Source organism: Lygodium microphyllum, chromosome 13 (genome assembly GCF_053477565.2).
Source record: "Lygodium microphyllum isolate KBCC chromosome 13, Lygodium_microphyllum_v1.1.10, whole genome shotgun sequence".
Taxonomy (NCBI): Eukaryota; Viridiplantae; Streptophyta; class Polypodiopsida; order Schizaeales; family Lygodiaceae; genus Lygodium; species Lygodium microphyllum.
In genome coordinates, this window is record NC_141147.1 from 155,483,344 (window position 1) to 155,627,522 (window position 144,179).

The 144,179-nt window shown below is 40.4% G+C and overlaps 1 protein-coding gene across 4 annotated transcripts; it reads left to right on the forward strand.

The window, feature by feature from the left end:
- Nucleotides 1–59,947: 59,947 nt before the first annotated feature.
- Nucleotides 59,948–115,264, forward strand: MBD8 (methyl-CPG-binding domain 8). Of its 4 annotated transcripts, none has more exons than XM_087691970.1 (7): nucleotides 59,948–61,227; nucleotides 63,161–63,268; nucleotides 82,657–82,801; nucleotides 82,886–83,014; nucleotides 83,100–83,264; nucleotides 83,358–84,125; nucleotides 114,397–115,264. In XM_087691970.1, the coding sequence occupies exons 1-7, from the start codon at nucleotides 60,320–60,322 to the stop codon at nucleotides 114,682–114,684; spliced, it is 2,511 nt and encodes an 836-aa protein (XP_087548096.1). In that variant the 5' UTR covers nucleotides 59,948–60,319; the 3' UTR covers nucleotides 114,685–115,264. The 4 variants fall into 4 exon arrangements, with proteins under 4 accessions (XP_087548096.1, XP_087548100.1, XP_087548097.1 ...); XM_087691974.1 differs by having other exon boundaries at nucleotides 83,358–84,145; nucleotides 114,397–114,534; XM_087691971.1 differs by having other exon boundaries at nucleotides 59,951–61,227; nucleotides 83,358–84,119; nucleotides 114,397–115,262.
- Nucleotides 115,265–144,179: the final 28,915 nt, after the last annotated feature.

Below are 144,179 nucleotides of genomic sequence, written 5' to 3' on the forward strand. Positions count from 1 at the left end.
AAGAAAAGAGTTGGAATTTGTTTGTGGATGCTCAACATCAAGATACGTGGGACGCATGATGCACTGACAATCTTCTATTTGTCCAATTAGCAACCCACTGGAAGTTGGTGGATAGAGTGTTCTTCACAACATACATTGTTGAAACCATCAGAAGCTGGTATTACTATGATGATGGTACCACAACGATCCTCACAAGAATGAGCTTTGATACCTTCAAAACCGAATATCTTCTAAATTTAGAGATGTCAAAAAGAAGGAAGTAGAAGAAATTTTGGCAAGAGAATCCTCCAGAGACTGAAACCCCATTTGATTATGTTATGTGGAGTATAGACAAACTGGGTGGATTTAACTCCCTGATAAATGACGCAATCAAGAGGCAAGTACTAGAATGAGTCCAAAGGTACGTGAGAAGAGAGAAGGCAAAAATCAAGGCCAAGAACGAGCTAGCTGTAGAAGCCTCCTTTCACGCCCTAGCAGCACTCTTTACAAAAGTCCTAATGGTGACTCAAGGTCTTCCTAGTTAAATCCATCCTGGAAATATTGATGACTTTCAAACTCCTGATGTTTCAGCGGTACAAGAGACAAGCAACGGGAACTTTTGACACATGGGACTTGGCCTTCCTCACTAAATTCAAGTGTGAAGGTTTTGAAGAGAGTGGATGTGGAGAGGAGTTCATGAACCTAAGTGAGTTCTCTGGTGAACGAGTGGAATCTTATGTCTCTCGAATGGAATCCATACTGAAGAGATGGACCAACCATCACTTGAATGAAGGCATTCAGAAGGGAGTTTTCCTTAGAGGCCTATAACCAGAAGTTGGCAAGTTTGTGGAGCTGAGAAGACCACTCAATCTGCAAGCTACATTGAAAGGTGCGAGACTGTATAATGAAGTTGAACCAAGGCTGTAAATGACCTCAGGAAGAGGAGTCCTGCCTCCTCCCATCACCAAATGCAGCCCATAGGGATAGCTCCCTACCCTTACCCTCACATGCAAATAAGGCCACAATATAGTGCACCGAATCCACAGTGGCCGAAAACAGTAGTACCTCAAATGATGGTTCAATCACAAAAACAATGGTCTTAAACAGTTCCCCCAATGGCAACTCAACAACAACAGTGGAACCCTACCAATAGGAACCAACAACCCTCAATCTCAATAGGAGCTCTGAATCAGAACCAAAACAAAGAACCCCCTGGATCAATTCAACCAGTATATGCAGTGATAACAGAAGCTTCCCAAAACCCTACTGCAAATACTCTAGCACGAGAAATTTTGAAGGACTACCTGTCCAATTTAGTCACAAGTATCAAGAAGGAGCTTATGGATGTGATTACAAAACAGCTACTATATATGTTGAAGATGAATACCACCAATGTATCCACTCCTGCAGGAGGTGGGAGAGATGTGCTATGATCTAATACATGGTGTGGAAAGTGCCTTCAAGTAGGACATTTAGCCACTAAATGTACTTGAAAACCAACCATTCTTGGAGCCTTCTATTCATATTGTTTGAGAAAAAACCATACATAAGATATTTTCTCTCTGAAGGAGATGCATGAGAGAAGGAACAAAGACGAAGAAGCAAGATTCAACTTATTGGAATCCAAGATGACCACCTAGGGCATCGGATCAAAGCCTAGGGAGTTTGGGCCTAATTTCAGCCCAATGAGGTTTCCCTCTCAACGTTACAGAGGATCACAGTCTGGCGGTGGCCAAAGATCAAAATTTGAGTGTTACAAATGTGGAAAAAGGGACATATCTCACCAAACTATCCAAACCTTAGAAGATCCACGGACTATAAGCCCTTATATAGCCGATGCAAAGGAGAAGGCCAAACTATCCAAGTCCAACTCCTCTAAAAGCTACTCCTAATACCCAATAGAAGACCCAAGAACCTACTTCCAATTTGATGGAATTGGAAGTTGCCAATAATAACTCATGCAAAGAAAGGAGAACTTGCATTTCCAAAGGAGAATATTCCCTATGCTAAGACAGTGAAGTTCAACCTTCCCAAGGAGAAGTAGAATAGTACATAACATAATGGTTCAATATAAAGCCCTCCAATAGCACAGAGAGCTACAGAGACAATTGTAGAGACAGGTACAGACGTCCAAGAGATAGAGAATGTTGAAGTACCTCCAGAGGTAGAAGAAATGCAGAGGTTGCCACTCTTGGAAGAAAAAGGGAAGATAAAAGTGGATACCCCATTTCCTATCCAACTAGAGAAGCCCATGGATCCTATCAAAGAATATGACTTGGTCAAATACCTAGACACCTAAATATGACATTCCGATAGTTGTTGATGTTGTCTCCTAACTACCAAAAGAAATTCAAAAGCATACTAATAAGGAGAAAAGGCCTAATGATTGCTCCTTCCATGGCAACCAAGTCCAACAAGGCCCCAGAGCTTGTGAAAGAAGTGGATGTGGCTAACGCCTTCTTGGATCCTTGAACCCCAAAGATTGGCATGTGGATTGAAGGATGCTTTATTGCAGACGCATTGATCGATGGAGGTTCATCCGTGAACATAATGATGGATGTGACAATGAAGGATCTATACTTGCAAGGTATGCAGGCTACATAGTGGCTTATCCGATTGGTAAACCAAAGCAAAATTAAGCCTTTGGGCATTCTCTCATATGTGAAGATAACCCTCGTAGGAAGAGATTATTGGCTTACGTATATGGTGGTCAAACCGAAATCCTATGGGACCTCATACCCTCTGATGCAGGGAAGACCATGGCTTTTTGAAGCAATGGATGGACGGATTGGTTCAAAGGAACCCTAACCCTAGGCAGAGGACCCAACAAAGTGGTGCTGAAGTTGTACGGATCACAAAAGGGTAATGGATCCAACAATGAGATAACATATGGCACATTAGGAGATGAAGAAGCCATGAAACAAATCTTTTCCAAGAAAATAGAGGCACAGTCCCTGACAGTGGGCACTGTAAGCCAACTGCTGAAAGAAGCCAATTCTTTATCAATGGGTGAATACCTCTTGCCTGAACCCAAATTCACTTTTCAAATCCCCTCTGACAATGAGATAGAAGCATGGATGTATTGTTCTCCTTGTTACATGGCTGTACCAAAGCCAGAGACAAAAGCAAAGACAGACCTAAAAGCAAAAGTAGAGGACAAAGATGATAGTGAAGAAGAAAACTATGAAAGTGAGCTAGAAGAATCTATCCTACTTGCAAAAGGAATAGATGAGGAAGAAGTTTCAAAAGCTTTGAAAATAGAAAACCTCATGCTATTAGACAAAATAACTTTATTACCTTTTGGACTAACTAATGAGTCACACCATGTGCAACATATCCATAAGAAATGGATTAAGAAGAATAAGCCTTCCTTCAATAGTGGCTCTTGTCACCTGAAGTTACCCTTCTCACGAGAGGATGTTGACGATGCATCTTTCCAATAACCACCAATTAGGCACTCAAACAGAACTCAATAGGTTTCTGTTATGTGACATTCTTGGATGCATCCTCGGAAGACAAGTCCTTGAGCCAAGAACTATCTCATCTCCAAACCAAATCCAAAACCGCTCTAATACCCTTTTAGCTTCCTAAGGAACAAGCTAAGTCTCCATTGAAAGAGGAAGTTGGTTCTAGTGGAACATCAAAAGAGAAAAGCACTCCCTTGAAGGAGTCGATGTATACTCAAAAGAAATCCGTGGGACCTTCATCGGTGAAGTGGAAGGTGAAAATAAATTAACATTCGTGGATGCAAATGGTATAGAATGTCACCTGAAGGCGGGTATCAATCTTCCAGAAGAAGAACTCTCGGTCCTACATGACCTACTAAAGCAGAACTTGGATGCATTTGCATGGTCATATAAAGATCTGAAGGGTATTAATCCTATCGTATGCCAACATCACATCGACCTAGACCGTGATGCCAAACCTGTGACAGGCAAAGGCAGAGGCAAATGAATCCAAATTACTCTACCCTAGTGAAGGCCAAATTACTAAAGCTCCTTGAAGCCGAGTTTATCTATCCAATGGCCAATAGTGAATGGGTTTCGCCCATCGTGGTAGTACCCAATAAGAATACAAATCTACAAATATGTGTGGACTTCCAAAAGCCAAATTTCAAGACTAAGAAGGATCATTTCCCTATCTCTTTCATAGACCAACTGTTAGACACAGTGGTAGGTCATGAACTCTTTTCCATCTTGGATAGACTTAGTGGATACAATCAAGTCCAAATAGTAGAAGAAGATCAATCCAAAATGAAATTCACAATGGAATGGGGAACCTATGCTTACAGAGTGATGCCATTTGGGCTCTGTAATGCTCCTACTACATTCCAACGAGTCATGATGGCCGCATTCCAAAACCATTTGCATGATTTCATTGAGGTATACCTCAATGACTTTTGTGTCTATAGACTAATTCGTGAGCATTGGGGACACCTAGAGCAGTGCTTTAACAGATATTGAGAGTATGGGATCTCTCTCAACCCTGAAAGTGCGTCTTCAGAGTCTTAGGAGTTATTCTAGGCCACATTGTCTCTACACAAGGGATAGCAATAGACCTTGCCAAGATTGAGAAGATTGCAACAGCACCAACCAACCTTAAACAATTGAGGGGATTCCTTGGCCATGTGGGCTATTATAGAATATTCATTGCACACTTTGCGACAAAGGCAGACCTCCTACGTAAGCTCCTCAGAAAAATATGTAGAGTTTACATGGACCACTAATTGTGATGAGACATTCAACACCCTGAAGTAATGCCCTATTGAAGCACCCATCCTGCAACCTCCTGATTGGACAAAGGAGCTCCATGTGCACACTGATGTATCAGTTGAAGGCCTATGTGTAATCTTATGCCAAAAGATCCCCTCGAAGTTAGATGAACTTATCTATTATACAAGCTAGAAAGTAACTAATAGAGAACAAAACTATATAGTGACGGAGCTAGAGTGCTTAGCAATGGTGTTTGCCTTGGATACTACTTGCTATCAACACACTTCAAATTCTACGTGGATCATGAGGCCCTATCCTTCTTAAAGGAGCAAGGCCGATGTGAAGGGAAGAATGATGAGATGGCTCCTTCTATTTCAGGAGTTCAACTTTGAAGTGGTTACCAAACCTGAACGCTCCCATGTCCTGGGGGTTGATCATATCTCTTGCGAATCCCTTAGAGCAATGAGGAAGGGTAGGATGACCCTAACCTCCCTGATGCTTCCTTGTTTCTAGTCGAAAATTTTATCCCTTGGTACATATACATAGCCAACCTCTTGGCAACGCAATAGTATCCCCCATGTATCTCTAGCCATGTGAAGAAGAAGCTTCTGTTGAAATCAGTCCCCCTATACCTTGTTAGGTGGCCCTCATCTGTATAAGAAAGGCAAGGATGAAGTAATGTGTAGATGTGTTGAAGGGGATGAGATTGGAATAATGTTGAAAGCATGCCATGATGAGCCCTGTAAAGGACACTTTGTGGGAGAAGCGACAGCTAGGAAGGCTTTGCTCATCAGATATTAGTGGTCAACCCTCCATAAGGATGCCTATGACTATTGCAAACGTTGTGATGCTTGTCAAAGAATGGGAAGGCCAACCAAATCTAGCGCTATGCCACTGCAACCCATCCTTTCCCTAAAGCCAATCGAGATATGGGGAATTGACTTCATTGGCACCATTGATATGCCAACCAGAAGGAAATAGAACAAATACATCTTGGTCTGTGTATGGACTACATGATATAGTGGTGTGAAGCCAAAGCTCTCATGCCGGATTATGGCAACAGTGTGGCCCTTTTTCTATACAAGAACATCATCACGTATTCTAGCAATCCCCTAGAACTTGTCAGTGTGACAGAGGTACTCACTTTCTCAATAAGATTATGGAAGAATCGACAAAGCTATACAAGATATGCCATCGCAAGTCCACACCTTACCACCCCAAAGCCAATGGCCAAGTCGAAGTTACCAATTGCATCCTTTGCTCGATTCTAGACAAGGACGATTGCTACCCATCGTCATGATTGGAATGATCAACTTACAAAGTCCCTCTCGGCGTACAAAACCTCCTATAAGGCTACTACATGATAGACCCCTTTCCAGTTGGTGTATGGTATAGAAGTCGTTTTTCCTATTGAGTTAGAGCTACCCACTTTGCGTGTGGCTATCAAAGAACGCTTGGAAGATGATGAGTCCTTGCAACGTGATCTCTTGCACCTAAAATGTCTAGATGAGACTTGTAGGATGGCCCTACAATGTATGGAAGTCATGAAAGCTCGCAAAAAAGCCTATCATGATAGCTTCATTAAGAAGCAGAAGGAGTTTAAGGAAGGTGATTTAGTCCTGGCCTATGATTCTCGATTTGGCAAGTTTTGAGGCAAGCTTCAACAATGATGGATAGGCCCCTATAAGGTACTTTCCGTCAACCCTAATGGCTCTATCCAAGTCCAAACAGTCGATGCTTCTGACGATCCCTTCTTGATTAATGGCTATCGCCTAAAGAAGTATTACCCTCCCTGGGGATCCTGACAATCATTGCCGATAGCTCCTTAATTCCTTACACGTCAGTTGGTAAATCTTTGCCTATTTCTATCGATAGTCCTTTTGTTTCTCCTGATGCACTGGCTTTGTTCTATTAACCCCTCACAGCCACCTTTCACCCCAATAGTGCTCCCTTTCCATCTCATCCAGCTGAGATGGTGTGGATAGTTTTGATACATCGTGTTCCTACCATTCTCCTCTTTCAAAAGAAAATAATAATAATAAGTATATATCGATCATGGGAGAAAAGGACTTCGGTCCCTGTCATGCTAACCTATTCTTCGAGAAAATGTGGAAACATCCTCAAGAACATGAAAAAAAACAAAAAAATCAAAAAAATCAAAATTATTATGAGAGAAAAGGAAGCAATTTGCTCTCATAACAAGTCTCATTCCAAGAAAAGGTGGCACATATCCTTGGATAGGAAGTTGGCTGTGGAAAAGATGGCAATACCCCACAGTCCAAGATAGCCGAATCACTAGCAGAACTCTTCCTAAAGCAATTCCAAAGCCACCTCCCTTGGTGCGCTGAATCCTGCAGCTTCATCAATGCTTCTTCTAATTCCTACAACAGAGACAACATTTCCAACATGCAATCTAAGTAACAGACTTATTGGCTATTTTCCTAGGTATGCCTCTTCATCCACCAATCCAAGTTGACCTCACTAACTAGACAAAGTCCTTCATTGACAAACCTTAAGTGATGCAAGCTATCATCCTATAACCGGATGGGGATGTGAGTATGGATTGCCCTATGTATTCATCAACAGAGAGTGGGTGAGTGACAAGTCCTTTCCCTTAATATCTCCAATAGAGAGGTGAGATGTGTGAATGGAGTGTTGCACACATGGGATGGGTCTCTCAATGCACAAAGCATAACTTATTCCCGTGTGCACGACACTATAAGGCTCCCTGGCCTTCCTTCTCGCAACGTATGCCAGAATAGGGTGAAATGTACTATTGCACCATCAATTGCGCACAAGGCATACAACCTTTGCAAAAGTGGCAATAAGGCTTACATCAATGGCATTTAGGAATGTCTTGCCCTCCTATATTCATCAAAAGCACATGAGACAGAGGGGGGGCTGAGTGTGATTGATTTCCCTTTCATCAACAACTAAGAGGTGAGGATTGAGGGACATTCTGAAAATTGGAGATAGGTTTGTTCTCGTTTCCTATGCACACACAGGATGGGCCTCCTCCGTCATTACTATAGACCTCATTCTGTTTGGTGCATTATATAATGAGGCTCCTTGGCCTCCCTTCTTGCGCCTATGCCAAATGGGTTGGGAGGGATGCACCGATGCACCATCAACTGTGCATATTGGCATACTCCCTCTGAATCATTTCTCTTGTCGATTTCTAAACCAAGTGTGAGCTTTGGGTTTCCATCATTATTCTCCAAGTGATGCAAGTCATGGGGCGAGCAACTGATCTACCATTCCAACATGAGTAACTATTGAGGTTGAGTGACGTATACTTTGCCACCGACAACCGAACCCATGTTTCATCAACAAAGCTAACTCCGTGGGTGTTGTTGCATGGTCCCTACCATTTTGGATGACTGTGATGATGTGGCGAGTCGTGGTACCTCTCACCGACATCTACGATCCTTCATGTGACAGTGACGGTTCCCCTCAACCATTTGCAAATTAGGCCAAGTTTTTCTAACCCTACCCCTTTTGCTTTACCAGAGTCAGTTATGTTTTAAGTTTGGGGGCGTACATGTATGGGTTGTGATTAAGGGCTAGGCCCCTATTGATTAGTCCGCTTTGCATACCCTCATGGTGGAAACATCCTTATCGAATGATTCATGCATACCATGTCCTAATTTTTCCATAATGGGATCCCTTACCCACCCACCCATCCCATTTTCACCTTGTCTTGGAGTCGTTCCTTGACCATTTGGCTTTCTCCTTTGTTTTGATATTTTTCCATGTGAATTCATCCTATGTTTACCAAAAATAAACTATGACCTTATAACCCTTTTTTTCCCTTTGAATTAACCACTTTTCCTTTTTACATCCCTCCGTTTCGAGTCACGGATCATGAGTTATTAAATTTTCAAGATTTTTCACCCTTTTAACGTGTTCCCATGCGAACATACCTTTTCTATTTCAGAACAACAAATTGATATGACAGTCCTACCCTACACCTTCCCCTTGACTTTTTCCTTTTTACTATCCATTATTCCAATGCACACTTGATCCTTTATTATTTATTCTATATTTTCGAGTATTCTCGTGTGCAGATTTTGATACTTTTTCCATGTGAACCTATCCTAATCACCTTGAAATTCAATTTTGATTAAATAGCCTTGTCTTCATATTCCCTTGCACAATTTTCCTTTTTTCCCCATCCTATTTCGGCTCACCAATTTTATGATATAATTTTTTTCATGCGTTTTTGTGCCCATTTTTTCTACTTTTTTTGTGTGAACACCCCCTAATACAATCGAACTGTGTTCTGATCTGCCATCCTATCCCACAAGTTTCCCTTGACATTTTTTATTTTCATTGTTCATTGTTTCGATGCACACACCAAAAGAAGCACAAAAGTAGTACACAAAAATTTTCATGCATATATCATAATTTCATTTTTTGTAAAGGGAATCATATTCATTTTCTTGCAAAAGCACTAAAATACTCCTTACATGAGGGGGCCACATCCACATCCATAATTAATAAATGATATGCACAAAAGTTTATGTGCATGCATTTGTGAAAATTTAGAAATGATTGAAATGTAAAGGCTAAGGCCTTACAAATGTAAATGTATCAAAATTCAAATGAATAATAAAAAACGTGAAGGGTTGTGTATCTTTTTGGGAAAAGGTGGGGTGGAGTGCACGACTGATTATGTGCCTCTTTCTCTCCTTTCTTCCAAGATTCACACATTCCCCTTTTTTATGGTGTCAATCTTTCTCTTTTCTCTCTCCTTTGTCTTTTGTGTAGAAATTCCTCTTTTTCCTTTTGCTCTTTCTTTTGTGCTTAATGGTTGAAGTTGTGGGATGAAGATGATGAATTTGTTCATTATATTAAGAGAGAGATTATTGGTTTCTTTTTTGTTTTGAGATTAATGGTAGAGTTATACACATAGATTTTGTGTGCTTTGTCATCGGTTTTGTGGTTGTTTCTGTTTGTGGGACGGTTGCTTTCATTTTGGTGTGCAGCTAGGGAAAATTGCCATCAACAAGTATCAAAAGAGGCTAAAAATGAAGGAAATGGCATTGCCAAGAGGACAAGAATTCAATGGATGCTTGCAAAGTTCCTTCTACCACTAAAGAATTGGTTATTCTCATTGTCAAAGCCACTTTCTACAAGAAGTTCATACCACAATGGTAGAAACATATTACCATCATGATGCAGGCTCTATGTGGTGGACTATTTCCTCTCTCTATTGAAGTAATAGAGACATGCATCTTGGTGGCAAATTGTTTGGGAACAAACTAAAGTGCAAAAATAGAGAGAATGACCATCTATGGAAGATTTAACATTCATTGAAGAGTTTTTTGACATCATCAAGTGGGAAATTGTGAAGAAGCTTCAAGCCTCTTGGTCAATGGAGGTTCACGAGAACAAGAAAGAAGAGAGTTGGACTTTGTTTGTAGATGCTCAACAAGAGGATACATGAGACGCATGGTGCACTGACAACCTTCTATTTGTCCAATTAGCAACCCACTGGAAGTTGGTGGACAGAGTGTTCACAACATACACTGTTGAAACCATCACAAGAAGTTGGCATTACTATGATGATGGCACCACAATGGTCCTTAGAAGAATAAGCTTTGATACCTTTAGAACAGAATACCTTCCCCTCTATAGTGGTCTAAAAGTTGAATTCAGAGATGTCAAAAACAAGGAAGTAGAAGAAATCTTGGCAAGAGAATCCTCCAAAGATTGAAGCCCAACTAGGTGGAGCTAACTCCCTGAGATGAATTATGTAATCAAGAGGCAAGCACTAGAATGAGTCCAAAGGTACGTGAGAAGAGAGAAGGCAAAATCAAAGCCGAGAACAAGCTAGCTGTGTAGAAGCCTCCTTTCACGCCCTAGTAGCACTCTGTACAGAAGTCCTCATGGTGACTCAAGGTCCCCTTCTTCCTAGTCAAATCCGTCCTGGAAATATTGTCAATGACAGGCCGGCACATGTAGTTCCATTTCCCATCTTTAAGGGAGAGTACAATGAAGACCTTGATCTTCATGTAGCAAAGTTTATGGTAGTATGTGTAGCTAACAATGCCAAAACCCTTGAGCATTGGTTGGTAATATTTCCTGCCACTTTCAAAGGTACAGCATTTCAATAATACGAGAAACAAGCAACATGAACTTTTGGTATATGTGACAACTTGAAGTACTCTATATCCCCACTCACTAGCCACTCTAACAAGTCCCTCTAGCTTTCTTTTGTTTTTTAGGACAAAAAATTTTGATATGGAATGGAGTGTTAATAAGAGAGATGTATAGGAATTAGGGATTAGATACCCAATCACACTGACTAATGTATAAAAGGTGTAAGAGACACAGTTTAGGGTGTCCATGTATCATCAAGAACCGAATCTTCATCTTCTCCTTCAGCTTCCATAGCTTCCTCCCTTCTCTTCTCTCCTTTTCTATCTTTTTCTCTCCTCTTGTAGTATTTCTCTGTAACGTGTCCACTAGAATCCTCTAGAACACGTCTTAGCAGCCCATCGGAAAGGTTGTCTAGAAAACTCCACCCGGCACTCCCATGGAATGTTGCGGGTTTTGCAATCTAGGACTTTTCGCGTCTGCCACGTAACGGAAGTGTCCTGGCCGTTCCCACTTAGGATCGACCGGAATTGTTTGGTCATTTACTAACAGCGACTAGCGTCAGACCTGATCGAACTACTTTACGCAGAAACGCCTGGTCTGAAGCGGATTCATGCTGCACTTGGTTCAAGGAGAATGGGAAACGAGAGGGATGCAAGGCTCGACCTCTCTGCCAAAAGGCATAGTCCCATTCCGTTCCCCTAAAATAGCGTGAATCGGGTAATCGGTAATTCCAAGTCATCGTTCTCATTACTTGTTTCGGTGATGTTGATCATCCTTCTGTTCGTCGAAGACTTTGAGAAAGGTTCCCGGCTAACCGGGACCACCCATCCGTAGGACGGACCCATGGTCCATCCTCCGCACTTTCCTCACTTTGTTTTAGTTATGTAATTACCTACCACATTAGTTTGACATATACAAACAGCTTCTTTGAATTAACCCTCTTATGCACTGGTTCCTTCACGTAATCTTATCACAGGACATAAAGAAAACAATGCCAAACAACTTCTTTATTATCATTTTATCCTTTTATCTTTGAAATACAAGGAGTTCCCGCCTGTAGGCGTATTCATAATCCGCCCGAAGGCTATCCAGTAATCCACCAGGGATCACTAATCCAAGTTTCCGCCCGTAGACTAGTATGCGGGCCTCGAGATCCAATCCCAAGTCACGTTAGCCTCTTGTGCAGGGCCCGGAAGGCGAGGGATTTACGGCCAGAGCCCCCTCTAACACCCAAGCGTCCTCCTGCTCCAAGTAGAACTCAACGGAGAGACCTCTCGCGGCGGGTTCGGTCCACGTTCCCGGCGCGGCTAACAACCCCCTTGGTTAGGGTCAGGCAGACAGTCGGGGGTAACTGAAGCTGCCTCTCCCTTCAGGCTTCAACCTGAAGTATTTAGATATATTTTCGTCCTTTAGTTCATTGAGCAAACAATGCAAACAGTGCTTTCCAAACTGTTACAAGCACAATCAATTTCCAATGGTCGTTTAGCTGGCAAACTGTTAAGGAGTGACTCCTTTTCTCCGAATGCAACCCGCATTCGATCCGGAATCAATTGCAACTTGGCAAGATTCCTATCATTCTTGGGTTAGGGTCATACCCTACCAATACTTTAGGTCTTGTTGTGGTAGATTCCAGCGACCATGTCGCTTTAGTTTATTGTCTGGTCATTTGCTTCAAGGCAAATACCTAACTTTCCTTTTCCTTGGCAATTATTCCCCAAGAAAAGTGAGTAACAGGATGATTACTCATCCTCTTGTAAGTTAAATTCTTTCAATAACTTGCCAACCTCATTTCGAGAGATGACAAAACTCTCTTGTGGACAAATCTCAAGTCTATACGATGTTGCAACCTTTTTGCACATGCGTTGCATCATTCCACGGGATCATTCCACCCATTGAATGGCGTCCTCCGGCCACGGAATTACCTCTAGCCGAGTAGCAGGGTTTAGGGTATCCTCCAACCCATTCCTAATTATGTTGGCCCATGGTCCTAGAAATTTGCAACTCCGTCGGAGTTTCATCATTTGAACGAATGATCCTTAGGATAAAACCTTAGATCATTTTATGCATGAACATCCAATTGATTCGACATTTCGTGAACGTGTGTAAGATCTTTGGGTTTGCGGTTTTAGACTTGGCAACAAGTGTAAAACTAGGTCGAAATCTTATTGCACTTGGCACTTGGGATACCTATCATATCGACTGAGCCATGCCCATATGAATCCTTTGTGTTTTAGGTTACTTAGACAACTCAATATACTTGTATTGCAACAAGGATGAACCTTCTAAAGGTAATAAACTACATCTAATGGAGAACAATAGTTACAACTACACCAATACGCCTAAACATGCGATTTATTGCTTTTACGCATCACATGGTTTATGATAATTTTATCTTTCCTTGGTGTAGCAAAAATGCATGATAATCTGGATACTAACTTTTCCTAAGACCTATTAATCATGCCTACAACCTTGTAGCCTATACTTTCGAATCTTATGCTTTGACGAACCATGCAACCTTTCCTAAATGCGGCTTCTGATGAATGACGTTTTCGCATGATGACTATGCAATACGCAACATTCTCCTAGCTATAATGTAGTTAACGAAGTTTATACCAAACTAAAGCTGGTGTTAACTCATTCCATTTTACATGCTATTTGCAGGTCCATAAGATCATTTCCGTACGCTATTATTTCTTTTCGGATAATATCTTATGGTGTTAACCTTGCCTCATGAAATCATTACGAGGAGGATGTGGCCTAACATGCGGCACACGCTTATTCCTACCATGTCTAGGACGAAAGAGAATGCACCTATAAATTCCATTTCTTTGCCCTAAGTTTAGGCTCATTACTTTGATAATGTACCAAAAAAAAACTACATGCAACTAGTCTTCTAAGGTGGATAACTTGTTTCAAATTCATGACATATTTCAATCTTGCCTAATGTTTCAAGAGATACTTTATCAAATGTATTTTTTTTTCCAATTTCCACATGTATTAAAATTAAGCGTAAAAATGCAATCTCCCTTATGAACTAAGCGCGCCTAATCATTTCTTTATGCGAAAATAACTCGAGAGAACCTGGACTTGTGGGCTCGGGGAGATATCCACTTGTATACTCGGAGATGAACCTCCCGCAGTCGCATCTTGTGTCCTTTTTGGGGCCATCGTAAGTGTAGAGTCGGCTTCTGATTTGCCTTTGTGGTCTACGGATTGACTTGCCTCGGAATGCAGCCTTCCGTCCTTGGCCTTTTTCCTCGTATACAGAAGATTCCTTTGCGGGATGGCGCTCGCGGCAAAGGCTTTAGGAGTTCTTTTAGGAAAAACTCGAGTTGGTACGGAATTGATTCCTGGATGGCTTGCGGCTTCAAAGTCTTTTTGCGAAAGCCTTTTTCAAAGGGTCTTGTGGGAGGTCTTTATGGGCTTCACCTTCTCCTCTTCAAAGTCCCGGGGAGGGGGTATGAATGGACCTTTGGGGAGATGTCGTGGGAAGGGGGGTTAAGGAAGCCCCCCCTTAGAAGCTTCTGGGCAGCAGCGATGACGAGGAGGGGGGTTCGTCGTGAAGAGGGCGCTGATGGGGCGGACTGAGGTGGCCTGGCAGCTCCTGCACGGCGGCGGCTGGCGACTTCCTGCACGACGGCGGCAGGCGACTTCCTACACGGCGGCGACCTCCACCTCCCTCTCACAGCCCGCCCCTTCTACACGGCCCTTGCTCTATCTAGCCTCCCCCCCTCTAGCTAGGGGGGTGTTTATATAGGCATGGGGGGAAAAGAGGGCATCCACCACGGGGCCCCCTTGCATGGGTCTTCCCCCCATGCAGGCCACGTCTGCCATATCCCCATCCTCCCCACACTCCCCCTTCTCCAGCCATGCATCGGCTAGAGAAAAAGGGGAAAAAAATAAAAAAATTTACCTTGAATTACTCAAAATGCCCCTCCCAAGAGGGTGTTTTTGTGAGACTTGCGGTTTTGAACTCCCGGTTTTGATTTACCAATGCGGAGGATCCCATTTCACGCGTGCGGGTCACACATTACACTGCCAATAATTTCAATGCAAGAGATAACCTTTGCACAAGGTTTACGTCGTGTGCGGAACGTCAATATTTACGGTACGCAGTTGCGGAAATATTACATTCTCTCTCTTCTTCTTATTCTTTTTCTCTCTCTTCTACTCATTCTCTCTCCTCTTAACCTCTCTTCTTTACAAAAAAGTATTCATTCATCTAGATAGAGGTGGAGTACTTAGGCCACATTGTTAGTGAGAAAGGGATACGGGTTGAACCTAAGAAGGTATAATGTGTCAAAGATTGGTCAATACATACCATTACTACTCTGAGGATTCCTTGGTCTATAATCATTCTATCGTAGGTTCTTACATATTGAAGAATGAAACTTTCTTTTGGTATGCACTTGCAAATAGAATCTTCAATTAATTAAAGGAACTCCTCACATCTACTCCTATTTTAGTATGCCTAGAATTCTCTAGGGAGTTTACCATACAATTTGATGCCAATGTAGCAAAGGAGGCACAAGGGGGTTGTATTATTACAGGAGCATGGTGTCATTTCCTTTGAGAGTCTAAGCTCATAGATAAAGAGATGGCTATGAATGTGTATGACTAAGAGATGTTGGCTATTATGTTCATGCAATTAGAAAGTGGCACCTCTATCTATATGGCAATCGGTTTTGAGTCAAGAGTGGTCACAAGGTCCTAAAGCACTTCCTTAACAAGTCAAATCTCACTCCTAAGTAGTGCAAGTGGGTGGATATCCTACAAAATTATGATTTGAAAATTACACATACATGTATAGTGGCTAATTCTCTTTCAAGGATGTGGACATGCAAAATTTTAGGCACACATATTGACTAAATTGAAGAGCTACAAAAAGCCTATCTTTTGGGTGAAGAGCCCATCCATATATTTCAAAAATAACAAGTGTTGATGGAGGAAAACTCACATTTTTAGCTTAATAATGGACTTATTTGGCTCAATGGCAGGATTGTTATTCCCTCTACTTCTCCCTTTAGGTTGAAAATTATAGAGAAGATGCATTGTTTGCCTACACCTAGGGACATTTTGGAGAATTTAAGATCTACGATAAAATAAGCAAAAGCTTGTAGTCATTGCCCATTCCTAAAGAAAAATGGATGCATATAACCATGGATTTGGATCATGTCTTTAAATTACATGCATAGGAGATTATGCATGATAAGGATAGAAAGTTAATTAGTAACTTTTGGTAGGGAGTGTATTTAGCTCCACGGGTACTAAGTTGGCTCCTTATACAACCTATCATCTACAAAATTGATGGCAAAATAGAAAGGGTAACTAAGCAATTAGAGACCTATCTTCACCATTTCTATTATTATATGTAGCATGTGTGGGATTTCTAGTTACACTTAGCTAAGTTTGGTTATAACAACTCTATCCATAATAGTATCGGAGTTTCACCCTTTGAGGCTTTGTATGGCTATAAAAGTGCCCCTTCCCATAGTCATTTTGAGTAACAAGATAAACCCTCATGGAAAAGAGGAATTAGAGAGGATGCAAACCCTTCTTTAGCAATACAAGGTGAACCTTAGGAAAGCCAAGAGCAGATAAACATGTATATTGATGAGAAGAGGCACACTATGGATTTCCAAGAAGGAGAGTTGGTTTTATTGAAAGTACCCAAGTCTCATTATTCTTTGAAAGATGGCTCTAGTAACAAACTTGCTCACAAGTTTTATGGGCCATACAAGAACTTGAAGCATATGGGAGATTTGGCATATAGATTGGAACTACCCTCTTCTACTAAGATTCATAATGTGTTTCATGTCAATTAGCTCAAACCATTTAATGGCACCTAGGTGGATATAGTAAATGAGCTACCTTCCATTGATAAAGAAGGTCTCATACAATATATCCCTGAGGACATCACAAGACAGTACGAGAAGAAGCTTTGCTCCATATCTATCATTAAGTACTTGATTAAATGGAGAGGTTTGCTACTTGAGAAAGCTTTATTGATACTTGATTCTATTTTGGATGAGTTTCCATACTTACATGATGCATAAGTAGCTAAAGTATACTCCAGATGAGCCACTTTTTAAGAGCTACATTTTGATATTTGGGATGCTCCGTTTAGACTACTCTATGAGGAGTTATGGCAGATTTTGTCCAGCAAAGCATGTTTGTCCACAATCTATCTACTTGATTGCATGGACATTTTCTTGAAAATATAAAGGCTCAAATTTCCTTTTTAAGACATTGAGATGGTGAACATGGCATAGGCTTCTATTTGTGTCTTCACTTTAGTTAAAAGATTTGATTTTCTTTGTTCATTTCCTATTATTTCTATAGTTGTAAACAGAATAGTACTCTATTCTATCCATCCTTTTCAGCCATTGTAATTTTATTTTTGTGGGTACCAAAAGCCTTCATGAAGGGATAGATTGTAAGAAGTTGGAAAGAGGCATTAGTTTTAGATGATTTTATTAATAATACATTAACATAGTGGCATAAATATATAAGGTTCTAAGACTTGTTATTTTTTATCACTTTATAATAAAACGATTACAATCTCTTCATATTACCTTCTTGTTCACACTTTCATGGCTTCTCTCTCTTCTCTCTTATCTTTCTAGTATTTCTCACTCCTCATCACTCATTCTCTCTCCTCTTTTCTCTCTCTTTTGCACTCTCTTCTCTCACCTCTTAGTTCTTGACATTAGTCATGTATTGATGGTGGTGACCAAATCGATTGACAAATTTAGTGGCACTATGGATGTGTATGCTTGATGTATCGACTCGTGTGACTTATGACTTGACTACTATCCTTTCAAGACAAGACATGTCTAAGGTCCTTGGATTTATTTTAAATTGATATGGCAAGTACATGGTAAATACTCATAATCTCAATATTAGGTTTTTAAAAAAAACCTTAAATCCCCATTTTCAAGAGGTTTGTACTTCTAGGCATAATCACAACTTGTTTGTTGAGTTGATGAACACCAAAAAAATAGAGAAGAATTTATCATAATCATGTTACAAGGGTATACAACATCATGAAATGGATCTCTAAATATGAATAGGTGATTGAGTATATCATTTCAAGGGCCATTGCACTAAAATTAGAAATATGACCATCCACAACCTCTTAATAGATAGCCTATCCTTGAATTACAAGCAATGTATTCATGTTTTCAATGAGGCTATGAGGGTAGGAGATGCCATTTCAAAAATAAGTGGGAGATCTGACAAAGAAAAGCAAAAAGGTGTAACAAGAGCATAAAGTTACAAGATAAAAGAGATGTTGAATCCCTGATACTTTGGATAAGCACCCCAAAAACACTTGAGGGATAGCACAGATAAGCACTTCCAAGAGTTTGTGAGCACCAACCTCAAGAGACCATGAGGCTAATACCATGCCATGTCCAATAAGGTATCATTATACTAAAAAGTGAAAAGGATCACTTAGGTCACAAGTGATTACCAAACTTTAGAAAACTTGGATTCATGTTGTTTAGCAAACATCAAGAGATGCGATACAACAAAATCAAATTTTCTATGGATATTCTTAATCCTCGGCTAATAACTATGATTGATATACCCAAACCCTTTCCTTTATTATATCTTTCTACTAGGCCAACTAATATATTGAAAAAAAACTCCATTCCATAAATGAGCTTTTTTGACATATCAAATAAAGCACTTGTAAATGTGTTTTGAGAAGATTGCAAAAGTGAAAGTGCCAGCTAGTATTTTTTGGTGGATATTATTTTTGTTGGGAACTTGGACTATATTCGTACTTCATGGACATCGTCAAATTATCATGAATGTATTATGTTATGAGAGTTGGGGCTCACTCCCATGCATATTGTATCTATCACTCGCGATTATGTTTGTTGCACCCGCAAGTGTTGTGTGGGTTGCACACATGTATTTATAGTTACAATATCTTAGACTTGGTCTAAGTAGGCTAAGGTTGAAGCATGCAATGATGATTGACTGGCCTAGAGCTCCTACCCACTGAATGGGTAGGATGCCCAAAAGAGGGACCCTAATTCACAGTTGTGGAAACTCTAAACGCAAAACAAAAAAGGGGTGCAAACCCTAAATGCAAAAGGGTGCAAACCCTAACCCTAATGCTAATTCTTGGTCTATATAAGGGTGGGAGGTCTTAGTTGTATTCACCCCTTTTGACATATCCATGCTGCAGAAGCTCTCATCTTAGTGTTACTACTCAAGCTTTCTATTCAATCTTTCTTGTCTATCATCTTGCTTCCATTATGTTGAGTGATGGGACCTGAAATGGGCCGGCACTGGCTATGGCACTAGCCGGATCTCATGCTCATCACAGACAAATACACCCTCACAGCCTTGCGGACCAGGAGCGTCTATCTACTGCTAAAGGACAAACTACCCTAAAGCCTAAGCTATGCATTTATAGTTTTTATAGTTTTGTAGTCCAATGTTTCCCTTTCTATAAACTCCACAGAGGGAGAACCCTTACACTTTGGCAATAAATACCGCGATAATCACATACATAGGAGGCAACCTCTTGGTAGAACCACCGCGGCCCCACTACAGCTCTCCTATATCACATGGATTAGCCCCTTGATGCGCTGCTCAACATATAAAACAAACGAGCAAACACCACTCTTTCATTTTAAAAATAATCCATGAGATACCATGTTTCCTCACTAAATAATCCCCCAAGAATCGAACGTCTATCCTACGGCTTAGGATTCCTTTCCACACTCAACGTGGGTCATTGTCATTGAAAACAGGTGCTATGCATTTACGTTTTTTTATTTCAATACCACGGTTTCATGCACATGCAAAGTGAATTATCCTAAAGTGCTCAAACATAATTTTCAAAATAGCAACGTGCTTGTGCACAACCAGGCTTTTAATGCTTATTCTCTAATCCGTTGCAGCGATGAAAGGATAGCACCGGGATAACACTCGTGCTACTATCCACTTAATTAAAACACACAAACTCTATGTCATGGAATGCATCAGAAAATCAGCAACAATCAACACGCAAATCACACCATTCAAACATCCCAACCCCCTACATTTAGGTATTGCTTTCATTGCACAGGTGTAGAGGTTCATTTTGTCATGTTTTGATGTATAAAAAGCAATAAATCACAAACTTTGACAAGGAGATAGGGAAAAATGAGGCTAAACCTCATGCTTTGCCACTACCACACATCCACAAACAATCATTATATTTTTTCTTATTTTTCCAAGACGTATTTCTATTTTTTCCCTTATTTTTCTCATTTTCTTGATTTATTTGGCAATAAAATATGCTATTTTCTGATTTTTCTTGTTCCAATCACTTCAGCACACTAGTATTCAATTTAACTTCCATATTTTTCCTATGGGAACACTTTTGACCCACCCAAAACGAAAAAACTACCATTTTGCCACTTAAAAACCGCATTTCGGGTTTACGGGAATTAAATAAAGCATGTAAATCATTGCAAAACCAATTTTCTTTTATAAATAGCAATTACTCATAATGAAAACAACGCACAAACAAATTTTCATCCAATAAGAGCATAATTATCATCATAAACTATAAAAAATCCTTCATTTCCTTCATAAAAATGGTCATACCATATTTTTATGTAACCCGAGATGCCTTGAATGACTTCATAGCCAATAGACGGAGTCTCCATTGCTCTCAATCCAATGCTGCACTTCAATCTTTTGCATCTCCATCAATTTCCATCACCATTTCCTTCATTCTCCTTCCCCAGTTCCTTCATCAAGATGGTACACATGAACAACCCATAGAGAAGAGAGAGAGGGAGGAGAGAGAAAGACCAGAATATGTTCTCTTCATCCGGATAGCCATTCCTCGTGCGAAGGGCAGCGATATGCTCAACCAAGAGGGAGAAGTTGCCAGCCATTGTCGGTTAGATGGGTTGTATTCAGCCTGGAATCCTCATCCATGAGGATGAGGGCACAAAAATCAGTGCCATGTCTGAACGTCACCTTCTCCATGTTTTTCTCCACTTTTCTTAATAAAATTTGGGGGAGGGAGGGTTAAAATTCCAAAGGGCACCCCCCCTTTGGTCCTCTCAAATGTCCACCTCTTCGTACCTTGCCCATTTTTTGGCCTTTTCCCCATCCTGGCTCCGATTCGAGCTTTGAAAAATCCTAGGTGTCCGGCTTGCCATCCCGCACTGACTGGCAGCTCCTTGCATCTCGCACGGCAGTCGAAAAAATTATCAAAAATCCACAAGTGTCGCTTGGGTGCCTTTTAAAAGCAGTCTTTCACTTGGTGCCTAAAATCGTCCTAGCTACAACCGTCGCCTTCAATGTTAAATATTTTTTCCCTAAATTCTGGATTTTTTGGTAAATTTTAGGCACATCCCGGGCTCAAAAATCCGCTCTCATTGGCGACCACGGGATAGGGCGACTCAGCCCATCGAATCCCACAACAGATCTGCACAAAACAACTAAAGGAAGCATCAAGTTGATACAAAATAGATACATATTAAAACACAACACAATGCTCACCCTACCCCCTGACAAAAGCAAGGCATGAAATCCACAAGGAGTAGGCCTAGCATAATCTGATAGAAGGTCCGAAGCTAGTCACTAACCGACTGCTCCAACACGGCCAAACTAAAAAGAACTATCCAAGAAGTCGCCCTAAGTGGTGGTCTGAACTACCTACCTAACTAAGGACAACACAACCAGGAGCTCCTACTAGGCGAGGACTCCTATGACCTGATCAAGAAGTATTTTCTTTTAGCACATTTCTTCTTTTAGGTTTTATTTTTCCATACTTGGGCATGTAAAAAGGAGGGAACTGAGCGTAGTGACCCAAGGAGAATAGGGCATCGGCCTCAGGTCCTGTCTCGGTACCCAAGAACCTACCAAGCCCTTGCGAGGCGACACTTAATCCTTTTCTGACGCTCACTTTTATTTTCGCTCCAACCTTCCTTACTTTCTTCTTTTCCAGCAAGACGCCACCCCTAGGAAGACAAGGCATCGGCCCCGGGTCTGACTCGTCCCTAGGAACCTACCAGGCCTTCGCAAGGCAATGATCAACTGCTTATAAATTTTCCTTTCTTTTCTTTTCTATTTTTATAGGGGTTAGAACCCCTTTTTACACACCTTTGTATATATTGATTTACTTGGAGATATTCAGGGTTATTTTCCTCTCTATTTATCATTTTCCTTCTGGCAGGCTTCTCTAACTGCCTCACAACTAAGTGAGAACTCCTAGAACGGCTGCCTAGCAGCCTAGCAGAACAGGGTCACTAGAACTACTTTCTAAACAGGTCTTTTGATGCCTGGCAATGTCTTTATAGGAGCCAACGACTACTCAGACCTCCCTTCAGACATACCTAACCTAAACCTAGGACTTCATACCTTGGATGCCGGTCCCCAACAAGAAAAGAAAATCCCCTGCAAGTACACAAACACATATAGCAAAAAAAACACATTATTCATAAAGGAGAGATATCACCTGGATAGGGCCACGAGAAGTTTTCGCGCGACATAGGCTCCTTACAAGCTCTTCTTTGAATCTGTTAGCACAGGACTAAAACAAAAAACCATTAACCGCACCTGTACTAAACAAACAAATGGCCCTCTTCGCCTAATGAAATAAAGCATTTCTCTACAAAACTAATCAGCCCTTTTGGCCTAACAAAATAAAGCATTTCACTACGAAAATAGATTGACCCTCTTGGCCTAATGAAATTAAGCAGAATAGTACCTATAGATCCCTCCCCGAAATAGTACAAATATACAATAATATGCTCATTTTCAAGGAGGAAAAATAAGGCTCGCATGCCTAAGCTAAATGCATAAGATTATGACCCATCCCTCCTGCATATATAGCAAGAGGTGTATGCATAACATGTTGTCTAATTGGCCTATGGGTCCAGGATAACAACGGTAGATTAGTCTCGGCTACTCTTTGCATCACCCATATCAACCATCGCCTGCCATATATTGCATGCTTTGATAACATTCCCCACAAGCGACCAAGTCCTTTCTCATTATTGATAGCAATATCCAAACTAGGACCACAGTTGAAGAAAATGTCTTCTTCATAAGCAAGATTTGCCAGTGAATCCACAAACTGATTCTAGTAACGTGGAATCAGCTGAAGAGATACTCTCACAAACTCCTTAAGTAGGGTCATGGTAGTTCGATGATACATACAAAGGATGGGATTCCGCACTGTGTATGTCCCATCTAGCTGATTCAAGATCAACTGGGAATCCCCTTTTACTAACAACCGCCGAATACCACCTTGTTTGGCAATATGCAGTCCCATAATCAAGGCTTTATACTCCGCCATATTGTTAGTGAATCCTACCCCAAGATAAGCAGCTAACTTCATCGTAACTCTACGTCGAGGATCTCGAATTACTACTACAACAGTCCCTTTTTTATTAGGGCCCCTAGACACTCCGTCAAAATATAATGTGTACGCCCACAATGGGTTTACATAGCCTGCCATCACGAACTCCTCTATTGGTAATTATGATAGTCAAAATTTAACATGTTTAGAGGATGAATTGATGGCTCCATTCCACCTTCTTCATTAAACTCAACAAGGATACTTGTCAACATTCGTAAACAGTGATGGCAGAAAACTTTGATCTCCCATACAAAGGTTCCATCTTCTTGCTCAATCACTTTGTATCCTTTGCTCCACCAGATAAGTTTTCCCTGATGGTATCTCTGCTCCAGATATTGGTGCTCCAAATAAGGAATTAACTGCCCCATCAACTAGCTTTAAGCTCTTTTGCAGGTCTCAAATCAGCCCCAGCATGGACCTGCAATGCATTTCTCCGTGTTAGCATACTTAGAAATAATAAGGTTTAATCTTATTAATATTAACCTTATTTTTAAATTCTACTCCCTGCAGATCAGCTAGTAGAGCTGTAGACCTATTTTTCCTTATATCCTGACAATCTTGTAGGGGCCATCCCATCTAGGTTCCAGCTTCCCTGGAAACAGCTCCCTACGCACATCGTAATACAAAACTAATTGCCCTTTTTTAAAGGTATACTTCTTTGCTTTAAGGTTGTGCAACTGCTTCATCCGACGTTTAGCTACCTCTCCTGGTGTAATAAGCTCTGCAATTTCAGCTCATCCAAGTGGGATATGGTCGTGAAACGTTCAAAGAGTGAATCCTCATCCCCCAAAGAGTGGTTAATTGCAAACCATATAGTTGGCAACTTGGTTTTGAGGGGTAACACATACTCTTTCCCATAAACTAATTTAAATGGAGTATGGCTAGTAGCTCGCTTGAATGTTGTATTGTATGCCCATACTGCCACATACAACTTCCTGTCCCAGTCTCATTTCTTCTCAGAGACTATTTTAGACAAGATACCCACAAGCTACTTATTATACTTTCGACTTGCCCGTTGGCTTGCGGATTATAGGGGGTCATTTTATTGTGCTTGATTTGCCAAGCTTCAGTCAGGCTTTTGATCACCTTATTCAAAAAGTGAGTTCCACGGTCTGACACTAGTTCCTTTGGTGGACCAAAACGGCAAATAATCTGATCTAAAAGAAAACTTGCAGTCTCTTTTGCATTGTCTTGCCTTGTCGCCCATGCTTCTAACCATTTTGTAAAATAATCAGTTGCCACTATAATGTACCTCTTCTGGGTAGTAGACGACAGGGTGATAGGACCCACAAAGTCAATGCCCCACTTCTCAAATAGAAGAATAGCCATAATAGAGGCGTAAGTGGGCATTTCCTATTCTCTCTGCTGTCATGTCTTTGACAGGTATCACATATCTCACGTACTCAAAGGAATCTTGAAAGATGGACAGCCACCAATATCCAGCTCTTAAAGCTTTCTATGCCGTCAACCGTCCAGCGAAGTGCCCTCCACATGCAGAGTCATGGCACTCTTCCAAGATGAAAGGAACCTCGTCAGGCATCACACATCAGTGGTAGATATCATCAACACCCTGCCAATATAGTGTTCCTGCGATCAAGGAAAACTTCAAAGCCTGTTGTCTGATTTTTCTCTTTTCTGATTTTGATAGACCAGTTCCAGTCTCTCTCGTTGATAGATAATGCGTGATAGTAGCATACCAAGATGGGATAGAAGCTGTACCAATTTTAAACATTTCTTCAATATCACTTTCTTCAACCAAAGTCTCTTTCGGCTCCCCGAAATCCACAAGGCATTCCACAATACCTTACAACCTCGGTGGCTTACTCTTAATCTCATATCGAACCCTGCAAAGTGATTAACCACTTTGCCAAACAATCAAGCGGTTGTAGCTTGTTCATAAGCAATCTAAGCCCTCCCGCCTTCATATAGAAAACTACCTTCTCATAGAGGATGTAGTGCCTGAATTTTTTAGTCGCAAAGACCATCACAAGACACAACTTCTCCATGTAGGTGTAGTTAATTTCTAATATGCCCAATTTTCGACTAGCAAAAGCTATCGGATGATACTACTTTTTCTCCCAGATCTGGGCTAAATAGTAGCTGATACTATGCATGGTGGCTGCTAAAAATGTTTAAAATATCTCGCCTCTTTTAGGTGCTTTTAAAACTGGTGCTTTTACTAGCTCTTGTTTCACATCCTCGAAAGCTACCTTACAAGGGTCGCTCCATACAAATAGACAAGTAAAGGATAATAAGTTCGTTAATGGCAATGTCATTTCTACCAAGGCATTTATAAACCTCCCATAGTACCCTATCAATGACAGAAAGCTATGTACCTCTTTCAGAGTGCGTGGTGGACTCATAGCAACTATGACCTTGATCTTTTCAGGATCAGTTGTGATTCCTACTGAATTGACCACATGACCTAGCAATAGCCCATAAGACACTTCAAAGACACACTTCTGTGGGTTAAGAGTGATACAAAATTGTCTGCAGCGCTCAAAGCACTTTCTTAAAATAATCAACATCATTTCCCTTACAGTGGCTGCCCCCAGGTCATCAATAAACACTTTCAACTCATCTGGGGAGATGTCACCAAAGGTCTTGTCTGCTGTTCATTGCCATGATCCAGGTGCACTGCACAAACCAAAGGCCATCACATGGTACGCAAAAGTACCAAAGACAATAATGAAAGTTGTTTTCAACTTGTCCTCTTTTGCAATTGCCATCTGATTATAACGCGCAAAGAAATCCATGAATGAAGATATTTCCCTACCCACTAATTGATACAAAATCTGGTCAATAAATGGCAACGGGTAGTAATCCTTAACCCTCTACTTATTCTGCTCTCTAAAATCTACACACAGTCGGATTTGGTTATTTTTCTTCTTCCTGATGAAAACTGGTGCACACCATTCTGTGTGCTGTACAGGGAAGATTAAACCAGCTTTTCGTAACTTCTGTAACTCCTCAAACAGCCCGTCCCTCAATTCAAAAGGCATCTGCCTTACCTTCTGATACACAAGACAACTGCCTTCTTTTACAAGAATAGTATGAACAGCCATGCTGGGAGGAATGCCTCTTAGCTCATCAGAGAGAGAGAGAGAGAGAGAGAGAGAGAGAGAGAGAGAGAGAGAGCCAATTCTATGCCAAAAAACATATCTACATATGAGAGATTGTGAGAGAAAGCTATGAAATCTTTGAAGATGAATAATATGTGATATATTTCCATTCAAAATGGAGCATTCTTTTGTGTTTTCAATGTCTGTCAATGAATTCTATGAAGAATATGAAGAGAATGATGGATTTTGTTAAAGTTAAAGTTGTGGGAGAATTGTTTCTATAAAGCTGTGTGAAGATTTCTCGTTCGTGATGTTCTTTTCCTTGTTGTGATCACATATGAAATATGAAAAAGATGGTTGTTAGTGATACAATATAGATTTTCTCATAGTAGAAACCCTATTTTCTTGGTGTCTCTCTTGGGGCTCCACTGCATATAATCTCTTTGAGGAATTCTTAACCGCGAATTCCAAGGGGTAACTTGGGTATGTACAAGATGAACCTAAGTGAGTACAAGGAATGTACTATGTCCCTAAAAGATTTAATATTTTTTATTTTTGTGTTGATCAAATGAAATCTTTGATGGGTAATCATGAACGCTAATCCTCGGTATATAAGAGACCTTGAGAAGAAATTACCAAAGGATATTGTTCGTAATTAAACTAACTAGGATTTTGTTTTATTATAGGAAAGGATCAATGAAACTCCAAGGGAGTTATTCTCAAGTATGAAATTATTGTTTAGATTTAATCCAAACTAGTCCCCAAGGAAGGGGAAAATCCAGGGATATTATTGGAAGGTATGGCTACTTATGCTAATTTATCTCGATGTTATTAATTTTTGGAGAGAAAAGATTTGTCTTGGAAATAAACAAGTTAGAAGTTTATATGATATAATGCATTTGAAATAAAGATGTTTGTGATTGCAAGCTAGGTACTGATCTTTTCTAAAATCATCAGGCTAAAAGATGGATGACAGAGTCTCCAGATTTTCGAGATTGAGGCAGTATTTTGGTGAGCACAGAACACCGACTAAGGTAGTGTTCTTAATGGCTCTAGACCTCCCCATAGCCTGAAAAAAAAACATACTCTAAGGGGTTTTACTTTTTGTTTTGTGTTAGTGAGTGTAGACTAATCATGGCATGGAAGGTCGTGTCATAGGAAACTCTAGTGAGCAAGAGGGGGTAAGGATACCAGGGGGCTCTGGTCACAAACTCCTTAGATTATTACAAACTGCCAACTACCCTTCAATTTTTAAACTATGTCCTGGGAGTTCCAACACTAGTTGGGGAATAGATCTTGGAGAGAATAATACCTTTGAACAAGAAAATATTTGTAAAAGGTCATTTTTTTGAAAGGGACTATTAAGAAGGAATTGCTTTACTCTATTTTTTTGTCATGAATTAAGGGCGTGGAACAAATTTCTATTAGGAGATAATTCAAAGAAGCTATTTTTATATGTTGAACCTAAAGTGGTAGGTAATTAGGTAACTAGAACTACTCTTTCAAGGGAAGCAGAAGGATGGGGATCCACACCTATGGATAGGTGGTCTCGGTAAGCTGAGAGCTTTCCTAAGAAGCGACACAAATCGCACTTGATGGACCATTAGAAACCATAAAGCATGACTTACATCATTTTAGAATCCGCTAATACTACTTAGCCATTAGTAATAGATTTGACTAGAAAAACTCAGGTCGATCCTCGTGGGAGTGGCCAAAACTTCCACTGCGGGGTAGACTCAAGCGAGCCTAATTAGCGAACTTTGAGGGTCTTATCAAAATCTTGGACGATGCTTCCTAGTAGGATATCTCTTGATGGACTACTAAGAACGTATCGCCAAGGAAAGCTTGCGCTACACATTACAGTACAACTTGGTTCCAAAATCAAACTTACAACCACGATGTTCTATCAAGGTTGCAAGCTTCAGTCTACGAGTAAGTCATAGAGTTATTATTGACATGGTCCTAAGCTCAATAATTAAGGTCAAGTCTAGGACAAAGTCATGGAGTCAGCACAAATTTGTTGCTCATAAAATTGAGTCCAAGACTTGCTTTGGAAAAACCTTGCAATTATTTGCAAGGTTGAGTTCAAGGAAGTCAAGGATCCTAGAATCAATTTAAGTTGAATTTAGGACTAAGTATATGAGGAAAGCTTTTCACAATGAGTCTAGGATTGATTCTAAAGTCAATGATCAAATGCCCACATGTCTTGGTCCTTCCATCAAGGTTTTGATCTTGAATCTAGGACTAAAGCTTTCAAGCTTGGGCTTACGACTTAGTCCTAACATGGGTCCAAACTTTTCAAGTGATATGTGTGAACTACTTGAAACAGATCATAATGAGAATACATAAAAGACCTTTGAGAAAGAGCTTCCTAGAAAATTGATAATCATATAATTGAATTGTGCAACTCATCCTTAAATCAAATAGACTTTCAAAAAGACATCAATGCATACAGGTTGGACAAAGCCATTGGATCGGTTCTTCTTTCCTTGTACGATCTTTTAACACTTTGATATGGTTGTTTGGCCTACTTTATTGTACAAAGATGTGACTCCTATAATAGAAGCATTAGAAGGATATGCAAGTAGAGAGTATCCATTCCACCTTGTCTTGGGCAAAGAAAATTGTTACAAAAACCATGATACAAAACCCTATAGGGTGGATAAACCTCGTGTGGAGCTATGTCAAAACCTTTGATACTAGTCTAGGGAAGCTACAGAGAATTTGATGCAAAAACCACATTCATGGGGTGCCTCTATAAGAACCTACTATATCACGTGTGTTGAAAGAGTATTAAAAAAAGACCAATTTAGCTACATGCTATGAGGAAACTATTATGGGAGCACTAGATAGTGCTCAAGAGACTAGATCAGATGCAAGATTTGTTACAAGAATTCTGATTACAAGATAATCCCACGTAGGGGCACAAGGTACAATGATAACTTAACAAGATATGAAAAATCCCACAACTTGGGACCATAGGTATAGACAACAAGAATCAATAAGGTATGAAGGATCTCACAACTCAGGATCGTAGGTATGGGTACAAGATATCATTGACGGGATGAAAAAGATACAAGACAGTACTAGATAAGATCTTGTACTACAAGATTACAAGGTAACAAGACAACATGAGTATAATGGAAGACAAGACAAGACTAGATACCATGACTAGACAATAAATATAATTGGAACTCGAAGTTACTTGGAGATCTCAACTCCTTGAACTCCCAACACTGGCATTGTGGCAAGACTGAGGAGCTCTATGGTGAGTCCCTCCTTTTATAGGTACTAGAGGGTGGCTAAAGAACTTGTAGAATATTCCATGATGACATCATCAATGATGCAAGCGATGCTATGGTATTTGTTTTAGAAGGTTCTATGATGACATCATTGTTGATGCATGCGATGACATATTCTAGAAGGTTCTATGATGACATAGAAAGGGTGTGTTTGCATGGTTGGCTCAAGGATGTCTTGTTAAGAGCCCTGTGTTTGCATGGGGTGTGGATTCATATGCCATGAGCAAGGATTAATATGTACACTTGATCATGGCATGTCCATGACATCACCTCCTCCTCTACCAACGAGTTCCATGAGGAGTGGCTTGGTGGTTTGGTCCAAGTTTCATTGGATTCCTCTTATTAAATTATTTAACTTTGAGAGGTGCTCTTTGGAGATATTTTGCATGTTTCCAAGTGCGATCATTGATGTCATATCCTTTCTAGTGAACAAGGTATTCTAATTAACCTTGGGAGATCCTCGAGTCTAAGACCTCAAATTCTTCAAGATCTTCAATCTAGACAAGTGGTGGGGGATTAGATCTCTCCCCCCTTAGTGGTGATGAGCTATGATATGGCTCAAGCAAGGAAACATGGAAGACAGGGTGGATCTTCATGGTGATGGGGAGTTGGAGTTGGTAAGCAAGTGGGTTGATTTGGGCTATGATAGTGAAGGGTCAAATCTTTGGTGGTCTAGCTTTGTGGAGGACCTTGTTATTTGGAGATTATGCATGAGTAACCATACTTTATCATCGACTTTGTATGCTGGATGTTGGTGATGATAGTGGTCTGCATAGTGCTTGTACTGATTCTGAGCCTTTAGGATTTGTTGCTTGAGTTCTTGGTTTGTGTTTGTTATTAGGTGTTGAGCTTTATCTCAGGTGGCAGGGTTCTTTACTTGATTGGAGAGATGTACATCCATCCTTGGATGTTGGCCATAGTTTGGAAAGAAAGGAGTTTACTTGGTAGATGCATATATACTATTATTATAAGCAAACTCAATAAAGGGCAAGAGCTTAAACCAATCATTTTAGTTGCTTGAGATATAGTTTCAAGACTTGCTTTACCCATTCTGTTTGATCAGTCTATGGATGATTGGCAATGTATAACTTAACTTGGACTCCAAGCAGGTTGCAAAGGCTCTTCCAAAAGCTAGATTTGAATTGGGGATCCCAATCATTGATGATATCATTTGGAAGTCTATGTAATCTAAAAATGTATTCGAGGAAGAGTCTAGCAGTAGCTGTGCCTATGATGGTCTTGGTACGGTAGGGTGAAATGTACCATTTTGTGAACCTATCTACCACAATAAGAATCACATTACTATTGTATTCCTTTTACTCACATTAGTGTTCTTTACTTTCAAATGAATCCATAGCAATAGCATCTAATGTACATAAAAATATGGATAGAAAATGTTATAATATTGAGTTCTAACAAGCAAGGGAGTTGTAGAATGGCATAGTTGTGTTGCCACATTATAACATTTGAATAAATTTGGTAGAAAGTAGTTCACACTATTGGCCAACTACTTACCGATTGTATCTTGATAGCAAATATTAAGAAAAAAGCCCTACAATTTCATATTTTGACTAATTTGGGATTCTGAGATTTTCTTGAACTCTCTTAGTCTACTACTATTTTTTATAACCATATCAAGGGCTACATATGTTTCTTTCATCTATGCATATCTTTGTCCACCCATGGCTTACATGCTCCTTAAATGCTTGCAATAGTTCACACTATTGGCCAACTACTTACCGATTGTATCTTGATAGCAAATATTAAGAAAAAAGCCCTACAATTTCATATTTTGACTAATTTGGGATTTTGAGATTTTCTTGAACTCTCTTAGTCTACTACTATTTTTTATAACCATATTAAAGGGCTACATATGTTTCTTTCATCTATGCATATCTTTGTCCACCCATGGCTTACATGCTCCTTAAATGCTTGCAATAGTTAGCTACTTTATTTAAACATTTATAAAGGATATAAATGCTTATGGACACTTGCGTAACAATTGGAAATGGGTTTACAAGCTTTGATTACTTCATCTAATTAGGGAGACTAGTAGGTTTCACCTGCCCTCGTGTGATTGGTTCTCACAGGGTATCACCCAATAACTTTCACAATGTGCTTTTATGTATCATTAGGTAGTTGTGATGACATTTAAGTAGGATCCAAGTTCTGATAACAATGTGCTTCTAAGTATCCTTAGATTGGGATATTTATCATGCTTGGGGTGTTTGATGGGATTTTGTTGTTTTGCTCCCTCTATAGACAATATTGATTGGGTAGAATAATTCTAGGTTTTGTGGTGGAAGCAGCCTTGGCCTTCCCCTTCCTTCCTTCTTAGCATTCTTCTTTGCATACCTAGTTATGTCAAGAGTTTTAGTCCTACAAATCACACTTGCTTGGGTTCTAGCCATCATCTACATAAATTCAATCTTACAACCACTTAAAGGTTCTCTTGTCAACCTTCCTAAGGGAATATTGTCTTAGAAATGGATAGTTGAGTAACTTGTAGCTAAGCTAGTCACAAAATATCTTTCTCTTAGCTCCACCTCAATGTTCTCTACCAATCCTCAAATTGAAGGCATGCATCTCCATGGGTGACATGTAATGTAAGATGTTTTGTCCTTCTTCATATTCTCAACAAAGGGCTTGTAGAGCCCACTTATCCCTTTCTCTACTTGAATGTTGTTGAGCCTAATGCACCAGCAATCGGGACTTTGGACAGATTTCTATTGTTTCAAAAGTTACAACTCACTTTGGTGACAATCTCTCACCTTGTCTTTCAACACTCCACTTTAACTAAACAAGCATCCTCCTGTCCAACCCAAGAAAGCAAGACCACAAGACTAGCTTGAGTTGTAGTGAACTCACCTAACTTACCTTTTTGTGTTTGATGACTTGAGGGCTCGAAGATGGTTCCACGACCATGATCAACATGATCCAATGACGTCACTCCTTCGCAACCACAACCAAGCACACCAACGAGTCGAAGAGCAAATAGAGAAGATGAGAAAAACAAGACGATGGGGAAGAGCTTCAACTTCCCTCAGTCCCTCGCTCAACACACCTCTCACTCTCTCCCTCTCAGTCACTCTCAATGAGAGTGGAGTTTTGAGCCCAGGATGTGCCTAAAATTTGCCAAAAAATCCAGAATTTAGGGGAAAAATATTTAACATCGAAGGCGGAGGCTGTAGCTAGGACGATTTTAAGCACCAAGTGAAAGACGGCTTTTAAAAGGTGTCCGAGCGACACCTGTGGTTTTTTATAAATTTTCCAACTGCCATGCAGGATGCGAGGAGCTGCCAGTCAGTGCGAGATGTCAAGCCGGACGCCCAGGATTTTTCAAAGCTTGAATCGAAGCCAGGACGGGGAAAAGGCCAAAAAATGGGCAAGATACGAAGAGGTGGACATTTGAGAGGACCAAAGGGGGGGTGCCCTTTGGAATTTTAACACCCCCCCCCCCCCCCCCCCCCCCCCCCCCCCCAAATTTTATGAAGAAAAGTGGAGCAAAACGTGGAGAAGGTGACATTCAGACAGGGCGCCGATTTTTGTGCCCAAGGATTCCAGGCTGAATACAACCCATCTAACTGACAATGGCTGGCAAATTCTCCCTCTTGGCTGAGCATATCGCCACCCTTCACATGAGGAATGGCTATTCGGATGAAGAGAACAGATTCTAGTATTTCTCTCTCCTCCCTCTCTCTCTTCTCTATGGGCTGTTCATGTGTACCATCTTGATGAAGAAACCGAGGAAGGAGAATGAAGGAAATGGTGATGGAAATTGATGGAGATGCTGAAGATTGAAGTGCAGCATTGGATTGAGAGCAATGGAGGCTCTGTTTGCTGGCTATGAAGTCATTCAAGGCATCTCGAGTTACGTAAAAACATGGTATGACCATTTTTATGAAGGAAATGAAGGATTTTTTATAGTTTATGATGATAATTATGTTTTTATTGGATGAAAATTTGTTTGTGTGCTGTTTGAATTATGATTAATTGTTGTTTATCGGAAAATTTTGGTTTTGCAATGATTTACATGCTTTATTTAATTCCCGTAAACCCGAAATGCGGTTTTTAAGTGGCAAAATGGTAGTTTTTATGTTTCGGGTGGGTATAAAGTGTTTTCATGGGGGAAATATGGAAGATAAATTGAATGTTAGTGTGCTGAAGTGATTGGAATAAGAAAAAACAGAAAATAGCATATTTTATTGCCAAATAAATCAAGAAAATAGAGAAAATAAGGGAAAAAATAGAAATACGTCTTGGAAAAATTAAAAAAAATATAATGATTGTTTGTGGATGTGTGGTAGTGGCAAAGCATGAGGTTTAGCCTCATTTTTCCCTATCTCCTTGTCAAAGTTTATGATTTATTGCTTTTTATACATCAAAACATGACAAAATGAACCTCTACACCTGTGCAACGAAAGCAATACCTAAACGTAGGGGATTGGGATGTTTGAATGGTGTGATTTGCATGCTGATTGTTGCTGATTTTCTAATGCATTCTATGACATAGAGTTTGTGTGTTTTAATTAAGAGGATAGTAGCACGAGTATTATCTCGGTGCTATCCTTTCATCGCTACAACAGGTTAGAGAATAAGCATTAAAAGCCTGGTTGTGCACAAGCACGTTGCTATTTTGAAAATTATGTTTGAGCACTTTAGGATCATTCACTTTGCATGTGCATGAAATCGTGGTATCGAAATAAAAAAACTGGATGTATAGCACTTGTTTTCAATGACAATGACCCACGTTGAGTGTGGAAAGGAATCCTAAGCCGTAGGATAGACGTTCGATTCTTGAGGGATTATTTAGTGAGAAAACATGGTATCTCGTGGATTATTTTTAAAATGAAAGAGTAGAGTTTGTTCGTTTGTTTTATATGTTGAGCAGCGCATCAAGGGGCTAATCCCTACGATGTAGGAGAGCTGCAGTGGGGCCACAGTGGTTCTACTGAGAGGTTGCCTCCTATGTATGTGATTATCGCGGTATTTATTACCAAAGTGTAAGGGTTCTCCCTCTGTGGAGTTTATAGAAAGGGAAACGTTGGACTACAAAACTATAAAAACTATAAACACATAGATTAGGCTTTAGGGTAGTTTGTCCTTTAGCAGTAGATAGACGCTCCTGGTCCGCGAGGCTGTGAGGGTGTGTTTGTCTATAATGAGCATGAGGTCTAGCTAGTGCCATAGCCGGTGTCGGCCCATTTCAGGTCCCATCAGTGGTGCGTCTACCAGGAGCTACCAACAAGTGGTGGTTCTCGAATCTAGGGTTTTTAGGGACCAAAAAAGTTGGTTTATGTCCTATGATAAGGACCGTCAAAAAGCAGAATGTGCTGAGAGGGCTAGACGGCAGTTGGAGATTGTAAGTCGCTATTCTCCTCAAAGGAGTAGCCCAATATGCATAAGAGGCAGTGGTCTTAGTAACCCAATTGCTGCACATAGTCCTTTAGGTGCAGGAGGAAGCACAAGTTCTTCCTCTCGTCCACCAAGTCAACCCACTTTAAGTGGGGGTGTGATTCCATCAGTTCAAACTCCTATTGTCAATCCGATTGTCGTCATGGCACAACCCATTGCAATTTCTGCAGGGACGCCGAATCTGCCAGCTTTAGGAGTTCCTTTGCCCATTTTTAATGGGTTAGCTGCAGAAGATGCAGAGTTTCACATTTGTGAATTCCAAAGATTAATGTTTAATTACCGTATCCAAGATGAGGGACATCTTATGATGTTCTTTAACATGACATTAAAAGGAAGGGCTACGATATGGTATCATAGTATAGAGACTCGAACCATCACTACAATCGACCAATTTTATGCAACTTTTCGAGGAGAATATGCCCCTAAAAGAGGTGGCCAATACTAGTTGCGTGTGTTGAATGTAACACACCAAGACCCCCATGAGAATGTGAAAGCCTATGCCAAGAAGCTTAAGGAAGTGTTTTGTAAGTTACAAACTTACATTCCTATTCCGCCGGCTGCCCAATTGCAATACTTCTTACATGGATTGGATTTCAATATTCAGGTACAATTGAGCAGTGTGGCTTTGGCTGATATAGACACTGCCATCGCATGAGCAGAAGGAGTAGAAGCACGATTGCAAATGGCCTACTCCTCTCGAATAAATCTTAATGCGGGTTTAGTACCTGGAGGCAATCTACCATTGATAAATGGAAGTCAAGGGATACCTATGAATAACCCTAATGGGAGAGGAAGCATGGTTCAAAATGTACCTTTGCTGCCAAACCCTCCCAGTGTGACTATGCCTATGGCTAGTCAGTTGGCTCCACCAAATGTTGGAGGCCAAGTTTCAAACCCTAATGTTGTTCCGGTGAGTCAACAACCAATGCCCAATCAAATTGTTAGGCCAATGGAACGACGGATAGACGATCGAGGCTATGATTCAAGTGCATCTAATGTCCTTGGCGAAGTTAAGGATATGATGAAGCACTACACTGAAATGATTTCTAAACAATATCCACAAATAGCTGTTGGCGTCAATTTCTTGAAGAAGCAGTAGAATTTGATAGGGAGGCGACGCCCTGAGGAGGGTGGTCCCTCAAGATTCAGCTGTAAGTGGTGTGGCGGACAACATTTCCCTAGAAACTGTCCAAATGTTAAATGTGATATTTGTGCGAAGTCGGGCCACTTAGTTGCTACCTATTGGAGTAAGATTAGTTCCCTCCAACAACGGAGTAAACAACCATGTCCAATTAATCATAGAGCGCAAGGTAGTAACCTCCAGTAAAATGATGGACCAAGACAAATACTACAAAGGGGAAAGACCACTATAGAAGAGTTGCCACAAGGCAATGGAGTCAGCCTTATTGAGGCTATATGCGTCAATGGTGCTGAAACCTCTAACCTACGAGCCGTGACAAGAGGCCAAAAGGCTAAAGAGGGTGATAAAGATAATGCAAAACCGGTCGAGGGAAACCCTAAGCAAGAGGATAAGGGGATGCAAGTCCTGAATCCTAGCGTGGAAGGTGGACCTCTAAGGCCGGTTGACAAAAAAGTCGATCCTAAGAAGGATGAGGAAGTGCCAAGAAAGAAGGCAAGAGCTAAAAAAGAAGCACCAAAGTCGGTCCCGAGACCAAAAGAAAGAATGGTTTGGCGAGAAAAGAGAGCTTTGGCTACCTATCATGATTTTGATTTAGCAAGTTCTCTTTGCGAAGTCAAACCAGATGTAAACCTCTTATAGTTGATTAAATTATCTCTAGGAGTATGCAAGGAATTCAAGAAGATCCTGTGTATTGGGTATATTGTAGAACCTTTGGGCATAGCACGAGTAGGGGAAGATTGGTTTGATCATGCTAAAAAGAATTGCCCTAGGGTTCCAACATACGTGGATGGAATATTAGTAGAGAATGCTATTGTAGACACTGGGCCCTCCGTCAATATCATGAGTTCAGAGTTGATGGAGAGGTTGGGTCTAGGCATCCAAAAAGACAGCTCCACCCTTCTTAGAATGGCTGATGATAGTCTAAGGCAACCAGAAGGTTGCGTTACTAAAGTCCATGTTACAGTTGCAAGTGTAGAATGCTTCTTGGACTTTAGGGTGATAAGATTTGTGGGACGTCCTAGCTATCGAGTCTTGCTAGGTAGGCCTTGGATCTTATGAACAGACTGCCAAGTCGATATACCCACCGGTCGAGTAGTTCTAGGTAGAGGTGCTAATCGAGTAATAGTCGATGCTTACGCTAAGTCTCCTCAAAGTGAGAGAGCTCCTTTATCCTATACTGAATTAGAAATAGTAGATGATCCATCTGGTAGTGAGACATCATCCACTGATGAATCTAGAGAGGGGTCCACTACTACAGAGGATATTTATCAGATAACTCTAAATGAGCCGATAGAGCCGCAAGATAGGATAAGAGATGCGGATATGATTGAGTTGGACCTTGGCACGCCGAATGATTCACGGTCAATTAAATTAGGTTCCATGCTCAGTTCAGCAAAAAGGGAGGACTATGTGTCCCTGATTCAAGAATTCCATGACATCTTTGCTTGGAGTAAAGCTCACTAGCTAATTCAGGTTGTGTTCACCAAGTTGACACAACACAGCTTCCATGACAAATTTCAAAGCATCAATGTGTACACGGAACGTAAGTGTCTAATCTGGGGCTCGTAGAATTGGTGCCATGGTCAAATCCTTTTTTAGTTCTTCATATGTGCACTAGCATTCCTTAGTCCATTCAAATATGATCAATAGCTTGTATAGAGGTCTAGCAATCAATGCATAGTTCAACACGAACCGTCGATAATACCTTGTATGGCCTAAGAAGCATTGAACACCCTTGTAATCAGTTCGGGATGGAAGATTGCCAATGACCCTAATCTTCAAGAAATCCATGGCAATGCCATTCTTTGACACTACATGTCCTAGGATGCATCCATGCTTCACCCAAAACTAGCACTTCAAGGGGTTCAATGAGAGACGGTATAGTCAACGTCGTTCAAAGACTGCCTAAGTGTTCTCACCAAGTAGAGTGAACACACAAGTCGTCCACAAAGACCTCTAACTCCTTCCTCATCATGTCTTTGAATATTGTACACATCAATCATTGGAAGGTGACTGGTGTGCTAGTTAACCCAAAAGGCATGACTCTATAGGCAAAGATGCCCAATTCAGTGGCGAACATGGTCTTATGCCTATCGTTAGGATGCACTGGCACCTGATTGTGTCTAGAGAAGCCATCCAAGAAACTGTGGGCCTCTTTTCTATCTACTCTCTCGAGCATGTGCTCAGTGTACGACAATGGATAGTTATCTCTCTTTGTTATTGTGTTTACCTTCTTGTAATTGACACACACTCTAATCTTTCCATTGTTCTTTAATACAATGACGATGGGGAAAACCCTGTCCATGTGTTCAATTTTGTAGACGAATCCCACTCTCATTAGCTTATCAATTTCTTCCTTGACGGCATGGATGTGCTTTGAATTCATAGGATATAGTTGCTGCTTAACTGGTGTTGCATCATGTCTCATGGGTATGTTGTGAGTCACCACACTCAAGTCTACCCCTTTGAGCTCTTCTAGAGACCAAGAAAAGATGTCTATATACTCTCACAAGAGAGTAATGATACTTGCTTCATCTTGCTCAGCCAGGTCATCAACTATAAAGACAAGTCGTGGGGTCTCCCCTTCTCTAGCTAAATTGACCTCTTTTACCTTGGTGGGTCCCTCAATTGGTTCACTTGCTTGCCCCTGTCATTTGGCTCCCAGTAAGATCACCACCCTATCTCCCTTTTTGAAATTCTTGAATCACTTCGGCACGTCTTACGGTTTTCACTGCTCTTCTATCTACATTACTTTAGGCATCTTCCATCATTCCTCCCTTAACCATCGGTGTCTTAGGTGGATAGGTAGGTCCCCCTCTATGCATCCAGTCTTGGGAGATTGAGGTATTTCATGATCACTATCTTAGCTAGCTTTTGACTTAGAATCAAACACTTTGTCTTCGCTAGAATTAGGTATCTTTACCTAATTCAAAAGATACCTAAAATGGACTAAAGAGCTTAGGCCAAAGTGTTTGGATGAATTGCAGTAGTTTATGGATATGCATGCAAAGTTGCATGTTGATCATCAATTATTATTGGAAAGATTTAATCCTTTGAAATTGGTTGAACAGCAGGTACTGCAAACTTTGGAGGTGGATGTTGATGCATCCGTAGTGCTTAAATCTGAATATCAAGATATTCATGATGCTTTGCTCTTGGAGGTGAAAGAAGCATGGAAAAAGGTGGCATAGAATTTGGATGTCCTAGTTTCTAGACCTTGCACTATGTTTAAAGATGTCTTTGTGTTAGAGCAAAAGGATGTTGATTGTCATGAGAAAGAAGCATTGGTTCAAAAGGTGTCTATGTTGGAGGTTAAGTGTCAATAGTTGGAATTGAAGTTGCAGAATGCTTTGGAGGCAAAGACGCATAGTGAAGATTATGTAGCCACTTTGCTACAACAGAAGAATTTTCATGTAGCAGATGATAGTGATGTAGTTCAAGAAGTGGTTAATGAAGTTCATGAAGAGTTTTATGTTGTGGAAAATGATTTAAATGTAGATCATGCTAATCAGCATTCAAGAGTTTGGATGTCTTCATGCAAAGACATCCTTATTTATGTTACTATCTCATTTCATTTTGGTACACTTGTTAGTTTTTTTTTTGCTCTTAACAGTTACTATACCATTTTAATTGGCACTTAGAATTGGTTATGAAACTACACCAAAGGGATCTGAGTATCCTAGAGGGATTCAATTCATTGCTGGTTAGTGTGACTTGTTAAGGGGTGAAAGGCCTCTTGCAAAAGGCATAACTATGTTCTTTGGATCATGTTGTGCGTTACTTAGTTGCTTGTGGGTTCATGATCCTGACTGTCCCAGAGTCATTCACCACGTTGTGCCAGGTGTTAGGGCTTGAATTCCACCATATATTTTATGCTATTTCATACCTTAGCCTTTGTGTGCATGTAGTCATGTGAGATCAACCTATGTAGTGCAAAAGGTATGCTTGTATTAAATTCCTGTGTTTCAGCAAATATGTATGTTCCTGTATTTTCTATGTTATGGTTCTGAATGCCCAGAACATGTGCATATGTCCATCTATGCCCAAGTGCATGTAAGTGTACTTAGGTGTATAAAAGTGCACAAGGGTGTGCCATTGGGTAAGGAAAGTGCACATAGAAGGCCTCACTGTCTTCCCTTACTCCCCCTTGCAAAGAAGGTGGGCATTGGGTTGCAAAAGAAGAGAGGCATGTCGCATATGCAGTAGGGTTGACTATAATAATGTAGAGTTGCTATGGTCAGTACCCTAGAGTGCTCTTATAGTGTGAGAGTGGATGAAGTAGTACACTAGTGCAAGGTGTAGTGCACAATGGTAAGTCGTAGAGCATCAAGTAAGTGTATGGATGTACATAGACTTTTATGCAAGTACAAGAGGTGCTTGGGGATATGAATGCAATGCAAGATGCAACCTAGGTACATAAGAGTACACAAAAGTGCACACAATATGAGTTCCTACAAGTACTCGTGTAATAGAGTGCACAAGAGTCTACAAAAGTGCATACTAGTGTACACGGATGCACACATGTGCACATTAGTGTACCATAGGCACACATGAGTGCACGCTAGTGCACACAAGTGTACATAGTCCCATGCTAGTCCACAGGATGCAAGGTGATTTACTACTTCCCTAGTAAGTGGTAGAGTGGCGTATAGGCCCTAGAGGTGCCTAGAACCTTTCTCCTTTGGTTCATCTGTCCTCCCTTGTGAATAGGTGGGTACCTAACCAAAGAGAGGAAAGGAAAGAAGGACCAATCATGGGCCTACTTTGTAGTGGGTGCCTCAGATTGCACATGTGCACAATGGTAGTGCAGTGATGTGTATACAACTTTCAAGGGATTATTATGCAATATAAGTATACGGATGCATGAGTGCATAAAGTATGTTCATCAATGTACATATGTATAAGAGCATGTGCCAGTGCAACAAATTGAGTTTAGTACATAGCGGAGTGCACTATGCTATATACTTAGAGGCAAATAACTCAAAACACCACAAATTTGAAGTGCGTAGACAACCAATAACTTGACTTGATTAAACTCAACATATATAGGCATGTGCATGAACTTAAGGATCACTTCTCTCCCTTTAATTCTCTCCTCTTCATTGCAATAATATCCCCTACTTAATAATAGTAGGTATGTTGAATCACATGCTTGGAGGAGATGTTCACTAATAAATGCTCACCTTATGGTTATGAAGCAATTGATACTCCTCTTTTTCTTTCCTTCCTTGGTGGTTCCACCTCCTCATATGGTGGTTCCTCCTCCTACAATGGTGATTTGATGGTGGCCCTTCTCCTATCATGGCTCTCATATGTTGACATGCCAGGAAGACGGTATAACAATAAGAGTGAGCATATGTTGACATGCCAGGAAGATGGTATAACAATAAGAGTGATAGAGATTGTAGAGGTGAAAGAAATGCAGTATTGGTTGTTAGAGGAAGTATGATGGTATGTGGATGTTTTGGTTGGGGGTGTAGGAGAGTAGGAGGAGTAGCTTTGTGATGGAGTGTGATGCCAATTAGGGTGTAGATGATACTCGTAGTGACATCGCAGTGAGGGCTACCATAAGTTAGAGTCACAAATCATAATAGTGGGGCATGTGGCACAATTAACCAGAATGACGATGATGGTGGTTTGGGATGCATAGCTACCACAAGCCAATGGTCATTGTAGCAACTAGCCATCCACTATATCCAAGGGTGGCATGCCCCCCTGTGTGCTTCATTGTAAGGCAACTCCTATAGTGTTGAGGCAAGGCAACCCCAAGCAGGAGTTGATAGGTGCCTTGTTAGAGGGTTTCAAGAGAGTGCCCACATGTACTTTGCTCTACAAGGTGGTTCCCGTAGCATCCAGGCAAGGTAGCCCAAAGTAGGAGTAGACCAACGGCTTACCAAAGGGCCATAAGATGGCTCTAAGTAACTACACTATGATGAGTTGGTGGCTCCAAGGGCTCTACAAGTGGTTTGCATAACATTAATGGTGAACTCATGGCAATTTAGGGTAGGCAATGGCTCCATAGCATTCTGCAAAAACAGAAGGGTAGCAAATTAAAAACTAGAATGTAGCAATCTCTTGAAAAGAAAAAATATGGGTGCACAACAAAAGGGAGTTGGCACAAGACATGGAGGCTCAAGAAATCTTCTTCTTCTTCTTCTTTCCTCTCTCTTCTTCCATTCAACAGTCTATACACAAAGCAACTCACTAAAGTGACAGATGCCTTTGACTCTGAAGTCTCTTTACACATAGCCTCTCTTTTATTTAGTATACACATAGGATATGGACTTTTCCTATTTTATATTTCTCAACACTCCCCCTCAAGCTTAAAATGAGCTTGTAGATAGAATATCCCAAGTGCACTTTTGAAGTACTCAAATGTAACTTTACCTAAGCAGATTGCCCAAGCTTAGAGTCACAAGGGTGGTCACTAGTGTATTCAAGAGGTTGCTAGCTACTTGCCTCTCTCCTAACTCTGCGGTTCTTGGCAATGGCCATGACTAGTTTGCTAGCCCGAAGCATTTAGACTTTATCTAGGCAGCCCTACTTGTGGTGCCATCACCTCCCTTGATTTTGGTCATGGGAGAGAGACTAGCGTGCGATCATCGATCTCCTCTTCTAGTATGATCTTAGTGTCTTTTAGGTACCCCTGGGACTCATTCATCCACTCTTTCACCTTCTTGATGGATTCGAGTTGGCACTTCGGGTTGGGATACTCCCCGATCTTAGCACTTCCCTTTTTAGCCATTCGTGGAGCCAATGTTTCTTCCTCTATGTCAATGACTTTCCTTCCAATAGGCAGTGTTGTGGCACTTTTGGTTTTGAGAGTGACCTTAGCGTCTAGCCTTTTCTTTCTTCGTCTCCGACTCTTCTTTCCAACTGAGGTTGCATCAAGGTTGTTAGGTCATGGCAATGATATACCGGCTTGCTTTGTCTGCATACAGGTCATGACATGCAATGGGATAGGCGTGACCTCCCCATTGAGTGTCTCAACACCGAATAACCCCAATGGAAATGATGGCTTGTTTGCCAATGAACTAAAGGATGGCCTCTGTCTAGGGCAATCGACAAAGAGATGAGTGATTCCACACTCAACGCATCTCAAGTCAGCCTTACCTCTATTTGTTTGCTCCCTCTCAGGGCAATGAAAAGAAATGCGTCTTAGGTGACCGCAAGTCCAACACACGATTGGCTCTTGGGTCTATGCTCCTAGGCCTCTGCCTCTCCCTCTACCTAACGCCATCAGCGGCACTGGTAGTCCATATAAGGACTGTATTGCCTTCCTCATTGTACGATACATATGGGTTTACATAAGGCTCGTTGCCGCTAGGCTTGTCCATATAGTGGACTGAAGTATCACTCGGTGGATGGGTCACATAAGATCCAAGTGGTCTAGGGATACATGTAGGATTTATTTCCATCCTAGGGATGGATGTCTTAGCATCATTAGGTGCAAGGAGAGCCAATGGGGCTCCCCTTCCAAAGAATTTCGGTGGCCTATTCGCAAGGTAGGGTTGATCATAAGGTTGCAGGTATAAGAGTCTTCGAGGTAGTCAACAATGCATGGCGTCATGGTCCTACCACAATTAGTGCAAGGTCGTGACCTAGGGTCTTGACACTTGACTAGCAAGTGGTTTCTGCCACAATGCACACATTGGACGTATGGGCACATTGGCCATCTCATCATCTCTTGCAGTTTGGCTATGTCCATCCTAATCTCTACTAGCTCTTGTCCCGAATCAGTGTACTTCCCTTTGTCCTACGCACTTGGGCCTGCTCTCTCACTTGGCATTGAGGCCCTCTTGGAACTGTTGGCATTGGACTCTTCTCGATTCAAGCCTTTGGAGCTTCTTTCCTTGAGCTGGTCATCCACTCTAATAGCTTCTTCAAAGACACTTGCTAGTGCATCTCGTTGCAAGCTCAAGTTCCCGGCCAAGGCTTTGTAGAGCTCTTCACTTCATATTCCATTGATGAATACCTTGGATACCACTCTTTTGGTTGGTCTCTTGCCCATAGAGATTCTCTTAAAGAGGCTTCTCACATGGGTCACATAATCTTGAATATCCTCTTTCTCTCTCTACTTAACGTTCATGAGTCACACTAGCAAGTTATCCGAGTACCTAGATTCGAAAAATCTCTTAATGAAGAGATTTTTCAAGCCATTGAAATTGGCACGCTTTGTAGCATCCAAACTTGTGTACTAGGTCCGCCGGCCCTTGTCACCTAAGCATGGTTCAAAAGCTTGGGAGCATTGAGTAGGATCGATGAGACCATTGGCCTCGTAAACCTGCTCAAACTGCTCCACAAAGTTGTACGGGTCGTCGTTTGAATTTTTTATTGGCTCTTAGAGCCTTGGTTGACTCCTAACTATGCCAGTAGCGATATTGCTAATGTTGCAGTGCTTTGCTTTGCTGCCTTGTTATCTAGCAGCCGCTTCATCAGAAGCTCACTCAGTGTGAGGTCTCCTTCTAGCGCTCTCTCGCTCTCCGAATGATTTCTGCCTACTAGGGCTAGCACTCTCTAGATTTCTCGCATTTCCATGCTTTGGCACAAGCTCCTAGTTTGCTGATCCTAGTTGTATCTGGCTAGGCCTTGCAGAGCCCTATGTGTCAACTTTCTCTCCTCCTTAAGATCTGCCATGATGTCCTCTACAAGTCTACCGCAGTGTTCTAGCCGGATTTGAGCATCATATGTGTTCACTAACTGTTGGACAACCTCAAGAAAATGTCATATGTCAAGTTCTTCATTGCTTCTATGGCTCGAGCTGCCCTCTTTTATATCTGAGACTTCTTGCTCTGCCAAGTTGTCGATCAAGTTGATGAGGTCGGGTAGATCCACTTCCACAATAGTGTTTGTCCTTATTGTGTCTGACTTTTTAGCTATGTTCTTCACTTGGTCTCACTTTTGGGGATTCAATCACCCTTCTATGTCTTGGGATCTTCTCTTACTAGTGGGTTCCTTCAAGGTTTTATGTCTGAGTGAGTTCCTTATTAATCACAACTAGCCCTCAACTTACCCTCACTTTGTGCATGTGTGTGTGGGTGTAATCTTTTCAGTGCATTGCGCACAACCAACCTCTTCGATCTCTTTAAGTGTGTTTCGGGTGTGCTAGAAATGAGAGTGAGTGAGAAAACAAAAGTGTCTACGTAGCTCTAGCGCTCTTGTTTATGGGTTGGCTTGATAGGATTGTACGTTCAATTTTTAGCTGTCCTCGTCGACTTATAGGGTTTTTCGCCATGCTATTCTGTTCAGCTTCTCGTTGGTTGGGGTTTGTCAAATTGCTAGATTTTCTTTCTCACGCTATGTTTGATTTACCAGAGTTCGATATTGAAAGTTGGACGTTCGATTTACTAGTGTTCGATTTTCTAAGAATCGAACAAGGTCATGTATGATTGTCACAATCGAACAAGGTGTGTCCAATCGGACGGCGTGGGTTGGTTTGATTGGGATATGTCTGATTCTCGTAATCGAACAGGGGTGCTTGGTCCAATTCAAATGTATATCTGATCAAACATGTCACTAAGTCCGATTCTGTGGTCTGATTATCGTGATCGGATCAGTCGAGTATCTGATCGGACAAAGTGGTGTGTCCGATTTTGAATCGGATGGAAGTGGTGTGTCCAATTCTACGTGTCTAATTCTCGGAATCGGACAAGGTCTTTGGTCCAAACGTCCGATTCTGCAGAATCGGACACTGGAAAGAGCGTCCCATTCCGCCGATCGAAAATGCGCATTGATTACAATTTGCTAAAAATCTCCACTCTAATGCTACCATCACCTACAAGAACTTCCAGAAATCAAGGGTGTAGGCCAATGGCATCCTATACCTGAATCTTGCAGAAATCTCCGATCGATCCAATGTGGACTCGTGAATCTTGTAGAAATCTCCGATCAATCCAATTTGGACTCGTGACCTGCAATCTCTCTCTCTCTCTCTCTCTCTCTCTCTCTCTCTCTCTCTCTCTCTCTCTCTCTCTCTCTCTCTCTCTCTCTCTCTCTCTCTCTCTCTCTCTCTCTCTCTCTCTCTCTCTCTCTCTCTCTCTCTCTCTCTCTCAGCCAGGACTGCAAATGAGACTTTCCCTGGTCACCCAGGACCTTAAACTCTTGTTGAGTACCACCTTAGCCTTCCCGATCACTCCCCTTGCGACCCTGATACATCTAAGGACTCTTTTTTTTCCATTTTTTCCTTATTAGTACCCGTTCAGACCTGTTTTACAGCAGCGAACCCTAAGCTTTCCACTCTGATTTCTCCCTCCTATCCTACTCTAAATGCAACAAAAATAAAAAACAAAGTACTGAAATGATTTCTCCTACTCAACTAATAATCAAAAACAAAAAATACTTACTTGTAGCACGGATTAAAAACCCAAAACCTCCTACCTATCTCAAGCTTCGGTTCAAGGATGAAACCCTTACTTCGATGCTCGATTTAAAGCGTGCAAGTGCTCAAGCTTGAATCTATTGGTCCCGCCAATGGAACCAAAATGTAGAGGCGAGCTCAAGCTCAACCGGCAAGACCCACCGACCGCTTATTATTCAAGAATTTCAAGTGAGCACCAATGGCTACTTCTCACATAGCCTACATGATATCCCTCCCTATGAATGTAATGAGCTTACTTTAATGCCCGATTGAGTTTTCTCCTCTCTCCAACACACCAATAGCTCCACGATTCGTGATGCAAGCTCAAGCATCCTCAAACCTCTTCCTCCAAGTTCCATCCTCCATAGTCACGCGTAAGACGAGAGAAGAGAAGAGAAGGAGAAGAGAGGAGATGGTGGAGGGCTTCACCTCCAAGATCCCTCACCTTCACACATTCACTCCCTCCCTCAAGCACTCACAAGCAAGCAAGTAAGAGAAGAGAAGAAGAGAAGAAGAAGAGTCCACTTTGCCACACACCAAAGAATGAGCTCTCATTCACTTTTTGAATGTTATATACATGCCCTAAAATCCCATGGGCATTTATCCCTTTTTTACATGACTGGCTATGGGTATTTTTTCCAGTGTCCTCCTATCTTCCTAGCTTCTTTCCTACCGCCCATCTACCTTAAAATTTTGCACAGGTGAGGCGCTCTCAAAATAAATCATGATGCACCTTGCGCTCTTCTACAAAAGTATTGACTTGCGCTTTTTCTTGTGCGCCTTTCCCCTTGATTTAGGAATTTTCTATGCTTCTTGTGTTTCCATCTTTTTCTTGGCGTGCCTTCATCTTTCGTTTCACTTTTGCCTTGGCCTTGTCTTCTGCTTTAGATTTTTCAAAATTTCCACCTTATTTGTCTAAGGGTTAACACAATGGCTATATGCAATCACTACCTTATTATGTGCATCTTCTGGTCATGGGTATGGCCAAGCACTTGGGCAATAGCATGCAAATGTATATGAGTACATACATGGGCAACTACATAACTATCAACAATGAAGTAATCAATATGATGAACAACTTAATCACTAATATGAGCATCCTTATGAGCAATGTAATGCTCCTCATCACAAAAGATAAGATCAACAACTTGATCATTACTATATGAGAGCATCCTTGTGAGCAACGTGATGCTCCTCATAGAAGATACCTCACTAGTGATAACATAAGAGAAATGCATGTCCAAGGCTTGTGCTATAAGTGTGCTAAGTCTATATCTACTAATCACAAATACAAATGCAAGGTGAAGAATGTTAAACTAGTTTTAGTACTATAGTTTCTTGATGAATAAGAGGATCAAGTGGCAAATGAGCTAGTTGAACTCTAGCCCCCACCTTGACTACTCTAAGCCATGATGAGAGCATCTCACTATAGGAGAAGGAGACCTTTCAGTCTAAGGATCTAGAATTGCGGGTCATGGGCATGCAACACCTAGAGGTTGATGTAGTAAATGTAGTGGTGATTTCAGCCTCATATGCTTCATCCCTACATAGCATGGCTGTCCTTGATGAGTTCATGGAAGATCTAGTAAATGACACCATGTTAGTCATTGAAGATTCATTATATGAGATAGTCATGATTCGAGCTATGTTTGTCTATGGTTTTTGGAGTACTCACCCAATGGATGACAATGATATCAGTTTTCCTTTTGATCTTGGAGGCTAGAGGATGACTTTTGAAAAACAAAAGCATTTAGATATATGCTTATCCTAGAATCACTCCAACATCTTCAAGGGATTCAATTAAAGAGAGATGATGTCAATTCATGAGCTCTCTTTGATTATAGTTTTTTACAAGACAACCCTCTATTTTAGACTAGATTTGATGCTGACCTAATGAAAAAGATGCACAAGTTACATGGCCAAAAAGTGTTTGATGAGAGCTTTGTTTAGTGCTATCAAATGCCTTGATTTGATTAGCCCATCAAAAGATGTTGCAAATTTAGTACAACAAGGTTGCAATGGAGAGTGTAGTCATTGTCAATCAAAGAGCTCTTAACTAAGAGTTGTTGCCCAATATATATATATATATATATATATGGCACTTACTCCTCAGCTTATCAAATTTCACCTTCCATGTACATTCTTAAAGACTTTAGAGACTTTAAACTAGCCTAAATAGAGTAGTACATTGTCCCTTTTCACCACTTGGAAAAACCATGTAATAAGTCTTATATTTTACTTATTAGAACAAAAACATCTGAGTGGGGATGGAATCTAAAGAGTGCAAAATGCGAGAAAAATACAAAAAATGACTCGATCACATTGATAGGGGTATAAAATATGTAAAGGGACTCAATTAGAGCAGCCATAAATTTGAATTAACTAAATCTCTTCACCTTCCTCATCGCTTCCATGGCTTTCGTTCCTTCTTTCTCTCTCCTTCTATTTCTCTCTCTCTTTCTCAAGTCTTTCGCTCTTCCTTCTATATTCTTCTCTCTCTCCTTAGTCCTCTTATTTACACCTAGTGCAAGAGTGAAGTTACCTAGTGTAAGAGTGATCTCTTAGTGCAAGAGTGAACTTACCTAGTGCAAGAGTGAACTTATCAAGTGCAAGAGCAAACTTTCCTAGTGCAAGCATGAAATTACCTCAAGGGAGAAGAGCTTCATCACACTATATCCCTCACTCGTGCAATCTCACAACCTCACATATAACTCCAAACTTAAACCTCTTACCATGAATGGGAAGAAGAATAATAAAAACAATAAGAGGATGTAGAGCTTCACTTTCCATTAATCGCTCTCTTAAACAAATTTCTCACTCACTCACTCTCCCTCACTCTCAACAATGGAGACAAGGTGATAGAACAAAAGAAGTGAATGAAGGCTTCAATAGTTGCACTAGCAGAGCTTTCTTAGCATGGATGTACCAAAAGGGTAAATATAATTGAGACCTACCACCCTTATATAGACTAAGGTTATGGTTAAGGTTATGCCCATGGCACCTTATTTGTGTTTTAGGGTTTACATCCCATTTTGCATTTTAGCATTTCCACATTTTTGAATTAGGGTTTTCACCCTCTCTTGGGTATCCTACCGACTTCATGGGCTCTAGATCAGTCGATTCTTGAAACATGCTTCTACCTTAGGCTAATTAGACCTAGCCTATGCTATTCTAATTACAAGTGCATGTCCACAATGTATACAACAATTGCAATTGTGACAAATACAATTGCAAGTGATACATACAATGTGTATAAGTATTCTAGGCTCAAATCTCACAAAATAATACAACCATAATCATGTCATGTCCATGAAGTACTAAAATATTCTAAGTGTCTAACAATAATATATCAAAGCTCTGAAAATTAGTGTCCTTTAAAGAAAGAGCACTTGCAACTTTACTTTTTTGGACTATAGCCTTCCATATTTACTACTAACAAATGTCTTATAACAATAATAGGGGATTTAAGACCCTCCTAAAGGAGGGGGAGATAGTAAAGGTTAGTTATTCTAACAAAATCTTAGGTGCCATATACAAGGTGTAGGAGCTCCAAGGACATAAGGTGTAGGTCAAAGGAGCATATAATGAAAGTAGTCTTGTATTGGAGGAGATGGCATGCAATATCCAAGACCAGAACTTGGGAAAAGAGAATTAAGAGAGTTTGGAGGTCAGCTCCCTCCAAGAAACTAAACTTTTAACTCTAGAGGGTAGTAATCAATAAAATTTCCACTAAAGAGAAGCAATGTAAGGTCTTTGGATCCCTCCTCATGCCTACCCTATAAATGAGAGTCAATATCAATTTAGCACCTATTTTGGGAGTGTATCAAGGTCCATAGTTTGTGGAGGAAGCTAAAAGATTGGACTGGTAGGGCTAGCTTTTATGATAATTGAATTGCAAGTTGGTACTCTTTGGAGACAAATGCAAAATTAATGAGAAATACATGAAACTATGGAACACCACATGAGGTATGGTTATAAGTGGTATTTGGTATTTCAAAAATGAAAGGGCATTCAATAGATGCACCAAAGTTGTAGTCCTCATAAATAATTGGCCATCAATTAGGAGTGAAATCCTTTCCTTTTGTAGAGACTTTGCAAGTAAAGACAGTCATCAAAGTTTTCTATAAAAATTAAAAAGAGTCAGATGGTCAACCCCCTAAAATAGCCATATATTGGCACTTTCTATATGCTTAATTTTTGTTCTTTAATACATCTACTACCACGTTGTTAGCCATGGTCATGGTCTCACACTTTATGGATCATGTATTATGCCCTTAGCATGGTTGGACCTTAGTTATGTTAGTCTTGCGTGTGAGGCAGCCTCTATTTGTCTCATGAAGTTCACAGCCTCATGAAATGCAATTTTAGGGTAGTTGCAAAAACGTGACATGATGAGGCATTTGGTGTATTCTTCTCATTGATCTGGATATATGTGATGTCTATGCTTAATGTATGATGGATTTATCTGATTATGAATAGAATCTGGCAGTTGTTGGTGCCATCATCTATGGTATCCTTGTATCATTTGCAGCACGTTATGTGTGTTGTACTTCTTACTTTTTATTCTGTAGTGCTGAATATAGTATGTCTAAGCTTCCCTATTATGTATTCTACATAGATATTTAGGGCAACAACACTTTGCTGATCCTTTGCTATATGGAGTACAATTTTTGTATGAAGTGAATTTTCTATTTGAAGCAAAATTCTTGCATGGAGAAGAATTCTAGCATGAAGCAATTTCCTTCATGAAGTAGTTTCTTGCATGAGGTAGAGTTTTTGTATGAAGCAGAATGTTGTAAAAATATGAAAATTTTATCAAGACATGGAGCATGGTAGAATGCCTAAAGCAGTGATAATTGCTTGAAGCAGTGACAACTACCTAAAGCAATGGGTAAATCAAAGGAGAAGAAAAAGTGGTGCAAAGTTTGCTTTGAGTCTTGACATACTTCAAAGCAATGTTCTTATGTTCATGGGTCTTGTGAAGATAGAAAAGCTTGCAATTATTTTTGCCTATTTGATTTATGCAATGAGTTTGATGGTATCCGCAACAAGAGGTGTTTATCAGCAGTAAAGAAGGCTTCAAGTTCAAAGATTGATAAAGCATGGGAGAAGTTGGATTCTTTTGAGGATATTCTTCATGATGGTTATGAATGGCACGATGATCATGAAGGCAAGAAAGTCAGGTCTCGTTCAAGCATTAAGCATATTGGGAGATTGCTTACAGCAGTTAAAAAGATCAAGGAAAGATATGAAGATGTTTTGGATTCTGATTCAAACTCTAATTCAAGTTCAAGTGATGATGATGATGATTGGTGCTCTTAACCCATGGTCTTGCCAAGAGATTGAGGTAAAGGGAGCAAGAGAGGACAAGAGCCAAAGAAGCCAAGCATCCTCGAGTGCCCCAAACCCCACAGAGCAACTTGCCAATGGGAGACTAGATCATCATACACTTTGCAGCAATAATCTCAAGGTATTTTCCATATTTTGGTATTTTGCAAACTCTTATAATCAATCTCTAGTCAACTTTAATCAAGAAGAAAGCAAGTCGATAGTTATCAACAATGAAGATGATCAGATTGGTGATCAAGAAGATTAGTTATGTATTCCAGAAGATGATGCTGTTATGGATGATAAGTTTGAGGATTATGGTTATTGCAATGAAGATATCATTGTGCATGATTTTCTTAGTTCTCTTATTGATGTTAAGGAAGATAATGCAACTACTAAGTTAGATTTCAATGAAGGAACTTTGCCAGAACTTGAAGAAGTGCCACTACTTGTAGTGCAAAATGCACCCTTTTTGGATGTATTTGTTTAGGATACCAATGTTTCCAACATGCAAGATAATATTTCAGCTCATTGCATTGTTGGATCTGAAGAACAAGTCAGTGTTCCGCTCCTAAAATTGAGGAATTGCAAGATTAGCATTGTAATCCCTTTGCAAGAAGAGCAATATTGCAAGATTTGCACTACATTTCCTTTGCAAGAGTTGATTGAATATGAAGCATTGCAGAATGTAGTCAGTTTGCATGGTTTTTCTGAAGTTCCCCATGAGATACACTCTATGATTCAGCCTCCAATTGAGATGATTCATTGGTTTTCCGTTGAGCTTGAAAAGGAGAGAAATGCAGCCAATGTTGCAGCAATTGAAGCTTTGTCTATTATTAATCGGCTTCATGAGGAGAAAGCATTACTACAATAGGAGGTTTCTCAACTAAGGAATGTAATGGATTCCCAAGTTTCTCTTTGTTTTGAAGTCATTAATGCTCTTAGGAAGTTGTTATGTAGAAGGATAATGAAATTATTGATTTGCATACACTGTTGGTATTTTCTCCTAATTCAAGTCAGTGTTATTCTTGAGGATCTCTATGCATTGAATGATCAGGTTCTTGATGTTTCAATCCAAACTGTTATTTCTGAAGTCTTTGAGGACTCTGATCAATCTATCATTGAAGTTGAAGTATATGGAAGTATGCAAGTATCTACAATGGATATCTATGCAATTCATATTGCAGCAGCAATGGTTGATGTTATTCATGTTGATTGGTTTTTGAGCATGAAAGTATTAATGCTGTATGAGATGGATGCTTGTAGCAAGTGTATGTTACAATTTTGTGTATCAAGAAAGCTTCAGAATGATATGCAAAAACCTAAATTTCTGCAATTCTTACTGCTGAACTTTGAATTCTTGCAATAGTATCTTGACTTCATGCAATAGCAAGCTGAATTTATGTAGTACCTATAGCAGCAAGCTGCATTCTTGCACTTTCTACAGCAACAAAATGTACTACAACAAGCTGAAATATAGTCAGAAGTGATACAACAACCTCAAAGACAACAAATACGACAATCACATGATGATTAATGGTTCCAAGTACTTGAAAATCAGAAGTTACAACTTGTTGTGGATTATCTTACATATTTCTTTCAAGATGCAATGTCTTATTCAAGATCCAAATTGGGTAGTACATTGCCATACATTTATTATGATAAAAATGCTAGAGCATCATTTATTATTTTTCAAGTCAATGAAATCATTATTTGCATTTGGAGCAGTAATGTACTTATTCTGTTATGGTTCTATATCTTCATTCTCTATGATATACTATGGATGTCATTGTATATGATGAGTTCTCAACCTTGTCATATTTCATTGAAATGGTTGCACTATATAACTATGGTTCATTACTTGCCAACAATTGTTGCATATAATTTCATTCTAGCTATAATGCAAGGGGACATTGTTCGAGTTGATTATGATGAGCCATTGAAGGATTCATGGATTCAACAAGTAGTTGGAATCAATTTTATGCAAGTCACTATTGCAATGCCTTATGCAACAGTAGTGTGAAATTCTATGGATATTATGGTTATTTGTCAATTTTATGAGATAAATAGTTCTCAAACTTTGACAATATCTCATTATACTTATGCTAGTGATATTTTGTGTTGGCAATACTATCTTTTTGTCTTAAATGGGCAAAACAGATGTCATTCATGTTACATGAAACTACAATCTTGATGAAGGTGATTGTAACCTTGCTACAACAGATAGGGTTACTGTAGCAAGAAACAAGGTTATTGCATCAAATAATAAGGTTACTACTGCAGGCAACATGGTTACTACTCCAAACATCATGTTTACCATTGAAAGTGAACAATAACCCCCTGCAGCAACATAGTTACCCCATGCAGCAACACACTTACTCTATGGAGTAGAGTAGTGATTTCATATAGCAAAGTAGTAATTTGTTTGTGGAAAGCAATGTTATTCCTAAGGGAAGGAAACACACTAATTTGAAAACCCTTAAAGATCAAAAGAAGCCTTATTTAGAGATAGAGGAGAATCTAGACAAAGCAAGCTAGCAAGCTATTATAGATGCAAAGTTAAAATATGAGAATACTATGAACAAGTCCTAGAGTCTTTGAAGATGATGTCCGAGAGGTGTATTTGGAAGCTGAAACATGTTCTAAACCATTAAATGTGAGTATTTTAATTGAGGAAGACTTGTAACTTATTTTGGCCTTACAAAATATAAATGCAAAAGAGGTATCCATTACAAAGATCATGTAGATTTTGATGGTTAAATAAAATAGCTCATTATGGATGTCCAGAGGGTCATTCAAAAGTAGGTGTCTATGGCAAGTCAACTAAAAAAATGGAACTAAAATTGAACCAAGCAAGCTATGTAGGAGATATCACAATCCACATATTCGTATATGGCACCTAATATTTTCTTAGAATAACTAACCTTTAGTATCCCACCTCCTCTAAGAGGGTCTTGAAGCCCTTAATATTGTTACAAGACATTTGCTATATATGATTATGTGGATTGTGATATCCTCTACAAAGCTTGCTTAGTTCAATTTTAGTTCCATTTTTGAAGTTGAATTGCCATAGACACCTACTTTTGTGTGACCCTCCGAACATCCATAATAAGCTATTTTCTATTACTATCAAAATCTGCAGGACCTTTGAAATATGTACTTCTTTTGCATTTATATTTTGTAAGGCCAAATTAGGTTTTTTAATAACGCGGTAATAGATGTATTAAAGAACAAAAATTAAGCATATACAAAGTGCCAATATATAAATATTTAAGGGGGTTAACCCTCAAACTCTTAAAACACTTTGATGACCCTATTCTTGCTTGCAAAGGCTCTACAAAAGGCAAGCATTTCACTCCTAATTGATGGCCGATTATCTATGAGGACTACAACTTTGGAATCTTTTGAATACCCTTTCATTTTTGAATTACTAGATACCACTTATAACCACAACTCATGTGGTGTTCCATAGTTTCATGGATTCCTCGTTCTTTTTGCATTTGTATCCAAAGAGTACCAACTTGCAATTCAACCTATCATCAAGGCCAACCCTACCAATCCAATCTTTTAGCTTCCTCCACAAACTGTGGACCTTGATGCACTCCCAAAACAGGTGTTGAATTGAATCTAACTCACATTTATAGAGTAGGCATAAGGAGGGGATCCAAAGACCTTATGTAGATTCTCTTTAGTGGAACTTTTATTCATTGCTACCCATCGAAGTTGAAAGTTTAGTTTCTTGGAGGCAATTGACCTCCAAACTCTCTTGATTCTCTTTTCCCAAGTTCTAATCTTGGATCTTAGGTGCCATCTCCTCCAATATGAGAGTGCTTTCATTATATGCTCCTTTGACCTGCACCTTATGTCCTTGGAGCTCCTACACCTCTATAGAATCTTGCCATTGGGCACCTTCCAAAACTTAATAGGATTGGCATAGTTGATGACTCTAGAGGTGGGCCAAGAGGGCTTGTTTTTGCTCTTGACTCTCTACATAAATGCAACTTCCCCTCGTTTAGCTTGAAGAGGTTTTGAAATCTTTCTAGCCCTAGAAAGGAGAGGCTACTATTGTCACATATGTCTTTTCACCTAAGAAGTCCTTTGGCCACTATGCTCTTGGCCACACTCGGTTTGTCCTTCACATGGTTGAAAGGGGGGACTTGAAGGCAAAGTGGCCAGTCCAAATTATATGCATTAGAGAGGAATCCCCTCTCTTATCTTGTGCTCTAGCCCAACTAGGCTCTTCCATAACTTTATGCCACACATTGAAAATTTGTTGCACCACCTCAAATTGAGACAACTTGATATTTTGCTCGATGAGAATGGGGTCCATCTAGCAAGTACCCCCTTGAGGCTAGCCTCTCAATTTAATCAAACTACCAATGCCTTAACAAGACAATCCATGGGTGGTTCTTCTCCATCCTCTCGATCAAGTTGAATATCAAGGTCTTAACTTTGTCAACCAATCAAAACCACCTTTCGCTTATGGGGAAGAATGAGCCTCTCCTCTCTAAAGGCTTGCCCCATAGGAAGTCAACAAACTCCCTCTCCATCACATTCTTAGAGCGTTGACTCTAGTTCAAATCCTGGCCAAAAAGTTGATCAAAGAGGTAAGTATCACCTTTATTATTATAGTTGTCCCCAACCAACTCATAGGGATTCCTTTCCATTTATCATGACCTTGGGTTAAGCTAGTTAGCTCTCTACTTCATTGTGATTCCAACATCAAGCGAATACCCTAGGTACCTAAAGTCTTGTCCATGGGGAACAACACAAAATTTGAGATCTACAACCCATTGGGGTGTTTTAGGAAGACCCAATTAGACTATCTCAAATTTGGGTGCACTGATAGTAGAGATCAAAAGCTCACAAAAGTCATCATAGACCTCCCAAGAGTTCTTGAATTGACTGCTGCTCAACAATGAAAAATCGGGACACAAAATGCTTATCCACCTAGATGGGCAATCCTCTAACGAGCTCTTTCAACACCCTCAAGTGGAGGCTTCTTAACAGGGGGTCTGTAATGACAACAAAGGGGGGGGGGGGGGGGGGGACAATGGGGCAGCCTTGCCTCACTAACCTCTTCACTTCAAACTACTTTGAGCATATTCCATTAACTTGGACCACAACATAGGTGTTTGAAAACAGTGTTTGGATCACGCCCACACGTGCTTACCCAAACTCCATCACTAATAGTACATCTAGTATAAATCCCCAACTTACTCGGTTATAAACCTTCTCAAAATCCATGTTGATTAGTAGGAAATTGTTTGACAAGACAAAGCACGATTGATATAAAATATTAGGTTAAGAATAGCATCATGTATTTTCCATCCATGGATAACTCCATATTGATAGGGGTGTATGAGCTACCCAAGCAAAACCTTAATTTTGAGGGCAAGTGCTTTAGCCATGATTTTGTATGCTATGTTGAGCATGGTAAACAATCGGCATCGATTTAGCTTGGCCCTGTCTACTGACTTGGGAATGAGCTTGATTAGGCCTATATTAATCCCTTTTGTGAAGCATTTATATTTTCGAACTTAACTAGGTCTACTGAGCATGCATCCTAGAGTGCTTAATAGACCTCCATTGGGATGCCATCTATTCCTAGGGCCTTACCCTTCTTCATTTTCTTAACCAAGTAGGTCAATTCCCATTGGGAGAAGGTCAAGTGCTTCCTCAAGTTTTACTAGCCCACCCTTGACACACTTCCAAAAAGGATGAGAGTTTTGCATGATAGCTAGCTATCACAGGAGGGGTTGTGCCCACCACTGAGGGCAAATGCCTTGTAAGAACACCCACAATAGCTTACTGGTCTTTGTGTGAAGTCTTCCCTCCCCATCCTCAATAATCGAGATGGTTTCTCTTGCATTCTCAACCTGTAGGGTAGTGAAAAAACAAGTGCTTGGCACATCTCCCATCAGGTGCCATAGCCCTTTCAGTTGTACCTTCATAGCTTCACTTTTGTACCTTTGTGGATCAAGGAACAACTCCACTCCTTTGAGAAGCTGATGGAGATAGACATAAGAAGGATGAATATTAAGAGCAAACATAGCGCATTCCCTAAATAGAACAAGAATGCTCAATGACATGTACCTTTAGTTGTGCACAAGGGATACACGTTGTGTCTAACAACACCTCCAAATTTTCTTATTAATATAGGAGGGCCATTGGTGTGGTGAATTGTAATGCATACTTTCTCCATACTACCTAAAACATTTTGGTTCGATGACATTAATAGGTGCCTAATTTGACATCACACAAAATGGACCTCGCTTATAAAAGACGTTTTGTGTAGAGATGATCTAGATGCAAGCCCTTATAAAAGATGAACCTTTTGAATAGATACTTTCTATCATCTCTGAGATGGGTGACATATCAATTTTGAACTTGGGTCTTATCATACAAGAGATAAGTAGATCATTTTCATAAATCCATTTCCACGTTGTATACCTATACTTACATTCAATCACTTTGGAGTCTACTAATAGATCAATCTTGAACTTTAATCTTGTTTAGGAGATAGGGATATCATTTTCAAAGCCATTCCACAATTTCATACATGGAAGTCTCAATTTCCAATGTATTATTACTAATGGCCCTATCATGCCACTTGACCTTCTGTTGTACATCTTTCCAATGTTATGAAGAGAAAATTGATTGCACTAAATAAAAAAAATTATTTGCATTCTCACATGTAATGATGAGGCACCTTGGAAAAATAGAATGTTGTAACAAGAAATAGACCAATCATTTTGTTGGTTGTTGTAGGTATTAGGCAACCATGGTTCTTAAATGTAAGTGCCATAATCAATCAATGCTCTAATATTTTGACAGAGATGACTAGGTGTGAAGAATCTCTCTTTCTCAAGTTGCTCTTTTCTTATCTCTATCTCTTTAAGACTGCTCCCTCTCACTTTTGTTGATATAACTATTAGGTAGCACTAGTCCTTACATGTAAGTCCTAATAGAGTAAATTAGTATTCTAGCCTTTCCTCAAACATGACTAGGTGCAACGACTCTTTTTTCTATTAGGTCACTCTCTGCCCCTATCTCTCTCTCAAAAGTTGCTCCCCTTGTGTGTGTGTGTGTGTGTGTGTGTGATCCCCTTTCTCATCATTCTCAATGTGCTTCATAGGTTGTTGATCCCACTTTGTCTCTCTCACCCCCTCAATGACGTGCTTTTGGTAGAGTACAAGGGATATGTGTTGTGTCTCAGAACACCTCTAAAATTTCCTACTAGAGTAGAAGGGCCACAAGTGCAATAGATTGTCATGCTATATTTTCTCCATGCTAGCTAAAACATTTGGTTCAATAATACCCATAGGTTCCTAATATTGACGTAACACAAAATTGATCCACATGTAAAGAGTTTTAGTGCATACAAGGTCCAAAGGCTAGCCATTATAAAAGACAAGACTTTAAAATAGCTACATTCCATCACATTTATGGCAAGGGATACATTGATTTTGATATTGGGTCGCATTGTATAGGAGATGAGAACACTATTTTATATATCCATTTCCACATTGCATACTTATACTTACATTTAATCACCTTCGAGTCAAGTGACAAATCAAATTTGAAGTGGAGTCACGCTAAAGAGACAATGACTACATTTTCATAAAGCCATTCCACCATCTCATATGTGCTTGGTTGTTGTAAGTATTAGGCAACCCTAGTTCTTACATATAGGCTTTTACAACTAATTGTGTTCTAACATCTCATTAGAGATGACCAAGCGTGAAGACTCTTTCCATCATCTCAAGTTGCTCTTTACTAATCTCTCTCTCCAAGGTCACTCCCTCTCACTTCGTCTCACTCTTGCCCATCACATGTATTGGGTAGCCCTAGACCTCACATGTGAGCCTTAATAGTCAACTTATGTTCTAGCTTTCTCCTTAGAGATGACTATGTGTGATGGCTCTTCTGTCTATCAAGGGCTCTCTACTCCTATCTTTCTCTCAACAGTCGCTTCTGCATGTGCGTCTCCTCCCCTCTCTCGTAATTCTCAGTATCTTGGCTGCACTTTGTTTCTCTGCCTCTTGCCAAATGGAAAGCAGGAAAAGCTTCTCTTCGAAGGTCTTTGGTTGCAGTTTGTCTCTATCCTTATAGAATAGATATACGAGTGCTACTCTAGGACCCTAGCAGGGCTTTGGCAGGCCAAAAGTTTTGAGCCAAAAAGGCCTGCATGTGACCACGCTGGTTTTCCCAACAACGCAGGACGACGTCTCGAAGGCAAACGGGAACATTTGGGCAGAAGCGCTGGCGGGGGCTCTCTCATCTGTCTCTAAAAACTCTCCTGTTCTTCCTCTTCTCCTCCTCCTCCTCCTCCTCCTCCTCCTCTTCTCTCTGTCTCTCAGTCTGGTACTATAGTTTACGGACGAGCATCTAAAAGCAGAGAACGCAGGCTTTGCATTGAGTCAATAGACATTTTTGCAGCAGGGCTAAGCAGGGATGTGAAAAGAAAAGAAATAACGCTTAGCTTTTTCTCTGACCAGAGAGAGAGAGAGAGAGAGAGAGAGAGAGAGAGATGGAGAAGGAGGAGGATGCACAGATTGATATCGGGGTTGTGCCAGTGGTAGACCTGCGCGCGCTGTGCCAGGACGAGATTCGCAGCGTGGCCAAGCTGTTCGGGGATTTCACAGCCAGGCTAGCAGAGGAGGTGGTGGAGGTTGCGATCGACCGGTCAATTTTCAACGAGAGCGCCGGGAGCCGGCGGCAGACTTACGACAGGGAACGGAACAGCAGCCACAGCAAGTCCAACAAGCCCCGCCTGTCGCGAAACAACACCGCCGCCGCCCTTGCCAGCAGTGCCGGCCTCATCCCCGGCGCGTCCTTGACCCTGAGGGAGAACCGTGACCTCGTCTTGCGCCTCTGCAGGCGCCTCAATATTGACGAGAAGCTCGCCTTGGAGGTGGTTGCCGCCATGCCTTCTCCTCCTCCTCCTCCTCCTCCGCCGCCTCTCCTCCTTCCGGCCCCTCCTTTTGTTCTTCCTCCTGCCATTGCTGACTCCGCCATCATCAGGGACCAAGAAGGAACCGGCAGCTATGTCGTAAGGTCCCTCAAACCTAACGGCCTCCACCATACTGGCCGCCTCAAGCGCATGGCACGAGCCAATGGAGTCGACAACGCAGCACCTGCCATCGGGAACGGCGCTCTTGTGCCTGTGGAGCAGGCCAAAGTGGATGTGTCCTTCAGATCGAGCAAAAAAATGAAAACCAAGGAAGAGGCCCGAAGGAGGCCATTGCTAGCCGAGTCCTCTTCAGGAAGCCAACAGCTTGCGATAGTTGCCAGGATGGATGACGTTGACATTGCTGTGAAAGCAGGGGTTGAGGTGAAAGTCATCGATGCACAAGGCTTTCCAAGTGGATGGAAAGTCTGTGTGGGTGTGAAAAAGAGAGGGGCTGGCACTTCGACTAGCATCATCAAGTTTATCAGGTACCTCTCTCTCTCTCTGTCTCACATCTTACAGCATATAAAGCTAACCAGAAAATCACCACTTATTCAGTTAGAATGTATGCCTACGGGGGGAAATGTTTTGTGCTTATCTAGTGTTTTAGCGTAGGTCTTTTGGGAAACATAGTGTTTTCAAGTCCTAATTTGGCGAGGAACCTTTAACTTAAGGATTTTGATAACATTTATCGCTAGCAGATTTGGATCTACGTGTGTGACATGTTCCAATTCTCTCTCAAGGTCTTGATTGGACGGTTGTAACACAGCGTTCGCGAGGATCCTGGGGCTAGTGGGTGGCTAAGGGTTTTTACTAGTTGACAATCTAGACAAGTTGATCCAATTGTGGCAAAACATGATTTTGAATGGCGATTTAGTGAGCAATCATCAACATGACAAGGATAAATTTGTTACAATAAAATTTTGAGTGTTGAGCTGAGTTGTTTGAAGCTAACCTAATACATAGGGTTATATGATCTTATGCTTTGTGTAGTGTATATTTTTTGAAGATGAGATTTTATCTTCATATACAAAGCTTGAGATGCATACTTGTCCTACAAGGCTTGATGCATACATGTACATACTTGTAAAGAAGCAAGCGAGCATGGCTCCTTTACTTGCATGGATGAAGGGTAGGAGTGATTATGGTGTAGGGTTGAACCTTAAACACCTTAATTATTCAAGATGCATTTTGATTTTGGTTATAATGTTTGGAACCTGGGTTTTTTTCTTGTGAAGACATGTTTGAAACATTGGTTTTTGATCCACGCCTCAATTGTTTGTTATGGAAATGCCACCTCATAAGTTGGGTGAGGTATGCCCTCTATCTCCCCTTTTGTCTTTATCTAGTTGACGAGCTAATGGTTCCACATGTTCCTTAGTTTTGAGATGTGGCAATCCCCTTTCGTCATTGTTTCCCTTCACTTTACGCTATTTACCTTGAATTGATAAACCTCCTTGCTACTTGATCAATCTTTTTGAAACTCTATTTCATAGAAGTTTGACTAGTGCAAACAAGGTATCAAAGCCTTTGCATATTAAAGAGGTCTTTGTGTCCTCTTTGCTTTGGTGATGAGTCCACTGTTATGTTCTAAATGTTATTCTAATATAGTTTGGGGCTATGTAGTAAGGCTTAGTAGAAGATCTTTGCTAGGGTTTAGCAAAGAGGGAAATGCAAGATTTGTTGATGATTAAATCTCCATAATGCATGCTCTTTTAGGACAAATGTATAGTAAATCAATTAGACATAAGGCTAGAAGAAGATATGTGTGATAATGTGTGCTAGAGATGGCTCTGTAAGGACACCAAGTCTCGAGTTTGACAACTTGGCAAAAGATCAAAAGGTGAAGAGATCCTCAAATCTTTATTTACAACAATTAAGAGATTAATACAAGTATCGCTTTGAGAGCCCAAGTGTGTTATATAGGACACTCCCACACTCTATATATGCAAAGCATATCTTTAACCAATACAAGTCAAATTCGATTGATTACGATCAATCTTAATCTCACACAGCCACAAACACTCTAGTCTACACTTTTCCAATATATCACTCACCTTCATGCATTTTTGCTCTTATGATCTCATTGATGACTTGCTAAGAGATCTCAATCGCTTTATATCACATCTTTGTGAGGAGAAACTAAGACTTGATGTTGATGTTATTGATTTCTCAAATGAGGACTAAGACTTGCTTTAAGTATTTAGAAACCCTTGGAATAGACTACAAGCTAGGCCAAACTTCCAACATAATGACAATGTTGGTCAAATTGTTTAATTTCACTTTTTGACCATTAAAAAAAACTCGATAGGACCTTTTTAAATGTCCAAAACTTCGATCAAGTATATGTTTATTGTCTATCGACATTTATCACTAGGCTTTAACTCTTTTTTGTCACCAAAAAGTGTGTGCTTTGTTCAGGAAAATCTTGCCATATTACAAGCACGAGAGGCTACCATCATATCAACATTTGGATTTTTTGGAGGACAAAATGGCCATTGTGAATTTAAGATTTGTTAGGGTTACCAGGTTGGTATCATATTTACCATGAAGTTGGATTGTTTGTTTACAATGTTGTTAAACTTTGATTGATGGGGGAGTCTCGGTAGTTACTATGTGAAAGGTGGTGTAGGTAGACTTTTGACCATAGAGATTGGAGTAATTGTGTATGGCCTATGCAACACAAGGTTTAACAAGCTCCAAGGCAATTTGAATTTGGAATGACTTTGTGTATAGTTCACAGTGTGTGAACCCATGATTGGATAGTGAGTTTTTAATCCTTGTGATTAGGGTATTCAGCTTTTGGGTATCACAATGAGGATATTGATGTCCTCCAATAGAACTTTGTGAGGGTTTTAAAACATATTGAAGTTTTAAGGACGAACTTCATGTACAAAAAGAATGCCTTGAAGGCACAAGAGATGAGTAAGGATGGGTGGAGCATGTATTGATTACTTACAATACTTTCAAAAGTCACTAAACTATTATATCTTGTCAAGGTTCCAATAGGTGGATCACTAACACACCTATGGGTTAGAGACCAATTTTGTGGCCTTGTCTAGTCCAATTGCATCATAGACACAATCCTTCTTTGCCCATGTATTCTAAGTTTGTACTTTGCTTCCTTGTCAATGATGTGAGTAGTTTGCACTGATAAGTGTCCCATTGGATAGAGTTTGTTCTGTTAATGATTTGTCAATCGTGTATTGATAAAGTTATTTTGCAGATGTAAGTAAGAGGCTTGGGGTATTCCTTGGTGCAATAGTTATTCTTTATGCCATGTTTAGGTGAGGTGAGCCAATGTGACAATAAAATTCTTGTGAGAAAGGTGAATCAAAGAAACACTTGCCGTGCACACACTATCCTTAGCATGTTAGAGTTGATCACACCCCCTCGCTCTTAACAATGTAATTTCCTTGAGAGCTTATATGTGCCTATAATATGCCTGGTTCGTAGTTGATTCTTCTTGTGATAAATGCATGTTTGATATAATTTTGTATTCTCATTGTCCCTCCAATTGAACATACTGTTTTGATGTGCCAATCTCTTTACAAAGAAGACAAATCACTATGCGTGAATGTCGTATTTGATGGTTACTTCTCTAGTTGCATATATACATGTATATGCACGTTTTCATTTGTCTAGATTGTGCAACTCATCTTGCATAAAGATAAGAGGAGACAAATGTAATAGAGACTTTCATATCATACTTTGAAAATAGAGTGGAGTGAGAGCACTAAAAAAGGGGGGGAGGGGGTATTTTCATTTGTCTAATCGTAACACAAATGTAGTTATGACACTTTTTCCACTAATTTGATTTATGGTGTGCTCTCATTTGTCACATTAATTGCATCTTTTGTTTTTTCTTTCTCCCTTCTACTTGCTATGATCTTTGTAGCCTATTGTTCTACTTTTTACTCTTCTTTATGTTTCCTTCCTATTTTGATGGTGGGAATTACTAAATTCTCAAATTAGTACAATGTGATTAGAAAGATGATGTTCATATTTTGAGTCTTGACAAAAGGATTGCTTGATGGAACCACTTTCAAGCAACTTTGAAAGACCATTTTTGATTTTCTAGAAACCTTTCAAGGGTTGCGAGCTTATTGATTGGACATTTTCTCTTTTTTTTGGGAACTTATGTGATGTCCTTTTATATCGTCAAATTTGTTCTTTGCTTTCACACAATAGATTTGTAAGTCTTAACTTGAATTTCTAGAATAATTACTAGAATAAAGTGCGTTTGAAGGCCAACGTGTCAACCAATTTGATTGTATAGAGGTAAGTTTGGAAAGATGTATATACATATTGCATACTATATGGAATGATATCCTTTTTAATTGGATATGAGAGTTTACATATTGCAAATAAGTTGAATTTGTTCCACTTGCATGCATTTCGCCCATTGAGCAATGTAGGTTTTGGAGATGCTTTTGGTTTGTAGATGAAAAAAGGATTTTGGTGGCTTGTGTGAGTTCTTATTTGTGTTAATCCAAATCAAAATGTATACTTGGTGATTGTCCTTTCAATTCAAATAAGTAGCTCATAGGTAAATGAAAGTCTTATGGTTTAGAGAATCCTAGACATTCATAGTGTATGCTTCGTACCTAGATGGGGGGAGGGATGGGGAGTGCTATCTATATGGACATTCAAGATGACTCAAAAAATGTATGCTTGTTTCTTCATTCTTATTTTGTTTTTTTGAATAAAAGGGTTTGAGGGGAACTATCTATGGGTATGGAAGACGCCTAAAAAATGGCTAAAAAATGTAAGCTTATTCCCTTATTTTTTTGTCCTTCTGATGAAAAAGGTATGGAGGGCCTTTTTGTGATTAAAAAAATCTACTCTACCAAGTGGGATGTAGGGATGGTGCTTTTAAAGTACAAGAAATTTGTTGCTTTCTCAAATATGGACGTATATTTAGCTTATTGGAGGTTTTGGAGATATGCATGCATAAATATGTAAGTTTTCGGGTTGATAAGAATGGATACTATCTTATAACTCTCTTTGACATGTCCATATATGCCACAACATTCATGTGCACACATGTGAGTATGTGTGCATTCTTTTGCATTAATTATCAATGGTCCAAGGGTCCATGGTTGACTTTGTGAATATGATTGTTACATAGCATGTAAAAGCAAGTGATAAGCTTTGGTTAAAACAATAACGTAGTGAATTGTATGCGTGCATGTGCATGCATGGTGAAAAGGGAAGGGCTAATTGATTAATGAATGCCTCATAAGCTTGCAATTTATCATATTTACAACGTTGGATGTATTTTGAGTCTATTTGTATACTTAGGGTACTTGAATAAAAAGTTTAAGGTTTATATAGGAAGATTGTAGAAGTAGCTTTTTGTAGTTTTGACTAGTTTGTTTATGTGGCATTTCCAACCTTGTGGTAAAGATTGGTATGATTAAGTATACTAGTGTGGGTCAAAGTGGCTTGTTTATTAGCATTTTTGTTAGGGGATGCTTAGGTGATGCTTTTTTTGTTTGTTTTTTTGGGGAGGGAGGGAGGCTAGGCTATTCGTGAAGGAAAATTTACCCCTAGTTGACACTAGTAGTTGTTGGCCCAAAGTTTTTTGACTTCTTTTTTTAGTTTTTGTTTTATGCATATGAGCTTTTTATTATTCTGCTTCTTTCTAACCCACAACTAGCACATACAAGGGAGAAAAACAACCACATTTGTAGGAATGTGAATAGAGACATCTCCGACTTATGTTTCAATGACTCATGACAAGTAAGGTGAGTAAGCTACTTGCTCTAGTCTAACAAAGGGCAATGCTCGAGCACATTACATATGTTCTTGTTTTATTAAAAGTAGCTTCTTTTGCAAACTTAGAAGTGCTTTTAGAATCACTTTGATATACAAGTGAAAATATAGGTGATGCATAATTGTAAGATAATAGCAATTGGTTAGAAGGGTCATCTTTCTTATTGCCTCTAACCATATAGTTGAGGGACTTTTAGATTCACTTTAAAAACTAACATTTCTCAAGTACTTTTAAACTTGTCCAAATGTCGAATCAAAATTTAACATCCAAGGTATGTACTTTCAAATAAGGTAGCAATGATGCATTTGGCTCTCTCATTTTGGAAGTTGTGATCGCCCTAGCCATTTTCAATTTTGTTGACAATCGCTAATGCATGCAAGATTGCTTTTACTTGGCTAAAAAGCATTGGTTTTCTCTTAATAAGTGATTTAAGAATTTGAGATAATTCAAAGATAAAATGGTGAAATTTGAAAAGAATGAGAAGAGAGTATTTACATTATTGGTAAAATATCTTTATTCTAAGGCTAGAGAACACACATCATTTTGATTGAAGTTGCTTGCAACATTGCTCCATTTCTAGGCACTCCCTTTACATCTTTGAATCTTTTAACTGGTTGAAGTGCACACTTCACAGCAAAACATTGGCAATATGCTTTGCAACCTTCCACAAGTTGGGTTTGCATATATGTTTCCATAGACTCCATGAAGTGTGACTTTACACATTGTAAGTTATCAAAGTAACATTTTTGTGCATCCTTCTATGTTATTCTTTTAGAAAGTTTTTAATTTGATTTTCTTTGAAATATCTATCTTAAATTTACAAATATTTTATGTTCATGTCTCGTTTTTAAAAGAGTTTTTGGAGCAATATATTTGAGTTTTCTCACTTCAAACTCTCTTATTTGGAGCAATATATTTGAGATTTGGATTTGGATTCATTCTACTTGTAGGTTAGATATTGTATATGGTCGTGCATATGCTCCTGAATTGTCTACATATATGTATCTAGACAGTGTATGCTTGGATTGTATTACTTTTATGTGACTTTTATGACAACGTAATGAACTCTAATACTTTTGACATAGTAAGAAAGATGACTCTTAGTGCATGTGTACATAAGGATCTGCTAAGCCTTGAATATGGGAGCTTATACTCTTGAGTTCCCTAGTCCTTCAATAAGCATGACTTGGATGCTCACAACCCTTATGCTTTTTCATGGTTTCCCTAAAATATGTTCATGCATCTAAGGGACTCTTGTGCATTATATATTTAATGCTTTTATGTTTTGATTGGATGGTCGGTCACATCAAACACTTTTTTCACTTCCACATGTGACCACCTCTCACATTTTCCTACTTCTTTAGTCATGTCGAAACTCTTTGTTATCGTTCTCAACAACTAGTTCTTGATGGCCAAGGTTAGTAATCTTTTCTTCTTGAAACTCCTCTACCATCATTCTCAACAACTAGTTCTCTATGCTCAAGGTTAGTACTCTTTTCTTAAGTATTTTTCCTAGGTAGATTCTTTCTTTGGTCTATTAACACACACACACACACACACACACACACACACACACACACACACACACACACACACACAGAGGACGATGACGATATGCTAATGTTTGTAAGAGGCCAAAATGACCTATCAGTCTACATAGTCACAAGGTGATAGTTGACGGGGATGGGAACGTGATACATACAACTAAAAATAAGGGATAGGGGATGAGGGATCGAGATGGTATTAAAAACATTCAATATATACTTACGAATGAACAATTTTTATTTTTTTATTAACTATAACTTTGTCTAAAATGTGCATCATCAAAGTAACATATAAAAGTGTACCTTAACACTAATTTATACTAATAACACGATACAAATAGCGGGGGGGCCATCCCCCAAGGCAAGTGTGAGGTCATTTATTTTTAACAATAAACTCCAAATAAGTTGTAGAGAATGCCAAGTATCTGTGTTATGACTCATTTGACAAGTAAGCATTGATAATAAAATTTTGATTAGTACAAAGTTAAAAGATATAAATAAAGAGCTAGCAAGACGTGATTGAAGTGGACAGTCTACTTAGATAAAATCTAAATGTGAAATGACAAAAAGTGTCAAGACTAATGCCAATTAAAATGACAAAATGGCATATCATAAATGCCAAGGCAGAAGATACATGGAGCAAATACAAATTGAAATGGGCCATCAATCATGCTATAACCGCAAGCATCACTCGGAATTCTCCTTGTCTCGATGATCACTGTGATCCTCCTTATCCTCATCCTAATGGTGCTTCTCTAGCTCATTGGTTTGTTGCTCTTTCCACTCCACAAAAGAATCTGCTTTCGCAATCATGCTTTCACCAAGCTTACAAGTCGGCACTCACAGAAACCAAGTCATCTGCCTTTTGTGTGCTAAGGTTGTTTCTTAAAAAAAAATAAAAATGTTACATGGCTGTAGGAGCTCCACAATTGCTTCAGACAAGATGAACTATTTGCGTGACTAGGTACATGAATGGCTAACTCTTGTAGTTTAGGCCCATCACCGCCAAAATCCTCCCACCATAATGTTACCACAATCTTAAAATGGTCCACGAGTGTATTTGGACAACCAAGAGAGCCCCTCGCTCTCTATATTGAGCTAGTTGATTTTTAATTTTCCTTGTTGCCTTGAAACTTTAGATTCAAGATGAATGCACAAGTCATGGATGGACTTGTACCAGTCTCCATCAGGCTCTTAATCCTTCAATCTTTCTATCATCCTATCCATGGCCTCATAGGCTTTGCGAATTCATGGCTGCATACCATCCACAAGCCTCAACAAATGCATTATTGGCTGTACCATAGCATCAATGTGCTTCACATCCTCCCAAAACTCAAGATTCTCTATCAATTCTTTGCATTCTATCCCTTTAGTAGTGATAGCCAATGGTGAAGAAGTAAATTCATCACTAATAAAGAACTGTCTTAAAGTACCACTACATGTGCTTAATCAAACCAACAAGGAAATTAAAGGCGAACTGGGTTTCACAATATTTTAGCAACATTTTGTTGGACTTATTGTTGAGCTCATGGTGTAAGAATTGACGATTCGGTATGAATGATACCATTAAATTTGCATTATCAATGACAGGCTCTATCCATGGCAACTTTCAACATATTTTACCAAGTTGTTCAGACAGTGAGCCATGCAATAAGAAACAATAATATGTGGATTTACATTCTGCAAAATAACACCTGCTGCCCTATTTGTGTGCTCACCATCAACAAGAAGCCCCACAATAAGATCTTTGGCAATAGACTCCACTGCATTTGCCCACTTGGCAACAAGTATATTAGTCAACTTTTTTGTTTTTGAATTAGCTTGACTATAATCATTAGTTCGTGGCCAATTTTAGCTTCTAGATTGCAGTTAGGATACCATTTGTGCTCCAAGGCACCTTGAGTGACACATCATTCTTTTGCCATACACACTTGGTTTTCTTAGTGGTTTGCTCCACCAATTGCCTTTTTCTTTCAAGCAATGTGATACACAAAGTCTCTAATAAATGAGAAGTATAAGTTGGGCCATGCTCCTGAATATTGTTTAAACTATTCTGATCTTCGCAACAATGAATGCAATGTGATTATGAAAAAGAATTGTGTAACAACATCAATTCCTTTTTAGTTTTGTGGATCCTAAACAACCTCAAGAGTGTGCTATTGCCCAAGAGGATCAATTGATGCTTGCCCAATAGATGCTTCTATTCTAAATGCATCTTGAATAGATTATGTGTGACTAGCATCAGTATTAGATGGTGCATGAGGTATTTGAGAGCTTATGCTATCGCAAATGCATTAGGGTCAATGGTTGGGAGACAGTGTGCTCCTCTTGTGAAGACGAGGCTCGTAGCCTTGCATCCTTCTCTGTGACCTCTCTTCTTTTCTCGAGAGTCATGTTCGGGCAATATTATACTTAGTATGCTTCAATGTGCAAGAAGTGAGTTTGAACCTTGCTTGTCCCACTTGTGTGATGATACAGGCACAATTTGCATGTCCATGTATGAGATCCTCCCACTGCTTTCAAGATACTCAGTAGGCACCACATGTCACGAGGACTTGAAATTTTAATGCCTTGCTCAGCATTTGATAAAATGTTAATCAAAATGTGCAAATGTGACTTGCATATGCGAGGTGCAAGTTAATTTTTTCACAATGTGTTTTTAGGACCTCGAGATATCAATTGATACCAAAGGCAAAAGTTGTAATAAGCCATTCTTGACAGGTACTAGGTGGTACCTGGTGTTAGATTTTGGCATAGACCAATTTATTGGCCATTAATATTAGTGGTGACATTAAAGACTAGGCATTAACTTGATTTCCTCAGCTCTTTGGACTATCACCCCTCTTTGTGTAGATTTATGTGTGGTCACTATTTGGAAGAAATTTGTAAGTTGTGATTACGCCTCCCTCTCTTTGTAGTGTCAGCATGTAGTAGTGATGCACGAAGGCTCTCAATCTCAACTAGGAACTGGCCCAAGTGGCACTAGCATGGGGACTCCATGACTAGTCTAAGGGAGGTGTCTCCTCCAAATAGTGTGGGGTATCTAGCTCTCGGACTGTGCTATAGGCTTTGCATTTGTAGATGTAGTGCTTCTTGCTCTCCACCTCCTCGTGACATAATATGCAGATTTGTGCAACTCTGGGGATGTGGGTCGCCCTTCTGATCTCAATCTCAAGCTGGTGAGAGGATACCGTGAGCTGGAAAATGGCTACACGCCTCTCATGTGGCATGTATATATCTAGGTGTTCAGGCCTCTCAATGAAGCCATATGTTGTAGTCTCCATGAAGTGATCTTTGTAGTACAAGATCTAGGAAAGGGGCTACGTGGGTCTTGGGTGAAATCCATGTATGCTGTATATACAATTGGCAAAGGTTTTGCTGCATGACCAAGTTCCTGTGTGTGTGGGAGAGGTATATGAAGGGGGAGTTAGGGTCATACTAGAAGGGGGGAAGATGGTCCATGTCGATCCCATGTCTTGCAAGCCATTGCTTGACCTGTGGATACAATGAAGTCTCTCGTCCTGTTTGAGCTAGCTGCCTAGAGGCCTCAAAGGCTGTCTTAGGTGGTCTATTCGGATCCATGTCACGTACTTTGTGTATGAATCCGATGGTCTGTATCATCATCATTGGGGGTGTAACAAACTCTTTTCTATTTATCTCATGTGGGACTGATGGTTTGCTGCAGATCATCCGTGAGAGCTTGATGATCTGTGGTCTCTTGATTGGTATCCACAGGTATGTAGCCAAGCTAGAGGTCCAAATAGGTGCACCATTCATCATGGTTGGTGTGACCAATGTGTCAAATAGCCGTCTTTGTGTGTGAGGCTCTTGGAAGTGTGTGCACTATCTCTTAACCATCAATCCACATTGTGTACAAAAGTCATGAAGGGTGTGGAGATGTTGTTGTAGACCTTGTGTGGTTCAGAAACTAGAACAATATTGTCAGCATAAAGCATAATGGAGACCAATATACCTACCTTCTCCACTCCATTGCCGCCTCCTTGTGCAATGTGACCTATCTCATTGATGTAGAGACAGAAGAGTGTAGGGGAGAGACCACCACCTTACTTTACTCCAATGGTGCTAGAGACCATGCCTGAAAGTCCTCGTGGGCATCTCACTTGGCTCACAACCTTCTCATACAGTGCATAGATGCCCCAATCATGTTCGATGGGATCCTCAATTTCTATAGCCTCTATAATAGTCTATCTTGTGGAACTGCATTGAAGGCTTTTCAAAAATCCACAAAGTAGTAATAAAGTCTCTCTTTCTCATTTTCACATGCTCAATCATGCTCCTCAAGGTGAAGATGTGGTCAAGTGTAGAGAACCCTTGTTGGAAACTAGCCTGCCCTACTATTCTCAATCTCCCTCTCTACATATGCATTTATGTCTGCCTCCATCATTGGTCCATATATCTTTGTCAACATGTGACTCACCATTATGGTTATATGGTTACCTGGATCTAGGGGGTCTACAGACTTGTGGATGGCCACAATGGTATGCATGGTTCACTCATTTGGGAAGCCTTTTAAGGCCTACTAGGACCCTATTGAACATAAAAAGCAAGGAGAGGAGTTAGAATATCCATTGCGTAAATAAAGTGCTCACCTTGTATACATGTGTGATGTATCGGTTGTCCATGTTGTAGATGCTCTATCGCTCTCCTCACCATATCATGTGTGAAGAAGGTGGATGTGGTAGGGCGGGGCTTCGATTGGGAATTGGTGGTTGGTGTGGTACATCATATAGTCCTTTGCATAGGAGTGCCATGTCTTTGGGTTACTGATGGGTGTGGGGCGAGGCAGCTCCTGTAGTGTATGCTATGCTGTGGCTGCATCTTTGCTCATGAATAAATGGTATAGATCCCAATATTGTGCCGCCTCATATGCCCATTGTTTACGATGAGTCAAGGTCTTCATCTGCATGTAGGTCTCTCTCTGTGCGATATATCCTAGTCCTCTTTGAATTTGGAGGTGTCTGTATAGCTTTTTGTACTCATCATCAAACTATCTGTTTTGAGGCATGGGTCCTAGGTTGAGTGGGTCTACTAGTGTGTGTGGAGCGTGGGAAGCTTTGGAGAGCAGCCAAGTGGAGGATGGAGGAGTTGGGAGATGAGTGTCCCTAGGGGGGTAGTATACTCAATTGTGTGAGCCCATCATATATGTGATGGCTGTATATGTCAGCTAGCTCATGCTTGAAATTGACAGTGGTGGGTGGGCTATGGGCAGTGGTTGAAATATGTGGGTGTGGGGAGGAGGATAGGGTAAGGGATAGGTAGGTATGATCTGCTGCGATTAGGCAGGGGGAAATAGTGAAGTATCTAACTAGTTGCATTGTCTCGATGAAACCTAGTACATAATCTACTGTCTTAGAACCGGTGGGGAAGTTAGTGCTCTAGATCTAGGCCACTTCTATATCTTGTTGTAAATAATGAGATGGTGTGGCGACCCTTAGCTCTACTAGGTTCTAGCTATTGCGAGTGCTATTAGATACCCTCTAGTATTAGCAAATATATTGCATGTGCATGCCTCATCTATATCCATCACCTAAAGCCCCATCGGATCCTTAAAATCATATGTGTTACATTGTTTGCTTGGCGTTCTTGCATTAAAATCTCTAGGAGAATCTCGCCCTATTTGGAATAGTGTACAATCTCATTTGATAAGTTTGTGAAAGGGACTCTCCCCCTCCCTCTCCCTCTTGCTCTTGCTCTTTTGGGCTCCTTGTAGCATCTCTCCATCCTTGTGGAAGAAAGTACCAAAGGGTTGTATAGAGTATCTGGCTGTTGGAGATCTCCATTCTGATCCACATGTAAGGTGTTGAGATCTCGTGCCATGATGTGGACTCTATTTTGTAGGTCTTGCTTGATCAGCATTGCCACTCCTTCTGATCCTCAATTGGGGTCCTGATGTCTCCTGCAACTTCTGTATGTGGACTCCCATACATATCCTTGTACTCTAGGCAATGTCCTCTCGGGACTTTGGTGTGTCTTTGTGATGAAAATTAGTGCATGATCCTCCATCACCTGCTCCATCCTTGAGTGTGTCCATAATGAACCGTTACGATTTCATACTATTGTCCATATCTTTGAAGTGTTTGTCTCATAGATTGCGCATACCTATTCAATTGCCTTGCCATCAATGATGACTTGGCCATCTCTATACATCGCCTTCTTGTCCTCCTTCCTAGCTTGGATTAATTTGGGCATGGTTGTATGCCTATGTTTCACGTGCATCTTGGTAAGGTCATCGTCAAGGTAGATGGGTTGAAGTCAGTGAAGTACAACTTTCTTTCTCATGAAGGCTGTCCTTTCCATTTCATATGGAAACCTCAAGACGAGTGTGCGCTTTGGTGGGTCCTTTCCAACTCTCCATGCTTTTGTAAAGGGGAGTGTTTCTTCCTCTTTGTATCCAAGGTATATGCACAAGGTCTTACCATCCAATTTGGGTAATGAGAGAGAGAGAGAGAGAGAGAGAGAGAGAGAGAGAGAGTGTGTGTGTGTGTGTAAAGGCCAAAAGGATGTAGGAGATGAAAATGGTGATTATAACGAATCTGTGTCATGCCTTGTCATGGATGAAATAAATAGGCAATAAAGTAGACTCATGTATATTTATAAGAGCACTTCACCATTTAAATAATCTAAAATATCTAGCATTGAGTTTTTGTGAAGGGATTTTAAAAGTTAATTTTTTTTTAAAAACTATAAAATTTGAATTATGATTGGAATTAGAACTCACCATGCTCAAGCATGCATTAAGACCTTTCCAACTCAACATAAAATTTGTAGGGTACGTTGCTTTGTTATTTCCTAAAATATTCTTATTTCATTTTCTACATAATTCTATTTGTAGTTATATTTTTGGGGGCTTTGTAACATAGTTGAGGGAAATGGGGAAAATGGAAATGGAAACAAAAACAAGAAGTCTTGAGGAGGAAACAGAAACACCATGTCATCAAGTGGGGTAGGGGAAGAGAAATGGGTGTCAAGAAATGATTGCTGTTAAAGCAAACCAAAGAGACAATAAGGTTTGCAGGGAGAAACTTAGAGTGTGTACGGCAAACACAGAGAGAAGAGAAACTTACAAGACATAAGAAGAAGAAGAAGAAGAAGAAGAAGAAGAAGAAGAAGAAGAAGAAGAAGAAGAAGATGATGATGATGATGATGAAGCACTAAATCATGCTATGTGAAAAAAGCGATACAATGGAGTTGAAGCTCTGAAGATAATTGCACCGTCCTATCTGATTAGATAGCAACACTTGAAGGGAATTTGCACAGTGAAGAGAGCGAAACATAGTCCTTCGGCAGTAGAATGTCGAAGATGTATGCTGAAGGGGAAGAATAGTTGTCAAGGGAGCAAAACACAGTCCTGAGATGCCATCAGAGTCGAGGAAGAAGATCACTAGCCACGAACACTTACTCTAAAAGATGAGGATCAATAGGATGGTGTGCCAGATGAGGAAATCCAGCTCTTGATGGAGCAAGAACTGTAAAAATATAGGTATCTGAGGTAGCAAGTGCTTGCCAAAGCTGTTGCTAATGCCAGGGAGGTGTCCAGATGGCAAAATACAGCTTGAGAGGCTGATGCCAGGTGGAGAGCATTGTCTCTAGGTAGAGAGAGGTGATTTGGCAGCAAAAATGCGTGCCTGTTGATGCCAAATGGAGATGATGTTTGCTAAGTGGAGGAAGAGAATATGTAGCCAAAAACAGGAGTACAATCTGATGCTAAATTGTGGAGATGGTTGCTAGGTGGAGGAGGGAGAGACCGCTACCATAAATGCAAGCCTATGGAAGATAAGACAAGGTACTTGGCAGTAGGGAGAGACGAAGGTGGAAGTTGACTATGAACTGCAATGTCCTCCGGAAGGGTGTGAGCAGTAGTGGAGAGGCTAAAGAGATGAGAGAGATGGAGAGAGAATGTTGGAAGGAAAGAGTGTGGGGGTGAAAGAATGGGTGGAGTTAATGTTGTATATATAGGCGTAGATTGTCTAGAGTGACGTGGCTAGTGAGGTCTCTTGGGTGGTGTCCCGACCTTGGGAGGCGCCCAGAAAGCTTTTTGGGGCGGTAAATGGAAACTAAAATAGAAATGGAGGGGAACATGTGTAGAATGATATGGTTTCTTAACAAGGGGGGGAGGGGGGGAATCTTAAGAGCCTATGTGCTTAGAAGTTGGAATTTAGAATATAAGTTTCATACTCAAAATCAAAGCATTCTAATTTCTAGGAGAGAGAGAGAGAGAGAGAGAGAGAGAGAGAGAGAAGAAAGAAAATTATATTAACGTCTACAAAAGGCTAAGTTGGCCTATGAGACCAAAAGGTTACATACAAAATGTCTGGGAAGTTTTCCAAGTCCCAGTAAAGCTACTATCTGGTGTTATGGTGAACTAGGTGAGTAGGTACAAAATGGTATACAAACTCGATACAATCTAGATGCACTTCAAGTGTAGTGTGGAACTGCTCATGGAGCGTGGTCATCTTAAGATGTCTCGCATGGGTCTGTCTAGCATAAAGAGGTTGAAGCGGTGGGGTATGGTTCCCCGGTGGTGCTGTAGTATCCGCTGTATCTGTAGGTAATGTCTCTTGCGGGGGCGTGGGCCTGTTGGGTGTGGGCGGCGAGCTTTGCCTCTCTCTGTAGCTCTATCCAAGGTGACTTCTTGGGGTGGGGTCACTGGTTGGTTGGCTGTAGTCCTTGTTGTCGAGGGGGTGGTCGGGGGTCTGTAGAACTCTTGGAGGGTGTGTTGAGAGAGAGAGAGAGAGAGAGAGAGAGAGAGAGAGAGAGAGGGGGGGGAGAGGGAGGGAGAGGATATGCTCCAATCATTTCTAGCATAGCAATTGATTAAGGCAATTATTAGGCTAGAGAGAAATAATCGCAATTAGCCACAATCTTTTAGAAGTTAGAACATATCATGCACCTGTGGACTGGTTTATGCCATGAAGTCCTGTTGACTCAAAGGATAAAAGGGAACCATTAAAAATGATATTATTAAAAGAAAAGTGAAACATTATAAACAATAGCATTAAAATAATAAATGCAATAATATTAAAAGCGACTAAAATAGAACATTAAAAGAATAGAAATCAATAACATTCAAAAGATTGATATGAAATGTTAAAAACAAAAACGAAAACATCAAATGTTAATGCTTAAGTTAGCCATTTTAAAAGAACTATTTTGAGCTTGTGGGAAAATAGTTGAAATCCGAAACGTTTCTTTAAGTTGTAAATGCCATGTGGCATCCGTTTTCTCATTAGGAAATGTTTTGATTGGGGAAACATCGTTTAGGTCCATCTTCTTATGCTTCGGCATTTCGAGTCCTCTCCCAAGGGGCATCTTGGGGTTTTTCAGCTTCTATGCTTTATAACCACTTTTTCCATGGCCTCTGGGTTAAGCTTGAGAGCCATTCTTGAAATTTGGGCCCTCTGTCATATGTGCCATGTTGATTCTTCATCAACTGTCTAAACCATGCACATACAGCCTTGTATCATGCCCTTGGTCATGTACATGTTGAATCTTAGGTATGCTACACTGTGATCAACCTTTGAGCCCATGTACACTTACCTCTAAACCATGCTTTACTTTGGGTCTCTTAGCTTGTTAGTAGACCAAGTCATGATCTAGCTCATGTTGCATTTGTCATGAGGATGTGAAATTTAATTACTTTGCTTAGCATTTGATTAAAAGTTAATCAAATGTGCAAATGTGACTTGCACATGTGAGGTGCAAGTTATTATTTCACAGTGTGGGATCCAAGACCCCGAGAAATCAATTGGTGCCAAATGCAAAAGTTGTAACAAGTTATGTTTGATAGATACTAGGTGGTATGTAGTGTCGAATTTGGGCCTAGACCAATTTAATGGCCATTGATATAAGTGGTGATATCAGAGACTAGGCATTAATTAATTAATTAATGTCAATCTAAGGGTCAATAATCGCTTAAGGATACTTAGAAAACAAATTGGTCTAGCCAGTTCAATTATTGACTAGCAAAATTAAATTTTTGAGCATTAGAAATATAATTTAATCAATTTTTAAAATTAATATACTGAAAATTGATTTAATAAGGTGAATAATGCTGGAAAATAGGATTACAAGGTTGCCACTTGGCAAAACTTGCCTATAGAAGTGGGAAGAAGGCTGTTGGGGGTTGGTGGAAGTCTATTTTAGCCATTGTGAGAGAGGAGGAGGTTATTGGAGAGAGAGGAGAGGTTGTTGATCTGATGCATAACCATTGAGGACTTGTTAGAAGCTGGCGATAACCGTCTGAAGGCCTATAGTAGTAGGCGTGTCACAAGGATGTAAAATTTTATTGCTTTGGTTAGCATGTGCAAATATGACTTGCACGTGTGTGGTGCAAGTTATTTATTTCACAACGTGGAACCTAGGACTTGAGATATGTGTTAGTGTCGAAGGCAAAAGCTATAATAAGTTATGCTTGACATGTACTTGGTGGTACGTGGTGTCAGATTTGGACCTAGGCTAATTATTGGGCTTAGGGATACTTGGAAGACAAATTGGCCTAGCCAATTGAATTATTGGTCAATGGAAATTTTTTTCTAGGCAGTAGAAGAATTACTAATTACTATTCTGAAAATTAATTTAATAAGCTAGATAATGTTGGAAAATGGGATTAGAAGGCTACCACTTGGCTAAACTTGTCCATGCAAGTGGGAAAAGCATTTTTGGGGCTGGTGGAAGTCTATTCTAGCCGTTGTGAGAGAGGAGAAGGCTGTTAGAGAGCAAGGAGATGCTGCTGATGTGATTTTTAGCCACCACAAGGACTAGTTCTATAGTAGGTGACAATAGTTTGAAAGCATGTTAGCCACGGGGTTTTCTCTACTTGCAATATGTTGAAAATTAGGGTTAAGTGACTTTATATATGCAATCCACCGTAACATGGCAATATCAGGAGTTAAGCAATTTACTATCATGCCCAATAGAGGTAGACAATTAGTCTCTACCACTACATGAGCTCCCATAAAATACTTCCTATCACACTTAAGGGCTGTCACTACACCCCAAAGCTCTCTTTTGGCTTGAGAATACCGCCGTTGTCGTTCATTGAGAACCTTTGCTCCAAACCGAATGGCATACCTATTCCCATTAGCATCATCCTGACCCACTGCCCAACCAATGCCAATTGGGCTTGTATCCACGGTGAGAATAATAGACTGTCCATTCTCATAATTTGCTCTCTTTAGTGTTGGGGCTACTAGTAGTTGAAATTAAGGAATTTCAGAGAGATTCAAGAGGTTAGCTAGGCCATATTAGTTTCGATGCTTAATTTGTCTTTCAAGGAGCAATGTGAATGCCAATCCCCAAGCAAACCAAAGGGCAAATTGGTTTGAAGACTTGCTGGTCAGTTTTGAGAGCAAGAGGCACTTGGATTAGCAAAAGATTAGAGAATCTTAGTTGTACTCTATCCATTTGCAATAAAAGCTAAAGAAATACTTCAAGGGGTGCTAGTTTTGGGGCCAATAGGCTATTCATTGTCCAAGATTTAAGTGAAAAGTGTGCATTTTCAGTTGATGTGAGTTTTGCGCTTGCTGTAATTGTTGTAAAATCAGGTTATTACCACCCTATCCAAGGAGGAAGGTTGGTTTCAAGGCAATAGCTCTAGAAGGGCCCAAGTAGCAGGTGACCAGTCAAGGATTGTTGGCAAAAGTAGCTTATGGGCTCCAAGCTACAGGTGACAATATACAAGGTCTTTTTTGGAATAGGGCAGCTGCTGTTTTGTGCAGGTTTTCACAAAGAAAATCAGAAATTTCTCTCTCCACAGCAATCTCTCTCATTCTCCAGCCATTCTCAACTCCCCTCAATGTTTTCCAGCCATTTGAGTCATCAAAGGAGGAGATTTCAGTAAATCTTTGCTGTAAACCCTAATTTACAGCAAAAATTAGGATTTTGACAGCTGCCTCCTGATGCACGCTTAAAATTGAAGGTCTAGGACTTAAATTCCAGCAGCTGACATTGAAGAATTTCAGGGAGATTCAAGAGGCTAGCCAACCAATTTACACTTTCGGGCTAAATTTGTCTTGTAAGGAGCAAGGTAAAGGCCAATTTCCCAAGCAAACCAAGGACAACAAGGTTTGAAACTTTGAAGGCTTGTTGGTTGTTTATGATAGCAAGTAGCACTTGGATTAGCAAAGAAGCTTGGTGAATCTCAATTATACTCCACAAGGTAAAGGCCAATTTCCCAAGCAAACCAAGGGACAACTTGGTTTGAAACTTTGAAAGCTTGCTAGTTGTTTATGATAGTAATTAGCACTTGGATTAGCAAAGGAGCTTGGTGAATCTCAATTCTACTCCATCCCCTTGCAATAGCAGATTAAGTAGTGCAAGGGTCACCAAATTTGGGGTCATTGTCCAAGATTCAAGTGGTAAAGTGGGTACTTCAATTTATGTGAATTAATTGCTTGTTATAACTACTATTAAATTAGGTATTACCACCCTATCTGAGGAGAAAGATCGGTTTTAGCATCTTTTCACTTATATGTCCAGTCTCCAAAATCTACTAGATGGGATTAGGCATTGCCTCTATTGAGGTAAGACATTGCTATGATCTTTCTTTTCTTATGTTTTTTGCAGGTTGAGTCACCTTTGATGCAAAGGGGGGTTTGTTAGCTATCTACTACCATCATGTATGAGCACGTTGTAATGTGCATGCTAGTGTGGACGTACCTTAGTGTATATAATTTAGGGTTAGCGTTGGGGGTTATTCCTAGCCCTATAAAGCAAGCCCATATCTTTATACTTAATATATCACTTATCAATATCTATCTATCTATTCAGTTTTTGATTAGTTGCTATCTATGCTAGTGTGGACGTACCTTAGTGTATATAATTTAGGGTTAGCGTTGGGGGTTATTCCTAGCCCTATAAAGCAAGCCCATATCTTTATACTTAATATATCACTTATCAATATCTATCTATCTATTCAGTTTTTGATTAGTTGCTAGAGCGCCCCCCCCCCCTCAAAAAAAAAAAACGTGCGAAACCCTCTTCTGCAATGGAGTTCCATCGACCCTTGATGAGCTCCACCACCCGGGGGTGGAGGAGAGCAAGATAGAGAGAGAGGGTCCTTCTCTTTAAGATATTCCCTTTTGTTTCTAGAAGGAGAGTTTGGCTACCATTCACCGAAAGCTTGTAGTGATGAAAGTTTAGGTACCAGTCCTTGGGAGCCTACATTGAGGGGGATTTTAACACTTAAGGTATAGGCTATGAGGGGGACTACTTTGGTCAAGATAGTTGAGATATCATAGAAAGTGCTCTTGTGCACTCTTGAATGCCATGCTTTTTTAATCAAGATGCAAGTGTCATCCAAGTATTCTTGGGCATTTATAAGCTCGTGGACTTGCATTAATCAATTAATTAGTGCCTAGTTCCTAATGTCACTGTTGATATTAATGGCTAATAAAATCTTCCAGGTCAAAATTTGGCACCAAGTACCACCTAGTACCTGTCAAGGATAACTTATTGTAACTTTTGCCTTTGACAACCCATCACTAACATCTTAGGGTCCTTGGCCTGTCATTGTGAAATAACTAACTCACACATCACATGTGCATCTCACATTTGCACATTTCATTTATAATTAATCAAATGCTAAGGAAAGCATCAAAATTCCATGTCCTTGTGACAGGGTGCATCTTCTTAGCTGGGTGGCAGCACCTGTGTGGGATATGGGCATTAGAGGAGAGGTGATGGTTGATGGCGGCTGACGGCTGATGGCTGGTATGGCACAAATGATAGAAAATCGGGCAATGACATTGGATACCCATAACATGTCCTTGTATTTTTTTTGGGGGCAGGTGGGGGGTTTCCTCAGGCATTTGTTGTAGCGAACAATAATAATGCCTTATTCACAAATAAATCTTGTTGGGTTTGTTTTGATTGAGTAAGATTTTGTACTAATGCGTGATAAATTTGTGTTAATGCATGCCTTAATTTTGATGGCTTAACAATTACATACTTCCAAATTTCATGTATGATTGGTCATGCCCATAAAGATATGCTTACAGCTTTGGAGATGTCCAAAAATACTCAATTTAAGAAAGCATATTAAGAAACACATGTGTAAAGTCAGTTAAGGCCAGCAATGGTATTAGAAGTAGTCAAGTCACTCCAATAGACAACTATGCTAAACCTTCTTAGACTTTTGTCTTGAGTGATTCCTTCTTGGAGTCTTTGGGTGTACTTACATCTTTTATTTGGCAATAGAGGGAGGTGAAAGGAAGGGGTTAAAATATTAAATGCTCCCAATGTCTCGATAAGATCCCAATGAACAAAGTTGTTTTTTTGGTGGTCTAGGTGGTCACATTGGGACTGGCCTAAGGCAACTTATACAAATGATTATTGACAATTGTAATTATTGCAAGAACGAATCAATGTCTGCTTTTGTGCATGGCTGGGAATTTATTTATCTCCTTACTTTCTAACTAGTTTGCTTATGTTAAGTCTATCTACTTGACAACTCTTATGTGTGTGCTTTGTATGGTATTATTGTTTGAGAGTGACATTACACTAAAGTCTGATATATCTTTAATGAAGTTTTAAGTTTTTAAGCCTAAGTTGTGGCCAATGTTTTGTTTTTGAAGCCCGGGAGGACAAGAGTGGTCCTCATATAAAGAAGCATTGGCACATGCGGGCTCTATGAGTGGAATGAATGCTTCCTCCCAAATGCAAGTTGGGTTGACACCAAATGACAGTGGTCACATAATTGAGCAGTCACAGCTTGTGAAAGTATGTTAATTTATGCCAGTACATGTCTTTGCTGCGCATTCCCATTTTTAGTGAATAACTAATCAAAACGAGAATTTTCCACAGTCACATGATTTATATCCAGTCAAATGGAAGAGAGGAGGTTCTTTATTTTGTACATGTGGGAGGAATTTTGTCAATACCTACACTTTGAAGCGGCATGCCATTAAAGCAGGGCATCCTTTCACTTACAAGGTAATGAACTTATCAAGTACATGTCTTGGCGTGTATTTACCATATAGCACTCTTCTAAAATATGTGCATGGGTGTGCGCTTGCAGCCAAGCAGTTTACGAAGAAGTGGACCAAAGAATGGAATTGTCGTCCAAAAACTACTTAAGGAAGTTATTAGACAACAATACCTTTGCGGTACATGTGGGAAGTCTTATGCCAACAACTTTACTTTGAGGAGGCATGCAGCCTCAACAGGGCATGTCCTACCTCAGGTATGCTTTCACATTGACAAAGTCAGTAGGGGATGGTGGATATATTTTCTTAAAATGAGAGGGTAAATCTTACGTCGTTGGATTCTTGCACAGGCAAATGCAAAAGGTAAGATGCTGGCATTGCCATTTGATAAAAGTGGGGACATGAAGCAAGAAAGTGAATCAGCGGAACATGCAATGACTGGAAGGACTGAAGGCAGCCGTAATTGGAAGCGTCGAAATATGAAGAAAATAGACTCAAGGATGTACCTGATTAAAAAATCTCATAAAAGGGGGGCTAAAAGTTATGAGTGCCGGCAGTGCTACAGAAGGTTCAGGAAAAAAAGCCAGATTATAAGTCATATGGATATTCATTTTCTAAAGCATAGGATGAGACTTGGCAGGCCTGTTAAAGTTAAGGACACTGTTACTGGGGAATATCCAAAGCCTGACAAGGAAGGGAAGCCTATGCATCGTAGAGGGAAGAGAAAGAGGGAGCAGGAAGAAGAATATGCTGATAGACCAAAAAAATTATTCAATGATGAAGTTGAGGCCCAAGGAGTGTCAGAAAGTGGAGCTTCTTTTACTTGCCAGGAATGTGGCAACCATTTTAGCAATCATCTAACGTATTCCAGCCATCTCAGTCTGCACAGAACTACCCCTTCTACAGAGCCAAGTTATGAAGCTGCTGTTAGCAAACACATTAGCAGCAGTTCGTACAATGATGGGCAAGATAGTTGTAATGAGGCAAGTTTACTGAATGTTGGATATCGGAGACTACTTTCTGAAACAACAGGCACTTATCTTTCCAGCTTGCCTGCTAGACTTTTGTTCTCTGGAAAGATGGAAACCCTTGGCTTACACAAGAGAAAAGAGGTACAGGTATTCGTGTTTTGAATGTGGTATGTTGTGCAACTTCATGGTAGTTCTACTATACTTTTTTATAAATGAAAAATGCTGTCTGCCTTGGTAGAGTTGAAATTTGTTGTCTACTTGTAGTTGTGACAAACTTGTAGAGGTGTTCCGGTTAAAGTTTTGGGGTGGCCTAAAGTAAATTCCTTCCAGTTGTAGGATTGGATAGTCAAAACATCTACATTCTTCCAATTTATCTTTTCCAGTCGTTGCAGTCTCAAGAATGATTTTACATTCGTTGGTAGTTCAGTGTCCATCACATCAAATCAACATGACTTGGGTTATTCCAATCACATTAATGTCTACCTAAGTCGAATCAACTAGGCTTGGGTTAGTGAGGTCTCAGAACCAACTTGCGACACATCAATTGGGTGAAGGCAATTAGGGTATTATTTTAATTTCCTCCTCAATGGAGGTACTGAATAACGGAATGCAAACTTGCTGTGTGTGTAAATTTTACGGCTTTCAAGAGAGATTAGTACATAATAGTTCATATCTCAACTAATGTTTGGGTTGGTCAACTTTCAGAATGTACCTTCAATACTGTCACAAACCTGTAATAAGACAACACATTAGTTGTAATACTAACACTCCTTTGTGTGTTCCATACTTGAGCTTAGAGCACTTGTGGATGAGGATGTAAGAGGATGCTCAGTTGATCTCTTCTCCTACTGGTGCCCTCTTTCCTATATACAGAAAATACCTAAGGAAAAAGCCTGAAAATGTACTGTAATACTTAAGTGGATTAAACCTCAGCTCGCCAATCTTGCTTGCTTGTCATAGTTGGTGGGATGAAGAAAGAGCAAGTGTTAGGAGTGGAGATGGAAGACCCAATCCCTAGTGTGCTTTGAGCAGAAGTGGAATATAATCTAAGATTTTGGAATGAAGATGTGAGTAGATCAGAATGTGGATAAGAAAGTGGTGGGATGGTAGGGAGTTGAGAAGTGTGGTTTCCTTGCTCAAATGATACCGATGTTAGATGTGAGCGTGCACTGCGGAAGAAGGAATACGAACACGGAGGGAGAGAGAGAGAGAGAAAGCAGAAAATAAGGAAGAGAAATCTGCATTGACTGAAATGAATGCTGAATACAAACGGGAAGGCAGAAGGAGACTGATCAGTCCTTGCACGCAACCCACAACGTTAGTGAGGGCACCAGATCAGGCTGATGATGATGGCAGCACCACCACGGGGGAGGAGTGTCGGAATCTGCAAGAAGACAAGTGATCAAGTGGGGAGGGGGGCTGCCTATAAATAGCCAAATGGGGGACCAGCCCCAAACCCTAAAAATGCCCTAAAATGGGCGCCCCACATCAGTGACCAAAAAAGTGGCCGGGCAGCCAGGCTGCCCACTAAAAGAGGCCAAAAAGAAATGCACACAAAAAACAACAACACATAAACTGATAGAGCTCCTCTGTTTCCTGCCAGACTCTGATAGGAGCTCACAACCAGGAGATGGCAGATTGAGAATGAAATAGAGTAGGCTAACACTCCCTCTCAGATCCTAAGAGTGTCTGAAGACCTAACAACCGCATGTGATGAAGCAAAGAAGCGTGAGGCAAAGGCTTCGTGAAGAGATCAGCCGCATTGTCCGCCGTGGGACAATAAGCCACCGCCAGCTCCGAATCCACGATCCGCTCTCGAACATAGTGGTATTGAACCTCAATGTGCTTCGTGCGAGCATGAAACACCGGGTTCTTCGCTAGAGCCAGGGTACTCTGGTTGTCCATGGGTAGCGCCGTAGGTCCTGTCTGGGAAAAGCCAATCTCCGCCATCAAGCAACGAAGCCAAACTGCCTTCATAGCGGTCAAACATAAGGCCCGATATTCAGTTTCGGTAGAAGAAAGTGCCATAGTAGGGCACAAAGTGTGAAGAGGAGGGAAATCTGGAAGTCCCTCCACCATCTTCCTTCGAGAAGCTGTAACGTGTCCACTAGTATCATCCAGGACACGTCTTAGCAGTCCATCGGAAAGGATGTCTAGAAAGCTCCGCTCGGCACTCCCATGGAATGTTACAGGATTTGCAATCTAGTTCTTCCCGCGTTTGCCACGCAGCGGAAGTATCCTGGCCGTTCCCACTTAGGATCGACCGGAATTAGGGTTTTCTTGATTGGTCATTACCTATCAGCAACTAGCGTCGGATCCAAGCGAACTACTTACGCAGAAATGCCAGGTCGAAGCGGATTCACGCTGCACTTGGTTCGAGGAGAATGGAAAACGAGAGGGATGCAAAGCTCAACCTCTCTGCCATAAGGCATAGTCCCATTCCGTTCCCCTAAAACAACGTAAATCGGTTAAGACATAACTCTAGGTCATCGCTTTCGTTAATCGTTTTCTTTGATGATCATCTCGCTGTTCTTCGAGATTTTGAGAAAAGTTCTCGACTAACCAGGACCACCCAACCGTAGGACGGCCCATGGCCCATCCTCCGCACTTTCCTCGGTTTATTTTAGTTATGTAATTATCTAACACATTAATTTAATATGTAACAATCAGCTTCTTTAATTAATCCGTTAAGCACTGGTTCCTTCACGTAATCTTATCACGTGACATAGAAAAACAATATCAAGCAAGTTCTTTATTAACATGTCATCATTTTTATCTTTGAAATACAAAGAGTTCCGCCCGTAGGCTTTTGTCCATACCCCGCCCGAAGGCTATCTAGTAATCCACAGGGATTACTATTCCAAGCTTTTGTCCGTAAACTAGTATGCGGGCCTCGAGATCCAATCCCGAGTTACGTTAGCCTCTTGTGCAGGACTCGGAAGGCGAGGGATTTACGGCCAGAGCCCCCCCTGGCACCCAAGCGTCCTCCTGCTCCAAGTAGAGCTCAATGGAGAGACCGTGACCTCTTGCGGAGGGTTCGGTCCACGTTCCCGACGCGGTCAACAACCCCCTTGGTTAGGGTCAGGCAGACAGTCGGGGGTAACTGAAACTGCCTCTCCCTTAAGGCCTTCAACCTGAAGTATAGATATTCATTTAATTTGTAATTCATAAATCAAACAGTGCTCTAAAATCTCTAGCAATCACAAATATTTTCATTAATCGACCTTGTTGTTTGGCAGACTGCTAAGTAATGATTCTTCCCTTTCGAATGCTTCAGCACTAGTTTCAGGGTGTCTTGCAACTTGGCAAGATCCCTTATATTTTGGGTTAGGGCGTACCCTATTAACCCAACTTAGTTAATCCTAAAGTTTATTAGATACTTTAGTTTCCGGTTTTTAACTTTTCTTATTTAGAAGAATATCAAAGAATACATCCTTTTGCAAGATAACTTGCGTAAGGATCCACCATCCTTGTTGAGGGTATTTAACATTTCTTCTTGTGAATCAATCACAAGACTATATGACTTTGTACTTACTGTGCAAGTCCTGCATCGTAATATACAATGAAACAATCAATTTTAGTTTTTTTAAGCTGACGTTTGTCAGACCTAGGATCTATTTTTAAGAACCTCAGGGACAAACCCTAGTTCCTTTACATTTATGAATTTACTGACCCTACAAACAGGGAAGGTAGTCAAGTGTTTAAGGTATAAATGTTTCTTGGTCTTTAAATCATTTCCAAGGCATATTTCGCAGCATAGGTAATTCTAAGTTTACATTAATTCGGTTATCTTCTCGAAGGTAATATTGAGATCGCCTCGGCACGATTTGTTATCCTTGCGTCAATTGATTTTTCAGTCCTAAACTTTAATGCTTTGAGGTTAGGTAAATTCAATTAATTTTCATTTTTCCTTGCAAATGAAACTCATGCCAAATAACAATCTTTTCCTTGCTAAGATATGCAATTAGCAATGATAACTTCCTAGAATTCAAGCAACGTAAGAAACCTTTCATGAATTTTATCTTCTACGATGATTCGTTGCAAAAAGGAATAGGGCTAATGGTGCAAGATGCAGTTTTTATACCTTCAAGATTTAACCGAAATATACTACTATAGTAGGTAGATAATCTTGCTCGTAATTCATTTCAATGCATGATGCTATTCGAAGGAACTATGTTTTATACATTATCATTTTTGCATGTTCAATTAAACTAAACTCCTTCATCGTAAATAACTCGAAAAAAAAATATATCTTATCCCTAACAATTCATCTTTGCGTGATTGACTTAAAACCGATATAAAACCAAGAAAGAAAAACCTGGTTTTGGGGTGAGATATCCACATGGATACCGGGAGATGACCCTCCCGCAGCTACTCCTTGGACTTTCTTAGGCGGCATCACAGTTCGAACGTGAAGGCAGTTTTTTTACTCTTTCTTTCGGATTTCCACCGTCCCTCTTTCGAGGCAAGGAGTCGTTCAAAAGGTTGACCACGGGAAGGGATAATAAGACCTCTAAAATCTTAGCTTCTTCGGAGAGGGAAATGTTTATAAAGCTTAAGAGAAAAAGGGTCTATAGGATATAATCACGGTGAAAAAGGTTATGTGTGAGTGTGGCTTCACAAACATCTATGAAAGCCCTTGGGAGATCTTTGGGCACTGGAGTGAAAGGACTTAGGGGTTTTTCAAATCCAAAGGAAAAATTTGAAAGATAACACAAGGGTTTATAGTGCGGGGGAAAAAGACGTGTAAGTAAAAAGGGGACACGGGGCTTAGAAAGGGCTTAGGGGTGTATTTAAAAAAAAAAGAAATATGAGGGGTAAAACACGGGGTTTCAAACACAAGATGGGACTTATGGATTTAGGCACGAGGATTAAGGGTTTTTGAGGTCAAGGGGATTGGGCTAAGGTGGCTTTTGAGGGATGCTAGGGGGGAAAAGGTTTTAATTTCTAGAGTAAGGTGAACTTTAAGGGACTTGGGTGGAACTTCATGGGAAAGAGGGCTTAAATGTACCACGGGAAGGGGGGCTTGAGAGGAGGCCCTTAGAAGTTACAAGAAGCTTCTAAAGCTTCTAGCTATTGTCGTGGCAGGGAGATGAGCTAGGATGTCGACGGTCAGCATGGCCAGGCGGTCGTGATTTCCAATGGAGTTGGCGGCGGCTCTGCGTACCAGTGGCGGCTCTGGGTATCAGCGGCAGCAGCCAACGTACGGTGCCCTCTCGCCCCTCCACTCACGACACGGCCCGCGGCGACCGTTTCTTTCCCCTCCTTGCGTGGTTGCCTCCAACCAGCTCACGAACCTCCAGCTTTTCTCCACGACCCCCTCTCGCCTCCAACCAGCTCACGAACCTCCAGCTTTTCTCCACGACCTCCTCTCTTCTCACCCCTCTAAGGGAGGTATTTATAGGAAGGGATAAGGCCTCCCCTTCCCCCCACGTGGTGCCCGCATGTAGTCCCTCCCCTCCATCTCTTCACTCTCCCATTTTAGCACCATCCCCTTCCCTCAGCCACGCTTCGGCTGGGGGAAGGTAATAAAAAAATTTGCATTAAATCCAATATTTATCCCTTATCCTCCTCCCAAGAGGAGGTTCTCATGAGAAATACGCGGTTTCGTTAAGCTGTGTCTCGTTTGGGCTCAGTGGAGAGTGTATTAGATTAACCCGTCCCAACCCACAATGTAACATTGTCATTTCCCCGAGACTTCACATGGCCTTTATAATATTTTTAACAGAAATATTACAGAAGCCCGCCAAATAGAATCAAGGTTCAAATGACCATAACGAGCATGCCAAAGCAGCCCAAGCTCGTGGGAAGCCCTCGCAGCCAAGGCTGTGAGCTTATAAAGCCCACCCTCCTGTGTACTTGTCCAAAGAGCATCACCTATAGAAGCATCCTCCACTGTGACTGCATCCTGTGTAAAAATGACTCGGGTACCTAGCTGAGTAAGACCATGCACAGACAATAGGTTAAAACCCAAATCAGGTACATAAAGAACTTTGGCGGAAGAAGATCGCCTGTCAGAAAACATAGGTAGCGTCCCCACGCCTCGAACAGGAATTGTAGAATTGTCACCAATGGTGATGGTGCCCCCTCTGGAACGAAGATCTTGAAGCCAATCCTGTCTAAAGGTCATATGAGAAGATGCTCCGTTGTCCACGAGCCAAGGCTTCTCCTGAGTGGTAGAAGCTAGGGTTGTATTCTCCTCAACAAAGACATGCACAAACGTAGACTCTATCGTGGCTGAGGCCGCCTTCGAGTCCTTCTCCTTGGGCTTCAAATGGGGGTACTTCTGCGAACACTTCTCCTCGGGATGAGTGTCCTTCCCACAGTGTGGGCACTTGGGCTTCTTCTCCTTCGCATCCTTCTTGTCCTCCTCCTCCTTGTGCTTGGCCTTCTCCTTCTGCTGCTTCTTCTTTTTGCCACCACCTGTACCTGCAGTAAAAGCCTTGGTGGAGCCATTGGCTCCCACCTCTCTAAGTCTCTCATCATGCTTCAAGACAAGCGGGGAAAGTTCCTCCCATAGGAGTTTCTCGCGGGTTCTCAAGGTGATGAGGCTGGTGTAGAAGACATCATATCGGGGTGATGGCAGCTGAGTCAAGAGAATCATCGCCATATGCTCGGACGATATCACACGACCAAGAGAGGCTAGCTCGCCTCGCATGTCCTCCATCTTCGTGATGTGCTCCTTCAGAGAAGAAGAATCATCAAGACTGAGCATCTGCAACTTCTTCTCCAAAGAAATCTTGTGGGCAAACGTCTTATGCTGATACAAAGACGCAAGCTTCTTCCGCACTTCCGCCGCGGTCTTTAACCGGTAAACATTTACAAGAACCGAGTCATGAAGACTCATAAAAAGAACAGAACGGGCTCGAGAGTTGAGCCTATCCCACAAGGCCGCATGGTCCATAGAGGCTCCATCTGACGAATCCATGGGGGGACGGTCGATGGGTGAAGAAACAAGCTCCCATAGATCGAATGTATCGAGGATGCACTCCACCTTGCACGACCAGAGGGAGTAGTTGGAACCATCCAACTTATCTTCCTTCGGAAAGGAAGGGAGAATAGGCACCTGCATAGAGGGAATCAAGGAAGGCATCCGGACATCGGAAGCAGTCTTCACGGATGGAACCTTCACGGTAGATGGAACCCTCTGAGATGCATGGAGTGAAGAGGGATGAGTGCGAGGAGTCTCCTCCCGTCGTCGAAACGGCTAATAATCCCGTCTCCGCTCAAAGGAATGATGAGAGAGGAGCTCATCCTCTGAGTCGTCAAAGCTTGAAAACTGGTAAGACATCTTTGATATCTGCAAACACCAAAACACAACAAGGGAAGGTTGCCGGTGCCGAAACACAAACACCAGAAGCTCTTGAGCTGGCCGCCTTGCATAGAACGCAAGGATGATGTCAAACACAAGTGCTAACGATGCAATCACCACAGAAAAACAACATCCTGCCTCAAAACGCAAGTAGAAATGAGGTCGCCAGCTTGGAGGAGTGCCGCCAGAGGTTGAACGCAGCCATAGAAGCTGAAAACGCAGCTTGGTGGAGTGTCACCCAGCTAGAGGAGGGCCATCCAGGCTGAAAATGAAGATTTGGGGATGACGCCAGCAGCAAACGCAAGTAGGTTGACACCAAAACAGGCCGCCTTGATCAAGGAGATGGTGCAGAAGGTGACGCCTCAGCTGTTGGAGACGTCTTGACCAGCAAACGCAAGGTTGTGGGTGTTCTCCCGCGTAGATCTCAGCTCTGTGTACTCTCCTTCGGCTCTGATACCATGTGAGAGTGCGCTGCGGAAGAAGGAATATGTGAGAGTGCGCTGCGGAAGAAGGAATACGAACACGGAGGGGGAGAGAGAGCGAAAGCAGGAAATAAGGAAGAGAAATCTGCACTGACTGAAATGAATGTTGAATACAAACGGGAAGGCGGAAGGGGATTGATCGGTCCCTGCACGCAGCCCATAGCGTCGGTGAGGGCACCAGATCAGGCTGATGATGATGGCAGCACCACCACGGGGGAGGAGTGTCGGAATCTGGGAAGAAGACAAGTGATCAAGTGGGGAGGGGGGCTGCCTATAAATAGCCAAATGGGGGACCAGCCCCAAACCCTAAAAATGCCCTAAAATGGGCGCCCCACATCAGTGACCAAAAAAGTGACCGGGCAGCCAGTGGCTGCCCACTAAAAGAGGCCAAAAAGAAATGCACACAAAAAACAGCAACACATAAACTAACAGAGCTCCTCTGTCTCCTGCCAGACTCTGACAGGAGCTCACAACCAAGAGATGACAAATTGAGAATGAAATAGAGCAGGCTAACAATAGAGACATATACGAACTTGACATAAGGCCTAGTTGAGATAAAGGAGATGGATTGCAAGATGCCTCGAATGTCATGGTCCCTCCAAGATCAGAGAGACGAGTAGTCTCACCAATTTGTCCAAATAGAGTAGTAGCTCTCGTTGGAGGAGTGTAAAGGGAACTATACTTGATGTGCAAGTACTCCTCAAACTCTTCATTTGTAAGATGACCAAAACAAGAAGAAGAAGATGGTAAAGGTGAAGGTGTGTCTACCTTCTTCTTAAGACCATAATGCTTTCTTAGAGTCGCCAACGATGGAGAAGCTTGATAGGGTGTCATAGGATCCGAAGAAGAAGGTGTCTAATGAGTGAGAATCGAGTCGCGTGTGACTCTTGCACAAAGACTACCCTCCACAATCATCACAGGATACTCTTTCAAAGAGCATCGGCTCTGATACCATGTGAAGATATGCTAGGGTTTGCACTGAGGAAATACATGTATGACCAAGACTGAAACACAAAGACAAAGACAGAGACAAGTAAAACTCAAACCCTAAATGCAAAACGTAAAACGTAAAAACCCAAAACTCAAACACAAAGAGAAGAAACTCTAAAGTGAATGAATGCTGTAAATGAATGTAAGAGTGCGTAGAATGCCCAGGGACACAGAGCAATGCGGTATCAGAGAGTGACGTCCACCGGAGACGGATCCCAAGTGTTGTGACCACCAGTCAGAGTGTTGAAGTGCAGGAAACACCAAACGCTAATCATGAGTGTGTCAGGGAATCGAGGCAACAACAGGAGAGGGGTTTGCTAATGTAGATGGCCTGTTGGATAGCAAAAACGCTAGTATTGCACGAGTTGCCTTGTAAGTTGTGGGAGAGATGGCAGTAGCCTGTCGCCTTGTACTAGATGCTGAAAATGCAGGCTGATTAGGTGCTATGATGATGTAGCAGATGGAGACCTCCAAACAGTAAGGCGATGGTTGAAAATAGGCCATCTAGGGTTGGATAGTGATGGGCTGCAATTGATGATGGCTGGATGACAAATGGTAGGTGGATAATTGCTGAAATCTGCACGGTAGAGTGAGAAACCCACACAAAAGGATGAGGCTGAATGGTGGGCAATCTGTTTATTTATAGATGTTGAAGGTGCCCCAAAAAAGTAGGGAGAGCCCCTCAAGAAGTGTGGTTGGGCAAGCCACCTTTGTATGCACACTTGAGAGTGTTTAGCTGCGAGGCATTTGTGCATATACGCAAGGAACAACGCAACAAATTGGAGCTAAAGTCCTATAAATGTATTTTCCTAGGATATGGTGATGAGGGAGAAATGGGGTATAGATTATGGGGTTCCGAGAAAAGGAAAATTGTATGTAGGAATTGTTAGCCTCCCCTATTTAGTCATGTCAGTTTGTCATCTCCTGGTTGTGAGCTCCTATCGGAGTTTGATAGAGACATTGGAGCTCTAACGGTTTATTGTGCATTTCTATGCATGTCCTCCATTTTTTGTGCATTTCCTATGTGTTAGTTGGATTCCACCCTCTGACAGTGCCTACTTGCTCCACGACTGCTTGGGATATTTTGTCATTATTTTCCCATTTTTTTTGTGTAGTCAGATTGCATTTATTGCAGTCATATCATCTATTTTTAGCAAGTCGGCCAGATTTAGAGGCCTTTTTAGTAGTCGCCAGTTTTAGAGGAGTTTGGCTATATATAGCCACAACTCACACTTGGCCGATCACTGCTTGCAGATTTCAGCACACTTTGGCTCCCAGACACTCTCCGACGTGGTGCTGTCATCATCTCAGTCTGATTTGATGCCCTTAGTGACGCTTTGGGCTGCGTGTAGGGACTGATCAGTCCACATCATTGTGTTCTGCATTCATCTTCAGTTAGTGTAGTATTTTTTCTTTCATTTTTTACTTCCTCTTTCTTTCTCTCTTTGTGTTCGTGTTCCTTCTTCCGCTGCGCACTCTCACATGGTATCATCACATAAGTGAGTGCACAGATCGAGATCTATTGTAGAGGAGCAGCCTAGTCATCAAATGCAGCCATTCAGCCTTGCGTTTGCTGCAAATGCTGGTTCTGTCATCATCTCAGTCTGATTTGATGCCCTTAGTGACGCTTTGGGCTGCGTGTAGGGACTGATCAGTCCACATCATTGTGTTCTGCATTCATCTTCAGTTAGTGTAGTATTTTTTCCTTCATTTTTTACTTCCTCTCTCTTTCTCTCTTTGTGTTCGTGTTCCTTCTTCCGCTGCGCACTCTCACATGGTATCATCACATAAGTGAGTGCACAGATCGAGATCTATTGTAGAGGAGCAGCCTAGTCATCAAATGCAGCCATTCAGCCTTGCGTTTGCTGCAAATGCTGCTATCTGTGGAGGAGGCGGCAACGTTTGGTGGGCCCACATTTGCGTTTTCAGCTTAGCGACCCATGGCAGCAGCATTTATTGCTCAGCGATATTTAGCTAGTCGTCAACATCTAGAGGCAGTGGCCTCTTTTGTGGCTGCAGGGGCAATATTTCCTCATTCAAGCAGCACATTTACACCTTATGTAGCTGATTGCCTTTTGACATTTCCACTATTTCCATTAAAACACATTATTTCAGGGTGATTGCAGCTTTGGAAGTCGTCTTACTAGTTTACAGGCTTTTGTCTCACCAGTCTTTGGAGTGGAGATGTGACTATAGGGAATCTCAACGGGAGGAGTCTCCTAGAACCCTTCCGTCTTTTGCTCATCTTTCATAGTGGACCCCATTTGAAATGAAGGCCCCATTTGATGTGAAGATGCCTTCTTTGATGCCCTCTATTTAGGTTCTTGTTCTTCCTTCCTTGCCCAAAGAAGATAAACTCGATGGTGCCAACTACTTATTGCGGTCTTGCAAGCTGGAGTGGATCCTTGATACCTTTAATCTTTGGGAGGTCGTTTTCGAGCCTATTTGCCGCCCTCAAGAGGAACTAGTTGATGGTACCTTGTTGGACCGTGTTGCCTTGTGGGATTGGCTCAACACTCAAGCCCGATACTTTCTGTTTATGAGTGTTAAGGACTTTGTCCTAGTTCATGTTCGTCGGTTGAAGATGGCAACGAAGGTGTGACGTAAGCGCTCGTCTTTGTATCAACACAAGTCCTTTGCCCACAAGATTTCCCTTGAGAAGAAGTTACAGATGCTCAATCTTGATGATTCTCCTTCTATGAAGGAGCACATCACGAAGATGAAGGACATGAGAGGTGAACTTGCCTCCCTTGGAGGGAAGATATTTTCCGAGGATGTGGCTATGATCTCGTTGATGCATCTACCATCTCCTAGGTTCGATGTTTTCTACACCAGTCTCAGTACTAGTGGCGGGAAAAAAAAAAGGAGAAGGCCAAGAACAAGAAGCGGGAGGATACGAAGGACGATGAGAAGGACAAGAAATCCAAGTGCCCACATTGTGGGAAGGGCACTCACCTTGAGGAGTAAGTGTTGGTAGAAGTATCCCCATTTGAAGCCAAAGGAGAAGGATTTGAAAGCCGCACCCGCCACAACAGAGTTTGTCTTCGTGCATGTCTTTGCTGAATAGGATGCAATCCTTTCTTCTTCCACTCGGGACAAGCCATGGCTCGTGGATAGTGGAGCTTCTTCTCCCATGACATTTCGACAGGATTGGCTTCAAGACTTGAGTTCCAGAGGGGGCACCGTCACCATTGGTGACAACTCGACGGTTCTAGTTTATGGAGTGGGGACCATGCAATTTTTCTCTATCAATTTTCTTTATGTACATGAGTTGGGTTTTAACGTTTTGTTTGTCTAGGGTCTTATCCAGCTAAGTACTAGTGTGGTCTTTGTTAGAGATGCAATCACAGTGGAGGGTGAGCCTACAAGTGTAACTCTTTCAACAAGCACATAGGAGGGTGGGCTTCATACGCTCAAAGCCTTAGGTGCGAGGTCTTCCCACAGGCTTGGGCTACTTTGGCATGCTTGGTATGGTCATTTGAACATGGATGTGATTCGACAAGCTTCTTGACGGAAGATGGTGGACGGACTTCTAGATTTTCCTCCTGTTTACACCCTTTGCCCTAGCTGCTTAAGGGGAAAGTATACATCCATAGGTTGCCTCTCAGAGGGCTTCTACATTGCTTGACTTGGTTCACACCAACTTTGTGGACCTATGGGCATGGCCTGACGACTTCAGTCGTTATGTGTGGCCGTACTTCTTGGCGTACAAGAACAAGGTGTTTTGTGGAAGGTGTTTTTTGAGAAGCAGTCGACCTTCAAAGTTTGTGGTGTTCGAGCCGATCATGGTGGTAAGTCTAGTTCTCACCTCTATTCTTAGTTTTGCAGGGATCACGATATTGGGGTGGAGTATACCTATCTGAACACACCATTCGAGAATGGTGTGGTGCAACATATGAATCAAACAATGTTGGAGATGGCTCAAGAGCATCGAGGATTACCTCATTTCCTTTGGGGTGAGGTGGTGGCGATTGTGGCTCACATCCAACTGTTCTCCTAGCTCAACTTTGTTGAATATGACTCCATATGAGGCTTTTCTTGGATGAAAGCCTTCTGTGTCTCACTTTCGCATCTTTGGGTGTGATGCATCTGTCCATGTGGACAACAAGGAGAGGAAGACCAAGCTTGGCTCTAAATCGAGAAAGCTCATCTTCGTGGGCTATAGCACTACCATGAAAGGCTATTGGCTCTATGATCCTATGACACGGAAGATTGAGGTGAGCTGGGATGTGATCTTCAATGAGGCTATGGCCTCCGAGGATCCGATTGATGGTTCTAGTGCATGTTGGGAATAAAGGCTCATTGTGCCTTTTACCGTGTTCGGGCGTAAACACACCCTTACACTTCTTGTACTTTATATATATTATCAAAATCTAAAAAGTGGTACACTAGTCTTTGAACCGAACATCAAGTGTGTCGTGCTCACTCTCCTTTCTATTGCTCTCTACGCTGTGTGTGTGTTATCTGTCGCGTTCACTCTCAGCTGAGTGAGGCTCCATCAAACTGGTATTAGAGCACAAGGAGTGCACACTTCTCGAAGCTGGACAGACACATGCTAGTTAGGCGACCTCAAGTGAGAGGTGTCAGCATTAGTATTTAGTGTTCATCAGGTGTAGGTCAGTGCAAGGTCAATGCGGCTGATAGGGGGACCAGAGAAGATTGCACGACGGTCTAGGCGAGCTGTTGGAGAGCAGGTGATAGGCAACTTGTTGAGGGGGGGTCATGCGGGACCTACATGTGACCATGACCAGGCGGTGGACGAGACGGGCTGCGACGGGACAGGTTGGGACTTGTTCGACATGTCACCTGTGACGAGATGGGCCATGGTCACGAATGGATAGTCAAATCTCTTATTTTTTTAAATATTTCAAATTTGTTCCCCTCCCACGACCGGGTGTTCGCGCACATATGCATAGTGTGCAAGCTTGACCTGAAAAATTGGGGCTTTTTGCGGATTTGGGGACTTTAATGCAGAATTGGACAATCTGACCAAGAAATTGCAAAATCGGTGCACATTTGCTTGGGAAATTTTGGGGCTTTTCACATTTTAGTGAATTTTTATTATTTCACTGAAATTTGTGCACACCGGACCTGAGAAAATTGGGGATTTTGCAGAATTTCATCAATTTGTGCAAGAATTGCTTGGTATATGCTCTTGGATACGTGTGTTGATCCAATTTGAACGGATTACCCTCTAAAATTTTGGGGCTTTTGAGATCAAAATTGTCAAAATATTTGCAGATCTGAAATTTCTGCAATCTCGGGATTTTCATTGCTGGTTGGTACTTTTGTGTACCGTGGTTACTTGTGTCACATTTGGGCTTTGCCTTTGGTGACTGGTTAGTCAATTTGGGACTGCAAATTATGGTTGGAAATCGTGACAGTAGTAATCATTTGCACATTAAGAAGCTTGAGAGTGCACATAATTTTGCAATTCGGCAAAAATAGTGCTACAATGTCTTGGTGTAGAAGAAACATGCAAAACCCATCAAAACAAAGGGAATCAAACTAGTAGACATGGAACAAGATGAGTGGGATGACTTGGATGAGCTTGCTCGCTCTACCATTGAGTTCTGAGTGTCAAACAACTTGCTCTTTAACATTGAGAAGCTGAATTCAGCATATGCAATGTGGCAAAGGCTTGAAGAATTGTATGCTCAGAAAAGTGCAGCAAGCAAGATTTATTGGTTGAAAAAACTAATGGGATTTTGCATGAAAGAAGGTACAACCATGTTTGTTCATTTGAATGAGTTTAACTCAATTTTTCAATTAGCTGATTGCTTTGGATTTCCATATTGATCAAGAGTTCAAGGCTACTTTCTTGCTATGCACTTTGCCTGAAAGTTGGGATACTTTCAGGATAGCTTTGAGTGATTCGAATGCTCAGCTGTTATACTCTTATGTGGAGAGTTCTTTGCTGATGGAAGAACTCAATAGGCAAAATAACTCAACAAACAAGTCTGCTAATGTATTACACACTAGAGGCAGATTTCAGCACGAGCAATTCTAAAAACAGAGCACGCAGCAAATCTTTTGGAAAAAACTTGAGCCAAAGTCTTGAAAATATATTTTCCTAGGATATGGTGATGAAGGTGAGATGGGGTATCGATTATGGGATCCCAAGAAAAGAAAAGTAGTACGCATCAATGATGTCATCTTCCGGGAAGATCGCATGCACAAACAGCCCGAAAGAACAGAGGAGTGAAGGGTTGTATTTTTGGAGGATGTACCAATAGGGTAGCAAAGAATGCTCGTTAGACAATAGCAAATACCTGCTATAAATATCCCTGAAAATATAGGGAACGATGCTGAAAATGATCAGCAGGATCTTGCCCATGATGTCCCACAAATTTAGCAAGAACATGTGCCTTTGGAACAACCTAAACTAGCTGTACAACATGTTGATCTTGTAGAACAACAAGCTGTTAATGCAGATTTGCAGGCTGAACAACCAACAAATCTTGACCACTGGGTTCGTAGGTCAACGAGAGTGCAAAAACAGTGAGATAGATTTGTTCCTGGTGTAAACTATGTGGCTGTGTCATGTTAACAGATTGTAGGTCAACCAGAGTGCAAAAACAGCTAGATAGATTTGTTCCTGGTGTAAACTATGTGGTTGTGTCATGTTAATAGACTGCGGTGAACCGCCATGCTTTCAAGAAGCAATGGACAGACATGATAGTAAGAAATGGCACAAAGCAATGCTATCAGAGAGATGAAATCCCTCATGAAGAATGATACTTGGAATTTGGTACATTTGCCAAAAGGACAAAAAGTGCTATCTTACAAATGGTTCACAAGATGTCACTTTTGGTTCTTTGCCAAAGTACAAGGCACGCTTGGTTGCTAAAGGGTACAAGCAAGAACATGGAATTGACTTTGATGAAATCCTTTCTCTTGTAGTCAAAATGACTACTTTGCGAACCATCTTGGGCTTGGTTGCATTTGAAGACATAGAACTTATACATATGGATGTAAAAACGGCCTTCTTACATGGTGATTTGCATGAGGAGATCTATGTGCAGCAGCTTGACGGTTTTGTTGCAAAGGGAAAAGAGCACATGGTATGTAAACTCCACAAGGGTTTGTATGGGTTGAAGTAGGCACCACGAGAATGGTATGAAAAATTTGATATATTCATGCAATCCCAGGGATTTCATCATTCTCAAGTTGATCACTGCTTATACATCAAGAAGACAGTAGATGACAGTCTTATTTTCTTGGTTTTATATGTGGATGACATGTTGAGAAGGGTCTTCTTTATGTGTCACAACAGGAGTATGTTACTAAGATTTTGCAGCGTTTCAATATGGAGGGGGTGAGGAGGAAGCCATTAGTGTACTATTACCTCCATATGTGAAACTTAGTGTAGATGATAGCTCTACATGAGATGATGGAAAGGTTGAAATGGCCAAGATACTGTCAGAGTGCAGCGGTGCGGAAGCGTAGGACTGAGAGAGAGAGAACGCAGAGAGAAAAGGGAGAGAAAGAGACAGTGTACAATGAAGATCTGCTGTATAAAGAATGCTGAATACAAAGATATACACGGGCGCAGTGCGCTGGACTGCGTGTCTCCACCTCGACGATGCGACCTGCTGTCCACCTCGAAGTCTGCTGCAGTCTGCACTGTCTGCTGTCTGAAATCTGTGAACAGAGACAGAAATCTGCACGGCACCGGTCTGTAATCTGCGACAGAGAAGAGTGGCCAGACTGCTGAAAACGTCAGCAATAAATAGGCGAAAAATCACCTAGAACGGGGCTCAAAAATGGGGCGCAGCCTGATAAAAATGGCTACAGGCAGTCGGACTGCCACGTGGCAGTCCGACTGCACAGTCCGACTGTGCAGCTGGTCCGACTGCTGGACCAGCTGTGCTGCTGCCTAAAAAATAGGCTATGAACTCTAACACCCCCTCTCAGAGCCTGGACAGGGCAGAAGCCTGAGGGATCTGGAATGTTGCCAAAGTAGAGCCTGAGGAAGCGCCTTCGTAAACAAATCCGCAAGATTATCCTCCGTCTTGCAATACTCCACAGTGATGGTCTCATCCAGAAGCTTTTCTCGAATGAAGTGGTACTGAATCTCAATGTGCTTCGTCCGGGCATGAAAAACAGGGTTCCTTGCCAAGGCAATGCAACTCTCATTGTCACATCGCAGCAATGTAGGACGAGTCTGGGGGCACACAAGCTCCTCCAACAATCTCCGAAGCCACACAACCTCGCATGTGGTGGAAGATGCGGCCCGATACTCCGCCTCAGTAGACGAAAGGGCTACCGTGGGCTGCTTCTTGCTACTCCATGAAATAACACCTGCACCCAAAGTAAAGCAGTAACCTGTTGTAGACCGCCTGTGGTCCACGTCACCGGCCCAATCCGAGTCGCTCCAACCTGCAAGTACAAGATCTGACCCATCTGTCCCTGCGGGGTAATGAATCCCCAAATCAGACGTCCCCCTCAGATACCGAAGTATCCTCTGAGCAGCCTGCCAATGCACCGTCTTAGGTTCACTCATGAACCCTGCCAAGAGCCCAACAGCAAAACATAGATCAACCCTCGTGTTGAGAAGCCAAATCAAGGACCCTATCAACTGTCGATAGCGGGAAGCATCCGCCAAAGGAGAAGCTGAGTGGGAAGTGGCCTTCCAGTTCGGATCCATAGGAGTAGAGAGGGCCCGACAATCTTCCATCTCAAAAGACACCAAGAGCTCCTGTACATATCTCTGTTGGGAGAGAAAAATCCCCCTCTGAGACTGATAAATCTCATGTCCTAAAAAGAAATGGAGTAGCCCCAAATCCGTCATCTCGAACGTCCGATGTAAAGCTGACTTTGTCTCCTGGACCTGCTGTGTATCATCACCTGTGACAATCAAATCATCAACATATAATACAAACAGCACACAACCTTCCCCGGAAGTGTGAACATACAGCTGCGGATCGGCCTTGGACCGCCGATATCCCAACTGAGTTTGGAGGAACGAATCAATCTTCTCGTTCCAAGCTCGCGGGGCCTGCTTGAGACCATACAGGGCCTTCTTCAACCTGTAGACTTTCCCATCTGAAGAACCAAAGCCAGGAGGCTGCTCAACGTAGATCTCCTCCTTTAAATCACCATTCAGGAAGGCCGACTTCACATCCAGCTGATAAATAGGCCATCTCCTATGGCCAGCCAAAGCAAGAATAGCTCTAATGGTTGCCATACGAGCTGTAGGGGCAAAGGTGTCATGGCAGTCAATCCCTGGGCGCTGGGCAAAACCCTTAGCAACAAGGCGAGCCTTGTGCTTATCCAAAGTACCATCACTGAGATATTTGGTCTTGAAGACCCACTTGACTCCAATCACCTTCTTCTTCGGGGGGCGTGGCACAAGTGACCAAGTGCCATTCCTCTCAATAGCCTCCAACTCAGCTTCCATAGCTTTCTTCCATGGGGCGGACTGTAAAGCCTCCTTCACGGAGGTGGGCTCTCGATCCTGCATAACTCGGGACATCAAACAATAATTGGAGCAAACAAGCTCCGAAGAATGCGCCTGGTGCCTCCGTGACCGCCGCGGACCATCCTGCGGTCCCCACTCCTCAGGAACCCCCTCGATCCCTGAATCACGGAGTGTGTCACGGGCCCAGCGAGGAGGAGGCCGAACCTCCCCTCGTCGTTCTCCATCAGTAGAAGACTCTGGAATGTCCACCGGTGGTAACTCCGCAGAAGGATCCGGTGGAACAGTAGACTCTGTGTCAGAAACAGAATCATAATCAAACGGCACAGGCTCCAGTGGAACTGTAGAAGGAGCCAAACTCTCCCCTGGATCTCCAAGAACGGGATGCTCCTCACCCGTTGAAGAAGCCGGAACCTCCACAAACCGCACATCACGGCTAGTATATACATCCCGCTTGACGGGATCATACAGTCGGTAGCCTTGGGATTGGGAGCTGTAGCCAACAAATACCTGTTTTCGGGAAGCCGCTTCAAATTTGTCACGGTGAGCCTTGGGAATGTGAACATAGGCATCACACCCAAAGACCCGAAAGTAAGAAACATCTGGCTTCGTCCCAAAATAAGCCTCAAATGGAGTCATCCCTTCCACGGCCGAAGTAGGAGATCGATTAAGGATGTGGACTGCAGTAGCCACAGCCTCGGCCCACAGAACCTGAGGGGTCTGTCGGTGCTCCATCATGGTGCGCGCCATCTCGATCACACTGCGGTTCTTCCGTTCTAGAATACCATTTTCTTGAGGAGTATTGGTATTGGCAAACTCCTGGTGAATTCCTCTATCTGCACAAAACCGAGCAAATTCATTAGACACAAATTCACCTCCCTTGTCGGATCGCAAGGACTTCAACTTCCGGCCTGATCGGTTCTCCTCAAAGAGAAGCCAATCCTTGAAGTGCGAGAAAGCTTCTGACTTTAGTGCCAAAAAATAGGCCCATGTCATCCTGCTGTAGCCATCCACGATTAGCATGAAGTACGAGCTTCCACGCAGGGACTCATTCCTCATAGGGCCACATAGATCCGTAGATACTAGCTCCATCGGTGAAGTAGACCGCCGCGAAGCTGTGTGGGGAATGGCATCCCGATGCTGCTTCCCCCGTATGCAGGAGACACATGGCTGCTGGCTCACCACTATATCCGGCAACCCTCGAACAAGCTGTCCACGTGACGCCTTCCGAAGATAGTCATAGTTCAGGTGACCAAACCGAGCATGCCATAACTCAGACTGTGACTGTGAGGTAAGAAGAAGAGAAGAGAGGGCAGTGGAAGACTTCAGTTTGTAAATGCCGTTCTCCTCATATCCAGATGATAGAACCTTCCTCGATTCACGATCAAGGACTCGCACAGTAGAACTGTCAAATTCCACTAAAAGACCAAGGGAGCAAATCTTATGAATTGAAAGGAGATGGTACCCCAATCCTGGTACATGCAAAACCTCTGAGGTATGGGTGCCATCTCGGCCATCCGGAATAAGTTGCATCTTACCCCGACCTGCAATAGAAACTGAAGAGCTGTCTCCAATGAGAACCTGCCCACGCGACGGTCGCAGCTGGGCAACACCATCTGATGAAGGAGTCATGTGCCGTGAGGCACCACTATCAATAATCCACTCTCGAGATTGGGGAGCCGCCATCGCAGCATCAGAAGCATTCGGTGAAGCGTCCTCAATGACAACTAAATGTAGAAATGCAGCTGATGAGGGTGCAGCCACCGCTCCAGAATCCTTGGTTTCCTTCTTCTTGGTGTCCTTCGAGTCTTTGTCAGGGCAATCCTTCTTCCAATGGCCAGTCTTTCCACAAATATGGCATGTGGAGTCTTTGTCCTTGTCCTTCTCCTTGTCCTTCTTGGACTTGTTGTCCCCCTTCTTCTTCTTTTGGTCCTTCCCCTTCTTCTGAGAGGCTTGACATGTCAACGCCTCCGTCTTGGAAGGATTCTGTCCCTTTAACTGTTCCTCTTGGTCCAAGACCATAGGAACCAACTCTTCCCACCGAAGAGTAGACTCTCGCCCCGAAGCAATAAGGGCAGAGTAAAATGTACCGAATCGTGGCGGCAACTGGGACAAGAGTGTAATCGCCATGTCTTCGGAGGAAATTGGCTTTCCCGCATTCTGAACCTGCATCTGTAGCTGTCTTAGCTTGTTAATGTGTTCCCTTAGCGAAGAAGACTTATTGACGGACAAGGTCCGCATCTGTACCTCCAAAGAAACCCTCTTCATCAGGGTCATCCGATTGTACATTTGATCAAGCTCCAGCCATATCTCACGAGCCACCGTCAAGTGCTCGATGTGAGCGATCACGGCTGTAGTGCATGATAGAAAGAGAAAGGATCGAATCCTGGCATTCAGTTTGTCCCAATGAGACTGGGCCCTGGCCAACTCCGCACGAGCATCGGAAGAGAGTTTGGACTCATCTCTTACCGAAGGCCGGTCAATATCTTCCTGTACCAACTCCGCCAAATCATAGGACTCCAGAATGGCCAACATCATAATGCACCAAATGCGGTAGTTGTCGCCGTCGAGCTTCTGATCTGTAGGAAGAGCCGGTAGGACAGGCACCTTCCGGTCCATAATCGTCTGGAACTCCAAGTCCATCTCTGTAGACATCTTCACCTGCAATGCCTTCTCAAACGCAAAAGCAGCCCCCTTTGACTGGGTAAACTCAGCCTGCTAAGGCTCTTCCGCGTCCCGAAGCTTCTTCACCCGCCGGAGGCGATGAAAAAGCAAAACCTGCAATTTTAGGTTGAAAACTCAAACTTTCTCCGCGTAAAACAGCAGTAAACAGCAGCAAATCCACCACCTGTACTCCTTTCCTGTGCGCCCACACTCGTTTCAGCCTTGTTCCAAGGCGCAGCCCTCCTGTCTGCCCTTAAACGCAAAAAACGCAAATTTGTGTCGCGATGGAAACTCCTTTTCAGGTTGATTCTGCGCTCAGTCAGCCCTCAAACACTGCTCTGATACCATGTCAGAGTGCAGCGGTGCGGAAGCGTAGGACTGAGAGAGAGAGAACGCAGAGAGAAAAGGGAGAGAAAGAGACAGTGTACAATGAAGATCTGCTGTATAAAGAATGCTGAATACAAAGATATACACGGGCGCAGTGCGCTGGACTGCGTGTCTCCACCTCGACGATGCGACCTGCTGTCCACCTCGAAGTCTGCTGCAGTCTGCACTGTCTGCTGTCTGAAATCTGTGAACAGAGACAGAAATCTGCACGGCACCGGTCTGTAATCTGCGACAGAGAAGAGTGGCCAGACTGCTGAAAACGTCAGCAATAAATAGGCGAAAAATCACCTAGAACGGGGCTCAAAAATGGGGCGCAGCCTGATAAAAATGGCTGCAGGCAGTCAGACTGCCACGTGGCAGTCCGACTACACAGTCCGACTGTGCAGCTGGTCCGACTGCTGGACCAGCTGTGCTGCTGCCTAAAAAACAGGCTATGAACTCTAACAGATACCTTATGCTTCAGCCGTTGGTCGCTTAATGTATGCTATGTTTGCTACACATCTTGACATTGCATTTGTGGTGGGAGTAGTTAGCAGATACACGGCATATCCCGGCAAAAAGCATTGGGAAGCATTGAAGGGTATCATGAGATACCTTAAGGGCTCAAAGGATTTGTGCATTTGTTTTGGAAAGCAAAAGTCATTTGTTGTCGGTTTTATGGATGCCGACTATGCTGGCCATCTTGATTGCAGGAAGTCTACTTCATGATATGTGTTCATATTCACAGGAGGAGCAGTCTCTTGGATATCTAGCCTGCAAAAGTATGTTGCATTGTCTACTACAAAGGCAGAATATGTGGCTGCCACGGAGGCATGCAAAGAGGCTTTATGACTTTTACGTCTAGTGAGAGAGCTTGGCGTTACAGTCTACAGAGGTTCCTATCCTTCACTGTGACAGTCAGAGTGCTATCATGTTAGCACGGAATCCTATTTTTCATGCAAAGATAAAGCACATAAAGGTGGAGTATCACTTTATCAAGGATGTACTTGACAACAAGGGCATTAAGCTTGTCAAGGTACATATAGATGATAACCTTGCAGACCTTCTCATACGGGTTTTCTAGCCGAGCGGTTTGCTCATTGCCGCCAGATGATGGGGGTTGGATAGTATATATGTATTTCAGCTTTGTACATACATAGACTTAGGTGATTCTTTCTCTCCCTTCAGGCATGTTGCCTTTAGGTGAAAGGTTGTTGGAAATAAAGGCTCATTGTGCCTTTTACCGTGTTCGGGTGTTAACGCACCCTTACACTTCTTGTACTTTATATATATTATCAAAACCTAAAAAGTGGTACACTAGTCTTTGTACTGAACATCAAGTGTGTCGTGCTCACTCTCCTTACTCTCCTTTCTACTTCTCTCTACTCTCTGTGTGTGTTATCCGTTGCGTTCACTCTCAGCTGAGTCAGGCTCCATCAGTACAAGTGATTCTTTGTCATCGGTTTCCTCTCCCTTGCCCTCTATATCTCTCCTCCCCCCCAAGTTATCATCGAGCATTTAAAGCCCACTCTCCTTGGGAGCTTGTCCAAAGAATGGTACTTGTAGAAGCATCCTCCATTGTCACCACATCCTATGTAAAGATCTTACAGGTACCAAGCCATGTAGGATCATGAATAGATAATAGGTTAAAACTTAAATTCGGTACATGGAGAACTTTGGCTGAAGAAGACTGCCTGTTTGATAACAGAGGAATAGGCTCTACTCCTCGAATGAGAACTATAGAATTGTCACCAATAGTGAATGTGTCCCCTTTGGCACTTAGGTCCTAGAGCCAATCCTGTCTATAGGTCATGTGAGAAGAGGCTCTACTGTCAGCGAGCCAAGGCTTCTCTTGAGTGGAAGAGGTGACAGCTGTATCCTCCTCGGCAAATCCATGCACAAAGATAGACTCTGTCATCGCCAAGGCAGCCTTTGAATCCTGATACTAAGCCTCTTGGTGTACCTTTAAGGCCATATACAAAGCTTAGCAAAGTTGATTGCCCAAAAGATATTGCAGCTGCTAGTTCTATGAAGGGCATACCTTATGCATTAGCTTGTGGTTCTTTGATGTATGCCATGGTTGCAACTCGCCTTGACATTGTTCATGCAGTGGGAGTTGTTAGTAGATTCATGTCTAACCTTGGCAAGCCACATTGGGAAGTAGTGAAATGTATCTTTAGATACTTAAAAGGTACATAAGAAAAGTGTACATGCTATGGAAAGGGTACACTAGAGTTATAGGGATTCTATGATTCGGACATGGTAGGAGATGTTGACACTAGAAAATCTACTAGTGGGTATGGCTATACTTTGGCTGGTGGGGTTATTTCTTGGTGTTTAAGGTTGCAGAAAATTGTGGCACTAAGTACTACTGAGGTTGAATATATTTCAGCCACAGAAGCTTCTAAGTAAGTTATTTGGCTTGGCCGTTTGGTCAAGGATTTTGATCTTTCTTCAGGTACTCTAGTGCTTGGTTGTGATAGCTAGAGTGCCATATGTCTGGCAAAGAATGCAATGTTTCATGCACGTACCAAACACATAGATGTTCTGTATCACTTCATTTGACAGGTCTTGGATGATTGTCTTATCACACTGACTAAGTTTAAAACCCATGATAACTCTATAGATGTAATCACTAAGAGTCTTGCAAAAGCTCAATATGAGCATTGCATCTGATTACTGGGAGTTGGCTAGCTTAAAGGTACCACTTCGGGCCTTTAAGTGGGAGGTGGTTGTGTGTAAAGTCCCTTAATCTCCGTGTGTATAAACTTATATGGGTGTGAACACATCCTTACTTGTATCCTAACATAAAAATACATTTTATTCTTTGTGTACCGTAACTAGCTGGTATACTCATCTTGGGATTCTCTCACTCTCACACTCAGCACTGCTCTTACTCCATTTATGACTTGCATTTTCATTGCACACTGATCCCAAGATGCCAAGTGGGGGGTGCAGCTATAAATAGCAAGAGCACCAAAAAATTGGCTGACCTGATGGAGGAAAAGCCATAAATGCTGGCTGAACGACATTAAATGCTGGTCACATAGAAAGAAATATGAGAAGAAATAGGGGACATCTTGGAAAAATCCCAGATGGCAATGACAATGCCTAGAAGGTGTAAGCAGAATGTGGAAGGTAGTAACTAGCCTAGGAATGCACATAGGAAGCTGACAAATAAAGAATATGCACCTAAATTGCTAGAGCTTCTATGTCTCCTTCAAACTCTGATAGGAGCTCACAACTAGGAGATGACAGATTGAGATGATCAACATAGCCAAGCTAATAGAAATGTCATAAAGGTATGTTGTCAGAGATGGAATATTAAAAGAAGAATGGCACTTGGGATTTGGTGCATCTGCGTAAAGGGTAGAAAGTCCTACTATGCAAATGGGTTTACAAGATGAAGGTCACTTTTGGTTACTCACCAAAGTACAAAACACGGCTTGTTGCAAAGGGGTATATCCTCACAATTAGGAGATGCCAGATTGACATGATCAACACTGTCAGGCTAATAGAAATGTCATAAAGGTATGCTGTCAGAGATGGAATGTTTAAAAAAGATTGGACCTTGGGGTTTGGTGCATCTACTTAAGGGGTAGAAAGTCCTACCATGCAAATGGGTTTACAAAATGAAGATCACTTTTGGTAACTCACTAAAGTACAAAGCACGGCTTGTTTCAAAGGGGTATATGCAAGAACATGGGATTGATTTTGATGAGATTTCTTCTCTTGTCGTCAAGATGAATACTTTGCGAACCATATTGGGCTTGGTTGCATGTGAGGATATGGAACTTATACAGATGGATGTAATGATTGCTTTCTTACATGGTGATCTGCATGAGGAAAGATAGTAAGTAAACTCAACCAAAGCTTGTATGGGCTGAAATAGGGACTGTGTGAATGGTATAATAAGTTTGATACATTCATGCAATCTCAAGGATTCAAAAGGAGTCAAGTGGATCACTGCTTATATATCAAGAAGACAGTAGATGACAGCCTTATTATGTTGGTTTTGTATATGGATGACATGCTGATTGTTGGTAGGGATGTTCATGCTTTGGACACATTGAAGCAAAACCTACATAATAGTTTTGACATGAAGGATCTTGGTAAGGCAAATCACATTCTTTGCATGTGTATACTCAGGGACAGATGGAAAGGTTTTCTTTTTTTGTCACAGCGGAAGTATGTATCCAAGATTTTGCAGCATTTCAATATGGAATGGGGAAAAGCAATTGGTGTACCATTGCCTCCATATGTGAAACTCAATGTAGAGGGCAACTCTACATCTGATGATGAAAACGCTAAAATGGTGAAGATTTCGTATGCTTCTGTTGTGGGTAGCTTGATGTATGCTATGGTTGCTACAGGTCTTGACATAGCATTTGTAGTGGGAGTGGTTAGCAGGTACCTGGCACACCTTGGCAAAAAAGATTGGGAAATAGTGAAAGATATCATGAGATATCTTAAGGGCACAAAGGATTTGTGCATTTGCTTTGGAAAGCAGAAGGTATCTGTCGTTGGTTTTACGGATGCAGACTATGCTGGTCATGTTGTTTGTAGAAAGTCTACTTTAGGGTATGTATTCACCTTGACAAGGGGAGCAATTTCCTAGATTTCTAGGCTATAGAAGTATGTTGCATTGTCTACTACAGAGGCAGAGTATGTGGCTACAACCAATGGTCATATTGAACAGCAAGGGGAGTTGGAATACTGAAAGGGATTGGGAGAATCCCATTGTACATTAACTTCTTCTTCAATTAAGTTAAATAAATATCAAAAGAGGCGCCAGTTTTGGCGCAAACAAGGTGTCCAATGTCCAAGATTATATGGTAAAGTGTACATTTCAATTTTGTGAATTTGTTAATTGCTGTAAATAGTGCTAGATTATTTACCACCCTATCCGAAGAGGAAGGCTGGTTTCACTTTGCCTACTTTGGATACTCCACCTCCCCGTGCTTGTGAGGGTTGCATTTTTGGGAAATGCACAAATTTGCTTTCAAGAAGGATGGTGCAACGCATGTAACCAAAAATTGCAACTCATACACTCAGATGTGTGATATGTGTGGTCCTATGAGAACTAGAGCACTTGGGTGGTCATTGGTATTTTGATACATTTATCGATGACTACTCTAGGTACCCTTGGCTGTATGGTTTAAAGGCAAAATCAAATGTATTTATGCACTTCAAACACTTGGTTTTTTTTTGTGTGGGAGGGTGGAGGGGAGGGGGTCTCTCATGCATTTATGACATTTTTGTTTGAGCATGGTATTACATATCAAGCCACTATGAGGATGACACCTCAACAAAATGGAGTGGCTGAAAGGAAAATTTGCACACTCATGGAGATAACCAAATGCAGACTTAAGAGCAAAGGGCGGCCACACAAGTTTTGGTTAGAGGGTATTCAATGTGCAAATCATGTTTTCAATCAAGCAAGGGCTGCTGTAAATGCAACCAAAACAATCCTAAGATGGTTGTTACATACTCTTTAATAGAGTATAATGGATGCTCACTTACCTCAATGCACTAGAAGAGCTGCTAGACATGTGAAATATCCAATTCGCAGCTGAGGTACAATGGTCAGCAATGGCGATGGCGGATCGAGAGAAAAACGTGAGCAATAGTAGAGTAGTAGAGTAAGAGAGAGGCTCCATGTGTGGGTATAATCAATCTGATTTGCCCCTTGATTCGGGCAGTCAATTGGCCTTCACTTGCTTTGATGTAGATAAAAAATGCCCCAAATTGATTGATTTGTTGGTCCCTCCATCTGAATTTGATTGAAAACAGCTTTAGCCCTATTGAATCCAAGTCTTGGAGCTTCCAATTTTTGGCATACTTTTCGAGGTTGTTGCTAAACTCTAATTTTTACTTGTGCAGATTAGGGTTTACAACAGAGAAATCCAAAAATTTTGAGTCTTTTTGTGATCTCAATGCTGTAATCTTCGGAGCAAGGCTGTAGAAAGGTTGGGAGATGAGAGAGAATGCTGAGGAGAGAGAAAATTCAAACTTTCTTCATGAAGAACTGAAGAAAATCTATCATTTACTGTTGTTGCTTTGACTCAACAGCTTGTAGATGCAAAGAATGAAGAAAATTAGTCATTTACTACTATTGCCTTGTCTCAACATCCTACAGATACTGTCACTTGCTGTTAATTGGTCTTCTCTTGTCCTTAGCTGTCTCAGAAGGTTCTCCAATGGCTGCAAATCAAACCAGAAGCATCTCCTCCCTCTCTCTTGCAGGCTGAATACACTAAAAATGTCTCTCCAACCTCTAAAGACGTTTTTTAGTCTTGCATGGGCATTTTTGACAAGTGGCAACCTTCCCACATGGTTTTTTTCAACATTATCCATAATTAAATATTGATTTTCAATTTTTAAATATTAAAAATTAATCTAATAATTATTTCAGTGTCCTAAAAATAATCTGACTAGCCAATAATGAAATTGACTTGGCAACTTCCATTCCCGAGTGTATCTTTGCGTCATCTTTGACCATAAGATTGACATTAGGTACTATTAAACACCACTTCTTTAGTGTCACCTAGTGACACATATGGCCGAATGAATGACCTAGGCCAACAATTGGTACTAGATACCACCAAGTACTTGTGCGGCATAACATATAACAACTTTTGCCTTTGACATCCTGTGATTTCCTCGCATCTTGGGCTCGTAAATTTACTCTAACCTTAGTTACACCTCACATGTGCAACATTTACTTAACCTTGTGGTTAAAAATTAATCCACATGTTTAGTGAGGTTTCAAAACTACAAGTCCTCATGACACAAAGCATTACTGTATGACACCTTTGGAGAGTTGTGAGATTGCCAGAGCTCATGTGGCCATAGCACGTTCCAAAGCTCCACATTTTGCATAGCGAATGTAAGAGTTCTAATTGCGAGAGCATTGTGTGAACTGTTGTTATATGTGTCCAACAAAAATAGACCCTTGTACAAGGTACTCGACAATCGAAGAGCATAGTCCATTTCTTTGTCTCTCACAATATGCTTGTCATCCTCAAAGATGACTTGAAATTCATGCTTATTAAAAGCTGAGATGGACAATACATTCTTTTTTATACCAAGGGACAAACAAAACATCAAGAAGCATGAAATTTGAACCATATGTAGCAATGATCGACATTGAACCAATGCCGCATATATCATAGCCAATGTTATTAGCACACGTAATATAGGATTTTGCGTAGGGGTTGAATACAAAGATGTGAACAAATACTTCCGTGAAGTGATATGGTTGGATGCTTCATTGTCGAAATACCAAGTATGCTGCGTTTCAACAACATTAAATGCACTATCAGCCATGGATGTGTCATAACTGTATGCCAAGAAAGCATAGTCCTCTATAGAATTAATTTTAGCTTCCCCATCCAAAGATCGAGTAGCGGATGTCTCCTGAACAACCAAATTAAACTTCTTTTTGTGTTCCTTGGCCAACCTTTTCGTGCATTCATCAATGTAATGCCATGGTTTCTTGCAATAGTGGCATTTCCCCTTTTTCTTTGTCTTCTTTGACTCTTGGGCAGCCTTGGTTGATTGTTGTCCTGAATCAGTCTTTTGCTGATTTTTACCAAATTGCTTATCTTTTTCCTTGCTCTTATATTTAGAGAGCATGGCAACATCCCTTGACCTCATACCAACATTCTGTGGAGTCCATTCCTCTTGTAGCAAGAGGCCTTCCAACACCACGTTGAGGTGTTTGAGGAGCAAGCTTACCCGGTCTCGATAAACCACCTGTAACATAATCCCAGAGATCCTTTGCAACGAGAAGATTGTGCACCATAAAACTCCATAAATGATTGTTGGTGCCATTTAGCTTGTCTTCTTGAGTGAGGACTACCAAAATGTTGCTCTGATATTGGGTTTTGTGATTTGACATTGCTGCAATTTATGCACAAACTGAGCAGCCAAACACTTCAAAACTAAAGTGTGAAATAGATTCGGTTAAGTAATGAGATACTAGATCGAGTGCAAAATTGTCTCTCTTCTTAAAAAACAAGCACAAACTGCATAAACAACACCCAAACTGCAGTTTACAGCAATTCAATGCTGTACCACTGCATATGCCTAGATACGCATGCCCAACATTAAATGCAGCAACTTAATGCTGAAAACCCCCACATTTTTACTGCAATTTTTCTGTCCAATGTCACATAAATGGCAAAATAACACTGCTCCGATATTTGTCCATTGCTTTGGGATGTGTGCCATGCAAAAGCCTCAAATTTTGGCGAAGAAATTCTGTACAACTGCATATGCCTAGGTATGCATGCCTACATTAAATGCAGCAACTTAATGCTGAAAATCCCTGATTTTTTACTGCAGTTTTTCTGTCCAATGTCACATTCACAGCAAAAATATGCTGTTGCAGCATCTGTTCATTGCTTTTGGATACGTCTGTAGTCTCTCTGTTCTTTGTCTTTGTGTTTGTGTTCCTTCTTTTGTTGCACATTCTCATAGAGACATGGATTTGTTGTCTGGTGTGTCTTCTGGTAGACCAATTGGGTGTTAATATAATTGTATATTCTCTTTCTCTCTCATGCCCATTTTCACTCTAAAGGGAGGCAATGAGGTCTTTAAATTGACTTATATGCTTCTTTCCTTGCATGCTTATTTATCTACTCTTTTGAGAGACAATGATGAGTGGAAATGGATGAGGCTTCAATTCAAGGGAGTTGGGGGGAAACATAAGGAATTTTACACATTCAGATCTCTCAAATTGTTTTGTTAGCCAAAATGTAGTGTATAGGGTCTAGAGTATCGTGTGGCTTGAGTGTTTTAGTCAAACAATTAAGAAAGTGAATGGTGAGGAATATTGTTACACCAAGTATGACTCTCTCATAGCAAGGCAACTGTCTCTCAATCAAAGCAACACCCTCAAAGCAGACGAGTACACCATTCTGCTTCCCCCTTACGTTTTTTTTTTTTTGGGAGTGGGGGAGGGGACGTGTATGGGTATTGTTCCTTGGGAGCCCTTGTACAAAGGTGATGGTTTAACATTTTGAATGGGTGGAGAGAGAGAGAGAGAGAGAGAGAGAGAGCGAGCTTTTACAAAAAAAAAAAAAAAGAGAGAGAGAGAGCCTTTTGCCCACTGAGGGAGGGATGTCTTTGATTCACTTGTATGTATCTTGACTTACATGGTCGTTTTTGTGCTTCCAGTTGAGATACAATGACAAGACTTCAATGTGTGCTCCTCAAGACATATGTGCTACATCAAGTGGCAACAAAGTGGATGGAAATCTAGTAACACCTTCGTTTGAAGTGGGATTAGTTGGTTGGGGCAAGAGTGGCTGTCAGATTTGTGTGCATAACGCACATGACACTCTGCAGCATCTTGTTTGTAACTGGTGTGATAAGGACTTCCATCGAAACCACTCAATGCAACAGTGTGAATTGATACTGTCCAAGTGGGTGTGCCCTTACTGTAGCAAAAATTTGAGGACTTGAGACATATTATGGATGCAGGTGAGTTTATGGTAGTGTTTTCTCAGGTTATTCTGCAATGATTGGATGTATGAATGATAGGTATGGCAGAGAATATGTGCATACTGACTGACCAACTGGGAATTTCTAGTTGCTGATATTGTCAGTATCAGTTTGAGTTTACAGATCATCATAACTGTGTAAACTGCACACAAATCTCTTTTCTCCCCCCCCCCTCCCAGTGCGCGGCCCCTTTCGTGCATTCTGTTTCTCTTGTTCCTTTTCTGATGAGAGAGTAGTGTTTATGGTCAAGTTTTATTGCAAAGTGATGTGACTTGAGCAGATACACCATTGATCTGCTCGGAAAGCTTCATTGCCTAGGCTTATGAAAAGCCTCATGAGATAACACGTGAACATGCTACTAAATGATTTTAAAAGGGTCGCCAGCTTCAAAAGCACATCTTGTGACTTCAGCAGATACACCATTGATCTGCTTGGAAAGCTTCATTGCCTAGGCTTATGAAAAACCTCATGAGATAACATGTGAACATGCTACTAAATGATTTTGAAAGGGTCGTTAGCTTCAAAAGCACATCTTGTTCATCTTTGCAGCCTTCTTACTTCAAATGGCTATGCCTGTGACTTATGACATCGAATTGTATGATATTACCGCCTAGCTGCCTTGAAATCACAGTAGGTACTGTAAGTTGCTTGTGCAGTGTGTTCCAAGGAAGTTGATTTGTCAGGATAATAGAGAGATCTCACATTAGGCCATGATGCTGTCATTGCCACAACTATTTGGCCATGCTACCGATTTTCTACACACCTTGACCCTAAAGAAGCCCACATGCAACCTTAAATTCTCAACAAACATCTAAAACATATGGTATTGTCCACATGCAACCTTAAATTCTCAACAAACATCTAAAACATATGGTATTGTAGTTTGGTGTCCAACTCTTGTTGTAACCACTTCAGCTTGTTATGAAAACTGAAGGCCTTGAATCTGGTTCAGATAGGCTTGCTAAAGGGAAGTACTAGAGTATCCAGTCCAGCCAAGTTCATCTTGTTACGAAAACTGAAAGTCCTGAATCTGTTCAAATAAGCTTGGAAAAAGGTTATTAATAGAGTATCAGTCCAATCAACACCCTTTGCAACTCTGGTCAAATGCTTAGACAAATCGCATGTCATTTTTGTTCTTATGAGAACTGCAAGATGTGGTTATACACTATGATCCTAATGTGCATACAGATGGTCACAGAAAACTCTAGAATTCACATCCTAAAAATTACACGGAGGAGGTCCTCATACTTAGGTAAGTACATCCAATTGGCCCAACTTTGTTCTCCTTACTCAAACTCTAAGGTGATGTTCAAATTACTTGAAATGGTTGGAAGATGATATGAAAATTTTTAAACCTCCAGTAAAATAGTATATGGTATGTATCCAAAGACAATGGAAAAATTTGATAGTGCTAGGCATATGTCGCTTAGTTGATTGGATTGATGCACTTAATTAATTGGATTGGACTCAAATCAGCATCCAAAATGTCAACATGGTTGAGGCCACACGTCATCTCATTGGAACAGCAACATATGAACTTGGGACCTTGGCAGGGTACCACTATGAAGTCAGAAACTTGATGTTTCGATTGGAGGAAAGGCAGCAGGCTTTAACCCCCTCCAGCCACATGGCTTGTCTTCTTATAGGTGCTTGCTTGCAATAGGTTAACAGGAAAGTTTCTCCATTGATAGACCTTGGTGAACTTGATCTCACGGTGTGGAAGAGTAGGGGCTCAAATGTTTTTTCTTGCCTTTGTCTATTCTTGACAAGGTTTGCCAAAGAATACTCTTGTAACAATTATGCTACAACATGGCCTTTGTAGATAACACCACCACAAGGTGAGCTGTTGAGAACACATTGTTTGGCTAATTATTATAAGCCCATTTTAGTCTATCCACTTGCAAGACACAAGGAAGAATGGGCTCGTAAGTGTAGGTTTTGCATTTCATGTGTATTAAGGGTGTATCAATGCTAAGAGTTAAATACCTCAATCTTAACACATCATTTAGTAACCCACAATGCCATACGATTGCCATGTGCAAGAAGATATTTAATTTTGAGATTGTGCTCTAGAATATGAAATTTCTGCCAAATAAGAACCAGTTTAAAAGTCCTATTTTGAAAGAGTAAATAGAGGGATATCACTCCCTAGCTTATTTGGAGATTTATGAAAACTATGTGGCCCCATCTCTAGCCTTAAATGAGAGTAAGATTAATGGATTAACAAGGATTCCTACCTTAAAATTCTTGGCTGTCCACTTGCCTCCTGAAATTAAAAAATGAAGCAAATGTGTTTCCTTCACGGTTAACTTTGAACAGTTCTAGTTGGATTTTATGATGTCTATATTGAGTTATGGAAAATTTGTGCTAAATAAGGACCGGTTTAAGAGTCCTATTTTGAAAGAGTAAATAGAGGTGTATCACTCACTATCTTATTTGGAGGTTTATGAAAACTATGTGGCCCCATATCTAGCCTTAAATAAGAGTGAGATTAGTGGATTAACGAGGATTTGCACCCTAAAATTCTTGGCTGTCCACTTGCCTCCTAAAATTAAAAAATGAAGCAAATGTGTTTCCTTCAAGGTTAACTTTGAATGGTTTTAATTGGATTTTATGATGTCTAGATTGAGTTTTGGAAGTCTTTATTTAAGAGTTGTACACATCTACCATTTCAAGCCATCTTAGGCAAGTCATGTTGTATCTATAGTTTAATGAAACTTGTCTTCCCTCTTCTAGTTGAGGAGTGCAAAACCTCTATAGATAGTTTCTGAGAATAGCAACTTTGAACAACAAATTCTCTCCATAAATCCTCTCCTAACATGGTTGCTATAAGCATTGCTTGCCTTGGTCTCCAAAGCTTGGAACAATGTTAATTTCTATGCCTTCAAAGTTTGTAAGTTTCACAAAATTCTTGTTTGGTAAATATTTTATGGTAGGCTAGTGTGTATTAACCTATAACTAGTTTGTGTACTAACCTTGACTTCTTTCAATCCCTCCATGCTTTAAGAAACTTCTTGTTTAGTTAGGTTTCAATTTATCAAAGAAGATTACTAGTGTTTGAAAGGGGTATGAGTTTATTGAAATGTTAAAATAATGTTAAAAGTATATGTACACAAACTTTCTAAGCAAAGAGGATCCAATAAGGTTGAAACATGGTAAGGGAATTCAAGGCCTTCATTAGCCATGTTAGGTATTTATTTACTAATATGCCTAGACATTGTTAATTCTAAATATCAAATTTATAAAAAGTAAGAGCACCTTAATCTTATGACATGAAAGGTTGATTGATATCAACGAAAGTTTGACAATTAAATACAACTTTAGCATGGAAGTGTAGTTTTGCTCTTTTTTTAAAAATATTTTGGACATACAAATGCGGCCTTTAAATTCATTCCATTATAGTTAAAATAGAATAGTCATGAGAGGAAACTCCAAGATGACACTAGTACTTCATATGATATGGGGTATTTCAATTCTTGCCATATGGTAGCTTAGCCTTCCCACCATTGGTGGCCAATTTTGGGTCTTTGCCAACATGTTGGTTGGTTGGATTTAATGTTTGCAATAAATTGATCACAATTTATGGTAGTAGGGTAGCATGTTCTCCATGTTCTTGTTTATAAAGGTAGGCACATTCAATCTCCTCTCTAGTCCTATAGCCCTTCGTGTTAGTTTCACATCATTGCTTGCAACATCGTCGGCATTTGACATGATTTTGTGCCCTTAGCGATGTTCACACATGCAAGTTTTGACCCACAACCTTCTATTGCATTCAGATTAAAGCACTTTTCCTCATATTTGTTTGATAGTTCATCCCTCATTCGCATTCTCTTCTCATCGTATTCTTTTGCTTTCATTGCATTATCATATGGTATCATCACCAAGTGCAGTCAACAAAGATCCTCTTGTTGCATTTTTTGCCCAATGGTAGCATTTTGTTTTCCATTAGCTCTCTCTTCACTAGACGACCTCAAATGCAAGACTTGGAGCAGTTCTCTCCCCCAAAGCATCTTTTTTTTTCCAGGGTTCTTTCAAGGATGCACATTGTAGATATGTAAGATCAAAATCATCCGTGATGTATTTGATGTCTTGAACTTTGTCACAACCCTTACTCCTTCCATTGATGTCTTGAACTTCGTCACAATCCTTATATTCCCTGTTCCATTGTGGAGCCATATATTGGTTTTATAGTGGGTGTGATAGCCTTTTTAGGATCAAGCGTGTTTCTTCTTCTTCATTTGTTGCTATGGTCTAACTATACCATTTCATAATGTCTTTGAGGTCGAATTCCATTGTCCTCTCTTTATGAGGCAAAATCCTTTGCATAGCATGACTCTTGAGATGAACATACTATAGCCTTCTATTGGAGACTCCCCAACCATGAGAGATCACATCACCAAGATGGAGGAGATATGAGACAAGTTTGTATCCCTAATTAAAAAGGTGGCTTTGAATGACATGGCTATAAATTTTTTGTCACATCTACCATCCCCAAAATACAATCTCTTCTACACTAGTTTTCCCACCTAGGGTTTGGGATACTATCCCACACCAGGAGTTAGTCTCTATGGTTCTAAAGTAAGATGTGTGGCATAAGGAGACATAATCAGGTGGAGCATGATTAGCTAGTTGTGGCCTTCAAGGTTGGTAGATAAGGGAATAGACAAACGTGAAAGAAAGGCCATAAGTTAATGAAGAATTAGACTAAGGCTTATTTGAAGTGCGAACACTATGGAAAGATCATTGATAGAAAGGAAGAATGCTAGAAGAAGTACCCTCACCTTTGGCTTGGACATGGGTGATTAGATGTAAGATATTTATGATAAAGGGAGCTCAATCAACATTAGTGAAAACTTATCAATGTGGTGTGGCTTTATTTCTCTTCTATTAGAGTAGCAAGATCCTCAATTGCTAGTTAAAGTCACCTTGATTTTGATTCTCTTTGACAAGCTAGCCATAGTGTTTGGTGATCGAGTTGCTAGAATTGCCTTTGTGGTTCCATTAATTTGTCTTAGTTATCTTTGGGGGCAAAAAACATAGGGAACTTGTTCCCAAGTAGGCTTTCCATTGGGCTGCTACCCCCTTCGAGCTTGGGTTAGGCCAAGTATCTATTGCTATTAGTGGATGATTACTTGAGGTATGTTTGGGTCCCAAGTAGGCTTTCCATTGGGCTGCTACCCTCTTCGAGCTTGGGTTAGGCCAAGTATCTATTGCTATTAGTGGATGATTACTTGAGGTATGTTTGGGCTTATTTTCATTAAGCTCAAGTCAAAGGTATTCTCTTGCTTTTGTAAGTTCAAGACTTTGTAGAATCACCCCACCTTTAATCATTCATAGTGTACAAGTTGATCTTGGTTTTGAGTTTAATAGTTTTTTAAGACACCATGGCATTCACATGGAGCTCAACAATAGGGGGAGACCATTAGCAAATGGTGTTGTGGAACAATAGAATTCGACCGTATCGAAGATGGCTAGCTCCATGCTTGAGCACAAAGGGCTACCTCACCTCCTTTTGGCTGAAGATGTTTCTATGATAGTCCCTATTGGGAATCGGCTCACTATAGTTGCAATGTTTAGGTTATGAGGTCCATGTGAGGCAAAAGCCCTACATTGCCCATCTTTGGGTATTTGAAAGTGAGACCTATGTACATGTGCTAAATGGTTACAAGGGAGAAGGTTGATGCCAAGTCCAAGAGGCATATCTTTATCAACTTCAACCAAATTACAAGGAGTTACCACCCATTCGATGCGGTCTTTTGTGATCATGTATCCTCTTTCATAGATCCTCCTCCAACAGTGCATCAACTAGTGGTTTTCATTTGTCCTTTCTGTTAGATTGCTCTCCTCCACTAGCTCTCTTGCACCTCCACTTCCTTTGGGTTACCTTCTTTTCTTCCTACTGTACTCCTAGCCCTCATTGTTTGTTGCCGTGTGCTTCACCAATGGCACCCAAATCTCCTTCTCTTATTTAGAGGATGTCTTGGATAAGATAGGGTTCATGGAAATGGAGATGAGTCCCCTTTGGATATAAGAGCCCCATAGGTTACTAAGGCTTCACCATTTCCTCAGCAGATCATCCTTATGCCATTTCTTAGTGGTTGTAGCCTCTTAAGTGACATTCTTGAGCTACTAAAATTGGTACAATTACTTCAAATTTAGGAAGGAATTACATATACTAATCTTGAGCAAGACAGAAAGGTGTGCATCATGTGGGATTGGTGCGTTGAGCCTTTGAAGTTATTGGAGTTGTGGGATAAGTTTTCACCTTTTTTAGATGCTTACTACCTTGTAGGCATTTTGCAAGGGCATGTCCTTGTAAGATACATAAGGAAGAAGATGTCAAAGTAGATTAAGAAATATAGAAAATGTATCAACTTTATGCCTTGTAGTTTTTGGTTAACCTTATTACAAATGCTAGAATTCCGTTAATAATACAAGCTCCCAAGATAATAATAAAGATAAACTTGCTAAAGGCAATAATATAAGGTTAAAGTGGTGTCTCAATATAAGGAGTAATTGAAGAGTTTGGAAAGAGTTTGGAGAGAGACCTTAAAGTAGATAAACATAAAGAAACTTTTCCCTCCTCTAAACCCAATAAAGTTGAAGATTAGTGAAAGCTACAAGATTTTGCTAGCTTATATGCACCTTTGGATGATTGGGAGAGGAGGCTTAAGTGAATGCTATAAGGTTTTATAAGCTTATATGTGCCTTTGGATGGGTTTGAAAATGGGTTCGAGAGGATATTGCAAGCAATATTGAATATGGACACTGGTTTCAAGAAAGATTGCTATAATCTCTTGGAATATGAGAGATTTCTACTAATATGGAAAGGAATAGTGGGATGGCTCTTGAGGATAAAGAAATTTGACATACTAGCATCTTAGGAAGTTAAAATATGTTCGACAGTATTTGTTGAAGTAAGCGAAGAGCTAGTTGGCACCTTAGCTGTAGTAAACAAATCATTTAACCCTTGAATTCTATAAACTTTGAGAAAACAATAAGTATATTATCACTTGCAAAGTCAAACCCACCAAATAAATAATGTAGGCTAGCCAATCAATATCTTTCACACATTTGTTGAATCATTCACAAAATGCAAGTTAATGTGAGAATCAAGAAATCTATTGAATCATTTTCAACTTGCTACACTTGTGAAAAAAGCTGGTGTAACCATACAAATCAATAATTGAGAATACTCAAAAGCATTCCAATAGGAGCATGTGTAGTCCAAATCATGTAAATATATCAATTAGTTAGTTTTTAGTTTATAGAATCGATAACTAGTGGTATTACCCATGTAGACGATAATGAGCATCAAAGATGGAGTGGATAGATGCCCCTAGAAACTCATTGGTCAAGGAATAACCATTTAAAAATCTCATCACATGAGAATATGCTCCAATATCAAAGGAGAACCATTTAACGCACTTGTCTCTTTGATAAATATACAAAGGAGAATTTTTTAAGACACTCATTCTCTTGACTAGATGCTTCCAAGCAACACTATGAGTCATTAGTTGGTTGATATGATTTCACTAAGCATGCACAAGAAGGATGTTTTTTTTACAAGGTTGTAAAAGCACAACAAGGATGCACAACAAGGATGCGGCTTGTAGTTCAATTCTATGCAAAAAAAGGGGGGGGTTTGGATTGTCCCAGATTTGAGCTACATGATGCTAGATGATTAGTCTAATTTGATCATGTTCTAATGATAAGTGTTAGGGTACTATTTGTGAGAAGGACTTTCAATGGCCTCCCTCCTCTCAAGTTTAATGTGCATTTTCTAAAAGGCAAGAAATACTTAAATACTAGAAAGTTGTATTGATGGTTAACTTCCGTGTGGTCTTTTGATGCAACAAAGAATGGGAAAATTGTATGGGGTCATTGGATTCACAAAAAAGTATGGCACGTTGGGGAGAAAAGAGAAATAAAGTCTTATGAAATTTAGAAGTCACTCTTGTTGCTCTTCTTCTTGATCTTGAGATTTCTATTCACTTTGTCGCTTGCAAATTAGTGAAATGACCTTAAAGATCAACAAGGTCCACAATTTGCAAGTGCAAAGATTTAGTCAAGAGTAAAAGGGTGACATGATGTTAACTTGTTACAAAATATGTCCATAGACAATGCTAACTAATGCAAATTTAAATGTGCTAACTAGATCTAAAGATGATTCACAAAAAAAACAACAACCATACTAGATATTGATGGAAAGCTCTTGAAACAAACAATTTTGATGGAGATTACTATGAATTTATTTGCAAAAAATTTAATTCATGCCCATATTTGAAAGTATATTGTTAATAAGCAAAAAATTGTAATAGGTCAACATGTTTTCACTTAGAATGTAAGTTGATGGGGAAAGCTCCAAAATATACAATTTTCTTGATGTTGAAAGCTAAATAAGAAAGAAAAACTATTTTTTATTGAAATTGACCAAAGATTGGTTAAAGAGGAAGAAAGCATTGTCATGGCTTTTAAAAGGTATACTATGCCAATAATGTAGTTTAAACATGTTTTAGATGATCATTATAATCAAAAGATGGAAACTCTTTTAGGCTACATGGAGAAAAGTAATCTTGTAGAAGCTACTTTGCTTTTACATTTGCCATTCATTAAGGAAAATTTTGAGTTTGTTGCAAAGAAGATGGAGGAGGGAAGATTCTAGAAAAACAGTTTCCTATTGAGGTTTTTTGGTGCGATTTGGGATGAATGACATATTGATCTATGTTGCATGTTCAATCATTAGAAAAATACATGCAACATGGATTCTTCAATTAGCAAACCAGTGGACTAAGCTTATCTTAAAATATACCAAGGGGTCAAGACCAAACACTATGGTGGATGATCATATCAAAGGTTTCTAATTGCATCTATGATAGAAGATGCAATGATGAACTTGATTTTATGTATTCATAATGCTTTAACATTGTGGTAAGTTTTTGTTGATAACTATTGATTATAAGAAACATATGGTTGATTTGATTGCGATTGTATCAATTATTATGATTTCCACAAATGGTTATTACATTGAGAGGTTTGAGTTGAGTTGCTCTTTTTGAGAGGGATATATTGTGGCTCCACTTTTGTTTGCCCTTGTTATTGTCGAACCACTATATGCAACATTGCCTTTAAGCTATAGCAAGGATGCATAAAAGGTATGCCTTTTGCTCATGATAGTCACTTTTGCACTCAAAATTTGCATATGGCTAATCAAATATAATTGTAGCCAATGAAAAGTTAGTGGATGAATTAACCCAAGTCTTTCAAAAGTGTTGTTCTTTAATTAGCAAGGAAAAATACAAATTGTTGATATTGGACTAGACGAAAGCCTCGAAATGGATCTCTAGATTGTAGCTTCTTAACGTGATAAAAAAGAGGAAGAAATTTTAGGTATTTGGGTTACCCTTAGATTGACATCTCAATGACAGAATGTTTAAACTGGCTAATGGACAACTGTAAGGGAAAGAGTGGTAGGTTGGCTGATCTATTTTGTTGGTAGGTTAGCAATAAAATTGATCATTACAAGGTCGATATTGAATCATTAGATGATTTTGAATGGTATGGTTTCTCCTTTGCAAAGCCAAATTGAAAACAACTTTGAATCACTTTTTAATGACTTTATTTGGTCTATTTTGAAAATGTTTCTTTGGAGTACTTGGTAGTTTCAAAGTCCAAGCTAGGAGGCATGCATATATTGTAGTAGAAGTGGATGGGGTTAGAGTTGAGATCATTTAAATGGATTAATCTTCCTTATCCTTGGACGTGGATGAGGTTACTGTAGACATCACTTAAAGAGTTGATATTTCTTAGCATGAGAAAGCTCTAATTAGACATTGGATAGAGCAATTTGAGTTGCTAAGTGGAAAATGAAGGAATTTGGATGAGGGATAGATGATTAACTATACCTTGCTTGTGCATATGCTTTAACACTATAAATTCAATGTGACCAAATCTTCAATGATGTCCATTTTCAAGAAGGCAAGGATGAAAATAAGATGTTCTTGGGATATTAGCCATATAGTCAAAGCTTTGATACAAAATATCTTGAAATGCTCTTGAAAAGGTTTGGTAGACAAAAGTAGTGATTGCACTTTGACTCAAGTAATGTAGTTGCAGAGTGAAGCATTCAAATGGAATTTCTCTCCAACGTTTTCTAACCCAAAGACTTCACTAAAAGTGTATTAGAGGGATATGTAGATGGGATGACTTATTGGAAAGTTGCATTTGTTTGACTAGGATGTGTGGTGGCTAGATTGTTCATGCATAGGGTGAGAAGGAATGGTTGGGATATTTTTTAGGAGAAAGGAAAATTGATCCACTTCTATGATACCAAGTTCTCAAGCCATCTACAAGTGCTAGGTCAACAAAGGGAAGTCTTTGAATCACTAGGGAAAACTTGGACCCATGTTTAGGTCTTTTAGTTGTAGAAAGAGAAAGGCTCTCAACCAATAGGAAGAGAGCTATCATAATGGTACAATATATATATTTATATTTTTAATATTATATCTCATTTTGTAAATTCTAATATAAATCATTTTTGAATAAATTTCAAGATGAATTTCTTTATGCACAAAAAGCAAGAAGCACGTGGATCATTTAAGATGATTGATAATGACATTCTTGTCAATCATGCACTTCCTTCCAATCTTCTTATCGTTTTCTTGAATACTTCAATGGAATACTTTTCCTTTTAAAAATTTCATTCTATAGATAATCTTTTTATTTTCTTGAAGTTTTGTGTAGGTCTACTATTGTTCTTACTTTTACTTTCCTTTTTGCATCTTTTGCATGATCTTCTTCAATAGGCCCTTTTTGCATCAGTTGCATGCTCTTCTTGAATAGGGTAGGATTCTTTTCCCCTCTTGTTGATTCATAGCATCCATTGGCATTGTTTCTTTCATCTCTAAAACTAATTCTTGGAGGCTTTACTAATGCTTGATGTGACTATGGTCCTTGGTATGGAGGAACACAATTGAGATATAGAAGGAAAGCACTTGAATATTAGTGATGTCATCCTAAATTATACTTGCTCTAGTAAGTTTTAGAGTACTTTTGCAATGGTGGAGCCTACACAAATCAAACAATGCAACAAGTGCCAATTTCAAATGAACAAGGATATATCTCGTTAAAGACACAACCTTAGGGGGAAATCAAGAGGTTAGTTAAGAATAAGTATTGCATTGTATAAACCCTCTATCCATACTAGTGCCCATGGTTTTGTTTTGACACCATACATCACATAAATCTTTTACATTCTCAAAGATTCCCATCTTACATGGTGACTTTAGAAGTAGACAGAACTATATTATCCAAGAGGTACAATTTTGTGTAAGTATCTTTGGGAAAACCTTATAACTGTAACGAGTCAATATGAAAATAGGGATACTAATAATAAAAAACAATATTCATCAATTTATTGTTGATAATATTCATTGATTTTGATGTAATGGAAATTTTGTTAATAACATGTAGTAGAGTCTTCCAAAAAGTTGGAGAAATGGTGGCCTCAAAATTCTTACTTGCATTGTGTTAGCTCTAGCCATAGTTTTTGCTCATACATGAGTTCAGGAACAATATAACATGATATATAAGCATTGCAATTATTGGGAATCCCATATCCATTGTGTTTGCTATGGGGTATCTTAGGTTGATCATGATTCAAGGCCAACACAATGTGATATCAAAGTATCATCACTATTTGGAGCCCCTTATTGCATTTTGATGGCTCTAGCATGGCTTAGGGTCAAAGCTTGGAGTTAGGACCAATACAATGCGATATGGGGGGCTTGCTACTGTTAGGAACCCCTAATCTTGTTGTATTGTTTCCAAGCATAGTTTAGGATCATCGCTTGAGTTAGGACAATCTCAACAAGATATAGGGGTCTTGTTGTACTATTGGGAACCTCTAATTGCATTTTGTTGGTTTAGGATGAGCAAAATGCGACGAGGGCCCTTTGCTAATTTTGGGGACTTGTAGAATGCTGAAATGACTTGGTTTTTTGGTTGATTTTTGTTGTTTTTGAGGGCTGAATGGTTGATTTTTAATGGATTTTGAATGATTTTTAGTAGTTTTGGAAGTGTTTGAGAGTGTTTTGGATGAGGTTGATTATGTTTTGGAAGCTCATGATGTTTTTGAGTAGAGATATGAGGCTTTGTGATATTCTAGTAGGTTATGTTGAGGCTCTGATTGATTCTCATAGCTTCTTGCTTTTGTTTTGTTTTGCTTTTCTTCTGTATGAAGCATGGAGTAATGATTGATGAAGGTTGAGGTTGTTTGAAAGCTTATTGAATGGTTTTTGATAGTTTGTAATGGTTTTAGTATGAGTTAATGTGGTTCTGACGCTTTCTATTGACCTTCTGTAACCCTCTGTGGAGCTTCTGTATATCCTCTATTTTTGTTCTGTTTTGTTCTATTCTGTATGCCTATGTAAGTGTTTTGTGGAATGTATGTGTGACTTTGGGAAAGTTTTCTAGCCTTGGAAAGAGGTGAATGTAAGTTCGAAAGAGCTCAAGGAAGTGGAAGAAATAACTGTTGATTGAAAGCTCAAGAGAAGACTAGAGTGAAGTGACAGAAGTGAAGTGTGAAGAGTCACTGTAGTGGCTTTGGTGACCTTTCATATCAGTTGCACCTTTTGGAAGGGGCATCCACAACCAATGAAGGATTATTGTGAGTGATTATTGAGTGTTATAGTGAGGAGATGATGTACTATTGATGGAGAGAGAAAGAGAGAGAGAGAGAGAGAGAGAGAGAGAGAGAGAGAGAGAGAGAGAGAGAGAGAGAGAGAGAGAGAGAGAGAGAGAGAGAGCCAATTCTATACAAAACAATGTATCTACCTATGAGAGATTATGAGAGAAAGTTATGGAAACTTTGAAGATGAATCATATATGATATATTTTCATTCAAAGTGGAGTATTATTTTGTGTTTTCCATGTTTATCAAAGAATTCTATGAAGAATATGAAGAGAATGATGGATTTTGTTAAAGTTATAGCCGGGGAGAATTGTTTCTATGATGTATGAAGATTTTTTGTTCCTAGTGTTATTTTCTTTATTGAGATCATATAAAAGATGAAAGAGATGGTTGTTGATGTTACAAGATAGATTTTCTTGCAATAGAAACCCTATTTCCTGGGTGTTTCTTTTGGGGCTCCATGTTTTTGGTGCGCAGCCCCGGGGAACACTGCCATCAAAAGCATCAAAATAGGGTGAAAAAGAAAGAAATGGCATTGCCAAGAAGAGTTCAATGGAAGCTTGTAAAGTTTCTTCAACCACTGAAGAATTGGAGATTCTCATTTTACCAAAGCCACTTTCTACAAGAAGTTCATCTCACAATGGTGGAAACATATTACGATCATGATGCAGGCTCTATGTGGTGGACTATTTCCTCTTTTCTGTTGAAGCAATAGAGACATGCATCTTGGTGGCAAATTGTTTGGGAACAAACTGAAGTGCAGAAAAAAAAGAAGAATGATCATCCATGGGAGATTTGACATTCATTGAGAAGTTTTTAGACATCATCAAGTGGGAGATCGTGAAAAATCTTCAAGACTCGTGGTCAATGGAAGTTCACGAAAACAAGAAATAAAAGAGTTGAAATTAGTTCGTGGATACTCAACAGCAGGATGACATGTGGGACGCATGGTGCACTGATAATCTCCTATTTGTCCAATTAGCAATCCATTGGAAGTTGGTGGATAGAGTATTCTTCACAACATACACTATTGAAACCATTAGAAGTTGGCATTACTATGATGATGGCACCACAACGATCCTTAGAAGAATGAGCTTTGATACCTTTCGAATGGAATATCTTCCCCTCTGTAGCGGACTGAAAGCCAAATTCAGAGATGTAGAAAAGCAGGAAATAGAAGAGATGTTGGCTAGAGAGTCCTCTAGAGACTGAAGCCCTCTCTAATTCTGTTCTGTTGAGTATAGACCAATTGGGTGGAGCCAACCCCTTGATGAATGACACAATCAAGAGGCAAGCACTAGAACGAATCCAGATGTACGTGAGAAGAGAGAAGGACAAAATCAAGGTTGAGAATGAGCTTGCAGCAAAGCCTCATTTGACACCCTAAATGTACTCTTTATAGAAGTCCCCATGGTGACTCAAGGTCCCCTTCTCCTAGTCAAATCTATCCTAGAAATATTGATGACAAGCTAGCAAATGTAGTGCCATCGTCCATTTCTAAGGGAGAGTACAATGAAGATCTTGATATTCATGTAGCATAGTTTATGGTAGCATGTATGGCTAATAATGCAAAAACCCCCGAGCATTGGTTAGCAATATTCCTTGCCACTTTCAAAGGCACGACATTTCAGTGGTATGAGAGACAAGCAGTAGGAAAATTTGGCACATGGGACGACCTGAAGTTGGCTTTCCTTACTAAATTCATGCGTGAAGGTTTTGAAGAGCGGATGCAAGAGGAGTTCATGAATCTAAGTCAATCTTCTGGTGAACGAGTAGAAGCCAGTGTCTCGCAAATGAAATCCATACTGAAGAGATAGACTAACCATCATTTGGGTGAAGGCATCCATAAGGGAGTTTTCCTTAGAGGCTTACAACCAGAAGTTTCTAAGTTTGTGGAATTGAGAAGACTAGTCAATCTACAAGCTGCAGTGGAAGGTGCAAGATTGTATGATGAAGTTGAAGCAAGGTTGTCAATGACCTTAGGAAGAGGAGTCTTTCCTTCTCCCATGCTAGGAATGGTATATCCACCAAATGCAGTCTTAGGGACAGTTCCCTACCCCTACCCCCATATGTAAATAGTGCCACAGTATAGTGCATCTAATCCACCATGGTGGTTGCAGACAACAATGCCTCAAATGATTGTTCAACCACAACAATAGTGGCCCCAAACACTTCCTCCAATGGGGCAGCTCAACAACACTGGAATCCTACCCACTATAATCAATAACCCCAAGTCTCAATAGGAGCTCTGAATCAGAACAAGAATAGAAAACCCTCTAGATCAACCCAACCAATGTATGCAGTGATTATAGAAGCTTTCCAAAACCCTACTACAAATACTCCAGGAAGTGAAAATTTGAAGGATTCCCTATCCAATTCAATTGCAAGCATTAAGAAAGAGCTTATGGATGTGATTACAGAACAACTATAGACATTGAAGGTGAATATTGCCAATATATCCACTTCTACGGGGGTGGGAGAGATGTGATGCATTCTAATATATGGTGTGGAAAGTGTCATCAAGCGGGACATTTAGGTATTGAATGTACTCGAAAACCAACCATTCCTAGGTCCTTCTGTCCATACTATTTGAGGAAGAACCATATAGAGGATATATGCTCTCTGAAGGAGATGCGCATTAGAAGAAAAAAAGATGAAGAAGCAAAATTGAACTTGCTGGAATGCAAAATGACAATGCAAGACATTGGACCAAAGACTAGGAAATTCAGTCTTAATTTTGTTCCAAGGAGGTTTCTCTCTCACTATTACAGAGGATGACAGTTTGACGGTGGCCAGAGATCAGAGGTGGAGTGTTACAGATGTGGAGAAAAGGGCCATATCTAATCAAACTATCCAAATCCTAGAAGGTCTATGGACTATAGGCCCTTATGTAGTCGATGCAAAGGAGAAGGTCACACTACAAAAGATTGTCCAAGTCCATCTCTTGTGAAAGCTACTCATGATACCCAACAGAAGACCCAAGAACCTGCTTCCAATTTGGTGGAATTGGAAGTTGCTGCAATAACATGTGCAAATAAAGGAGAATCCATAGTTCGAAAAGAGAACGTTCCCTCTACTAAGACTGTGAAGTTTAACCTTCCTAGGGAGAAATTGAATAGTGCAATAGAAAACAATGTAGTATGTAGCACTATAGGGCCACAAAGAGTCACAGAGACAATTGTCGAGACAGGATCAAAGGTCCAGGAGATAGAGGATGCCGAAGTACCTCCTCATGGAGAAGGAGTACAGATGTTGTTGCTCATAGAAGACAAAGGGAAGATAAAAGTGGGTGTGGCCCCATTCCCTAGCCGATTGGAAAAGGCTATGGATCCTATCAAAGAATATTATTTAGTCAAAGACCTAGACACTTTTAAACCAAACCTAACATTCCAAGAGTTACCTATGTTATCTCCTAGCTGTCAAAAGAAATTAAAAAGTATATTGACAAGAAGAAGAGGCCTAAGAATTGCTCCCTCCGTGGCAACCAAGTCCAACAGAACCTCAAAACCCATGAAGTAGATGTGGCTAACGCCTTCCTGGATCTGGGAACCCAAAAAATTGGTGTATGGATCGATGGATGCTTTACAGGAAGACACATTGATTAATGGAGGCTTATTAGTAAATATAATGACGGATGTGACAATGAAGGATCTAGGCTTGCAAGGAATGCAACCTATGCAGTGGCTTATTAGATTGGTAGACCAAAGCAGAATCAAACTGTTGGACCTTCTCCCATATGTAAAGAAAACCCTCGCATGAACAGACTATTGGCTGACATATTTGGTGGTCAAACCAAATTCTTACAGGACATCATACCCTCTGATGTTGTTGGGAAGACCTTGGCTTTTTGAAGCAAGAGCAAGGAGAGAGTGGTTCAAAGGAATCTTAACCCTAGGCAGAGGACCCAACAAAGTGGTGCTAAGTTTGTATGGATTGCAAAAAGGTAATGGATCCATGTTCGTCGAAGTCGTAACAGAATCCTACAATGAAGTAACAGATGGTACATCAAGAGATGAAGAGGCCGTTAAACATATCTTTCCTCCCAAGAAAGTAGAGGCACAGTCCCTAACAGTGGACATTGTAAGCCAACTACCAAAGGAAACAAAGTCATTGTTCATGGGAGAATACTTCTTGCACTTGAACCCGAATTGACTTCTGAAATCACCTTTGACAACGAGATAGGAGCATGGATGTACTGTTCTCCTTGTTACATGGCAGTCGTAGAGACAGAACTAGAGACAAAGACAGGAGTAGTATCATAAGATCCGAGATACATGCTCGACTTTCTTATATACTTAAAATATATATGGTAAATATTATGCTGGTACAGAGGGAGAATAGATGAGAGAAAATAAAGATGTAGAGAGAGAGAGAGAGATAGAGAAATTGGCAACACACTAGGGCTTGGAAGATGGGCCAGTCCCCCCCCTTGTGGAGTTATATTATTGACAAGGAGCAAGCTCCTCCGTTACACATAAGCGAGTTTTTACTTGTAGATCTTGGAAATAAGATCATGGTTCCTTGCATGGTATACAACCGGCTAACACTTGCACAACTTGGAAGTTGGCACGTCTTGATCCTTCTTGAGTCTCCTTCTCTTCTACACAATATGTGTAGGGCTCTCCTCTTGGCGCTTGATTTCAACAGAGCTTCTATAGCACTTGCACCTTCTCTTCTCCTCTTGGAACTTGATTTTAGCAGAGCTTCTGCAGCACTTGCACCTTCTATTCTCCTCTTAGAACTTGATTTCAGCAGAGCTTCCACAACACTTGATTTCAACAGAGCTTTTGCAGCACTTGCACCTTCTCTTCTCCTCTTGGATGCATGCAAAGTGATGCTTCCTTTACCTCTCCCACACCCAAGGAGAGCCTCCTCTTTTATAGGTTTTCAAGAGCTTCTCTTCTTGGAGAGAGACTTGAGTTAATCTTCATGCAAGATGTGGTTGTTCCATGACCTACTCTGGAGCACTAATTTTGAGATATCTCTCTATGCATTGTTCGAATGAAAAAATGTCCAACACAAAAGTTGTAGATCTTGCTGTTTTCAATTAGCTTAGCGGCCCATTTTTAGAGATCGTCTTTCTATCACGAGATATTTTAAAAATGGATTTACCATGTCTTTTTTAAAAAGAACAACTTCTCAAACTGTACTCTTAACTTGTGGTCCATGCAACGACCTTAAGGAGAGTTCATTAAATTGCCTTGGGCCTCAACTTTAAGATTGACTTCCACACAAAAGCTTGTGTCTTTTTAGACCTTAGAAAGAGAAACTCACTTCTCTCCTTACTTCCAAAGGATCACGTCTCTTGTCTTTCTTAGTGAGAGAATTATCTCTCTTGTCTTTCTTAATGAAAAAAAATACCTTAAACCTTGACTTGTAAGGGAGAGGATGACCCCAAATGAATGCAATGCTCATTACACACAAGTAAACGTTCCGAGGCATCCCCGGATGCACACAAATACATATACACAATGCTAATGCACTTCCTCTTCTTAGAACTTAATCCATCTTTATTTATGTGTAAATCCTCGGTTCTTGTGTACACTCTTACACTTGGCAGACACTTCTTTCCCCCTTCATAGCTTGTACTACTTGTACTAGATATCCTCGTCACAGTGCTCTGATCACCCCATTAAGTGATGCACTAGGAATATTGGTCTCTAAATGGTCTCATGGCCATGCTAGATCATCATCAACACTTAAAGAAAAGTGAGTCATTAATTTATTGACATGAATTTATTAAATAGAGAATGCGTAATAAGCACTCAATTTAGTGACAAGCAGAGACAGAGACAGAAGCAAAAGAAAAAGCAAAGGACATAACAAAGAGTTTGTTCTTCTTTTACAGAGTCCCCATAGAGGCAAAAACAGAATCTGAAGAGGACGAAAATGATAATGTAGAGAAAGACTATGAAAGCAAGCTAGATGAGTCTATTCTACTCGCAAAAGGAAGAGATGAGGAAGAAGTTCCTGAAGCCTCAGAAGCAGAAGATTTCTTTTTTGTTCGATAGAATGATTATGATACCCTTTGGACTAATTAATATGTCATGTCATGAGCAAAGGCTGAAATACTTTCTTGGCATTGAAAGAGTACATTTAAGGATTTTGCAAATGAAAAAGTTCTTCAAGAAGTTGATTAGAGTTTGTGAAGTAAGAGCCTTGGTGTGGGAGCATTACAAGATTATAATTAGAGCAAAGGGTGGAAAAATAGGTATGAGATAAATATTTTCCATAAGATGTGGACTTAAATACCCAATAATAAATTTTTGAGGTTAAGTATAGTGCTACAGATTATCCACCTTAATCCACAAATTCATAGACTCTATGAAACTGGAATAGAACACAAGAAGTAGAGAGGGACAAGAGCACAACACGAATTGGCTACCATCATTTCCCCATGCATTGAGAGCTCATTGAGAGAGCTCTCCCCACTTCATGTATTTTTATATTTTCATTACTACTGTGCCCAAAATAACATATTGCATCCATGCTTTTCTCTATTTTTGTGAATGACTCCTTGCTTTCTAATATCTAGTCAATATCTTGAAAGCTTATACAATATCTTGAATATTTTGGGCTTTAAAAAAACTATATTGCCTAACCTTACAAGCATACAATAAAATGTCTAATGTTTGAAATCATAAAATAATATATCTAGCACTTTAACTGCATAAATAATAAGATTATTTATTAGTGCCCCATCTAGTGCTTCATGCCTTTCTCCAAATCCTCCTTATATAAATCCACCTTACACAATGTGATCAATGCTACATATTTTGACGTACAATAAGTCATAATTATGTAGAAAATCAATAGAAAATAAAATTTTACATAAAATATAAAAATTCTAGTCACTTTCAATTGATAGAAAATTAATAAAAGAATATTCATGACATTGCCTAGGAATAGAAAAATAGCTACTCAGTCGACAAGTTAAAGAAGTGGCATGGGTGATTAGTCACATGTAATTGTTGCCTCATGCAATAGATTTATATTAGAAAATATATTCAAAAAGGGGCAACAAACAAATGTGCTGCCTCAAGGGGCAAATCAAAACAAGAGCAAGTGATTATGAACCACTAATACTACCTAATGTGGTGAATAAATCTTAATATGTTTGTGAATGGTAGGAAGAAATTAGATCATCATAATTTGGAGAAAGAGATGTTTTGTGACTCCATTGGGATTCTTACAAATGAATGGTTCTTATACTTAACTAAATATAGATTATATTCATGGCCAATATGAATGGTAGTTTTTTCATGGTCTATGATAACTTCAGAGGTTAAAACTTCAGTGTCTTCCTTAAGTAGTGGTGGATCATTAACTAAAGAGTAATAGGCAGAGTACCTTTAAAGGGTTTTAATAAACAAATATGAAAACAGTCATGGATTTGCCAATGAGGTGGGATTCTTAAATGAAAAGCATTATAAGTAATCTCATGAGCATTTTGAAAAGGTCCAGAATTTTAGGGAGCATGTTCAATTTTGGGATGCTATTCAAATGATTTTTAACATTCTTCTCAATTTAAAGAGATATCAAATCATTTTCTTTAAATGTCATAGCTTTATAGTTCTTGTTAACTTATGCACTATACCATAATTATGATAGTCTAATGTTTGGAAGCATACAATAAAGTATCTAGCACTTTAAGTGCGTAAATAAAAAGATTAATTATTAATACCCCCATCTCGTGTTTCATGCCTTTCCCAAATCCTTGATGTAAATATCTATCACCAACCCAAAACACATTAATCCTCCTAACATCCACCTTATGTAATGTGACTAGTGCTATATATTTTTATGTGCAACAAGCTACAATTATGTGGTGAATCAACATCAAATAAAATTTTCACATAAAATATAAAAATTGTAGTCACTTTAAATCAATAGCCAATTAAATAAATGAGTACACATAACACATAAAATATTATAGTTGATGACATGTTATTACAACCAAGAGTCTCTAGGAAGGCTAACAATGGATGGATATCCAATTGCACATAGATGTGCTTTTACTTCCATTTTTCTATGCCATTTTTATAGGATTATGACAACTTGATAGTTACTGCAAAATATTGTGGTTAGTAGAGAATCAATAGAATTTATAAGATATTGGAAATGTGATAGGACACATTTGCGGGTGGAAATCTTAGCACTCTATGGAGGTGTTATACCTAAATTTAACACTTTACCATAAAAGTTAACCATTATAGTGATTTTAGATGAGGTATGGAGTAAAAATAATGTGATTGTAGAGTTCAATAGCCTCTTAATTGATGACTATTTGAGAAGAAAATTGTAAATCTATATAGATTGTATTGATTTGAGAAGGTTGCATATTCCTACAAAGCTTACAACATATTAGGAGTGTCTGATGCTTCTATATTATGAATAAAACTTATGCTTCTCGGTTCTAAAGAAAGGAATCTTAATGTGGTAGAGAATATTTCTTTATGCTTTGTTGAATTCTCAAGATCCATGCTAATAAAAGTTAAATGTCAATATTGGATTATGTCTCTTTATGTTTTTTTTGAATTCTCAAGATCCATTCTAATAAAAGCTAAAGGTCTACCTTGGATTATATCTCTTTGAAATGAATTAATTTATGGAGGATTGTTTAATGCCTAGTGAGTAGGGTTTATGGTACTTTATTTGATCTTTTAAGTTATGTCTAGATGTCAAATCATGTGTGTTACCTAATTACATATAATAAATTTGATTCTAGGTTTGCATTGAAGCTAAATGTTTTAGCTTTCTCATGAGATGATTTGATGGTTTCTCTGGGTTTGCATCTTAAGCTACACTCCCCTAGTCCACATTGTAAGCTATAGTATAAATCACATGGTTTTTGACTGGGCTAGATAATGACCCTAGTGATGTCCCAATGATGTATAGCCTTTGTTGCTTCTAGCCAAAGTCTCTGCATCAATAGATCATAGGCATCACTACAAGGCACCTACATTGAACACTAGAAACTTGGTTCCCTTGATATTGGTTGGCATTTCTTCCACCATTGTTGTGGGGTTGTACCACCTTGTAATATTCCATCCTTAGCTTGAAAGGTTCCCTTTTCATTTCTAATCCTAGTCTTCTCTTGATTGGTTATGATAGCAAACTTAACTCTCAATCCTCCATCTACATTTGCACTATCAAATCCCCTCCATAATTTCCTTACCTTACAATTCACCTTTAGTACTAGTGATTGGTCATCTCTTATTCCTATTTTGTTTGCATCATAAACTTGTTTTCATATCCTTCTAAATGTTGGTTCTATTTAATGTAATTCGACCATATTGATAATAGAGAATCATTAATGTTGGTAACTAGAGGGATTTATCATTTTCCATCACATTCTAAGAGAATACACAAAAAAACCCAAGGAGACCTACTCTCAAGACAATAAAGTAATGAAATTGAGACTTTGTCTTTGTCACACACCACATCCCATGCTCTCGACAACTTCAAATTGCCCAAAAAACGACCTCTTATACCTCTTCTCTTGTCTTTCTGCTCATTTCGTGATTCACAAAGACAATAATAGTAATATCTCTCAACTTTCAAGAGTATAATGCTTAGTGACCACCTCACATGTGAGACACAAAGTGAAAACTTAGAAGGTGCATAAACTTCCACAAAATGATAAAAAACAGTCAATTCAATTAAGACTATTGGATGACAATTGGTTGATTCTTTACATGAAAATGCATCATGCATATGGCTCAAAGGTGATCGTGTACAAGATATTCAAAAAATAATATTGGGTGAGGACCATCATCTTGGGTGATCATGAGAGGAGAAGAAGAGAAGCATTTGAAGGCTTGTGGATTCATGTGTCACAATGTAAATAAGGGGTTTTGTTAAATAGTTTTCAAAGGGGAGAATGGGCTTAGTTTGATGCTTAAAACTTTCAATAATGGCTAAGGATATTATTGCTATAACTTTTTGGCTCTCACAAAGCTGTTTATGATGCTTTTGAGAATGGCCCACTATGCTTCAAAAATCTTACTATCTCGGTACTTGATGCTTTAAACATTTTTTGATAAGCTTTATAAGCTTTAAGCCTTATTAGTTGATCGCATTAGGAGAAAAATGAACTCTCTTTCGGGCCCTTGAAAATATTATGGTTTAAAAGGTGGTCCTTTTTTATATTTTTACAATAGGGTTTGACGTCAATTCTAAATTTAGAGTTAATTTTTATTGTAATAATCAACATAGGGTAGAGTAGAGATCCCATCTTCTATTTTGCAAATCAAGTTATTGGTAGATTTGCCAATTTTTGTGTTGCTAAAATACATGTGACCAATTAGTTTTTTTTAGTTAAGTGGGATTGATATTTTCTTATATCTATAATTTTCAATGGGTTTTGATGATCATGACTTTGAAATCTAGTGTTCTTGCAGCAATCAACATATCGTACATCAAAAATTTCATCTTGTCCTTTGCAAAAAATAAGCTTATAGATAAATTTTCCCTCTTTTGTAGTGTTTAAATTCATGTGACTAATTAATTATTTTTGAATACAAGAGATACATTATTCGATCAATTGAGTCATTGTTTTCTTCTATCTATTATTTAAATAGCTTTCGATGATCATAACTTTATAACCAATTGTTTTTACATTCAGCCAATCAATAAAGAATAGTACAAATATTCTATTTTATAGATAATTTTTCCCTCTTTTGTGTTGCTAAAATTTAAATGAATATTTTAATTATTTTTATTTTCATTGAAGTGCTATGTTTTTGTAACATGCAAGTATGATGCAAGGTCTTAGGTGAAACTTGTAACTCTCCATCCACTTTGTTATAGTGACTAATGGCATCAGTCTATTGGAAGTTGAGATTTAGAAATCCTATGATGTGTCGGACTTATGTGTCCATTCAAATATCCATGCCATTTGGGTGCCATCCATATACCTCTTGTATCACATAATCCATATGGCTCACAATGTGTTGATAGGCACACGCACACACACACACACACACACACACACACACACACACACACACACACACACACACACACACACACACACACACACACACACACACACACACACACACACACACACACACACACACACACACACACACACACACACACACACACACACACACACACACACACACACACACAAAACCTTCCTTTTCTCCCCTTTGCACATGCAATCATGGCAAACAAAGTGCCTCATAGAATGCAGGCTTACAAGTTCTCAAAAAATATTTTTTTGTAGGGACTTCTCTCGAATATATAAGCATGGATGATTAGATAGGTTTGGCAATACCTTAAGTTTACTTTGCATAGGTTTATGACTACAACTCATTTGTGTGGCACAACTCTCCATGTCTTCTACATAAAAAATGTCCTTGATATCTTCAATTGTTTCTTAGGTACTCAAAAAATTATACTTCCTATTTTTATTTAGGTTGCATGGCACATATGTATTAATTAAAATATTGTGGAAGCTACATTGTAGTTTTGTATGACGACTTTGAGTTGGAGCATTAAACATACAAACTTGCATGTCTCTAATAGTGAATTAAGTGATGAAATTCTATGTTTGAGTTTGCATAATGGGTCTCAAAGACATATGCTCCATTAGTAATGAGTTTTGACTACTATGAGTTGGAATAATAGGTTGGTGGATCTACATGTGGAAGTAATGAATTGTATATTGAAAATTTACATTTTAGGACATCATAATTCAAGGATGGGGCACCAAGATATCTAGACCATGGATAATAAGTTGCCATGTATTAGTCTATTAGGATGGGGTTTTTGGAACAAATTCCATTTTCTTTTAAAAAACAGTTAATTTAAAAGTAGTAAATGATGGATGTATGGTATTTTGTGGCCATGCAACCCTAGATATGGTATCATGGCCATGTAAGCATTTGGTAAAAATGAAATTGAATAGATAGGGGTATGGTGTTAATGTTTGTATGCCTTTAGCTTAGGAAGCAATGGGTGGCTCTATGGGTTCTTACCTAAAATTTACAAGCATCCTTGGTAATTAGTGTATCCTTGTTAGGAAAAGAATTGATCGTGATCTTTTGCCTCTTGATTTGATAAGATGCATAACGACCTTGGTTGAAAAGGCACTCTCAATATGGGTAAAGTTAGGCATAAAAAAACAAGATGGATAGTGTGGTTGGATCACAGACATGAAGATAGTCATGTTCTAGCAACTAAAAATTGGCCTTTTTCAACCCTACTTGGGGTTTTGCAGAATTGAGGATAAAAGTAACCACATTAAAGGAAAGTAATTGTTTTATATTGACATGACATATATTTTGTTGCAATCCATATACTAGGGATACATTTTCGAGTAAAATTGCCTTAAAAGCAGGGTCTGATGATGGATATGATGGAGGGCTCTTAAAGTCCTACTCCCCTTTGGTCTTGAAAGCAATTACATTAGAACTAAGGTTCTAGAGAAGTAATCTCTTTATGTTGTAATGAAAAGAAGGTCAAAAACAAAGATTAACATGTAAGCAATATTACAGTGATACATGTAATATTAAAATTTTGAATATTAAATATAGGAGGGGTCTGCATCATGAGGGGTAACATGCAATAAAAACATGGTGCTCTAATGGATTGCTCATCTAATTTGGGATTAGTAACTTTTTAAATAGATCTTCCTCCCTAGAGCTACTTATCGTGATTTCCAACTGTTAAAGTAACTATTAGTTTGCTTCTTGAATGACTCATTCTCAAGTACGTGACTGTAATGTGCCCAACTATTGGCTGTCCGAGCACATTTTAGCAGTCCATCAAGAAATGAATCTAAGAGTCACCGCCTGGCACTCCCATGGAATGTTCCGGGGTTTGTTGCCTAGAGTTTCCTGAGTCTACCTCGCAACGGAACGTTCGTAGCGAACCCACTAAGATTGACGTGAAATTTGGGTTTCAAGTGGTCAAGGTCTCTTGACAATATTATAGCGTCGGGTCTTAGGTATCCTACTTTACGCAGAGATACCCAAGCGGAAGTAGACCCATGTCACACTTGGTTCAAAGAGAATGGGAAACAAGAGGGATGCGCTGCTCAACCTCTTTGCCCGTAGGGCATAGTCCCATTCCGATCCCCTAAAACTACATGAATTGGGTTCTAACTTAATATTTCCTAGAGATCATACGATTGTAGAACCTTGTGAGAAGCCTCCCAATCCTTTGGGGCCACCCTTCCCTAGGATGGGCCCATCGGGGGTTCTGCCCACCCGCTTCCCTCAATAGGCGTTCTTTAGTTATCTAATTAGGTCATATCACATTCGCGTGTGACACTTAAAACCAGCTTCCTTAATTAAGCCTTTTAGAGAACAAGGTTCGTTTATGTAACTTATGGCACTGACGTGAAAACATCTCAAACCATTTCCTTGGAGGAGAACTTTATGTTAGCATTTTTAATTGAGATACAAATCTTGTCCAAAAATGATATTTTCCACAAATCTTGAGGATGCATCTTATTTCTTCCAAGTTTCTGCTCTTGCACTAGTAACAGGGCCTCAAGAAATCCATCTCGAGTCACGTAGATGAGATCTCCCGTGGTAGGTTCGATCCATGTTCTCATCATAGTTATTTGGAACCCCCTTGGCTAGGGTTGGCGGCTAGCTGGGGGTAGCTTGGCACGCCCTCCATGAATTTAACCTGATTCATTATTCAAATTTCTTTTGTGAGCTTGTGTCATACATTCCTTTCACATACATTGAATCTAGATTTACAACCACAAACAACAATGAAGGTGAGTGCTCAAGGCATCTACTAAGGTGGAGTTCCCATCTTTAAACGCTTAGCGATGCCCTTCTTGGGTCTTTCTTGACTTGGCATCAATTTCCATTATCTCTTGAGAGAAAGAGAATATCCTCTTTCCAACCTCACTCCTATGTAATAAAAGCGAGAGATTACACTATTGGATTTATATCTGATAGTTTTTGGATGGTAGCTTCCTTAAGTTACTAACCTTTGGTTCTTATCTTAAGGTCGAGATCTACATGATTCAAAGTAGGATTTCAATTGGTCAGTTGGTAGCCCTTTTCCCTTCTTAGAATTTTATTGGGGTCCTAATTTTACCCTAGGGTTTTCTCCCCTCAAGATAGTAGGAGCTTGTGTTCACTCCTCTCACAAGTCAAGCGTAAACTAAGTCTATTTACCATAATTTTTGAAATATTTGCAAGCATCGAATGTAACTTGGCGAATAACCTTTATTTTTGTGGGTATGACATTCGAGCTTTCTTGTGTTAGCTTTGAGATATATCATATTTTTGAAAATGATATACCCAATAGTATTTTGGATCCATTGCGTGTGGCTATTAGGGTAGAGACCAAAGAGAATATTGAATCTAAGTCAAAATATGGATGTAAGGCAACTTGACCTATTTGTGATTAGAACCCTAGTTGAGTTGAATGAAATCTTAGCCTCACTCATCATGTAGAATTTCATTTACCAAAGTGGCACTTACAATTAAGCTTAGCATTTCGCATGCACATCTTAAATCTACGTTTAAGATGAATCCCTATCATGTAGTGTAACCGAAAACTATCCATGATGCTACATAAATTTAGATTCAAGTCTTTGGTGATACGATGCGGAATTCTCTTTCATGAATATTTCTTTTAGTGTATTTATGCAAATCATAAAGCATGACCTAAGTATTTAAGTGTGAGTGTACATGAGTTCATCATACCTAACATAAATGTGAGGTAATTCATTATAATGGCCTATAGGATGCAATTGACTTACATGGCATATTTTTATACTTTGGCAACCTAAGATGCATTTGCAAAAGAATTCGAGCCTAATACTTGGCTTAGTACTACAATAATCCATAGATAGGCAATTCATGGTCATTAAGCCTTTTCAACTACCTTTCGTGTTATGTAAGTTATGCAATGTGAAGTATGACTTCTTCCCAATGATTTCCATGATTTAATATTCCATTCAAGGTACTAGACACGATAGCGAATCTTGGGGTGTCGAATTAGCGTTTACACCTGATATCATGTTAATGTTAATGGTGGCATCTTTGCCCAATCCTCCTTTTGTAGTTGTGGCCTTTCCGATTACTTTTGAGAGTTTGCACTTCGAGACCATCACGGAGTTTTGGAATACGGCCTTCACTTCTCTCGAAGATTCCTTGGTGCCAGAGTTCCCTACTCCTTGTCTTGACTTTCACAATCTCCTTGTCCACTTAAAGACTGTCGATGAAGAGATCTTGGGAAGTGTCGATGGGGAGAGAGGGTACTCGAGCCTTCGCCCAAGGAAGGAATTGCCCTTGGGCCTCCTCTCTCTCTCTCTCTCTCTCTCTCTCTCTCTCTCTCTCTCTGTCTCTCTCTCTCTCTCTCTCTCTCTCTCTCTCTCTCTCAAGCTTAGCAGCAGGGGGTAAAGAAGAATGGCGGTTGCTGCTCAAGGAGGGGAAAAAAGGAAGAAAATTATCGTACCCTCACTAAGGGGGGGGGGGGGGGGGATTTATAAGGGTTGAGGTGGCCTATGCTTATCTCCATGCGGCCTCACCATAAAAAGGGGTAGAGGGGGGTTGGAGGTGGCACACATGTGCCACTTTCCCCCATCAGCTTCGTTGTCATCCACTTGCCCTCTCTCAGTGTCGATGCGCCCACTGCAAATCTTGTCGTCTTCGTCACCCTCTTCTCCTACCTCAACTACATGATTAGCTTCCTCCCCTCCCTTATTTTCCTCAGTCGTCTCCTCTCTCACTCCCGTTGACTTGGATTTCGACTCCCCCTCCCTCCACCAATCGATAGCGCTGATAGGGGGAGGATGATTAATTTTTTTATTCGTTAAAAAAAATGAAAAAATCTTATGGCAACAATGGACGACGGAATGAAATAGGGGGGTAAATCTGACGGCGGTGACGGGATATTACAGTGACATATGACGTTGATTTTGTGCATGTTGAAATATGTAAATAGGGTACACTGACTTACAAGATGTGAACATTATCGTATATATCTAAATGATTTAAATTAATGGTTATGAAAGTATTATAAGAGCAAAAAGATTGGAAATTTTCCATTGGCCTATTCTCAACCTGCTTTCAGCAGGGCAAAAATTCCCATGTAGCTAAATATAACACTTGGTGTATTCTTAGTAGGACCATAAATCCCATATAAATGAATATAAAGTGTGCATTAGAAGTACCCTATGAGATAAGCATTGTAGCATTGGTATATGTATTTATCCTTGAGGAGTAGTGGGGTTAAATTAGAGTGACATTGTTTGATATATTAACAAAATAAACTTTGATTTTTTCTCTAATAATATTGTAGAACTAATGTCAAAACAACTACACCAGAGTAGGGTCTAAAATTAGTCAATACTGAAATAGTAATAGATCTAAAATGTAGTACTTGTGAGTAATAGAGGGCAAGCTTTGATACTCAACTTGCTTTCGGTAGGGTTAAAATTCCCATATAGTTGAATATGACACGATTTATTAGTAGTAGGACCATAATTCCCCTATGGCTGAATATACATTGTGCATTAGAAGTACCCTATGAAGAAAGCATTGTAGCATTGGTCCTTGAGGATTAGTGGAGTTAAATTAGAGTGACATTATCTGATATGATCAAAATACACTTTGAAATTTTCTATGATAATCTTGCACAACTAATGTAAAAACATCTACATTAGAATGCGTGTAATGAAGGAGACATAGGAGAGAGAATGAGAGAATGGAGAGACTACAGAGAGGAGAGAGAAAGAGGAAGAAGATGAGAGCTAGCAGAAGAGAGAGAAAGAGAAGGG

Excerpts from the sequence above, each read along its gene's own strand:
- MBD8 (XM_087691970.1), top strand. The coding sequence starts at position 60,320 with ATGGAGAAGGAGGAGGATGCACAGATTGATATCGGGGTTGTGCCAGTG. Across the intron at positions 83,015-83,099 it reads GGCATCCTTTCACTTACAAG|CCAAGCAGTTTACGAAGAAG; the intron begins GTAATGAACTTA and ends GTGCGCTTGCAG. Across the intron at positions 83,265-83,357 it reads CAGGGCATGTCCTACCTCAG|GCAAATGCAAAAGGTAAGAT; the intron begins GTATGCTTTCAC and ends ATTCTTGCACAG.